The sequence below is a fragment of the Scyliorhinus canicula genome, chromosome 14 (genome assembly GCF_902713615.1).
Source record: "Scyliorhinus canicula chromosome 14, sScyCan1.1, whole genome shotgun sequence".
NCBI lineage: Eukaryota > Metazoa > Chordata > Chondrichthyes > Carcharhiniformes > Scyliorhinidae > Scyliorhinus > Scyliorhinus canicula.
This window is the reverse complement of record NC_052159.1, coordinates 100,139,306-100,283,484: the sequence shown is the minus strand read 5'-3', so window position 1 is coordinate 100,283,484 and position 144,179 is coordinate 100,139,306. Positions and strand designations below refer to the sequence as shown.

The 144,179-nt window shown below is 49.2% G+C and overlaps 1 protein-coding gene across 1 annotated transcript; it reads left to right on the top strand.

The window, feature by feature from the left end:
- The first annotated feature begins 63,035 nt into the window (after nt 1-63,035).
- On the top strand, nt 63,036-113,877 carry LOC119977869 (macrophage metalloelastase-like). The gene is made up of 10 exons (XM_038819132.1): nt 63,036-63,353; nt 77,152-77,300; nt 80,517-80,662; nt 81,795-81,920; nt 92,472-92,633; nt 97,709-97,847; nt 100,767-100,897; nt 106,541-106,697; nt 106,797-106,897; nt 112,961-113,877. Exons 1-10 carry the CDS (start codon nt 63,243-63,245, stop codon nt 113,056-113,058), a joined length of 1,320 nt encoding a protein of 439 aa, XP_038675060.1. The 5' UTR covers nt 63,036-63,242; the 3' UTR covers nt 113,059-113,877.
- Nucleotides 113,878-144,179: the final 30,302 nt, after the last annotated feature.

The following is a 144,179-nucleotide window of genomic DNA, read 5'->3' as shown; positions in this document are numbered from 1 at the left end:
CTGATCACACAGGATCCTCGTAATGAAGGTTACTGCATGAACACAGATGTGCCTTTTGTTGTGGTTTTATATATCCACAGTAGATTGCATCACTTAACTGTGTCGTCATGGTTCCCATTGTGATGCCAGGTTACCTGTCCCCTCAAATGTGATGCAACTCTGAACCTGTGTCCATTTAAGTCCTGCCAACTGTTGGTGACCATTTAAGGTGGTGCTGAGGTTTAAAGTGCCACATTGAAGTACAGGCCATTTGCGACACTGCAACATTTCCAGTCTTTAGCAGTAATATTTGTTTGAAGAGTTCCCATTGTTAATAAAGAATCCGCTTCACCATAGTCACTCAAAGTGCTTTGACAAAAAATGTTGGAATGGGAGTGTAGGACAGGCGTTTTTAGCATTATGTTGAAGTTTCAGATCATGGGCAAACATGTTGGAATACATGAGGGTCTTGATAACAAAGAACTTAAAGTGTCATAGTATGATTTGGCAGCCACAGTAGGGATTTGTGTAAAAGAAATCTTGGTTGGCCAACTTATTGAGAGGTTTTGAGGCTGTCTCGTGTAGCATAGATAACTAGGAACAAAAGCATGTCGTGTGCGAGGATTTTCAAAAAGTGTTCAACAAGGTGCTACCAACAGGTTAATATATATAATAACGGCTTATGCGATTGCAATCAAACCATCATGGTTTGAAGACTCGTTAATGGAGACAGGAAGAAATGGATTAGGAATAATTTGGGGTTTGAAGGCTGTAACTAGTAGGATACTAAGAGGACACGTTTCCATTGCCCTCCCAAGCCGTACATATTCGATCATAACGACGGCAAGAAGAGAATACGGATGGAGGAGCTTAAACCAGGCAGTCAGCAACATCTGACAGCACAGTAGCACAAGTGGCTAGCACTGTCGCTCCACAGCGCCAGGGTCCCGGGTTTGATTCCCTGCTGGGTCGCTGTCTGTGTGGAGTCTGCACGTTTTCCCCGTGTCTGCGTGGGTTCCTCTGGGTGCTCCGATATCCTGCCACAGTCCAAGGACATGCAGGTTAGGTGGATTGGCCATGATAAATTGCCCTCAGTGACCAAAAAGGTTAGGAGGGGTTATTGGGTTACGGGGATAGGGTGGAAGTGAGGGCTTCAGTGGGTCGGTGCAGACTCGATGGGCCGAATGGCCTCCTTCTGCACCGTATATTCTAAGTTCTATGATTCTCCGACAAATAAAGCACCATCCAAAAGCTGCAGACTGTCTGTCAAACCTAGCGGAATTTCTCAGACTGGAGAAAATCAAATTTGTCATCAGGCATCAGAAGAAGGATTCCACATGACATGGAAGCCGTTCACCAACTTGTTCCAAGATCTGTTCGTAGTCAGCAACCAGCAGAGAAGTTTTCTGTATTAAAAAGAGTTACAATTTATTACCAAGTGCTGTGTTATGCTGCTTCGGCCACCTCGCAGTGGCTGTCGAATTTGTCCAGGATGGCTTGGTACTTTGTTTTGTCCTGCCATTCGGAAAAGTGAAAGGAGTTGAAGATCTCTATCGCATGGTCACCCGCAGTGATGAGTAGAAGAGCTATCTTCTGAGCATCGGTTGTGCCATTGAGTTTGGATGCTTCCACGTACAGTTGAAATTTCTGCTTGAATGATCGCCAGTTGGCACTAAGATTGCCGGTGGTCCTGAGCTGATGAAAGCCTGAATCTTGTCCATTGTGCCTGCATTCAGTAGCTGGTTGTCACGGATCTTGCTGAGTTGAACTGAATAGATTGAACAGTCACTCATGGTATCATGTTGTGTTATGCTGCTTCGGATAACACAGGCTGTTACTTGATGCAGTCTTAACTAAAGGATGCTCCAGACTCTGAAATGAGTTCAACGCGTTTATTGAACTATTGACACAGTTCTCAAATGAGTTTGTCTCTCTGCTAATCTAACTGTAGTAACTCAGTCTAACTGTACCAGCTTGCTCTAAGCCACGTGCTGGGGTGTGATGCTGCTGATCAACCCTGTCTAACTCTCTAGATGTCTGTCTGTGGAAAGAGGCAGGGTGTGAGTGGCTCATCCCTTTTATAGTGTTTATGCCATGCCCCCTAGTGGTGTTGCCACATCTGAGTCTCCTGACTGCCCATTGGTTGTGTCCTATTCTGAGTGCTCATTGGTTGCATGCTTGCATATCATGGCACTAATCTCTTGGTTTCTTTAATTCTCTGGTTCCAAGTATCTAGGCTGAAAACCATTATGCTTCCATCTAAATCACATGGACCAAATCACTGTCCCCATCTCTCCCAAGACTGGCCCTCAGAAAGTCTTTTTCAGCACAAAGAACAGAATCCTGCCAGACAAATCCACATCACTGATCTTGGACTTAGGCTCACTGGACTTCACCTGATTGCAGTATTTTCTCCTGCACTGGACTTTTTCTGGCACATTCTGCCATCGGCTGATTTTTCCATCTCATTGCTCATTGGCCAGTGCCATGTTTGCTCGCCTCAAGGCATACAGGTCACAATATTGACCATCTTTACTGTGATTCAGAGACAGGCAAGGCTTGGATTTCAATTCAGCCATTACAGGCGTGTCTTTATAGTTTCAAAAGTACTAAGGCTGTTAAGCAGTGATCAACTTCTGTAGTTTTGTGCCTTGCAACGTTGCATTCTGTGGGGTGAGGGCGGGTGGGTGTTATGCCACTGGGGGCAGGGTGTCACATCACTGGGGGGGTAGGGCAAGGCATCATGGCAGGGGGCGCAGAAACAAAGGTGAGGGCGGGCTCCCCAAAGTGTAAGCCCACTTCTAACATATTGGGCTGGATTCTCCGCTGGCACGTTTCTCCGTTTTGCCGTGCCCCGGGGGTTTCCCGATGGTGTGGGGCTGCCCCACAATGGGAAACCCCATTGACCGGCCGGCGTAACGGATAATCCCGTCAGCGAGTCGAGGCAGAAATGTGGCGGGGTTGAGAATCCAGCCCATTGTTACAGACATCAGGGCATAGCTACAGTTCCTCTCATCTTCTCCCAGTGAATGACATTTCCATAATTCCTTATGCAAATATTCAGTAGTTATTGTTAGAGTTGACAATTTATTCCACAATGGCGATTGGTAAAAGAGCAAAAGGCAACATAAGGAAAGACAATTTTCTGTGCAGCATGAGGTTTGGATCCAGAATGCCTTGCCTGAGAAGGTGGCGGAGGGAGATTCAATCATGGCTTTTAAAGGATAAGCACCTGAAGAGAAAAGAATTACTGGGCTACGGGAAACGAGCTGAGCAGTCGGACTAGCTGATTTGCTCTTGCAGTGTGTTGGCACAGACACACCGGGCCAAATGGCCTTCTTTGTGCTGTAACCATTCTATGCTACTATGTACTTCATTCTGGTCAAGGGAATGGGTAGAAAGCTACCTGTTCAAAGGGTCTCTCTGTGTAGCTCTGTTATTTACAGCAGGTAATGCATACAAACATGTGACCCAGGAGGTTTCACCATCCAACTCTGTCTCCATTCCTAGGGTGAAAATGTTTTATCTCCGCCAACCTACTTTCCCAACTGTAGCTTCTCATAAGTGAGATGCCAAACATTGCTGATACTCCTATGGACAGCAACCCGACACCCACCCCTGGCTGTTCTCTCGGCACCCTGCCCATCGCACCCCTAGCCCCGTTCACATCCATATGGCCGGTGGCATTCTGTATGATCAGGCGACACAGAAGGTAGGCAGTGGGGTGTGCAGCAAGATGGCGGCCTTGAATGTCACGGCAATGGCGGTCCATGGCTTGATGCCTGTTCCCAGTGCGGGGGGAAGGTGGGATGGGGTCAGCCAGACCCTATGGGCTATCCCCTGGTCACACCCCCCACACCCCCATCACCCCCGACAGCCAGTACTGACATGGTCGTGCCTCTGCATGTCCGACCTCCTCTCTCTTCCTCATCAGTCACGGCGCCTGCTTCTCAATTTTTAAAACCATAAGTGAACCACGCTGTCGGGAATTCCCCCGGCTGAGGCGGACCATCATGGAGGCCTCAGAGAATATTGGGTCAGGCCCGCTAATGGTATGCAAATAGTGTTTACTGTATGTGCAGAGCAGAATGCATTGATGCTGCTGTTCAGGCACCGGAGCATGGCAATCTGGCATCCACCCGGCACAAGCCAAGATTTTGGCTTCACGACTGATTGTCCGCCCAATCGCATTTCCCAATTTTGGCATCGGCCAATGGAGATTCCCGCCCCACGGCTTTCCAAGCTGCAATAAAAATACACCAGCGCTGGTCATGTACTTTTATTTGGTCTTCCATTCTCCTTTACATGGAAGACGCAGAACAATGAGAATGTTTTTGACAGGGGTAAAACGCTTTGGAATGAGAATCACTGAAAAGTTTACCCACCTTCCTGGTTGATAAATGTGCAGGAGCAGAACATACATGTGGGGAAATAGGAACAAAATATGGAGAACAAGGAATCTTCCAAAGAATGGAATAAAGCTTAGATGGAAGTTTTGCCTTTTGTTGAAAACTGCAGATGTACAAAACCATGTGAACATTGTTTGTGACTGTATAGTATTTGTATCTTTATGCAAAGAAGAATCTATAAATCTGCAGGTAATTATGACTATATCATAGTCTGTATATCGCTAATTTTACACCTGTTATCATCCGTTGTTTAACCTTGAAGTTGGATTCAGTACTGCCCGATATCAAGCTGTGCTTTATTGCTTCATTAGCATGTAAATAAACTGACACAATAAAGCAATCAATGAATGAATATCATACAGTGCATATTCCAATTGACCCAACAATTTGTGAAAAAGGCAATGATAAAAATGTGCATGTTCCAAGGTGATGGCAGCACAGCTGAAGACTCTGAGAATTAAAGCATTGCGAGATGTATATTGATAAGGCAACTCTAGGCCCCACATGTTCACCATGACTGAGAGGCTCCCAATCATGGTGACAATAGTGGGATTTCTTTTTTTAAATTTAGAGAACCCAATTATTTTTTGACCTTTTAAGGGGTACTTTAGCATGGCCAATCCAACTATCCTGCACCTCTTTCTGGGTTGTGGGGGTGAGACCCACTTCGACACGGGGTGGGGGGGGAGGAATGTGCAAACTCCACACGGACAGTGACCCAGGGCCGGTATCAAACCCGTGTCCTCGGCGCTGTGAGGCATCAGTGCTAACCACTACACCACCGTGCTGCCCATGAAAATAGTGGAAATGCCTGAAAATCGGAGCACCTGGTCCCAAACACGGTATTGCCCATTTATGTGGGGGTGGGATGCATTTCACACATGAATGGTTAATGGGGCCAGCTAACCATTTAAATTATCAACTCCTGCAGTTAAGTGGGATTTTGGTAGTCCAGAGGTTGGAAATCTGATTGGTACAGATTAAACAAGCTCTGAACTTAGTGAATTTGTGTGGATACCTAGGGTATCCCTTTGCTTCCAGGATACCTTTCGGGGGACTCAGGTGGCCTTTGGAAGTATTAAATGTTGACATAAATGTGCATAAAAAGTGCATAAACACATTACTGTCAAGCTCTCTGGAACTGACAATGGATTTGTCAAAAGCAATTGTCTAAACTGTCAGAAGCACCTGCCACAAGGGCCTGTCAATGGGAGCTGTCATGGCATTTAAAAATCCAGCCCTTTAAATCGTTGAAAAAATGTCTGGTGTGTTTTTTAAAAAATGATTGCTTACCTCATTTTGTCTATTGACAGAAGCCTGAGGGCTTCCTTAACTGGATTACTGTTGCATGACTAATTTCACAACCACCTATTGTCACAGTAGGATGTCTTCCGTTTCTCAGTTTGATAGCTATAAGTAATCATAGACTCTTGATGTGGGCTATGAATTCCAATGCTTTTTATTGCAAGGGATTGTGCATTTACGTGAAATGTTTGTTGTGATCAAGCTTGATTTAGTTGAAGGAATGCCAATGTAATGAATGTGTCTTTATGAATAATTTTTTTTAATATAAGGAAGTGTACAATAGACACTTAGAACCTTTTTTTAATAGAACTTTGTTTTATCTTGTCTTTGCTTGAGTCCTGCGGTTTGCCCATGATGTATACTAGGTGACATAGCATGGTAGGTGTAAGGGAATAGTGGTGGATGGGGGGTATGGGGAAGCATGAGTTGGCACTAGGTTGGCAGAGGGTTATAAAGGGCCATGGGTGTAGGTGGCATGGAGGGTATGACAAACCATGATGGTGAGTACGGGTATGAGGTGGCATGGGTTGGCATGGATGGGGCATGGAGAATGTGTGAGGAGGTGAGAGCTGAGGGCTGGAGGCATGTTTTATGTTTTAATCTTCATTTTTGACACCGTGCCAGAGCCCCCGAGGTAGGTCTTCCACCTGCCACCCACTTCTTCCTGGGTTGCCGCCTTAATTTCTATTCCAGCCTGCAGCCTCCAGACCAAAAATCCAACAGCCAGGCAGCCATTTTTAAAGGAATTCTTCCCGTCTCTGCGCAGCAGAACTGGGGTGAAAATCTGGGTCCAAGTCTCCTTTCCTTACTTCCTCAATCTGCAGTTGTTAGAAGAATACAAATCGAACTATATAACCCTTCACACTAACCCCACCTCGACCAAATATTTTAAACATTAAAACCTTACAAGAAGGACCTTAAGCTACTATAATATAGATTTGAATGCTTGATAAATGAAAATGTTCTCTCTTCTTTCTTGAGAAGGGGTAGGCTTTGGCTCTTTGGTAAGGCAGCCTATAGTGGGTACTTGTTGTAATTTTTCAGGCACATCTGGATGAGAAATGGGATCATATGGGTTCTACAGAACCGTCCCTCTGTAGCTGAGTATCTTTGCAGTTCCAGTGTCAGATTGTAATTTGTGTCCACAGCGGTCCTAGAGAAAACAAAGGTTACTGAAAAATCTCACTTGTATTATGGTTTCCAATATAGCTCTTTGAGGTTGCCACAGTACAAAACTTTTTATGAAATAATGACAATGCATCTTTTTATACTTGATGTTACATTCTTGGTGGGCTTAATTAAGAATCGAGTTAACCTGCTGACAATCTTTAACAAAAAGCTCATAGGATTTCTGTACAAAAATTCCACTGGTGATTGACAACGTAAATTATGAAGAGCATTATTGTTCTTAATTAGAGAATAATCAACCTATGTTTATTCTTCTACTTATTCCAAAAGGATTCTTCTCATTTGTATTGACAGTTACCATCGGAATGTTCCCAGTGGATAAAGCAGGAAATTCTAAAATTAACAGCCACCAGTCTATGATTACAAGCGAGAAACCATTGCAACTAAAAATAGCACTTGTTTGGCTGCCTTGAAGCAGATTCTAGAGGACAGAGAGGAGGCAACGTGGGAAAAGTTCAATATTAAAGTTCAAAGACCTACGGTGGGTTGAAATTGGTTTGTCCACATTTTGTAGCATCTGTGAGCCAGTGTCCAAGTTCAGAGGTAGTTGCGGAGAGGCTGTGGGCCCAGGAGTAATTTGAAGGACAGAGAATCAGTGCAATTGCTGCTCAGTTTGTCAAGTAGATTCAGAGGCCTGAGGCGAAAATGATGAATCAACCATGAGTCAGCAGAGGTTGTTCTCGGAGCCTCGGAAAGCTACCTAGTGAATAGAAGTGCAGTGTTAGATGTGCAAGACAACTAAATTGGTGGACTCATAAATTAAAACAGAGGACCAAGAGCAATGAAGTCCAGGGAGTCGCATCCATGGGATCAGCGCAGATGAGGGAGGTAGTCTGAGGAACAGATGTAGGGAAGTGAAGGACACTCAAGATCAGAGGAGGCAAAGGAAATTGAGCAGCAAATCCAGCCCAACCCAGTGAAGGGTGATGGAAGAGTGCGTGTGGACAAATGAACAGAACTGAGACAAGAGCCATACTGTTACAACCCCCATGGAGGTCACGGGGTGTGGACCAGCCGGTTCCCCGTGACCTTCATGGAATATGAACTTCCCCTTTAACGAGGGGAGCCCTCATAGTATAAAAACCCTGATCTGTGTGCAGGTTGAGGAGGGTGACCCTTCGGGGAGTGGAGGGTTACTGGGTACAGAGAATAAGAGTATTACTGAAACCAGCTGGCTTTCCATATGTGTTCACTCTGCATGGATTGTACACACATGAAGCAAACAGCAGAAAAATAGAGATAGTTTAGCACCATGGTAGGGCAGCATGGTAGCACATTGGTTAGCACAGTTGCTTCACAGCTCCAGGGTCCCAGGTTCAATTCTCAGCTTGGGTCACTGCCTGTACGTTCTCCCCAGAAGAGAAGCCAAAAAATTGTATCCACAGCAGCAGACGAGGTAAAACATAAATTATTTTGCAAATTCCTTTGAATGATTACAAAATCCTATGGGCGAAATTCTCCGCACCCGCGGAAAGTCGGCAAACGGTCTTAAAAATCGGGACGGTTTTACGACGGTCGCGAAGGCTTCATTTCCCGACCGATTCACTTCCTGGAAATGGGCTAGCAGCGCGGCCGCGTCAATTACGTGCGTGATGACGACGGAACGCGACGACGACACGAACCCGCCCATGTGACACCGCCCGACGCCGTAAAAAGGCGCGGGCGACCACAGAATCTGTCGGGCAGGATGTCGGAGCCGAGGCGAGCTGCTCCTCGCTTTATTGATGCAGACGTCGAGGCGCTGCTCGATGCCGTGGAGCAGAGGAGGGGCATCATCCGCCCGCGGAGAGGGCATCGCCAACCTGCCAGCACGGTACGCCAGGCCTGGCGTGACGTGGCTGCTGCCGTCAGTGCTGTGGGGCAGACCCCTCGCTCAGCAGAGCAGTGCCGAAAGAAGCTACACGACCTCACCAGGTCTGCCAGGGTAAGTGCCATGAGGGTGCCCCCTAGTCACAACCATCCCTCCCCCTTAACTGCCCGGGGGGGGGGGGGGGGGGGGGGGGGGGGGGGGGGGGAGAGGGATTGGGGCAGAGTTATTTGAGGGTGGTTCACAAAGTTGTCACAGACCCAGCGCTCTGGCCCCGAGGAGAGATGCAATCATCTGATGACAACTTGCCCCCCCCAAACTGTGCCAGTATCAGAACGGACTGCTGATACCTACCGTTTTGTAATGATCTACCTATGTTCCCTCCCCCAACAGGCCAAGGCCGCTCATAACCACCGGGAGCGGCACAAGACTGGAGGGGGTTCGCCCAACATGCACCCCCTCAGCACCTTTGAACAGAGGGCACTGGACCTTGTTGGGGGGTCTGCCACCCGCGATATCGCGCAATGCGAGGTTGGCGGAACTGCAGCAAGTGAGACAACCCTCCCAGACAAACACCCCCCCCCCCCCCCCCCCCCCATCCTCTGTCCCTTCACACACCCTGCCCACTGGGACACCTCCCCATCCTCTGTCCCTTCACACACCCTGCCCACTGGGACACCTCCCCATCCTCTGTCCCTTCACACACCCTGCCCACTGGGACCGTCCAGCGGCCTGCCGAGCAAATCGAAATAACCCGTCTCATTCTCTTCCCTAGGACGTGATGCCGGACGACCAGGGCCGTCTGGCTGCAGACGGAGACAGGAATCTGCCGCCACCTCACCCGGGGCCTCACAACAGAGGGTGCCCGATCAGCGGGCAGCCCTATCCGCCCCAACCCAATCTGCGGACCAGGACGCATAGAGGGTTCGAAGTCCACCACCACCACCAGAAATGGCCAGGGACAACCCTCCTGTCGCTGAGCAGCCCCACACCATGGACGAGGACCTAACCATTGAGAGCGTCGGGCTTGCGGCACTGCTTTCTCCCACCACATCCATCATCCCAGAGATACACACCCCGGCGGGCCTATTTAGTGATGAGTCTCCTGGGGCACAGTCTGGTTGGCACATCACAGATGAGCAGGTACAGCAGGTGGAGGTCGGAGCAACAGAGGGCCCGGACACGCGGAGGCCAGACCAGGCCCAGGATGCAGCTGGCTCCCAGACGTTTTCGGAGTTCCTGGAGTTTATCAACCCACCCGCACAGCCGATGCCTCAGGAAACCCAGGGAAACAATGACGGGATGAGGGCTTCCTTCCAGACTCTGCAGACGCTGTTAGAGGAGTCGAACCGCGTCCAAGAGCAGGGAGTGGTGCCGCTCATGGCAGAGACCCAGTCCGACACCGCACGGGTGGCATCCGCGGTGGAGGCAATGGGTCAGGTTATGCAAGACGTTGGGGTTAATGTGCACGCGTCATCCTCGGCCCTGGACAGGGTTGCCCTCTCACAGGCAGCAATGTGCCAGAGCCAAACCGACATTGCCGGCGCGCTGCGGGCCATGGCCGAGTCTCAGCAGGTCATTGGCCAGTCGCAGCACGCCATGGCACAGTCCCAGCAGTCGATAGCACAGTCCCAGCTGTCAGTCGCGGAGACCATCAACCGCCTGACACATGTGCTGGATGGCGTCGTGCACACACAGGTTGAGATCGCACAGTCCCTGGCGGGAATGTCTAACTCCCTGGACTCCGTCTCTGCAAACCTTCGGATCCTGGTGGATACCGTTGCAGGCCTCCAGGACTGGCAGCGCCAGGTGTCGGTGGTGCGACGGGGAACCTCCCCGCTCGCACCTCTGTCCCAAAGTGAGGCCCGGGGGCCACCGGGCTCCCCGAGGGAGGAGGAGGTTTCGGGGCCCGTCCCATTAACTCCATCACGGGACGTCCCGGAATTCTCGGCCTCCCCCCGTCCCATCCCTGGTGCATCGGGTGGGCAGCAGGCAGAGCAGGGTGGCACAATGTCACCCGAGACGCCCGCAGAGCAGCCTGGCCCATCAAGGCCGGGTCGCCCCAGGAAACGCATAGCCAAGGAGAAACGAGTCGAGGGGGGCGATTCGCAGCAATCCTCCTCCACTCCTGCTGTATCATCTGGGGATTCACTTAGACGTAGTGGTAGGGCCCGTAAGGCAACTAAGATAGACACTGAGTAAGTTGGCACAGGTGAAGGGCACAGTTTAGTTGTAGGGGCTAGGGCACCTGTAAATAATTGTTAATATTAAACGCACTGTTCCACCTTACTTGTAATACCGTGTGATTGTTCCACAGCCACAGGAATCGTGATGGTGACCGAGTGTCGCTGGGGGTGACGGGTGGTGAAACCTCGGTGCCGGGTGTGCAGTCCCTGCCCCTACCCCCCTCCCACAGCTAGCCCACGCGGGCACGTGATGGAGTGTCAGTGACGAACTCAGCGGCCACCAAGGTGGATGGTTCAGCTATTGCCATGGGTCAGACTCTCTCTAACGATTCTGAGCTCACAGCTCTTCGCAGAGCGGGCTGTCATCATTCCACATGGCACTGATCACACCCGCTGACACAGCCATCAATGTTGTGCCATTCCGTCTGTACCCAGTGATAAGCGTCATGTCGAAGTGGAGCAGTGTACACTGAGTGGGGGGGGGTTGTGGTGGTGGCAGTTGTGTGGTGACCCTCTGCATGACTAGCGATGCAGGTGGTGGTTTGGTGTTCATCGGGGACGTCACATGCGATGCGTGAACCGTGTTGCCACCATGGCGTCGCGTGCCCGCCGTCCTTGCCGGGTCCGTCGTGCCGCCTCCTGGACATCACCAGCACCTGGGTCGTGTCTACGTGCTGCGCCCGCCACTCCGCCAGCGTCCTCCTCCTCCTCCTCCTCCTCCTCCTCCTCCTCCTCCTCCTCCTCTGTGCTGGCACCACTGCCACTAGCTTCTCCCTCCGCCTCCTGCAACAGGTCATCTCCCCTCTGCATCGCGATATTGTGCAGCGCACAGCAGACCACTACAATGCGAGCGACCCTGTCGGCCTGGTACTGCAGGGCCCCTCCGGAGCGGTCCAGGCACCTGAATCTCATCTTCAGGAGGCCAAGGCAGCGCTCCACCACACCCCTGGTTGCTGCATGGGCCTCGTTGTATCGTGTTTCCGCATTGGTCTGAGGCCTCCGTATCGGCGTCATCAGCCAAGACCTCAGCGGATAACCCCTGTCACCTAGCAACCAGCCCCTCAGCCGGGGGGGACGTCCCTCAAACATCGCAGGGATGAACGACTGCGCTAGTATGTAGGAGTCATGCACACTCCCTGGGAACCTTGCACAGACGTTCATGAACCTCATGTGGGGGTCGCATACCACCTGGACATTAATGGAGTATGTCCCCCTTCTGTTTGTGAACACTTCCTTGTCCACAGCAGGCGGGCGCATGGGGACGTGAACACAGTCGATTGACCCCTGAACCCTCGGTATCCCGGCCACACTGGCAAATCCACGGGCTCGTGAGTCTTGACTTGCTCGGTCCTCGGGAAAGGTGATGTAGCGATCGGCGATGGCATAGAGGGCGTCGGTCACATCCCGGATGCACCTGTGCACCGATGACTGGGAGATCCCAGAGACGTCCCCGCTCGGAGACTGGAAGGAGCCGGTAGCATAGAAGTTCAGAGCGACCGTCACCTTGATGGCTACCGGGATCGCGTGACCTCCCCCCGTTCCACGTGGGGCGAGGTGCAACAGGAGTTCGCAGATATGTATCACCGTCTGCCTACTCAGCCGGAGTCTTCTCCTGCAGGTGATGTCCGGCATTGTTAGGAAAGAGACCCGGACACGGTACACCCTCGGCTTTGGTCGTCGCCTCTGACGCCGTGGCTGCACCCTCACTCTCTCCTCTTCCTCCTCCTCCTCCTCCTCCTCCTCCTCCCCCCCCCCCCCCCATGCTGCTCGACGACTGGCAACTCCTCGGCCCTTCCCTCTGCTGCTGCAGCTGGCCCTGCAGCCACTGCGGGTTGTGGGTGTGGATGCTGCTGCATCTCCAAATCCAGTAGAGCGGCCCCAACCACTGCGCAGAACATAGCCGTTCTGTTCCCATGCATCGTGCTAACCTACAGAACGGTGGTAGGAGGCAGAGAAACGGGACATGTTAGACGGACGTTAGTCGACACCTCGGCAGCCGCCAGCCATGGGATACCAGTGTGTCCCGGTGGCCTGGTCGCGCTGCTGACACGCGGTCAGCCTAACCCCTGGTCACTTTCTGCATCCAACGGCCAGTAAACTATGGCCTCCTCACGGGTGCGTCAGTGGCCTGTGGCCGGAAGCCACAGGGGAACCAGCGGCCGTGTCCTCGTCACCTGCACACCATGGCATGGTGGCAGACATTTTGTTACGGGGTTGGACGGCTCACTCTCTACCTAACCCCCCCCCCCCTCCGTCGCCCCCCACTGCCCCCTCCGTCTCCCCCACTGCCTCCCCCGTCTCCCCCACTGCCTCCCCCGTCTCCCCCACTGCCCCCTCCGTCTCCCCCACTGCCTCCCCCGTCTCCCCCACTGCCCCCTCCGTCTCTCCCACTGCCCCCTCCGTCTCCCCCACTGCCTCCCCCGTCTCCCCCACTGCCCCCTCCGTCTCCCCCACTGCCTCCCCCGTCTCCCCCCCCACTGGCCCCGTTCTGGACCCCCTCCCGTTCCCAGGGATGCCTTCCCCGTTGTGGCCAGACTCGAGCGGTGCGCTGAACGGTGCGCTGAGCGGTGCGCAGAGTGGTGCCCTGACCTCCTCCAAGCAGTCGTCAGCCAGGCCGACTGGTTGACGAATTTAAAAAGCAGGTGTGTTTCACGACGTCCAAACAGGGCGCCATGACGTCGGGACTTCGGCCCATCCGGGCCGGTGAATAGCGGGGGGGCTCTCAGTGGCGATTCTGGTCGTGTCAGGGGCGGGAAGGAGGCGTTTGTCGGGAAACGCGACTCCGACAATTTGCGGGGTTCGGAGAATAGCGGGAGGGCGTCGGAACAGCGTCGCCGTAAAAATTTCCGACGCCCGCTATTCTCCGACCCGTCGTGAGTCCGGAGAATCTCGCCCTATGTGTTTAAATGTTACAGTGAAGGCTGAATTATCCTTTAGTTAGCTGGTATGTTGATCATAATTTGTCTGAGTTGGCTGATATGCTGACCTGCAGCCATTGCCATTGAGAAAACATTCCTATCTACAAATAGTATGATGTTGTGAAGGTAATGTTGCATGAATGATATAAAGTCACTGTTACAAAAGCAAAGTGCTGCAGGTGCTGGAAACCTGAAAGAAAATCAAAATATGCTGGAAACGTGATGCATTATCAATGACGACAAGACGAGAGTAGAGAGTAATCGAGGCTTTATTAAGCAGAGATGTGGAGCCTCCCACAGCTGCTGCCGAAATGGCTGCAGCTCGGAGAGCCCAAACATTTATACTCCGCCTACTGGGCATAGCCAGCAGGCAGGGATCTTCCCCGTACCTGTAGTACAGGGGCCTTACCGTAATACACCTTATATACAATATACACAACACAACAATACAACAGTGGTGACTACGGTGTCTTGAGCAGTATGTGAGGTTGATGGAGCGGCGGGTGGGAGATTCCTCACTCTTCCATTGGGTGTGTTGTTGAAGTCCGAACAAATGGAAATCTTAGAAATCATTTAATTTAACGTGAATTTCCACATTTGCATATTAATCTCACCGTATGAACCCTTGAAAAAGTTATGTCTTGCTCAGAAAAGTGCGACTGAGTTTTTAACAGAGCAATAAGTTCATCATTATTGAAAAACAATTTCTCTGGCCTAACAAACAAATTTTATATTTGCGGAATGTTGCATTTTCTATTATTATAAATAAACAGATTTATTAAATAATAATTTGTTTCAAATTTGTATCCAAGCTGCAACTATAATTCTGTATTTATGTCCCTGTCTTTGTTTTGCTGGCTGAAATAATGATTAAAAAGTGAACAATGATCAGTTTTATTTTCCTTTTCTGTAGGTGAGAATTCTTTGATGTAGTCAGCTGTTCAGCCCACCTGATGACATCACTATTACTGGATGGCAGAGATTCCCTCCAACTGAGGTCGGAGTGGAATTAAGGTTGGGAAAGGTGAAACCCCCACCGTGGAATTGCGAGATCTTTGTGGAAGCTTTCGGCAAAATCAACAAACCACAAAATCCAGACCAATGTGTATCTGACACTGAAACTTAAACAGGTAAATCTCTAGAAAACTGAATGCATTTAGTTATCAGAATCTCTGCCATCCAGTAATAGTGATGTCATCAAGTGGGCTGAACAGCTGACTACATTAAAGAATTCTCACAGATAGCAAAGTAAAACACTCTGATCATTGTTCACTTTGCAATCATTTTTTCAGAGAATAAGTCTCACTTCAGAGTAGAATCATAGAATAGTGGCATTACAGAAGGTGGCCTTACGCCTTTCATGTCCAGTTGGCTCTCCGCTAGAGCAATTCAGCTGGTCCCACATTCCCACCCTTTCCCGATAGCAATGTCAAACTTTTCTCCACATAAATATCTAATTCCTTTTTGAAGGCCATGAAGCCATTTACCTCCACCATACTCTCAGACAGTGCATCCTAACCACGTGGAATCAGCACTTCCACCAATAGGAACAATTGATCTCAACTCGGTCCAGACCCTTCATGATTTAAAAAAAGCTTTATCGAACCTCCTCTCCACCTTCTCTTCTCCAAGGGAGAACAGCCCTAACTTGGCTCCCCATCCACCACCATTGAATCTCTGCACCACTCATGCACAGTGGCGATAATGCATACCATCCATTCTACAAGATGCATCGTAGCAACCCACCAAGGCTCCTTCTGCGGTACTCTCCAAATCCCTTAACCCTACAACCTAGAAGGACAAGGTGGGCTTATGCATGGAAACATCATCACCAGCAGGTTCTCCTCTAAGTCACACACCATCCTAAATAATAATAATAGTAATAATAATCTTTATTGTCACAAGTAGCTCTCCACTCTGCAACTGGATCCTGGATTTTCTGACCAACAGACCACAATTAGTAAGAATGAACAACAACACCTCCTCCACAATATTCCTCAATACTGGGGCCCCGCAAGGCTGTGTACTTAGCCCCCTATTCTACTCCCTGCACACACACGACTGCGTGGCAAAACTTGGTTCCAACTCCATCTTAAAGTTTGCTAACGATACGACCATAGTGGGTCAGATCTCAACTAACGACGAGTCAGAATACAGGAGGGAGATAGAGAACTTTGTGGAGTGGCGTAGCGACAACAATCTCCCTCAATGCCAGCAAAACTAAAGAACTGGTCATTGACTTCAGGAAGTAAAGTACTGTACACACCCCTGTCAGCATCAACAGGGCCGAGGTGGAGATGGTTAGCAGTTTTCAAATTGTATTTTCTTTTCTTCCCTTTTCTTCCCATGTACTTAATGACCTGTTGAGCTGCTCGCAGAAAAATACTTTTCACTGTACCTCGGTACACTTGACAATAAACAAATCCGTCCATCTATCCATCCATCTTTCTGGACTTGTAGGAGGAAACCAGAGCACCCAGAGGAAACCCACGCAGACATCGCACAGACAGTGACCCAAGCCAGGAATCGAACCTGGGACCCTGGAGCTGTGAAGCAACAGTGCTACCCACTGGGCTACTGTGCCGCCCCCATTCTCCCTGTGTCTGCATGGGCTTCACCCCCACACCCAAAGATGTGCAGGTTAGGTGGACTGGCCACACCAATTTTCTTTTAAATTTAGAGTAAATTGGAATGAGTTTTTAAGTTTTTTTTTTAAGTTTAACGTTGGAGCCATATCACTGTTCCTTCACTGTTGCAGGATCAAAATCCTGGAACTCCATCCCTACCAGCACTGTGAGTGTACCCACACCACATGGACTGCAGCGGCTCAAGATGGTGGTTCACCACAATCATCTCAAGGGTAATTAGGGATAAACAATAAATATTGGCCTTGCCAGCAAGATTGACATCCCGAGAACAATTGTTTTTTAAAGCCAGAGAGCCTCAAAATGAAAGTAGAGGAATTCCAGCCACTTAAGCTGGTGGGTAGATGTGGAAAGTGAAAGGTACATACTCGTACACCAGCTGCAACTTGTAAATTAGGAGAAATGGGGGATAAAAGGGAAGTGGGAGATCAAAAGGACGACTAGCTGTGAAAATGATGATTTCAGGCCCTCCACTGCTTACAGCCACAACGTGGCCAGCATTCCCTCTTCCATGGAAGTCTGGGCATGCAGGCAGACCATCCCCTTCTGAGTTACTCCTGCTGCCTTTAATATGGGCTACCTTGTCCTGCCACAGTCAAAAAGCTCAGTGCTCTTTTCTCATGAATTAATGACCTTACTACAGAATAATAATTTAGCAGATACATGGGATATCAACACCTGGAAGTTCCCCTCCTAGTCACTCACCGCCCTGACTTGGAAATATATCACCGTTCCTTCACCGTCACTGCGTCAAAGTCCTGGAGCTCCCTCCCTTACAGCATTGGGGTGGACCCACACCACAGAACTGCAGCAGTTTAAGAAGGCAGTTCACCACCACCTTCTCAAGGGCAATTAGGGATGGGCAATAAATGTTGACCTAGACAACGACACTCACATACCATAAATGAATAAAAAAATTAAATGAAAATAAAAAAATGCTGAATTGCGAGGATGATTTATTAAAATATCTTTTACAATCGGATATTTAGGTAAACTATTTTTGATTTTATGTTTTGGTTTCAGGTACCTGAAGATTAAATGTTTGCAATTGTATATGCTAGCCTAGTAACCTAGAAAAAACTGATCACCAATTGAAGAAACTGACGCTAACCTAAAAACTCTCACGGTTCAAATCAGCAGTGAATGTTGAAGGTTAGAGGTTAAACTGAATGTGTGGTGGGTGATGATTGTCAAGCATTAATATGGTATGCCTTGACTTACATTCCCAATGATAGGTAATGGATTACCTGGATAAAGGTTATGTTGATGTAACAATATTAAACGAGCTTCTTTTTTTAAGTAAACGGACATCAGTGAGTTCATATCGTTGAGACAAAGCTTAGAACTGAGTTTCAATGAAGGGTTACACACAACATTAACCTACCTTTTATGATTTTACATGTTGATCAATATGTTATGCATTGCAATCATTTCTGTTTCTGACACCTTAAAATGCACACTATAAAGCCAGAGGGCACTAGTTTTCCCGCGCTCTCAGGATCCAGCCTCTGAAACAGTCAGAGCTCGTGAGTAGCAGTTAGTACAAACACCATGTGGTAGTCAGTTAGTCTGGTCAGGTTAGCCTCAGGTCTCCAGTCAATCAGCATAGTGTCAACACACAGTTAAGCATGTATTATAGTTAGTTGTTTAATAAAATCATGTTGCATCTCTTCAAGTATTGGAAGCCTGTCTCTCTCTACACTGCATCAAACGCAGTCCACATAGACCCAGCATGCCCAACACATCATGGTACCAGTGAGTAATGCTGAAGTTTGACGGACCTACCTTGAGATAATCTGCCTTTGACCAGCGATCAGCCATCTGGTAACATGGACAGCGTCCGCCCTCCTCCGCAGCTCCGCATCGCCGGCAACCTCGGTGCAAACTGGAAGATTTTCAAGCAGAAGTTCCAGCTCTATCTTGAAGCGACCGACCTCGAGACCACATCGGATGCCAGGAAGATCGCACTCTTCCTTTCTACAGCCGGGTCCACGCTATCTACATCTACAACTCCCTCACATTTGCTGAAAGCTAGACAAGACGAAGTTTAAAACAATCCTGCTGAAGTTCGACAGCCACTGCGACATTGAGATCAATGAGAGCTTTGAACGGTACATTTTCCAGCAGAGGCTTCAGGGTAAGGATGAACCTTTTCAGTTCTTTTTAACCCATCTCCGCATCGAGGGGACGGCGAGACCGACGACCAGCCCGCGCAAGTGTGTACGTCATTCGACCACACTACGCATGCGCGGTGGCACACGGAACATCCTGACGTCGGCATCATGATGTGTTCCAATCGTGGCTCCGCCCATTTAAAGCGGCAATGTCTGGCAAAATCTCGATGCTGTCTCCAGTGTGGCAAGCTTGGACACTACACAGCCCTTTGCAGATCTGCTCAACTGCCCAGCACACAGCGATCCCAGCCACAGCGCAGGAGCGTCCGATCAGTACAGCAGCCCGTGACAGACTCCAATCCCGACAGTCTACCAGATCCCGACGCTGAGGGCCTCAAATCCCAATTACGGGTGGGCATCATCACTAAGCACGCGCTGCCCTTCTCAACGATGGTGAAACATCTCCCAATCCTGAGCATTGATCTGGACGATGAGTGGTGTGCCACACTTACGGTTAACAAGGCCCACATACGTTTCAACCTGGACACCGGCGCTTCAGCGAACCTCATTTCAACATCTGACCTCGACACCATCCGCGTCAAACCAAGCATTCTTCCACCGGCCTGCCAGCTCCTCGACTACAATGGCAATGCCATTGCTGCCAGTGGCTCATGCCAGCTTGCGGTGTCCAATAGGTCATTAAAAGCAATGCTGCGATTTGAAATCATAGGAACCAACAGAGCTTCCCTGCTCGGTGCTCGGGCCTGCAAATTCCTGAACCTAGTGCAGCGGGTTCACACCATGACGTCCGCACAGGCAACAGCCTCACCAAATGATAACTTCCAGGCTCAACTCGATGACATCATAGCGCAATACCATCGCGAAGGTATGGGCGCACTCCCATACCGATACAAAATCCTATTGAAGCCGAATGCCACGCCTGTGGTCCCCCACCGCGTCGGGTGCCGGCACCTCTCAAGGACCGCCTCAAGCAGCAGCTGCAAGACCTCCAGGACCAGGGCGTCATTTCAAAGGTCACGGAACCCACGGACTGGGTTAACTCCATGGTTTGCGTCAAGGAGCCGTCAGGGGAACTTCGAATCTGTATCGAACCCAAAGATTTGAACCGCAACATCATGAGGGAACACTACCCAATACCTAAATGAAAAGAACTAACCAGCAAGATGGCTCATGCCTAATTTTTCACGAAGCTGGACACCTCCAAGGGGTTTTAGCAAATACAGCTGGATGCGTCCAGTCGCAAGCTGTGCACATTCAATACCCCGTTAAGTCACTACTGTTACAACCGAATGCCCTTTGGCATCATCTCCGCCTGAGAGGTGTTCCACCGCATAATGGAACAAATGATAGAGGGCATCGAGGGGGTGCGAGTGTACGTCGATGATGTCATAATCTGGTCCATAACTCCTCAAGAACACATCGATCACCTCAAGCTCGTGTTCCACAGGATCCACGAGCATGGCCTCCAACAAAACAGAGCCAAATGCTCGTTCGGTCAATCAGAAATCAAGTTCCTCGGCGACCACATTTCGCAGTTCGGCGTGCAGCCAGATGTGGACAAGGTTTCGGCGATCAACGCCATGAAGACCCCGGAGGACAAGAAGATGGTCCTCCACTTTCTAGGGATGGTCAACTACCTTGGGAAGTTATCCCCAACCTGGCGTCACACACCACAGCTCTCAGCCATCTCATAAAAAAAACGACGGACGTCCAGTGGCTACCCGCTCATGAGCAAGAGTGGCATGAGCTGAGGGCGAAACTCACCAAGCCCCGGTGCTGCCGTTTTTCGACCCCGCCAAGAAAACAAAAATATCCACTGACGCGAGCCAAGCTGGCATTGGGGCAGTGCTCCTCCAACAGGATGACTCCTCCTGGGCCCCTGTTGCATATGCCTCAAGAGCCACGACGCCCACTGAGCCACGATATGCTCAGATTGAAAAAGAATGCCTGGGCCTCCTCACAGGGATCGACAAGTCCCATGATTATGTGTATGGCCTCCCCAAATTCACGGTCAAGACGGACCACAGGCCATTGGTTCACATCAGCCACAAAGACCTCAATGACATGACGCCACGGCTACAACGCATCCTCCTCAAGCTCCGCCGCTACGATTTTGACCTGGTGTACACCCCGGGCAAAGAGCTCATTGTTGCCGATGCACTCTCCAGATCTATCACCACACTGTGTGAGCAGAGTGACCTTGTCTGTCAGATAGACGCACAGACGCAATTCTGTGCCTCCAACTTTCCGGCCACTGATGAGAGGGTCGTGCAAATTCATGAGGAGATGGTCAGAGATCCTCTGCTCCAGCGGGTGGTGCAGCACCTCATGAGTGGTTGGCAAAAGGGGCAGTGTCCCCAGTTTTATAATGTAAAGGACGATCTAACGGTGGTAGACGGCATCATTATGAAGCTTGACAGAATTGTGATCCCACAAAGCATGCGTGATTTGGTGCTTGGCCAAATCCACACCTGACGGTGGCTGGTCCTCCACCTGGGGGTCGTAAAATGTCGCCGTCGAGCCTGAGAGGCTGTGTACTGGCCAGCCATCAGCCAAGATGTCGCCAACACGGTCCTCAATTGCCCGACGTGTCAAAAATTCCAGCTGGCCCAGCCTAAAGAGACTCTACAGCCCCATGAAATGGTGACCTCCCCATGGTCCAATGTTGGTGTTGACCTGTTCCATGCCAAGGGGCGTGACTATGTCCTCCTCGTGGACTACTTTTCCAACTACCCCGAAGTGATCAAACTGGTTGACCTCACATCGGCGGCGGTAATCAAGGCATGCAAGGAAACCTTTGCCCGACATGGGATCCCACTCACGGTGATGAGTGACAACGGCCCCTGTTTCTTCAGCCAAGAGTGGTCAGATTTTGACCGGCTGTACAACTTTCGGCACCCCACATCCAGCCCCCACTACCCCCAGTCAAATGGGAAGGACAAAAAACGTGTCCATATCGTTAAAAGACTATTGTGCAAAAGCTGCTGACTCGGGTTCTGATTTCAACCTGGCGCTGTAGGCCTATAGAGCGACCCCTCTGTCCACTGGGCTGTCCCCAGCGCAGCTCCTCATGAACCGCACACTGCGAACGGCGGTGCTGGCTATCCACATTCCGACCTTGACAACTTCCCGGTCATACAGAGGATGCAGCAGTCTCGGGCCCAATGCCAGTCGGCGTACGTGCCCATGCCACAGATCCCCCCGAGCTGGTCCCTGCTGACCGAGTTCGTGTTCAGCTGCCTGACGGTGGCTGGTCTGCCACAGCTGTGGTGGTCAAGCAAGTGGCCGTTTCTCGCTCACATGCCTGATGGCCCTTTCTCCGGCGTAACAGGCGGGCTCTGCGCAGACTTCCACACCCGCCACCCGACCATGATGTCCCGCCTCGCATACATCTTCCTCAGGACGCACCCTTCCACGAGGCCACCGATCTGCCAGTTATTCTACCGACCACTACGGCCACCGCATTGGAGGCAGTCCCGCCCGTTCCAGTGCAGGCGGCCCCTGACCCTCTCTTGAGGCGGTCAACCAGAATTTGTCGCCCGGCACAGAGACTGAATTTATAGACTGAATGTTGCATTACCTTGTTATCTCATCGTTTTGACATCTGTACATATCGTTTTTTTCTCATTTGTTATCTGGCCTCTATCTGCACTAGACACCTGCCCATGTATATACGTTAGCATATTCTGTATATAGTCAAGTTCCTGTACACATAGAACATAGAACATAGAACAGTACAGCACAGAACAGGCCCTTCGGCCCTCAATGTTGTGCCGAGAATTTTCATGTTATTTTCATGTTATCAACATATTCATTATTTATTGACCTGAACACATGTTTTTTTTAAAAGGGGGGAGATGTCATAATATACATTCAGGTATATTGTGGAGTGCAGACAGGCAGTGATTGACACGCATGATGACCAGTGAGCACACAGAACACAGCAGCCAATCACCAGACAGGATACGACCACTATAAAGCCAGAGGGCACCAGTTTTCCCGTGCTCTCGGGATCCAGCCTCTGAGACAGTCAGAGCTCGTGAGCAGCAGTTAGTACAAACACCATGTGGTAGTCAGTTAGTCTGGTCAGGCTAGCCTCAGGTCTCCAGTCAAGTCAGCATAGTGTCAACCCACAGTTAAGCATGTATCATAGTTAGTTGTTCAATAATATAATGTTGCCTGTCTCTCTCTACGCTGCATCAAATGCAGTCCACATAGACCCAGCTTAACCAACGCTTCAGATATGTCTGATCTGATGGTTCTTACAGCTACTAATCCTGCCCTCCAACTGGCCTTAATGATTGGCAACCGCTGATCCCAAACATTAAAGCAGATTTTTCTTATGAACCACGAACAAGTTAGCACATGGATTGAAACGCTAACAATCAACGTAAAAAACTGTCTGTTTGCAACTATGCACAAAGCCAACTTTGTGGTACACTGATCTCAGCTCTCAAGCTGCTCAATAAATCTGTTTGCCGAGCTGAAACAGACCCATTCACAATCAAAGTGCACAGGAATAGATATTTAATTTACCACCTGAGGATCAGACCAACACTGGACTGCCAGAGAAAAAGTTAAAAATACCTTTTTAAAAAATAATTGTCCACCTATCCTAGATTTTGGAAGGTGGATGAACACCAAATAACTGTGCACATGATATGACTCATGAAAACTTGCAGTAGCATCAGAATTACTCTTCTCGAGAATTACTGTTTTATTTCACGATGCATTTTCCACCACAAAAAGTTTTATAAACCACAAATTCTTTAGAATGCAAACTTGACTAAATCGGCACAGCTTCAGGTTTTTAGTACGTATCAGCACTCAACCTCAGTAGCTGGGGTATCACAGGAAGCTTTGAAAATACACTATTGAAAAGTGAGTAGTAAGATATTCGAGACAATATTAGCTCTCATCTGGATTCAATTAAATGACAGAGACCTGACCAAAATGCTGGTGAAACGAATACTTTCATGAGCCAAATTTGTTTATGTTGAGAAAATGTACAGCTGGTCTTGCAAGCCTATTTTATTTTATTAAACCATATAGATATTTAGATTTAGATTTAGAACAGTACAGCACAGAACAGGCCCTTCGGCCCTCGATGTTGTGCCGAGCAATGATCACCCTACTCAAACCCACATATCCACCCTATACCCGCAACCCAACAACTTCCCCCTTAACCGTACTTTTTAGGACACTACGGGCAATTTAGCATAGCCAATCCACCTAACCCGCACATCTTTGGACTGTGGGAGGAAACCGGAGCACCCGGAGGAAACCCACGCACACACGGGGAGGACGTGCAGACTCCGCACAGACAGTGACCCAGCCGGGAACCGAACCTGGGACCCTGGAGCTGTGAAGCATTGATGCTAACCACTATGCTACCGTGCTGCCCAAAGGTTCCTATAGCATGGAAAAGAATATATCCAGTGTAAATTTTTGAATACATTAATATAACTCCCCCCTCAGCTTTCTGGATACACATCAGAATTAAGTATTTGTAATGTTATCTGAATGATATGAATATACATTTCTCAGCAGAGGCTAAATGGTTGCTCGATAATGTTACTATCATGTGTTTCTTAGTAATGGTATTGGCCTAATTAGGTAGAGCTACATATTTGTTCACACTGACATCATCCACTCACACAACTGCAACCCATTCCATTGGACAGTCTTCAGTTGACTGGCCAATCAATCAAAATGAAATAAGTGTGTTGAAATATATATGACATGCAATAGAATCATAGTATGGAGGTCTTGTGGTATAGTGGCTGACACCCTTGCCTCTAAGCCAGGAGGCCTGGGTTTGAGTCCCACTCCAGGACTTGGTGGCCATAGAAAGTGTGTTTGTAACATGGCCAAACAAGTTGATTATCAACCTGCCAATCCTTCCAACACACTTATGGTAGGTGGTAAAAGTGGGAGAATCTCCAATTTCTGCCATGCCTTGATGTCGAGTGGCACATCTCAAGCTTTAGCCTCTGGCAACATGTTCCAGGAAAAATCAGTGATGGGAAACAGACAGCGATGGGAAACAGGCATGCTTTGTTTGCCTCATGCATCATTAAATGTTGGAATCCTCTAGGTCTAAGTAACTAATCAGGGAAGAATACTGCTTTATTCGAGTCCGAGGCGAGTGGATGAGAGAAACTACTTTTATTATGAAGTAATGACATGTACGATATTCTTCAGATCCCAGCCAGATCGGAGGCATCAGTTCCAAACCTGGCCGACCTTTATGTTACAGGTTATTAGAGCCTCATGAGCTCCTGCCCCTCAGCGAGGTAGCTTATACCCAATGAGGCTCACAGGGAGGCTAATTGCTTCTACCCCGTTGGTCTTTGTGGGTTACAACAGCACAATGTGTCCTTGGCTTAATACATAGAGTAAGAGCAAAAAACCAAAGCTGAAACTTTAAAAAGCAGTTAGGTCCCCATTAAAGTATAAGGCTGTACAATTCTAGGCACCATACTTTAGAAAGGATATCTCGGCCTCAGAGACGGTGCATGTGGAAATTTACTGGGATTGTATCAGGAATGGAAGGCTGATGTGAAATACTGGATAAACTGGATTGATCTCCTTCCAATAGTGAGGGATAAGGAAAAAAATGATAGATGTGTTCAAAATTTTAAATGATTTTGATAGAGCAAATAAGCAAAAGGTGTTTATCATGGCAGAAGAGCCAGTAGCCAGAGGACATAGATTTTAAGGAAATTGGTAAAAGAGCCAGAGATGAGATGGGTAGAATTTTTATAATTTAGAATACAATGCCTGAAAGGCTGGTTGAAGGAGATTCATTAATAACTTTCAGAAATCTATTGATATCTGATGTGAAATATAGTGCAGGGTGGACCTCCAGTAATGGGGACATGCTGAATGGATGCCCAAAAGGTGTCTCTCCTCCGTGAAACTCAAAATTAGGCAATTTTAACCTCAAATAGCCCACTAAACCCAGGGGAATAAAACCCACTCTCCTCCAACACCACCATAATGAAATAAACATGCCAAGCAACAACAAACTGAGGAGCCGAAGAGATGGCAGAGGCAGTAAAGGCCGGGAAAGAAAGACTGAGGCAATGGCGAACACGCGGGGTGACGAGGTCCCGCCAAACCCGAACGGGATGGACGCCAGAACATATGCCGGGCTACCTCCCAATGAATGAATGGAGGGAATTCCTAACACAGGAACTCAGAAGAGTTCAAAAACAGCATCAAATGTGAAATGATGGCGTTGGTGAAAGTGGCGGTTATGGAGGTGTTGTTCCCCCTTCAAGAAGCGTTGGAAAAGAAGGAATGGCGTCGAGAGGCGCAGGAGGCAACAATCAGAGAGCTGGAAATAGCCGGAACCGACCAGAGCGATCGTATCACCTCACTGGAGACAGAGATGGAAAGGTTGGTGATGATGCATTGGATACTAAGGGGGGAGGTAAAGAACCAAGAAAATTGATCACATCGCCAAAACCTCTGTAGGCCCACAGGAGGCCACTGAGGGCAGGAACCCTACGGAGTACGTGACAAAGATGCTGGGCAAACTGGTTGGAGGGGAAAGCTTCCACAAACCCCCAGAAGTGGACAGAGCCCACAGGTCAGTCTGGCCAAAGGCCAAAGCCGCGGAGCAGCCGCGGGCCATCATCGGGAAACTGCCTTGGTACCAAGGCTGGGAAAAGATCCTGAACTGTGCAAGGCATACACGGTTCTGTATATGGGAGGGACACTCAATCCAGGTGTACTGGGACATTGGAGCAGACCTGGCCAAGCTCCGATGGACTTTAACAAAGCCAAGGCGGCCCTTTATAAGAACAATGTGCAGTTCCCAACCTCTGGACGACTTTCCAGGGCAGGGAAAACTATTTTACCACAACGTTAGATGCAGGTGGGCTGAGAAGGCATGAAACCAGCAGGGAACCAGACATTTCTTGTATCGATCAACAAAAAATATAGAGACCGAAGGCTGGATTCTCCGTTTCTGAGGCTATGTGCCGGCGCCAACGGAGAATCTGTGGTGTTCCACGACGGGAAAATCAGCGTAAATCCGTCACTGATTCCGGGACCAGAGGATAAGGAGTGCTCCTTCTCCCCGGTACACAGGACTAGGATCAACTTCTTTGTAGTGGGGAAAGCAGTGCTTCCAGGGGTAGTAGGAGAGGAGTACTCTGCGATCGTATTTTCCGACCATGGTCTACATTACGTGAATGTGAGTTTGGAGACGGGTCAGACACAACACCCCCCATGGAGGCTGGACATGGCCCTCCTTTCTGAGAAGGCATTCTGTAAACAGCTTTCACAGGCCATAGCTGGGTATGTTACGAACTAGAGTGTGAAAGTCTCGGGCAGAATTCTCCACTCCCCACACCAGGTGGAAGAATCGCAGGAGGGCCGGGCGACTCACGACACACCCCCCTGGCGCCCCCCCGTGACTCTCCCACCCCCCCGCTCGGAAGAATCGGCGCTTGCCGTTTTTCACGGCGACCAGCCCGGATGTGCTGACTGAGCGGCCTGCCGTTCCCAACCGGTTCACGACGGCGGCACCACACCTGGTCGCTTCCGTCATGAACATGGGCGCCAAATGCTGGTTTGAGGCTTGTGGGGGGCGGAGAGGGGAGTGAGCACCAAAGTCGTGCTCGGGAGGGGATTGGCCCGCGATCGGTGCCCATCAATCGTCGGGCCGGCGTCTCAAAGCGACACACTCTTTCCCCTCCGCCGCCCCGCAAGATCAAACTGCCACGTCTTGCAGGGCAGTGGAGGGGAAGACGGCAACCGCGCATGCGCGGGTTTGAGCCGTCAGCCATTGTGACGTCAGCCGCGCATGCGCGGGTTGGAGGCGCCCAGCCTGCGTATGTGCGGCTGACGTCACTTAGGCGCCGCCATTGCGTCATTCTCGGCCGAGAATTGCGGAGCGCCGCTCCTAGCCCCCCGGGTGGGGGTAAATAAGGTGTGAGGAGCGGCCTGCGAGGCCGTCGTGAAACTCGGCCGAGTTCACAACGGCCTTCCCGATTTATCGCAGGAGCAGAGAATTCTGCCCCTCATCTTTCACGTTCTGGGAGACACCAAGGGCAGTGATAAAGGGGAAATTATTGTGTACAAGGTGCACAAAGATGGGAAGGAGAGGGCGGCCAGGCAAGAGCTGGTTAATTCCATACTGGAGGTAGATTGTCGCTACGCCTCGGCCCCCACCATTGAGCTACTGGCAGATAGGTAGAAGCTACAAATGGACTTGGACCTGTTGTCCACTGGGAAAGCAGTGGATCAGCTCCACCAAACACGGGGGACTGTTTACAAACATGGAGACAAAGTCAGCCGCCTGCTGGCCCACCAGCTCAGAAAGCAGGCAGCCACGAGAGAGAAAGCCCAGGTTAGGGACAGCAGCGATAGGCTGGTCGCTACGCCAGAAAGGGTCAACAAGGCCTTTGTGACATTTTACTGCGGGCTGTACACATCTGAGCCCCCCCCCCCCCCCCCCCACCCCCCAAGGGGGACACGGGAATGAAACAGTTCCTTGATGAACTGGACATGCCGGTTGTGGGGGAAGAGAACGGATGGGGCCTGGATGCACCATTAAGAACTGCAAGAAGTCATGGAGAATATCAACTCCATGCAGGCGGGGCCAGATGCATTCCCAACTGACTTCTACAAAATATACAGTAGCCATTTACCACAATACACATAACATATTCTATAGTGGTTTACCAAACTCTGCTCTCTGTGCTGTGTGAGTCTGCTCTCTGTGCTGTGTGAATCTGCTCTCTGTGCTGTGTGAGTCTGCTCTCTGTGCTGTGTGAGTCTGCTCTCTGTGCTGTGTGAGTCTGCTCTCTGTGCTGTGTGAGTCTGCTCTCTGTGCTGTGTGAGTCTGCTCTCTGTGCTGTGTGAGTCTGCTCTCTGTGCTGTGTGGGTCTGCTCACTGCTGTGTGAGTCTGCTCTCTGTGCTGTGTGGGTCTGCTCACTGCTGTGTGAGTCTGCTCTCTGTGCTGTGTGAGTCTGCTCTCTGTGCTGTGTGAGTCTGCTCTCTGTGCTGTGTGAGTCTGCTCTCTGTGCTGTGTGAGTCTGCTCTCTGTGCTGTGTGAGTCTGCTCTCTGTGCTGTGTGTGTCTGCTCTCTGTGCTGTGTCAGTCTGCTATCTGTGCTGTGTGGGTCTGCTCTCTGTGCTGTGTGAGTCTGCTCTCTGTGCTGTGTGAGTCTGCTCACTGCTGTGTGAGTCTGCCATCTGTTCTGTGTGAGTCTGCTCTCTGTGCTGTGTCAGTCTGCTCTCTGTGCTGTGCCAGTCTGCTCTCTGTGCTGTGTGGGTCTGCTCACTGCTGTGTGAGTCTGCTCTCTGTGCTGTGTGAGTCTGCTCTCTGTGCTGTGTGAGTCTGCTCTCTGTGCTGTGTGAGTCTACTCTCTGTGCTGTGTGAGTCTGCTCTCTGTGCTGTGTGAGCCTGCTCTTTGTGCTGTGTGAGTCTGCTCTCTGTGCTGTGTGAGTCTGCTCTCTGTGCTGTGTGAGTCTGCTCTCTGTGCTGTGTGAGTCTGCTCTCTGTGCTGTGTGAGTCTGCTCACTGCTGTGTGAGTCTGCCATCTGTGCTGTGTGAGTCTGCTCTCTGTGCTGTGTGAGTCTGCTCTCTGTTCTGTGTGAGTCTGCTCTCTGTGCTGTGTCAGTCTGCTCTCTGTGCTGTGTGAGTCTGCTCTTTGTGCTGTGTGAGTCTGCTCTCTGTGCTGTGTGAGTCTGCTCTCTGTGCTGTGTCAGTCTGCTCTCTGTGCTGTGTGAGTCTGCTCACTGCTGTGTGAGTCTGCTGTCTGTGCTGTGTGAGTCTGCTCTGTGCTGTGTGAGTCTGCTCTCTGTGCTGTGTCAGTCTGCTCTCTGTGCTGTGTCAGTCTGCTCTGTGCTGTGTGAGTCTGCTCTGTGCTGTGTGAGTCTGTTCTCTGTGCTGTGTGAGTCTGCTGTCTGTGCTGTGTGAGTCTGTTCTCTGTGCTGTGTGAGTCTGCTGTCTGTGCTGTGTGAGTCTGCTCTGTGCTGTGTCAGTCTGTTCTTTGTGCTGTGTGAGTCTGCTGTCTGTGCTGTGTCAGTCTGCTCTCTGTGCTGTGTGAGTCTGCTCTCTGTGCCGTGTGAGTCTGCTCTCTGTGCTGTGTGAGTCTGCTCTCTGTGCTGTGAGTCTGCTCTCTGTGCTGTGTGAGTCTGCTCTCTGTGCTGTGTCAGTCTGCTCTCTGTGCTGTGTGAGTCTGCTCTCTGTGCTGTGTGAGTCTGCTCTCTGTGCTGTGTGAGTCTGCTCTCTGTGCTGTGTGAGTCTGCTCTCTGTGCTGTGTCAGTCTGCTCTCTGTGCTGTGTCAGTCTGCTCTCTGTGCTGTGTCAGTCTGCTCTCTGTGCTGTGTGAGTCTGCTCTCTGTGCTGTGAGTCTGCTCTCTGTGCTGTGAGTCTGCTCTCTGTGCTGTGTGAGTCTGCTCTCTGTGCTGTGTGAGTCTGCTCTCTGTGCTGTGTGAGTCTGCTCTCTGTGCTGTGTGAGTCTGCTCTCTGTGCTGTGTGAGTCTGCTCTCTGTGCTGTGTGAGTCTGCTCTCTGTGCTGTGTCAGTCTGCTCTCTGTGCTGTGTCAGTCTGCTCTCTGTGCTGTGTGAGTCTGCTCTCTGTGCTGTGTGAGTCTGCTCTCTCTGCTGTGTCAGTCTGCTCTTTGTGCTCTGTGAGTCTGCTCTCTGTGCTGTGTGAGTCTGCTCTCTGTGCTGTGTGAGTCTACTCTCTGTGCTGTGTCAGTCTGCTCTGTATGCTGTGTGAGTCTGCTCTGTGCTGTGGAAGTCTGCTCTCTGTGCGAGTCTGCTCTCTGTGCTGTGAGTCTGCTCTCTGTGCTGTGTGAGTCTGCTCTCTGCTCTATGAGTCTGCTCTCTGTGCTGTGTGTGTCTGCTCTCTGTGCTCTGTGAGTCTGCTCTCTGTGCTGTGTGAGTCTGCTCTCTGTGCTGTGTGAGTCTGCTGTGTGTGCTGTGTCAGTCTGCTCTCTGTGCTGTGTGAGTCTGCTCTCTGTGCTGTGTGAGTCTGCTCTCTGTGCTGTGTGAGTCTGCTCTCTGTGCGAGTCTGCTCTCTGTGCTGTGAGTCTGCTCTCTGTGCTGTGTGAGTCTGCTCTCTGCTCTATGAGTCTACTCTTTGTGCTGTGTCAGTCTGCTCTCTGTGCTCTGTGAGTCTGCTCTCTGTGCTCTGTGAGTCTGCTCTCTGTGCTGTGTGAGTCTGCTCTCTGTGCTGTGTGAGTCTGCTGTGTGTGCTGTGTCAGTCTGCTCTCTGTGCTGCGTGAGTCTGCTCTCTGTGCTGTGCCAGTCTGCTCTCTGTGCTGTGTGAGTCTGCTCTCTGTGCTGTGAGTCTGCTCTCTGTGCTGTGTGAGTCTGCTCTCTGTGCTGTGTGAGTCTGCTCTCTGTGATGTGTGAGTCTGCTGTCTGTGCTGTGTGAGTCTGCTCTCTGTGCTTTCTGAGTCTGCTCTCTGTGCTGTGTGAGTCTGCTCTCTGTGCTGTGTGAGTCTGCTCTCTCTGCTGTGTGAGTCTGCTCTCTGTGCTGTGTGAGTCTGCTCTTTGTGCTGTGTGAGTCTGCTCTCTGTGCTGTGTGAGTCTGCTCTCTGTGCTGTGTCAGTCTGCTCTCTGTGCTGTGTGAGTCTGCTCTCTGTGCTGTGTGAGTCTGCTCTCTGTGCTGTGTGAGTCTGCTGTCTGTGCGAGTCTGCTCTGTGCTGTGTCAGTCTGTTCTCTGTGCTGTGTGAGTCTGCTGTCTGTGCTGTGTCAGTCTGCTCTCTGTGCTGTGTCAGTCTGCTGTCTGTGCTGTGTCAGTCTGCTCTCTGTGCTGTGCGAGTCTGCTCTCTGTGCTGTGTGAGTCTGCTCTCTGTGCTGTCAATCTGCTCTCTGTGCTGTGTCAGTCTGCTCTCTGTGCTGTGTGAGTCTGCTCTCTGTGCTGTGTGAGTCTGCTCTCTGTGCTGTGTGAGTCTGCTCTCTGTGCTGTGTGAGTCTGCTCTCTGTGCTGTGTGAGTCTGCTCTCTGTGCTGTGTGAGTCTGCTCTCTGTGCTGTGTGAGTCTGCTGTCTGTGCTGTGTCAGTCTGCTCTCTGTGCTGTGTCAGTCTGCTGTCTGTGCTGTGTCAGTCTGCTCTCTGTGCTGTTCGAGTCTGCTCTCTGTGCTGTGTGAGTCTGCTCTCTGTGCTGTCAATCTGCTCTCTGTGCTGTGTCAGTCTGCTCTCTGTGCTGTGTGAGTCTGCTCTCTGTGCTGTGTGAGTCTGCTCTCTGTGCTGTGTGAGTCTGCTCTCTGTGCTGTGTGAGTCTGCTCTCTGTGCTGTGTGAGTCTGCTGTCTGTGCTGTGTGAGTCTGCTCTGTGCTGTGTCAGTCTGTTCTCTGTGCTGTGTGAGTCTGCTCTCTGTGCTGTGTCAGTCTGCTCTCTGTGCTGTGTCAGTCTGCTCTCTGTGCTGTGTGAGTCTGCTCTCTGTGCTGTGTGAGTCTGCTGTCTGTGCTGTGTGAGTCTGCTCTCTGTGCTGTGTGAGTCTGCTCTCTGTGCTGTGAGTCTGCTCTCTGTGCTGTGTGAGTCTGCTCTCTGTGCTGTGTGAGTCTGCACTCTGTGCTGTGTGAGTCTGCTCTCTGTGCTGTGTGAGTCTGCTCTCTGTGCTGTGTGAGTCTGCTCTCTGTGCTGTGTCAGTCTGCTCTCTGTGCTGTGTGAGTCTGCTCTCTGTGCTGTGTGAGTCTGCTCTCTGTGCTGTGTGAGTCTGCTCTCTGTGCTGTGAGTCTGCTCTCTGTGCTGTGTGAGTCTGCTCTCTGTGCTGTGTGAGTCTGCTCTCTGTGCTGTGTGAGTCTGCTCTCTGTGCTGTGTCAGTCTGCTCTCTGTGCTGTGTGAGTCTGCTCTGTGTGCTGTGTGAGTCTGCTCTCTGTGCTGTGTGAGTCTGCTCTCTGTGCTGTGTCAGTCTGCTCTCTGTGCTGTGTCAGTCTGCTCTCTGTGCTGTGTGAGTCTGCTCTCTGTGCTGTGTGAGTCTGCTCTCTGTGCTGTGTGAGTCTGCTCTCTGTGCTGTCAATCTGCTCTCTGTGCTGTGTGAGTCTGCTCTCTGTGCTGTGTCAGTCTGCTCTCTGTGCTGTGTCAGTCTGCTCTCTGTGCTCTGTGAATCTGCTCTCTGTGCTGTGTGAGTCTGCTCTCTGTGCTGTGTGAGTCTGCTCTCTGTGCTGTCAATCTGCTCTCTGTGCTGTGTGAGTCTGCTCTCTGTGCTGTGTGAGTCTGCTGTGTGTGCTGTGTGAGTCTGCTCTCTGTATGGCCGTATGGGTGGTGGCGGGAGGAGGGCAGGGGGTGGTGGAGGGTTTGGTCCACCTCAGGATTCAGGCCTAAATAGGGAATGATGACACATATCGGCTGCACAGGGCTAGAGAGCAGAATTCTCCACCCTGACAAACAGGTCCCAGATGGAGAAGCCAGTTGTGCCCAGTTAGAATCCTGAGCTTCACGCAGTGTGACCAGTTGGCCCTCAGGAGTTACTCTTAATACCATTAGCTCCCCATTGTCCCAGAGACAAGGCCACACCCAATGCGGAGAGGGGTGGAGAAGGAGGAGGACTTCCTCGTGAACCTGCACCTGGGCCTGGCAAAACTCGCCAGTAACAGGAGGAGGCAGCGGGTGATTGAGGTGATTGGATAAGTATACCCCGCAGGGCAAGAGTTATAGCTGGGGGAAGGGCAATTATGATGCCATTAGACATGACTTAGGATGTGTTGGTTGGAGAAGTAGGCTGCAAGGGTTGGGCACACTGGATATGTGGAGCTTGTTCAAGGAACAGCTATTGCATGTTCTTGATAAGTACGTACCAGTCAGGCAGGGAGGAAGGGGTCGAGCGAGGGAACCGTGGTTTACCAAAGAAGTGGAATCTCATGTTAAGAGGAAGAAGGAGGCCTATGTGAAGATGAGGCGTGAAGTTTCAGTTGGGGCGCTTGATATTTACAAGGAAGCGAGGAAGGATCTAAAGAGAGAGCTGAGACGAGCAAGGAGGGGACATGAGAAGTCTTTGGCAGGTAGGATCAAGGAAAACCCAAAAGCTTACTATAGATATGTCAGGAATAAAAGAATGACTAGGGTAAGAGTAGGGCCAGTCAAGGACAGTGGTGGGAAGTTGTGTGTTGAGGCTGAGGAGATAAGCGAGATACTAAATGAATACTTTTCGTCAGTATTCACTCAAGAAAAAGATAATATTGTGGAGGAGAATGCTGAGACCCAGGCTATTAGAATAGATGGCATTGAGGTGCGTAGGGAAGAAGTGTTGGCAATTCTGGACAAGGTGAAAATAGATAAGTCCCCGGGGCCGGATGGGATTTATCCTAGGATTCTCTGGGAAGCCAGGGAAGAGATTGCTGAGCCTTTGGCTTTGATTTTTAGGTCATCATTGGCTACAGGAATAGTGCCAGAGGACTGGAGGATAGCAAATGTGGTCCCTTTGTTCAAGAAGGGGAGTAGAGATAACCCCGGTAACTATAGGCCGGTGAGCCTAACGTCTGTGGTTGGTAAAGTCTTAGAGAGGATTATAAAATATACGATTTATAATCATCTAGATAGGAATAATATGATTAGGGACAGTCAGCATGGTTTTGTGAAGGGTAGGTCATGCCTCACAAACCTTATCGAGTTCTTTGAGAAGGTGACTGAACAGGTAGACGAGGGTAGAGCAGTTGATGTGGTGTATATGGATTTCAGTAAAGCGTTTGATAAGGATCCCCACGGTCGTCTATTGCAGAAAATATGGAGGCTGGGGATTGAGGGTGATTTAGAGATGTGGATCAGAAATTGGCTAGTTGAAAGAAGACAGAGAGTGGTAGTTGATGGGAAATGTTCAGAATGGAGTTCAGTTACGAGTGGCGTACCACAAGGATCTGTTCTGGGGCCGTTGCTGTTTGTCATTTTTATAAATGACCTAGAGGAGGGCGCAGAAGGATGGGTGAGTAAATTTGCAGACGACACTAAAGTCGGTGGAGTTGTAGACAGTGCGGAAGGATGTTGCAGGTTACAGAGGGACATAGATAAGCTGCAGAGCTGGGCTGAGAGGTGGCAAATGGAGTTTAATGTGGAGAAGTGTGAGGTGATTCACTTTGGAAAGAATAACAGAAATGCGGAATATTTGGCTAATGGTAAAATTCTTGGTAGTGTGGATGAGCAGAAGGATCTCGGTGTCCATGTACATAGATCCCTGAAAGTTGCCACCCAGGTTGATAGGGTTGTGAAGAAGGCCTATGGTGTGTTGGCCTTTATTGGTAGAGGGATTGAGTTCCGGAGCCATGAGGTCATGTTGCAGTTGTACAAAACTCTAGTACGGCCGCATTTGGAGTATTGCGTACAGTTCTGGTCGCCTCATTATAGGAAGGACGTGGAAGCTTTGGAACGGGTGCAGAGGAGATTTACCAGGATGTTGCCTGGTATGGAGGGAAAATCTTATGAGGAAAGGCTAATGGACTTGAGGTTGTTTTCGTTAGAGAGAAGAAGGTTAAGAGGTGACTTAATAGAGGCATACAAAATGATCAGAGGGTTAGATAGGGTGGACAGCGAGAGCCTTCTCCCGCGGATGGAGGTGGCTAGCACGAGGGGACATAGCCTTAAATTGAGGGGTAATAGATATAGGACAGAGGTCAGAGGTGGGTTTTTTACACAAAGAGTGGTGAGGCCGTGGAATGCCCTACCTGCAACAATAGTGAACACGCCAACATTGAGGGCATTAAAAAATTTATTGGATAAGCATATGGATGATAAGGGCACAGTGTAGGTTAGATGACCTTTAGATTTTTTCCATGTCGGTGCAACATCGAGGGCCAAAGGGCCTGTACTGCGCTGTATCGTTCTATGTTCTATGTTCTAACTGACCCTCTTCCGCAGCTTCATTCGCGGCCGGGTGTCCCTAGAGAAGGAGCATGCAGTGTCCACTGGCACCATTACGGCCTTTCATGCTCGATGGGCACTACAGAGTCTGGGGTCCTTTATTTCTTGATTTATTTAAAAATATTTTTATTAAGGCATTTATATAAACTTTAAACATGAGCAATCACAAGAGTAAGAACAAACAGAAATCTCATAAAAAATAAATGACCCAAATGCCCCGACCTCTCTGCTGTTCCCCACCTCCTGACCTGCCTTCCCCATTTTAACACCATTATCCACCCCAACTGCTGACACCTAAATTTTCTCAGGCAAAACCCACTAACTGACTCTCTTAAGGCGAACTTTAGGAACTCTGCCAGGTAGCTGACCCACATCACTGGCTTCTGAAATGAAATGAATGAAAATCGCTTATTGTCACGAGTAGGCTTCAATGAAGTTACTGTGAAAAGCCCCTAGCTGCCACATCCCGGCGCCTGTCCGGGGAGGCTGGTACGGGAATCGAACCGTGCTGCTGGCCTGCTAGGTCTGCTTTAAAAGCCAGTGATTTAGCCTGGTGAGCTAAACCAGCCCCTGCTAGGGCCCAGAATCCCTCCATTCCAGCAAAATTTGTTTCTGGGTTACCAGGGAGGCAAAGGCCAAAATGTCAGCCTCTGTCGCCCCCTGAATTCGGTCTTCCCACACACATATCGCCACTTCTGGACTCCGGGTCACCTTCACCCTCAGCACCTCGGACATCACATCCACAAACCCCTGCCAGAACCTGTTCAGCTTCAGACATGCCTAAAACATGTGGACATGGTTCGCTGGCCTCCCCACGCACTGCCCACACCTGTCCTCAACACCCTTAAAGAATCTACTTACCCTGGCTACCATCATGTGCGTCCTGTGAACTATCTTAAACTGGATGGGGCCAAACCTTGTGCATGACGAAGATACATTCACTGTGACTGAGGCCTGGTTGTTGGATGACGCCCTGAGCATGGTGAATGCATCTTCGTCATGCGCAAGGCTTGGCCTTATCCAGTTTCAGATAGTTCACGGGGCGCACATGATGGTCACCTGCTTCCTTACATAGTCCCGTACCTGTAAGTAACAGAACCCGTTCCCATTGGGCAGCTCATGTTCCTCCTCCAATTCCTCTAAACTTGAAAAGCTGCCACCCACAAACATGTCTCCAAAGCGTTCGATCCCTGCCCGTTGCCACCCCAGAAATCCCCCGCCCCCGTGCAAATCTATGATTACCACAAATCGGTGCCCACACTGAGGCACCTTCCAGCCTCAGACTCTGCCACCACTGTCCCCATATCCACAGAGCCGCTACCACCCTGGGCTGGTGGATTATTTGGCCGGTGACGTCATAATATACACATCAGTATATAATTGTGCAGAGGCACACACTGACTGACGCACTGCAAGACCAATCAACATACACAACACAGCAGCCAATCACCAGTTAGGGCACGGTCACTATAAAGCCAGAGGGCACTAGTTTTCCCGCTCATTCGGGATGCAGCCTCTGAGACAGACAGAGCCTGCAGTCAGTAGCACAAACATCTACCATGTGCTAGCAGTATAGTCTGGTCAGGTTAGCCATAGGTCTTCAGTCAATCTAACATAGTGTCGACCCACAGTGCAAGTATGTTTAACAGCTCGCAGTTAAATAACATAGAGTTGTACTTCTACAAGTGTTGATAGCTTGTCTATGTTACTGCTGAGGTAAACACAGTCTCCACAGATCCAGAGTACCCAACACATCATGGTACCAGTACGTGATGTTAGAGTTTGATAGACCTACCCTCAAGTAATCTGCCTTCGACCAGCAATCAGCCATCCGGTAGTACGGACAGCGTCTGCCCTCCCCCGCCGCTCCGCATCACCGGCAACCTCGGTGCGAACTGGAAAATCTTTAAACAAAGATTTCAACTATACCTTGATGCTACAGATCTGGAAGCTGCTTCAGACGCCAGGAAGATTGCTCTCTTCCTTTCCACGGCCGGGGACCATGCCATCCATATCTTCAACTCCCTCACATTCGCTGAAGACAAGTCCAAGTTCAAGACAGTCCTGCTCAAATTCGACAGTCACTGTGACATCGAGGTAAATGAAAGTTTTGAGTGCTACATCTTTCAACAGCATCTGCAGGGGAAGGATGAACCTTTACAATCTTTCCTCACCCATATTCGCATCCCCGCGCAGTCCTGCAATTATGGCTCCACCTTCGACTCGATAATCCGTGACCAGACCGTTTTCGGTGTGCAATTGGACCCCCTACGCCAGCAGCTCCTCAAAGTTAAACAGCTCACCCTTGCTATAGCCATCGAGACCTGCGTTCTGCGTGAACACACCACTAACCGACACTCGCACATTCAAGCGGCTGAAACGATTCGGGGCCTGAGCCTGGATGAGGACAGCCATTTCGCGCGCTTTTCACGGGCTCCCGCGCTGACCGAGGGGATGGCGAGGCCGAAGACCGCACTGCGCAGGCGCGCACTACGTACGACCGCACCGCGCATGCGCATTGGCACACCAAACGTTCTGATGTCACGACGTGCAACAACTGTGGCTCCGCCCACTTAAAGCGGCAATGTCCTGCACAATCCTGACGCTGTCTCCAGTGTGGCAAGCTTGGCCACTGTGCAGCCCTATGTAGGACTGCTCAACCTACCACCTCTCGTCACTCCCACCAGCCACGCAGGGATGTCCGAACCATCCAGCGATTCCGTCTCCGACATGATTCCGGACAATGACACCGAGGATCCCAAAGCACCATTTCGGGTGGGCATCATCACCAAACACAAGGTGCCAAGTCTTTCCCAGTACTCAGCATTGATCCGGACGACGAGTTGTGTGCCACCCTCACGGTCAACCGATCTCACATCCGATTCCGGCTGGACACCGGCGCTTCTGCCAACCTCATTGCGCGGTCTGACCTCGAAAGCCTCCACATCAAGCCTACCATCCTGCCATCTGCCTGCCAGCCTCTGGACTATAATGGCAATGCCATTGCTGCCAGTGGCTCTTGCCAGCTTGGAGTGTCGTACCGTTCCTTAAAGGCCACTCTGCCCTTCGAGATAATAGGGTCCACTAAAGCTTCCCTGCTCGGTGCTCAGGCGTGCAAACTCCTAAACCTTGTTCAAAGGGTTCACTCCTTGTCACCCGCTGAGGCTTCAGTATCTCCGGACGCCGACTTTCAAACACAACTGAAGGACATCATCACCCGATACCGCGGTGTATTTGAGGGCATGGGAACACTCCCATACACTTATAAAATCTTGTTAAAACCAAATCCCATGCCTGTGGTACACACACCTCGCCAGGTACCGGCACCCCTCAAGAACCGCCTCAAGCAGCAGCTGTAGGACCTCCTGGACCAGGGCGTAATATCAAAAGTTACAGAACCAACTGCCTGGGTCAGCTCTATGGTCTACGTTAAGAAACCATCCGGTGAACTACGCATATGCATTGATCCCAAGGACCTGAACTGCAAGATTATGAGTGAACACTTTCCATACCAAAGCGCAAAGAACTTACCTGCGAGATGGCTCGAGCCAAATTTTTCACCAAGCTAGACGCATCCAAGGGGTTCAGGCAGATTCAACTTGATGCATCCAGTCGGAAGCTCTGCACCTTTAACACCCCATTTGGCCGGTATTGTTACAACCGGATGCCGTTTGGCATCATCTCAGCATCGGAAGTATTCCACAAATAATGGAACAGATGATGGAGGGCATCGAAGGGGTTCGCATATATGTGGAACCCTGGTCTACCACCCCACAGGAGCACATTGATCGCCTCCAACGCATCTTCCGGAGAATCCATGAGTATGGCCTCTGCCTCAACAGAGCCAAATGCTCCTTTGGTCAAACAGAAATTAAATTCCTCGGCGACCATATTTCACAGTTTGGCGTGCAGCCGGATGCTGACAAGGTGTCGGCCTGTAATGCCATGAAGACACCAGAGGACAAGATGGCAGTCCTCCGCTTCCTGGGCATGATAAACGTCCTGAGGAAGTTCATCCCTAACCTCTCCTCCCACACCTCGGCTCTCAGGAATCTGGTCAAGAAGAAACCGAGTTCCAATGGCTCCCCGCCCACGATCAGGAATGGCGAGAACCCAGGGCAAAGCTGACCAAGGCCCCGGTGTTGGCATTTTCCGATCCGGCCAAAGAGACAAAGATCTCAGTCAGTCCGGCATTGGAGCAGTGCTCCTTCAATGTGATGACGCCTGCTCATGGGATCCTGTCGCATACGCGTCGCGTGCAATGTCCTGAAAAATCTCGACACTCACCGAACAGCGCTATGCGCAAATTGAAAAAGAGTGCCTGGGCCTTCTTACCGGAGTCGTCAAATTCCATGACTATGTCTATGGACTCCCAAAGTTCACAGTCGAGATAAACCACAGGCCACTGGTCAACATCATTCAAAAAGACCTTAATGACATGCGCCGCGCCTGCAACGCATTCTCCTTAAACTCAGGCGGTACGACTTTGAACTCGTCTACACCACAGGTAAGGAGCTCATCGTCGCCGATGCACTCTCCCGATCTGTTACCATACCCTGTGACCCGTCAGGCTTCGTGTGCCAAACTGATGCTCAGGTGGCATTCGCCGCATCCAATCTGCCCGCCACAGAAGAACAACTCATCCAGATTCGCAGTGAGACGGCCAACAATCCTCTGCTCCAACGTGTCATGTGCCATCTAACAGACAGGTGGCTCAAGGGCTAATGCCCTCAATTCTACAACATCAAAGATGACCTGGCAGTGGTAGATGGAACTCTACTAAAGTTGGGTAGGATCATCAGTCCGCACAGTATGCGGGAACTCGTCCTTGAGCAGCTCCATGAGGGTCACCTGGGGGTGGAGAAGTGCCGCCGACGGGCCCGTGAGGCAGTGTACTGGCCTGGTATCAACCAGGACATTGCCAATGCTGTTCTCAACTGCCCGACATGCCAGCGATTCCAGCCAGCTCAGCCAAGGGAGACCTTTCAGCCCCATGAGCTGGTGTTGTCCCCCTGGACCAAGGTGGACATTGACCTTTTCCATGCACTAGGCCGGGACTACGTCCCCATAGTGGACTATTTCTCAAACTACCCGGAGGTAGTTAGGCTACACGACCTCACATCGACAGCGGTCATCCGTGCGTGCAAGGAAACCTTTGCTCGCCACGGCATCCCGCTCACGGTCATGTCCGACAATGGCCCGTGTTTTGCTAGTCAGGAGTGGTCCTATTTTGTCAGGCGATATAACTTCACGCACGTCATCTCCAGTCCCCACTACCCCCACTCCAATGGCAAAGCTGAGACGGGGGTGCACATTGTCAAACGACTCCTGTGCAAGGCGGCCAATGTGGGATCCGACTTTTACCTCGCACTACTTGCTTACAGGTCAGCTCCATTGTCCACTGGCCTGTCACCGGCTCAATTGTTGATGAACCGCACATTGCGGACGAAGGTGCCGGCCATTCATGTCCCAGACTGGGATAACCTTCAGATCCTACGTCGAATGCTGTTGTCTCGGGCCCAACACAAATCGGCGTACGATACCCATGCCACGGATCTCCCTGCTCTGGCTCCTGATGACTAGGTCCGTGTCCAACTTCCTGAAGGTGGCTGGTCCGCCGCCGCTGTGGTACTCAGACAAGTGGCCCCCAGGTCATTTCTGGTTCGTCTACAAGACGGTTCGCTTCTTCGCCGAAATAGGCGGGCACTACGACTCCTTCCTCGCTCGCCGCCAGATCGTCATGTCCTGCCTCGCCCTCAGGACGAGCCCGTCACGGAGTTTGCAGATCTCCCTTTCGCTCTGCCACCCTCTGAGACTGACACAGTCCTGCCCATTCCAGAACAGGCGGCCCCTGTCCCACCCTTGAGGCGGTCAACCAGAATTCATCGCCCACCACAGAGAGTGAATTTATAAACTGCCTAAATTCATGGACTCTTTGAATTCATGAACTGATTGTTTCGTTACCGTATTTTATTAACTCACTGGTTTGTACATATTGTTATTCTAGTTATGCTTTGTGTTACATACTGTTCATCTGCACTAGACACCTTCCTATCTAAATATATTAGAGTTTCTGTATATAGTTCTGTAAATATGCTCACATATGCCTCACGTAGTTAGGAACATTCACATACTACATTATTTATTGCCATGTACACACATTTTTTTTTAAAATGGTCGGATGTCATAACATACACATCAGTATATAATCGTGCAGAGACACACACTGAGTGACACACTGCAAGACCAATCAATACACACAACACAGCAGCCAATCACCAGTTAGGGCGCGGTCACTATAAAGCCAGAGGGCACTAATTTTCCCGCTCATTCGGGATGCAGCCTCTGAGACAGACAGAGCCCGCAGTCAGTAGCTTAAACATCTACCATGTGCTAGCAGTATAGGCTGGTCAGGTTAGGTATAGTTCTTCAGTCAATCGAACATAGTGTCGACCCACAGTGCAAATATGTTTAACAGCTCTTAGTTAAATAAAATAGAGTTGTACTTCTACAAGTGTTGGTAGCCTGTCTATGTTACTGCTGAGGTAAACGCAGTCTCCACAGATCCAGAGTACTCAACACATCAGTGACAACGGCAGAGGCTCCGTCAACAATGTCCTAAGATTCGTATCCCTGCAAGAGGCCGCCTCGATCCTCCCCACGTCGTCCCCTCCCCCATTGCCCGTGTCCTTACCATAGCGATGTTTGCTGCCCAATAATAATTCAATATATTTGGCAAGGCCAGCCTCCCCCCTCACCCCCACTCCAACAGCACCTTCTAAACCATTGGGGTTTACTCGCCCACACAATCCCCGAGATCAATCAATTAACTTCCCTAAAAATTGATTTTGGGTCAAAGGTCGGGAGATTCTGAAAAACAAATAAAAGTGTCGGCAGCACCATCATTTTCACTGACTGCACCCACCCCGCCAACGACAGCGGCAGCACATACCACCTCTTGAAATCCCTTCTCATCCATTCCATCAACCGCGCCAGATTCAATTTGTGAAGTTGTTCCCATCCCCTTGCCACCAGTTTCTGAAGCTCGCCCCCCACCATCTTAAACAGCTCACCCAATCTCCTCTCCTGCCCCCTGGCATCAATCAGGAAGATCTCACTCTTCCCCATGTTAAGCTTGTATCCGGAAAACTGGTCAAACCCCTCTACCCAGAATTCCCCAGATTCCTCCCAGTGGGTCCAAATTTAAAGCAACAGATCGTGCGCCTATAGCGAGACCCTGTGCTCAATCCCCACCCCCACTGCACAATCCCTCTCCAACTCTCTGATGCTCTAGGCGACATTACCAATGGCTCTATTGCCAAAGCAAAAAGCAACACGGAGAGTGGGAACTCCTGCCTTTTCCTACAGTGCAGCCTGTAGTACCCCAAGCTCACCTGGTTTGTCCGTACGCTCACTACCGGCACCCTGTACAACAATTGGACCCAGTCTACAAATAAAACTTTTCAAAGACTCTATTCACCTCCACTAGGTCTGTGGAGATATGCAGATATATTTGCTGTATACAACTGTACATAGTTGTACCAATGTATATAACTGTATATAACAATACCAATGTATATAGCTGATGAGCAATACATGTAGTGACAGTTATGACCTCCTGCCAAAAGGTGGAACCAGACACGCATGGAGCCACATATATATATCGGGGACGGGTGAAACGTGCACTTGGTAGTGGGACAGACAACAGGACAGTTGCATCTCTTCTTAGCTCTCCAGTAACTTAGATATAATTGTCTGTGCATATGTTTATTGGTTACCTCCCCACGTGTTAAGAATAAATACTTGTTACAACTACACTCATATTCTATACGCATCTTCATGATCAGGGGAGCCACAGGACACAACAGGGTCCACCTCCTTCCATCCTTCACCCTTCCAATCTCCCCGGCCGCCACCTGCTTCCTAAGTTCGCCTTCTCCCCGTACTCATACACTGCCTCTCCGGCCCTCCGCAACTGCCCTACTGCCTTCACCGTGGACACCAACCCAAACTTCATCTGGGGCTTCTGCCTCTCCTTCAGCAATCCCGCCTCCAGGGCCTACAAATTCCTCCTATCCACCCGCGGGATCTCATCCGCCAACCTCGCCATCTCTGCGCACTCCACTTTTTCCCTATGTGCCCGGATCTATATGAACTCCACCCTGACCACAGCATTGAGTGCCTCCCCTAGCATGGTGGCCGAAACCTCACCTGCATCGTTCAGTTCCATGTACCCCCGAATGGCGGCCCTCATCCACTGGCACACCTCACCCACAAACAGCGCTACATACAGCCTTCATTGCCGGGAAGAGGGGGCAGGTGGGGGTTCCACTTCCAAGTCCACCCAGTACGGCGTGTGGTCTGAAACCACAATCACCGCGTACCCCGAATTGACAATCCCCGCCAGCAGCGCCTTGTCCATCACAAAATAATCAATTCGCGAATACATCCTGTGATTATGGGAGAGGTAAGAGAACTCCTTCGCCCTCGGCCTCTTAAACCTCCACGGATCTACCCCCGTGTGCTCCATGAACCCCTTCAGCTCCTTCACCATCGCTGACACCCTCCCCGACCTCAGGCTCGAGTGGTCCAACCCTGGTTCAATGACCGTATTAAAGTCCCCTACCATAATCAACAGGTGCAAATCCAGGTCTGGGATCTTCCCCAACACCCACCTCATGAACTCCACATTATCCCAGTTTGAGGCATCGACATTCACCAAGACCACTGGTAGCCCCTCCAGCTTCCCTCCCGAATCTGCCACAATATTCCCCACTTCAAAAGCCACCCGTTTGTTTGTCAGCATCCCGGCCCTCCGCATCTTCATGTCTAATCCCGAATGAAAGACCTGCCCGACCCATCCTTTCCTTAGCCTCGTTTGGTCCCCAATATTTAAGTGTGTTTCTTGCAAACAGGCCACGTCTGCCTTCAACATTCCTCAAGTGCGCGAACACACACGGCCGTTAAACTGGCCCATTCAGCCCTCTCACATTCCATGTGACCAACTTGGTAGGGGGACACCCCGGCCCCCTCTGCCGATCAACCATATCCTTTCTTGGGCCAGCCCCTGGTCCGTGTCACGCAACCCTCCAGGCCATCTTCGGATGTCCACTGTCACCACTTCCTTTCGTGCTACAACACAGCAACCACATCTCATGGGTCTGGTTTAGCACACTGGGCTAAATCGCTGGCTTTTAAAGCAGACCTAGGCAGGACAGCAGCACGGTTCAATTCCCGTACCAGCCTCCACGAACAAGCGCCGGAATGTGGCGACTAGGGGCTTTTCACAGTCACTTCATCGAAGCCTACTTGTGACAATAAGCGATTTTCATTTTTCACCTTGTCAGCAACCCCCTTCACCCTCCCCTAAACAAAACAGCAATCCCATTCCCTCCCACTACACTAACCACCTGCTCACCCCGACTGCGCTTCCGTTATTTAGCCCACCCAGATAGCATGGCAGCCTGCCGCCCATGGTAGCAAACCCCCCATTGATTCACCTCACCCCGTTCGCACACCTCCATATCAAAAACAACGATGTAATAAGAAAAAGGCACACTCACCCTCCATGTTCCCCTAATACCCCGCCACAGAACCCAACAAGACCTCTCAAAAGAAGAGAGGTTTTCCCACAACCAACAAGCAAAAAGGCAACAAAAAAAAAGCAGGAATAAAAACCCAACATCTCCTCACACCTCCTGCACAATTCAATGTCTACCTTCTCCTGCCAGTCCATTGTCCGTTAAAAACTCCATCGACTCCTCCGGTGTCCCAAAATAATGTTCTTGGCCTTTGTGAGTCACGGGTACAGCATCCCAAACTTCACCCCCTTCTTAAAGAGGGCAGCCTTCACTTGATTAAACCCGCTCTCCTCTTCACCAGGTCCATGCCCAGGTCCTGGTACACCTGGAGCTCATTACCTTCTCGTCTGCCTTGCCCATCGCAATATCTTCTCCTTGTCGAGGAATCGGTGGAGCTGCACCACCATTGCCCTCGGTAGCTTGTTCGCCCGCACTTCTTCATCAGGGCCCGATTGACCTCCAGGGGCTGGTCAAAGGCCACCATCAGCTTCTCCAACATCTTGGCTACATATGAATCAGCGTCTGTTCCCTCGATGCACTCAGGCATCCCCACGATTTTTAGGTTTTGTCTCCGGGAGCGGTTCCCCAGATCCTCCACCTTCTCCTTTACTGCTTCTGGATCTCCCGCATCATTAGGATCTCGGCCGTCAATGAGGCAAGCTGCTCCTCATGCTCCCCCATCGCCTCCTCCACCTTCTGAATAGCCTGGCCCTGGAACTCCAGTGTCAGCTCCACTCAATCTATTCCAGCTTTTAGTGGTTCCACCACCTTGGCTTGGTCCTCCTGGGCTTCCCTCCTCTGCCGGGTGAACATCATCTTGGCGGTCATCTTGGTTGGACCCAGAACAGAGGGAAACCCCGGAGTGCGGGGACAAAGTTACATGTCGAATACGGTGACCACGGCCATCTTAGATGGCCTGCAAACAAAGGGAAACCCTGGAGTGCAGGGGCGCATCCACAAGGCAAGTATGGTTGACCCTACAGGAGTGGGGGGACAGACACCCCCATCAGCATAATCACCTGGAATATCAGAAGAAGGACCGAGCTGGGTGGGATAGACATACCAATCGTGTTATGGTAGTGGGATGGCCATACTACTCAAAAGAGGGCAGCATTTACAGCAACGAGGATGGTTACAGACCATGGGGTGGGGGGGGGCAGTACGTCATGGTTAGTGGTGTCCTGGAAAGGGCACCAGTGATCCCTCTAAATGTGTAAGTTCCCAACTGGGATGACGCGGAATTCATGAAGAAAACCATGGCGGAAATCCCTGACATAGACTCCCACCGACTCGTCATGGGGGGAAATTATCTGCGTACATGACCCACGGACAGACATGGACCGGATGAACTACACCCCAGGGTTCTGAAGGAGATGGCGGAGGAGATTATGGAGGCATTGATGGTGATCTTTCAGGAATCGCTGATGGCAGGGAAGGTCCCAGAGGATTGGAAAAAGGTTAATGTAACATCCAGTTCAAGAAGGGAGGGAGGCAGAAGACAGGAAATTATAGGCCAAGTAGCTGACTTTGGTTGTCAGTAAGGTTTCAGAGTCTATTATTAAGGATGAGATTGCAGAATACTTTGAAGTGCATGGTGGAACAGGACAGAATCAGCACGGATTTGTCAAGGGAGGTCATGCCTGACAAATCTGTTAGACTTCTTTGAGCAGGTAACAAGGAAGTTAGACAAAGGAGAACAAAGGAGAAGGATCTACTTAGATTTCCAGAAGCCCTTTGACAAGGTACTTTATTGGAAACTACTAAATAAGATAAGAGCCCACGGTGTTAGGGGCAAGGTACTGCCATGGATAGAGATTGGCTGACTGACAGAAGGCAGATAGTGGGGATAAAGGGGTCCTTTTCAGGATGGCAGCTGGTGACTAGTGGTGTTCCACGGGGGTCAGTGGTGAGACGACAGCTATTCAATGATATACATTAATGACCTGGAAGAAGGAACTGAGGGTATTATTGCTAAGTTTGCAGAGGATACAAAGATATGTAGAGCAGTGTTCGACAAACTTCTTTTCCGGGGACCCATTTTTACCAACCGGCCAATCTTCAGGACCCAACCCGGCCGACCTTCGCAACCCACGCTGGCCAACGTGCGCGACCCACCATTTTCTCTTACCTCGTTTGCTGCTGACAAAAATGGAGAAATGGTTTTGTGTCCCTTTGGCCCTCGTACACGCTCCTCCAATAGAACCTGTTGGATGAAGGTGAAGCCTTCTGGTGTCGGAAAGTATGGAGTCTCCATCTGTCCAAAGTTCTGAATTTTTTTCCTGTCAAATTGTATCAAATAAACAAAGAACAAAGAAAAGTACAGCACAGGAACAGGCCCTTCGGCCCTCCAAGCCTGTGCCGACCATGCTGCCCGACTAAACTACAATCTTCTACACTTCCTGGGTCCGTATCCCTCTATTCCCATCCTATTCATGTATTTGTCAAGATGCTCCTTAAATGTCACTATCGTTCCTGCTTCCACCACCTCCTCCGGCAGCGGGTTCCAGGCACCCACTACCCTCTGTGTAAAAAACTTGCCTCGTATATCTAGTCTAAACCATGCCCCTCGCACCTTAAACCTATGCCCCCGAGTAACTGACCCCTCTACCCTGGGGATAAACCTCTAACTATCCAGTCTGTCTATGCCCCTCATACTTGTGTAGACCTCTATAAGGTCACCCCTCAACCTCCGTTGTTCCAGTGAGAACAAACCGGATTTATTCAACTGCTCCCCATAGCTAATTCCCTCCATACCAGGCAACATCCTGGTAAGTATCTTCTGCACTCTCTCTAAAGCCTCCACATCCTTCTGGTAGTGTGGCGACCAGAATTGAACACCATACACCAAGTGTGGCCTAACTAAGGTTCTATACAGCTGTAACATGGCTTGCCAATTCTTATACTCAATGCCCCGGCCAATGAAGGCAAGCATGCCGTATGCCTTCTTGACTACCTTCTCCACCTGTGTTGCCCCTTTCAGTGACCTGTGGACCTGTACACCTAGATCTCTCTGACTTTCAATACTCTTGAGGGTTCTACCATTCACTGTATATTCCCTACCTGCATTAGACCTTCCAAAATGCATGACCTCACATTTGTCCGGATTAAACTCCATCTGCCATCTCTCTGCCCAAGTCTCCAAATGATCTAAATCCTGCTGTATCCTCTGACAGTCCTCATCACTACCCGCAATTCCACCAACCTTTGTGTCGTCTGCAAACTTACTAATCAGACCAGTTACATTTTCCTCCAAATCATTTATATATTCTACAAACAGCAAAGGTCCCAGCACTGATCCCTGTAGAACACCACTAATCACAGCCCTCCAATTAGAAAATCACCCTTCCATTGCCACTCTCTGCCTTCTATGACCTAGCCAGTTCTGTATCCAACTTGCCAGCTCACCCCTGATCCCGTGTGACTTCACCTTTTGTACCAGTCTACCATGAAGGACCTTGTCAAAGGCCTTACTGAAGTCCACATAGACAACATCCACTGCCCTACCTGCATCAGTCACCTTGCTGACCTCTTCGAAAAACTCTATCAAGTTAGTCAGACATGACCTCCCCTTTACAAAACCATGCTGCCCCTCACTAATACGTCCACTTGCTTCCAAATGGGAGTAGATCCTGTCTCGAAGAATTCTCTCCAGTAATTTCCCTACCACTGACATAAGGCTCACCGGCCTGTAGTTCCCTGTATTATCCTTGCTACCCTTCTTAAACAAAGGAACAACATTGGCTATTCCCCAGTCCTCCGGGACATCACCTGAAGACAGTGAGGATCCAAAGATTTTTGGCAAGGCCTCAGCAATTTCCTCTCTAGCGTCCTTCAGTATTCTGTGGTAGATCCCAACAGGCCCTGGGGACTTATCTATCTTAATATTTTTCAAGACGCCCAACACCTCGTCTTTTTGGATCTCAATGTGACCCAGACCATCTACACACCCTTCTCCAGACTCAACATCCACCAATTCCTTCTCTTTGGTGAATACTGATGCAAAGTATTCATTTAGTACCTCTCCCATTTCCTCTGGCTCCACACATTGATTCCCTTGCCTGTCCTTCAGTGGGCTAACCCTTTCCCTGGCTACCCTCTTGCTTTTTATGTACGTGTAGAAAGCCTTGGGATTTTCCTTAACCCTATTTGCCAATGACTTTTCATGACCCCTTCTAGCCCTCCTGACTCCTTGCTTAAGTTCCTTCCTATTTTCTTTATATTCCACACAGGCTTCGTCTATTCCCAGCCTTCTAGCCCTGACAAATGCCTCCTTTTTCTTTTTGACGAGGCCTACAATATCTCTCGTTATCGAAGGTTTCTGAAATTTGCTGTATTTATACTTCTTCCTCACAAGAACATGCTGGTCCTGAATTCCTTTCAACTGACACTTAAAAGCCTCCCACATGTCAGATGTTGATTTACCCTCAAACATCCGCCCCCAATCTAGGTTCTTCAGTTCCCGCCTAATATTGTTATAATTAGCCTTCCCCCAATTTAGTACATTCACTCGTATCCATGTCCACCAGCACTTTAAAACTTACTGAATTGTGGTCACTATTCCCGAAATGCTCCCCTACTGAAACTTCTACCACTTGGCCGGGCTCATTCCCCAATACCAGGGTCCAGTACAGCCCCTTTCTTAGTTGGACTGTCTACATATTGTTTTAAGAAGTCCTCCTGGATGCTCCTTACAAACTCTGCCCCGTCTAAGCCCCTAGCAGTAAGTGAATCCCAGTCAATATTGGGGAAGTTGAAGTCTCCCATGACAACAACCCTGTTGTTTTTACTCATTTCCAAAATCTGTCTACCTATCTGCTCCTCTATCTCCTGCTGGCTGTTGGGAGGCCTGTAGTCAACCCCCAACATTGTGACTGCAGCCTTCTTATTCCTGATCTCTACCCATATAGCCTCGCTGTTTTCTGAGGTGTCCTCTCGTAGTACAGCTGTGATATTCTCCCTAACCAGTAGCGCAACTCCTCCACCCCTTTTACATCCCCCTCTATCCCGCCTGAAACATCTAAATCCTGGAACGTTTAGCTGCCAATCCTGTCCTTCTCTCAACCAGGTCTCTGTAATGGCAGCAACATCATAGTTCCAAGAACTAATCCAAGCTCTAAATTCATCTGCCTTACCCATAATACTTCTTGCATTAAAACATATACAGTTCAGGCCACCAGACCCGCTGTGTTCAGCAACATCTCCCTGTCTTCTCTGCCTCAGAGCCATACTGGCCCTATTCCTAGTTCTCCTTCAATGCTTTCACCTTCTGACCTATTGCTCACCCCCCCTGCCATACTAGTTTAAACCCTCCCGTGTGACACTAGCAATCCTCGCTGCCAGGATATTTATGCCTTTCCAGTTCAGATGCAACCCGTCTTTCTTATACAGGTCACACCTTTACCGGAGGAGTTCCCAGTGGTCTAGATAACTGAAACTCTCCCTCCTACACCAGCTGCTTAGCCACGTGTTTAGCTGCTCTATCTTCCTATTTCTAGCCTCACTGGCACGTGGCACAGGGAGTAATCCCGAGATTACAACCCTCCCGAACTTTAAAAAAAAATATTTAAAATAAAATGAGTAAAATAAATAAAAGAAATGAATAAAACGCCCCCCCCCGAACTTGTAAAAAAAATGAATAAAATAAATTTTAAAAATAAAAATTAAATGAATAAAATAAATAAATAAATGAATAAAAACCACTACAGAACTTGTAAAACAAAAAGCCATTTAAAAAAATAGCGGCTGCACTGTGCATGTGTGCCCGAATTGCGAATGCGTGCCGATCATTGTGCGCGCATGCGCAATACGGCCAATTTTTGTTTTAACATGTTCGTTGCCGCTTGTAGCCGGCATTATGAAAGGCAGGGATTTGTACGATCGCGAGTGCCGCGGACAACGGCTCCGCGACCCTCCCGACACCCACTCGCAACCCACCCTCGGGTCGCGCCCCTGACTTTGAAGAACACTGATGCCGAGGGACAGGTTGTGTTGAGAAAGCTGGATGGCTGCAGAAGGACCAGGGCAGGTGAAGAAAGTGGGGAAACAAGTGACAGGTGGAATACAATGTGGAAAAGTGTGAGGTTATGCACTTTGGCAGAAAGAATGGAGGCATAAACTATTGTCTAAATGGGACTAGGCTTCGGAAATCTGAAGCATAAAGCGACTTAGGAGTCCTAATTCAGGGTTCTCTTAAGATTAACATGCAGGTTCAATTGGTAGTTAGGAAGCGAAAGCAATGTTAGCATTCATGTCGAGAGCTATAATACAAGAGCAGGGATGTACTTCTGAGGCTGTATAAGGCTCTGGTCAGACCCCATGTGGAATATTGTGAGTAGTTTTGAACCCCGTACTTAAGGAAGAATGTGCTGGTCTTGGAGAGGGTCCAGAGGAGGTTCACAAGAATCATCCCTGGAATGAAGGACTTGTCATTTGAAGAGAGGTTCAGGACGCTGGGTCTGTATTCTATGGAATTTAGAAGGATGAGGGGGATCTCACCAAAACTTAAAGGATACTGAGAGGCCTGGATAGAGTGGATGTGGAGAGGATGTTTCCACTTGAAGGAAAAACTAGAAGAAGAGGCCACAGCTTCAGACTGAAGGGACAATCCTTTAAAACAGAGATGAGGAGGAATTTCTTCAGCCAGAGAGTGTGAATCATTAGAGCTTATTGCCACAGAAGGCATGTGGAGGCCAAATCGCTGAGTGTCCTTAAGACAGAGATAAATAGATTCTTGATGAATAAGGGGATCAGGGGTTATAGATAGATTGGTGATAAAAGAATATGTCAGCCAGACTTCCGGTTGCGGCTATGCGGAGCTAAGCCGCACGTTCGGCAGCTCCCGCTATTTAGGGACTTTTGGGCCATTTCGAGGGCCCCAAACGGCGCTGCTTTTACGCATCCCGGTGGGGGAAGGTGCCTGGAAGAAGTTGTCCCACACTATATGGTGCTCACCCGGAGTGGGAAGAAGAAAAAGGCTGCAGTAACTCCCCCCAAAAAACGGGGGAAGAAAAACAAAATGGCGGCCGGCACTCCTGCTATTTAGGGACCTTTGGGCCGTTTTGAGGGTCCCAAACGGCGCTGTTTCTACGCATCCTGGTGGGGGAAGGTGCCTGGAAGAACTTGCCCCACATTATATGGTGAAAAAGACTGCAGTAAGGCCCCAAACAAAACGGGGGAAGAAAAACAAAATGGCGGCCGGCGCAACACCCGAGGACTGGTGGAAGTGGGCGCAGGAGCAACAGGCCTCGCTCCTACGTTGTTTTGCTGAGCTGAAGGCTGAGCTGCTGGACTCCATGAATGCAACTACGACCAAGCTGCTTGGGACCCAGGCGGCACAGGAGGAGCCTATTCGGGAGTTGCAGCGGCAGGCCGTTGAAAGAGAGGAGGAGGCCGTGGTCCTCGTTGGGAAAGTGGAGTTGCAAGAGGCACTTCATAAAAAGTGGCAGGACCGCTTGGAGGAGCTGGACGTTCGCACGAGGCAAAAGAATCTGAGGATCCTGGGCCTGGCGGAGGGGCTGGAGGGGTCGGATCTCCCGGCGTATGTGACCACGATGTTGAGCTCGTTGATGGGAGCGGGGTCCTTCCATTTGCCCCTGGAGCTCGAGGGAGCTCACAGAGTGATGGCCAGGAGGCCCAAGGCAGGTGAGCCCCCGAGGGCGGTGCTGGTGCGGTTCCACCGATTCAGTGACCGGGAGTGTGTGCTGCGCTGGGCCAAGAAAGAGAGGAGCAGTAAATGGGAGAATTCGGTAGTGAGGATCTACCAGGACTGGAGTGCAGAGGTGGCTAAGCGGCGGGCCGGGTTCAACCGGACGAAGGCGGTGCTTCATGCTAAGCAGGTCAGGTTTGGAATGTTGCAGCCTGCGCGCCTGTGGGTGACATACAGGGACCGGCACCATTACTTCGAGTCCCCGGAGGAGGCGTGGGCCTTTGTACAGGCGGAGAAGCTGGAATCGAACTAGGGCCTGGGGACATACTTTGGCCGCCGTTGTTTCCGCTGTGGCTGTTTTGTTCCAACTGTTTTAACTTTTTCAACTTCGACATGTGTGTTATGTATGCTGGTTTTCTGTTTGCTCTGGTTACGGGTGGGTTTGTTTGTTGGGCATGATTGTGGGTTAGGTGGGGAGTGTTGGGGGTTTGTGTTCTATATGTTCTCTGTACGGGGCTGGGATTGAGGGGAAACTGGATTTTGGGGAACTGCGTCAGAAGGGTGGGGTGTGGCAGTGTAAAAGCGCGGGCTTTCCTCTGGTTTCCCGCGCTGCGGGGCAGAGGGGTGGAGCTTGCGGAGGGGGAGGGGCCTCTACGGGTCTTTTTTCCCGGGCTGCAGCAATGCCAAGGAGGTGTGGCAAGAGGGGGATGACCCCAAGCCGGGAGGGGATAGGTTTTGGCGGGAGCTGCCGGGGTCAGCAGAAGTCAGCTGACTCACGGAAGTACCATGGAGGGTGCGTCGCGGCTAGGAGGGGTCCTAGCCTGGGGGGGGGGGATGGGGGTGGTGGGGGATACCGGGTTGCTGCTGGAACGACTCGGAAGGAGCCGATGGGGGCCGGGGGGGAAGAGGAGAGGCGCTATCGCCAGGGGGAACGGGTCGAGCGGGGTGTGCTGGCCTGGGGCGAACATCTGCCAGGCTATGGCTAGTCGGCGGGGGAGGGGGGCGGGTTGCCCTCTGATCCGGCTGATTACCTGGAACGTGAGGGGGCTGAACAGGCCGGTTAAGAGAACCAGGGTGTTCTCCCATTTAAGGGGTGAAATTTCGCAGGTGTTTCGGCCGTGATTGATCAAGCGTGATCGATCCTAGGTGCGGGCCGTCAGAGTTGGACTCACAAAATGGCTGCCCGGAGTCACAAGATGGCCGCCACCGCCGGTCGCACGTGTCGGGTTTCGAAGATGGCCGCCACCAAGATGGCTGCTCCCATGACTCGCACGAGGTCGATGACGCGTCGTAAGTGGGCGTGTCTGGCCGCAGTGCAGCCGCGTTGCGGGGTCTGTGAGGCCAGGAGCTTGATTTCTGGGCCCGGTGAGACTTTTGTTTGTGGCCTTTGGGCCCAGCCAGGCAGACTTTCGCGAAGTGCCCTTTCTTCCCGCAGTCGTTGCAGGTCGCGGATCGGGCCGGACAACGCTGACGTGGGTGCTGGCCTTGCCCACAGAAATAGCATGGGGAGCCCCAGGAGTGAGTGGATCGACGCGTGGCACAGGCCTGTAGCGTGGCCGAGTCTGGAGGGGATCGAGAGGGATTCGTAAGGTCCGCGGAGTACGTACGGAGGTTACGGTGGGCCGTTTCGAGAGAAAAGCCGAGCGTTACCGTGCCTTGGAGATCCTTCGCCCCGTCTTCTAGGAGCCGCTGCCGGATGTACGATGACCTGATGCCAGACACAAGGGCATCGCGGATGTGTAAGTCTCTGTGTTCTTCAGCCGTCACTGCTTTGTGGTCGCAGTTCCTCGCGAGCGCGGTGAGTGTTTCCACGAACTCGTCCAGCATTTCCCCGGAGCGCTGGCTGCAGGTCGAGAGCAAATGCCTGGCATGTACCTCATTGGTAGTCTTTATGAAGCGTTTCTTCAATATTTCGATCGCCGCCTCATAGGTCGTAGCGGTTTCAATCATGGCGGAGATTCGGTGGCTCACCCGGCCATGTAAGAAGCGCAGCTTGCGAGCGCTGTCGACATCAGACGGTGAGGAGTCCAGATAATCCTCAAAACACCGGAGCCAATGTTTAAAGATTTCCGAGGCTTCAGGCGTCCTGCCATCCAGTTTGAGTTTCTCTGGTTTCAGACCGCTGTCCATCTTGATGTGCACTGCTTATTAAATTGAGGCACTCTCAATTACAACACGAAAGTTAGGTCAGTAATCAAAGGCTTTAATAAGCAGTGAACAATGGCAGCCTCCATGAGAAGTGTGCTCGCAAAATGGAGTCTCATCTTAAGTACTGTTTCCCAGGGGGCGTAGCCAGAGGTGGAGTCCCCCAGGGTTCCAAGCCTCTTAAAGGGGCAAGGTATTCCGATCATCACAAGGGGGTTGAAGGCGGACGTGGCTATGCTCCAGGAGACCCACCTGAAGGTGGCGGACCAGGTCCGTCTGAGGAAGGGGTGGGTGGGGCAGGTTTATCATTCAGGATTGGATGCGAAGAACCGGGGGGTGGCGATTCTAGTGGGGAAGAGGGTGGCGTTTGAGGAGGCTGAGGTGGTGTCGGACAAGGAGGGCAGATATATCATGGTGAGGGGTAGGCTGCAGGGAGAGAAGGTGGTGCTGGTGAACGTATATGCCCCGAATTGGGATGATGCTGGCTTCATGAGGCAATTGTTGGGCCGCATCCTGGACCTGGAGGCAGGGGGCCTGATCATGGGGGGGAGATTTTAACACAGTGCTGGATCCCACACTGGACCGGTCCAGTTCAAGGACGGGTAGGAGACCGGCGGCGGCCAAAGTGCTGAGGGGATACATGGACCAGGTGGGAGGGGTGGATCCCTGGAGGTATGGGAGACCGAGAGCGCGGGAGTATTCCCTTTTCTCTCACGTCCATAGGGTTTATTCCCGGATAGACTTTTTTGTCCTGAGCAGGGGATTGATCCCGAGGGTGCAGGATGCCGAGTACTCAGGCATAGCGATTTCGGACCATGCCCCGCACTGGGTTGATCTGGAGATGGGAGAGGCGCGGGACCAGCGCCCGCTCTGGCGCCTGGATGTGGGGATGCTGGCGGAGGAGGAGGTGTGTAAGAGGGTTCGGAGAAGCATTGAGGGGTATCTGGATACCAACGATACGGGGGAGGTCCAGGTGGGGATGGTCTGGGAGGCTCTGAAAGCAGTGATCCGGGAGGAGCTGATCTCCATCCGGGCCCACAGGGAAAGGAGGGAGAGGAAGGAGAGGGAGAGACTGGTGGGAGAGCTTCTGGAGGTGGACAGGAGATATGCGGAGGCACCGGAGGAAGGGTTGCTGGGAGAACGGCGCAGGTTGCAGGCCAATTTTGACTTGTTGACCACCTGAAAGGCGGAGACACAGTGGAGGAGGGCGCAGGGCGCGGTATATGAGTATGGAGAGAAGGCGAGCAGGATGTTGGCGCATCAGCTCCGTAGGCGAGATGCGGCTAGGGAAATTGGGGGAGTGAAGGATGGGGGTGGAAATGTAGTGCAGAAGGGGACAGAAGTAAACGGGGTCTTTAGGGACTTCTACGAGGGATTGTACCGGTCGGAACCTCCGATGGGGAGAGAGGGGATGGAGAGCTCCATGAACAGGCTATGTTTCCCAAGGGTTCAAGAGAGGCTGGTAGAGGGGCTGGGGGCGCCGATAGAGTTGGAGGAGCTAGTCAGGGGGATCGGGCAAATGCAGTCAGGTAAGGCCCCGGGGCCGGACGGGTTCCCGGCAGAATTTTACAAAAAATATGTGGACCTGGTGGGTCCCCTGCTGGTGCGAACTTTCAATGAGGCGTGGGAGGGGGGGGGGCTTTGCCCCCGACGATGTCGCGGGCACTGATCTCTTTGATCCTTAAACGGGATAAGGACCCCTTGCAGTGCGGATCATATAGGCCTATCTCGCTCCTTAACGTAGACGCTAAGTTGCTGGCGAAGATCCTGGCTACCAGGATAGAGGATTGTGTGGCAGAGGTAATTCACGAAGATCAGACAGGATTTGTCAAGGGGCGGCAGCTCAACATGAATGTGCGGAGACTGCTCAATGTTATCATGATGCCGGCAGTGGAGGGGGAGGCGGAGATAGTGGTGGCGCTGGACGCAGAGAAAGCGTTTGATAGAGTTGAGTGGGGGTACCTGTGGGAGGTGCTAGAGAGCTTTGGATTTGGGGAGGGATTCATCAAATGGGTGAGGGTGCTTTACGCGGCGCCGATGGCGAGTGTAGTCACAAATGGAAGGAGATCGGAGTATTTTAGGCTTTATCGTGGGACCAGGCAGGGGTGTCCCCTGTCCCCCCTGCTCTTTGCACTGGCGATTGAACCGCTGGCCATGGCGTTGAGGGAGTCAGGGAAGTGGAGGGGTCTGGTGCGGGGGGGGGGGAGGAGCACCGGGTATCGCTGTATGCAGACGACCTGCTGTTATATGTGGTGGACCCAGAGGGGGGAATGCCGGGGGTGATGGAGCTGTTAGCGGAATTTGGGGGCTTCTCGGGCTATAAGCTAAACTTAGGAAAGAGCGAGGTATTTGTAGTGCACCCGGGAGATCAGGAGGAGGGAATTGGGAGGCTCCCCTTCAGGAGGGCAGTGAAGAGTTCAGGTACCTGGGGGTGCAGGTGGCCAGGAGTTGGGGGGTTCTTCATAAGCTTAACTTCACCAGACTAGTGGAACAGATGGAGGAGGAATTTAAAAGGTGGGACATGGTGCCGCTATCGCTGGCGGGCAGAGTGCAATCCGTCAAAATGACGGTTCTCCCGAGGTTTTTGTTCCTCTTCCAGTGCTTGCCCATCTTTATCCCTAGGGCCTTTTTTAAAAGGGTGACCAGCAGCATCATGGGATTTGTTTGGGCGCATGGCATCCCCGAGGGTGAAGAGGGTCTTCTTGGAGCGGAGTAGAGATGGGGGGGGGGGGGCTGGCGTTGCCCAACCTCTCGGGGTACTACTGGGCAGCCAACGTGTCGATGGTGCATAAGTGGGTGATGGAGGGGGAGGGGGCAGCATGGAAACGGATGGAGAGAGCGTCCTGTGGGGATACAAGCCTGGGGGCCCTGGTAACGGCGCAGTGGCCACTCCCTCCCATGAGGTATACCACGAGTCCGGTGGTGGCGGCTACCCTCAAGATTTGGGGGCAGTGGAGGCGACATGGGGAGAAGTGGGGGGCTCGATGGAGGCTCCGTTAGGGGGGAACCATAGGTTCGTCCCGGGGAACATGGATGGGGGATTTCGGGGATGGTATAGAGCGGGCATCAGACAGCTGAAGGACCTGTTTATCGACGGACGGTTTGCGAGCCTGGGGGAGTTGGAGGAGAAATTTGGGCTCCCCTCGGGGAACATGTTTAGATATCTGCAGGTAAAGGCATTTGCTAGACGGCAGGTGGAGGGATTCCCTGCGCTCCCCGCGAGGGGGGTGAGTGACAGGGTGCTCTCGGGGGTCTGGGTCGGGGAGGGGAAGATATCCGATATCTACAAGCTTATGCAGGAGGTTGAAGAGGCGTCAGTAGAGGAGCTGAAAACGAAGTGGGAGGGGGAACTGGGGAACAGATCGAAGACGGGACATGGGCTGATGCCCTGGAGAGGGTAAATTCTTCCTCCTCGTGTGCGCGGCTTAGCCTCATCCAATTCAAGGTGCTGCATAGGGCCCACATGACTGGGACGAGGATGAGTAGGTTCTTTGGGGGTGAAGATAGGTGTGTCAGGTGCTTGGGGAGTCCAGCGAACCATGACCATATGTTCTGGGCATACCCGGCATTGGAGGAGTTCTGGAAGGGGGTGGCGAGGACGGTGTCAAGGGTGGTGGGACCCAGGGTCAAGCCAGGATGGGGACTCGCGATCTTTGGGGTTGGGGTAGAGCCGGGAGTGCAGGAGGCGAAAGAGGCCTGTGTGCTGGCCTTTGCATCCCTAGTAGCCCGGCGAAGGATTTTGCTTAAAAGTGGAAGGACGCGAGGCCCCCAAGCGTGGAGACCTGGATCAATGACATGGCGGGCTTCATTAAGCTTGAGAAGGTTAAATTCGCCCTGAGAGGATCGGTGCAAGGGTTCTTTAAACGGTGGCAACCTTTCCTCGACTTTCTGGCTCAACGATAGGGTACTGGGACAGTAGTAGCAGCAGCAACCCGGGGGGGGGGGGGGGGGGGGGGACGTTGATTATGTTTGCTTATTTTATTTAAATTTGATTTATTTAATTTTAATTTATGGTTAAGTTCTCTTGTTGGGGGGGGGGGAGTGTGATACATGTGATGTTACGGTATGGGGGGAATTGTGGGTGTTATGGGGCTGTTAGTTGCATATTACTGCTTGTTGCTATACTTGTTGTTATATTTTTATATTTTCTGTAAAAAATTCCAATACAAAATTATTTTAAAAAAAAATAATATGTCAGCCATGATTGAATGGTGGAGCAGATTCGATGAGCCAATTGGCCTAATTCTGCTCCTTTGTCTTATGGCCTTCCACCTCGACCCCAACCGTGGAACTACTGTCAAAGAGAAAAAAGCTACAGTTGGACTTTGACCTGCGCCGAACAGTGAAAGCAGTGCACCAGCTCCGTCAGACATGGCGGACCTTCAATGAACATACACACTAAGCCAGCTGCCTGCTGGCTCACCAGCTGAGAAAGCAGGCAGCCACGGAGGAAATAGCCCAAGCGAGGGACAGTAGTGGTAGGTTAGTTGCCATGCTAGAAAGGATCAACAAAGTCTTTGCAACTGGGGGCTGCAGACTTCCGAGGAGGACTCGGGTATGAAGCAGTTCCTCAACGGACAGGAGACACCGGTCATGGGTATCAGCGAGATTGAGGTTTGTGCTAGTGTAGGCGGCAGTGGGTCCCTATGTAGTGAATCTATGAAAATCTGCCGCATGTGCGGGACCAGTGCCATTGCACATTTTTTGTAGAATAGAAGTCCCATGGGAAGCCGTCCGGTCCCGGCGCCTTCCCCGCCTGCATTGAGTTAATACTCACCAGTGCTAGTGGTGCTTCCAGGCCCCGTTTCCTATCCTCTCCCACAACTGACATGTCCAGTATATCGAGGAACTGCTTCATCCTCAAGTCCCCAGCTTAGGGCTCGGAGGGGTATGGCCCCTGGTAGAAGGTCTCAAATGCTTCGTTGACCTTTCCCGGCTCTGCTACTGGTTTGCCTCCGCTGTCCCTAATCTGGACTATTTCCCTCGTGGCTGCCTGCTTTCTCAGCTGGTGAGCCAGCAGGCAGCTGGCCTTGTCTCTGTGCTCGTACAGGATGCCCTGTTCCTGGTGGAGTTGGTGCACCGCTTTCCTCCTGGAGAGCAGGTCGAAGTCCATTTATTGCTTTTTCCTCTCCGCCAGGAGTTCTACAGTCGGGGCCTCGGAGTATTGCCGGTCTACTTCCAGCATGGAGTGGGCTTCCTGTTGCCTAGCCACCCTGTTTTCCCTATCTGTGCTTTGTAAGTGATAATTTCACCCTGATCACAGCCTTGTGAGTCTCCCAGAACGTGAAGGGTGAGACCTCCCCATTCCGGTTGTTAGTAATATACTCATTTATGGCCTGTGATATTTTCTCGCAGAAAGCCTTATCAGCCACTAGAGCCGTGTCCAACCTCCATGAGGGTCGTTGGGCATGGCCCGTCATGTACTGCGGAGCGTGGTCGGAGATTACAACAGTGTATTCCACTCTTACTAGCCCTGGAAGCACCGATTATCCCCACTACAAAGAAGTCGATCCTTGAATATGTATTGTGTACTTGGGAGAAGGAGAACTCCTTCTCCCCAGGGTGGGTGAACCGCCATGGGTCCATCGCCCACATCTGCTTCATGAACGTGCCGAGTTCTTTCGCATTGTTGGAGGTCTTCCCTGTTTTGGGATTCAACCTGTCTGTCGGGGGGAGGGGGGTCCTGTATACAGTTAAAGTGCCCACCCCCCCCCCCTCAAGATTAGTCGTGCGTATCTATGTCGTTGATTAATGCCATGGTCTTTTTTATAAACTCCATGTCGTCCCAGTTGGGAGCGTACACGTTCACCAGGGTTACCGGTGCCCCGTCCAGAACACCGTTGACCATGACGTAACCGTCCTTGTTGGCTTAAACACCGCTCTCTTATTTAGCAGTATGGTTACCCACCCTGGCCCTTGTCCCGTAGCAGGAATGGTTGGTCTATCCCACCCAGCCGTTCCTTACCCACAGTCGGTCCTTCTCTTTCAGGTGCGTCTCTTGCAGGAAGACTATGTTGGCTTTAAAACTTTTCAGATGGGCAAAGAGTCTGGATCTTTGCACTGGCCATTTCCCCTGATGTTCGAAGTGACTATCCTGATAGCGGGTTTTTGTCCCCCGCTCCTGCGGGATCAGCCACACTTACCTGTGGACACGCCCCTGCACTCTGGGGTTTCCCTTTGTTAGGGGGCCATCCAAGATGGCCGCGGTCCCCTGGTCTCCCCATGCGGCCGGTTCCCTGCCTCCGGGATTTCTCTTTATCCAGGGGGCACCCAGTATGGCCGCTAACTGTGTGCACACCACGTGAGTGCACCCTTGGGGTTTCCCTTTGTTTCCTTTCCAAAGTTGTTGCTTGCGATGCCATTTTGTCCCAAGTTGCCACGTGTGGCCTGTTGTAGCCAGCCTAATGCCCTTGCTCTCTCTGATCCGGTATTTCTCTTGTGGTGTTTTCTCCCTCTCTCTCCCAATCAGCTCCCCCACCCTCCTCACTATAGCTACGCCCTCTCTCTTTCTTCTGTTTCTTCCTCTAGTTGTCCCCATGTTACCGATGTCTGCCCCCCCCTCCCCCGCCCATGCCTTGCCAGGTGCTTTCCCCCTTGTGGGAGACGCGCCATGGCCTTTCTTTCCTATATGCTTCCCATTGTTAGCTTCCCCGCTAGTGTGGTGGCCCCCCCTCCCCCCCCCCCTCCTGTCGCCTGTTCCCTAAGTTCCCTATCTGCCGTTCCCCTCACCTTTTCCTGGGCTCTGCAACCCTCGTTCCTTCCTTCCTCTGTTTCTTCCCTCGTCCCCAGAATGAGGCAGTACAATCCTGCGCAAAGTGTTCAATATGTTGGTTCACAGTTGGCAATTCAAAAAGTAAACGCCCCTCCTGATGGATTCCTCATCGCTGCCCCTGCTGCCATTTCTCGAGTCCGTTCTCCAGGACAAACTTGTCCATGTCGCAGGGGCCATGAAAAAGTGTTCCCTGCCTTGGAATATGACCCAGAGCTTGGCTATGTACAGCATCCCAAACTTTATGCTGCTCTTGTACTGCACGGTTTTTGCACGATTGAATTCTGCCTGCCTCTTGGCCAGGTCAGCCCCAAGGTCCTGATTGATCCGAATCCTTGACCTTCCCAATTACACTTCTTAGTTTGTCTCACCCATCGCAGGATTCGTTCCCGGTCTTGGTACCGGTCCATTTTGGCAATTATCACTCTTGGCTGTTCCCCGGCTTTGGGCTTTGGTGGAGCAACTGGTGTGCTCTGTCTATTTCTGGTGGGTTGGGGAAGCTGTCCCTACCCACCAGGTTGCCCAGCATTTGGGCTACATAGTCCGTGGTGTTCCTGCCTTCGATCCCCTCCAGCAGGCCCATGATCTAGGTTTTAGCACCTTGACCGGTTCTCTTGGCCATTGATTTTCCCCTTCAGTTGTGACCAGCCTTGCCACCTCTTTCTCTCGGACAACGATCCGGTCGTCCTGGTCTGTTGCAGCTTTTTCCAGCTCTTTAATAACATTTCCCCTTGTCAAGGGCTACCTGCATGGTCGCCAGAGCTTCCGTAATCCAACCCATGACATCAGTTTGAATATTATTTTTGACTCTTCTCGATGTTCTCTGAATTCTCTTGAGAGTAACATCCTCCACCCGTGGCGTTTTCCCCTCGTATTGTTGCTGGTAGAGGTGTGGGGATGTTTTTCTTTGTATTAGTGGGCTATTTCGGGTGAAAAGAACTTATTTTCAGGTTCGTGGGAGGAGAGCCGCCTAATGGGCCACTTCTTAGAACTTCCCCGTCACAGGAAATCTCCCATCATAATTCCAGATTGTTTACTGAATTCAGATTTCACCATCTGCTATGGTTGGATTCGAACCCAAGACACATGAGCATTAACCTGGTTCTCTGGATTACTTCTGGATGACTAATCTAGCAATGATGCCATTGCGCCACCGCCTCCCCAGAGTCCGGGGCTGAAAAATACCATCCCTTCATGTTTTTGTAGAACATTACATACTAGTTTCTCTGATGCTTTATCACGCACATGTCCTTGTGTATTATTGTTTTTGCTTCCTTGTTTTTACTGAAATTATGTTAAGCAACAGCACAATCACTGCATAAGGAAATACTTTTCCAATGTCTCAGCAATAATTTCTCTGAGGTATGAACTTTTGGGCAGGGTCTTTTGGTTGATTAATATACCAGTGCTTCATAGAGATAGGTAATGGACACTGCTTTATATCTTCAGGTTGATTTCCACACTGTTTGGTATGGTATGTGTGGTCTGCCTGAAGGCAAGTGCATGATTCAGTATCCGCTGATGTTTATCCTGAGCTGTTCTCTTGTTAGTGGTGGCTTGCTATTGCCTTCTCCACTCAGCGGAAGTCCCAGGGTTACCTCAGCTGGAATAGGAAACAAACCTGTGCAGTTGGTGTTATTCTGAATCAGATCCTGGCCACCTATCCACTGAGCGAACTGACCCACTCTCCACAGTGAACAGCCATAATGAAGGCAACGTGTTGCTACTATACAGTCGTACTCAAAATAGGTCTTCTAGCCCTTTCTTCCGCTGCACTTCCATTGTCTTCAGTGATGATGGCTCCAAGACATCCTGAGGTATGTAACAAACTCCGGTTAACTATTTTAATGGGAATTGTTTCATTTAGATACTTTAGAAAGCAGTTGATTATTCTGAATGTATTCATGTTCTATTCCATCGCTCTTTCTTTTTCATGTTTTTGATTAAACATTGCTGATAACAACATTAAGGAATATGATGTATTAGGCATATTGAAGCTGAGGGGGCTATGGGATTTTCCATTGCTGCATTTAGTGCCAAATGTCCCAGTACACCCGATGAAATCTAGCTTTGCAGCTTTAATGCTCAGTTGTACCATTTATCCATTGCACGTACCACACCTATAACAAGCTTTGAGACACCTACACAGTTAAGTGCTTGTGTGTTGATTGAAAATTGTGGGGTTGAACATTCTGAATGAAGCAGCAGCAAAGGCTGAGCTCCAACTAAGTGGTACTTTTACCCAAACTTCAAACTTTCGGAGGACAGATATATGCTACCCTGACCTATTTGTGGATGTCTCCAACATTGACCCTGACATTAGAAACTTGGGCTAGATGCCTTGAAATGGTGCAGGAATGTACATCCCTTAATCACATGTGTGGGACGATAGTTGGAAGGAATTTCCAGCAGAATCTGTATCAGAAAGATCTGCTTGGCAGCAGCTTATTACTGAGTATAGCCAGTCAGTGTGTGAACTTGAGAATTTGGTGAATAAGAGAATTTTACTCTCTCTACAATCTAGTCTAGTTTGCTTTTCGAATTTAACAGCAATTAACTATTAAAGTTAAGTCTCTTACACTCTTTGTCAGAGATAAACAAGCTCCTTATCGGACAGGCAGCTGTAATTAGTTATTTACGGAGCTATTTTGAACTAGTTTCTCGAGCCAGTAGTGCTGACTCATAAATAGCACAAAATAAGCAAGTATGAAGACAGTAGCTGGTCACTGAGCCCAGTTTATTGAGATCAGTAGTTTTTAAGAATCATTAATTAAGAAAAGAATAAATTGATTCAAACACAATAAAGACGGCAAGGCATGTGTTATGACTGCAGAATGTGGGAGTTTCTGCACACCAGTGGGGTCCAAATAAGTCTACAGTAAGTGTCAAGAGCTTGAGAAGCTTCAACTCAAGAGTCATTGAGCTAGGCGGCACAGTGGTTAGCACTGTTGCCTACGGCACTGAGGACCTGAGTTCAATCCCGGCCCTGAGTCACCGTCCGTGTGGAGTTTGCACATTCTCCCTGTGTCTGCGTGGATCTCACCCCCACAAACCTAAAGGTGTGCAAGTTAGGTGGATTGGCCATGCTAAATTGCCCCTTAATTGTAAAAAAGTACTTGGGTACTCTAAATTTATTTTTAAAAAAGAGTCATTGAGCTGGAGGTTGGTTTTCAGACAATGCGATGTATCAGGGATGGGGAAAGTTACCTAGGCTCCATGAGGTGATGAAACTCCTCAGGGTCCTCTGATTTGGTCAGTGGTCAGGGACAGGGATGAGGAAGGCAAGGTAAGGGGATCGAGAAGGTAGAAATGGAAGAGCCTCAGCTCCCGCAATTTTTCAATAGATTTGAGGTTTATGGCAGCTGATGGGATGAGAACAGGGGCTACAGAGTGTTTGATAGGAATGTAGTGGTAGTAGGAAACAGTCAGGGGATTGATACATTTCTCTGCTGCCAAGTGCATGAGCCATGATGGCTGTGTTGTCTGCCCAGTCACATGATTCTGAACATTTATTCTAGGCTGGAGAGGAACTTGCAGTGGTGAGATGCTTCAGAGGTCATGGTGCACATTGGTAGCAATGGGCATATGGAGAACCATGAAAGAGGTTCTGCTTATGAATATTGTGTAGCTATAGGCTCAATTAAAAAGCAGAATCTCAAAAGGTAATAATTTCTGGATTATTACCTGAGCCATAATCAAATTGACAGTGTATAGATAAGAAAGGTGAGATCAATTCATGGCTCAAAGACTGGTATGGAAGAAGTGGTTTCAATTTATTGGGCATTGGCATTAGTGCTGGGGAAGTGGGAACTGTACCATTGGGATAGTCAATCTTCACTGTACTGGAACCAGTGTTCTGGCAAGCTATAGAGCTAGTGCAGTAAACAGGACTTTAAATTAAATAGTGAAGTCAAGGGATCTTGTGAGAAGAGCTGTAGTAAATCAAAGGGTAGCAACAAAGTACAAGAGTAGCGTAGCGATTTGGGTAAAGGTAACCAGAGTACAAAAGGTAAGGACAGAATGTACCAACTTTAAAAAAATATTTTCATTCAGTTTTTTAATATTTTAATATTTTGTACATAAAACAACACAAAGAAAAAGAATAACAGAAGTCTCGCCCCATTCTACCAACCAATGCACATATGACTCAAACAATAACCCCCTCCTTCCCCTCAGCAGCTAACAATAAGCAACTCTGTAAAGTGAAGAATAAACAGACCCCATCTCTTGTGGAACCCCTCAATCGCCCCCTCTAGGTGAACTTAATCTTCTCAAGATACAGAAACTCCATCAGGTCCCACAGCCACACTGATGTACAGGGAGGAGAAGCTGACCTCCACTCCAACAGGACCCGCTTGCATGTAATTAGCAAGGCGAAGGCTAAAACATCTGGCCCCACTCCTGTCTGCAGCTCCAGCAGATCTGACACCACAAACATGGCCTCCAAGGGCAATATCACCGACATGGTGCTGAAGAAAGAACCCCCAAATTTCTCCTACTTTGGACAGGATCAGAGCATATGTACATGGTTGGCCGGGCCCTTCCACACAGATTGCAAGTGTCCTCCAACCTGTCAAACAATCGGCTCATACTTGACCTCGTCAGGTGCGCCTTGTGCACCACCTTTAATTGTATTAACCTTAGTCTCACATACGAGGTTGAGGCATTCACCCTCCGCAACACCTCTCACCACAACCCCTCCTCCAATGGCACCAGCAGCACCACCTCCCCTTTGGCCTTAGCCCCCTCCAACTACACCGTATAGAGTGTACACAGTTAAGAGTGCACCAGCTGATAAATCCAGAGATTGCAAAAACAGTAAAAAGTCAAAGTTAGAAGATTCTCCATTTGAAATGCTCAGGGCAGGATTCTCCGCTGTCCGATGCTGATATCCCTTCCGACTCCCAAATCGGTGGTGGAGCCGGTTTGATGCCGGTTTTCAAGTCTCCGCCCCCTCCAAAATGGCATCATCATGTTGCGCACCACACGACGGTTACTGGTGGGGGGGGGAGGCCAGCGGGTAGCCTGTGGTGTCACGGGTGGCGGATTGGGTCCACGCACGGTCGCCGCCATGTTGTTTGGCGCGACCACTGCAGGTCGTTGCCGTGCACATGCGCGTCCAGGGACCCAGCCATTCTCTGTCCGTTTTCGGCACAGGAGCCGGGAGTTTTACCCGGTGCCGCTGCTCACCCTTCACTGGTCCTGGAATCGGTGAGGATCGGTGCCAATTTGGGCATCGTAAAACATCCACAAATTCTCCATTTCAGCCAGACCTTAGCCGCTGAAACGGAGAATTCAGCGCTATGTTTTGATGCTGTGACTGAATTGGTGGACTTCCACCACAACAGAATTGGTACCTGTTCCAGAGTGATTCAGGTCTCGTTAACGTGCTAGTATCGGTGCAACATAGAACTCGAGCAATTCCAAAGCATGCCAACCCTGATCCCAGTCACGATGATGTCACGAGTTGCACTGGAGCATGCCCATTTAGGTAATGGGCGGCTGGGGCCAGAGTGTATCTAGGGGCAGCCATAGAAACCGTGGCCCTAACTTCCCAGTTGGCAGCCATCGGCGTGCTCAGCCGCATGTGTGCCTTGCAGGCTGTGGCAATGAATCTGTGCCCGACCACTCAGACCCCATGGCCCTCCTCCTAGCTGCCTGCTACTCCCTCTCAGACCTGACAGATGCCACCCGGACATCGGCACAACTGTCAGCACACTACAGCGATGTCGGACACAGTTTGTATCCCCCCCCCTCACACACCCTCAGCAGCCACAGCACCTGTTCCCTGATTTGAACTGCCACAAGTGAACCTCACCGTTGGTAATTCCTCCTGGTGGAGTTGGAACATTGCAGAAGGCCCAGAAAATACCGGGTCTGGCCCGATAGTGATTTGCCAATGGCCTTTACTGTACAATTTGCATGCCCACATGCAATGGAGAACACAGACACGCCAATGTCAAGGGATGGGAGCATAGCACTCCATTTGCCACCCGCCGCCAACCTCGATTTTCGACTGACGCCAAATTCTTCGCCCAATCATGTTTCCCAATTCTGGCATCAGCCAACAGAGAATCCTGCCCTTTGTACCTGATTGCACGCAGCATTTGCAAGAAAATGGATAAATTATTAATTGAGATAGAAAGAAATATGCTGGACCTGACAACCATCAGAGAACAGTAAGAAGTCTTACAACACCAGGTTAAAGTCCAACAGGTTTGTTTTGAATCACTAACGTTTGGAGTGCAGCTCCTTCCTCATGGTGACCGAGCAAAGTTATTGACATTTTGAAAAGACAAGAAGTGAGGAGAAGGAGGTGGGTTAGTTCTGTTGTTTGAGAATTACATTGGTGTAGTAGTGGCAAATGACCTTAGCTGGAAAGAGAAAGATATAGAATGACTTTGAGTCGAGATAACAAACAGGAAAGGTAAGAGGCGGGTAGTTTGTCAGCTACCTGACAGGAGTTACACTTTAGGACAGAGTATGTGGGAAGAAATTAATGGAGTTTGTAAGAAGGTACTGCAATAATCAGCAGTTGTGCCTCTGGCCAGGTGGCATCTGCCAGGGCCGGGGGAGTAGCGGGCAGCAGCTAGGAAGAGGGCCATGGGGTCAGGGTGGCCGGGAACAGACAGCCATTGCTGCAGCCTGCAAAGCATCCATGCGGCTGTGCACCTCGCTGATTACCAATCTACACGTGGATTGGGAGAATCCAATTGGTAAAGGTAGCCAGGAAAATTAGTTAATTGTGTTTGTGGGACACTTTCTGAGAGCAGTATGTGCTAGAGCCAACCAGGGAGCAGGCTGTTGTAAACCTGGTAATGAGCAATGAGACAGGGTCAGTCAATAACCTCATGGCAAAGAAACCTTAAGGTGACAGCGATCCTAGCATCATAGAATTTTGTGTTTGTTTAAGGGGTGCAGTATTATAGAGGATTTCAAAAACTTCCCAAAGATACTTGAAAATCAAAAGGTGAATGGGAGGAAGGAATGTAACACAATCACCATCGCCAGGGAAAAGGTGCTGGGAAAATGGGAAAACTATTCAATCTGACAACTATTAAAGCTGACGAGTCCCCAAGAGCTTAGATCCTGCATCTTTGGTTATGAAAAGAAGTAGCTACAGAGCTAGTAGATGCAAAAAACAGAAAATGCTGGAAAATCTCAGCAAGTCTGACAGCACCTGTGGAGAGAAAAAGGAGCTAATGTTTTGACTCTGGATGACTCTTCGTCAAAGCTCTTGAATAGTAAGGTGTATTGGGTATAATCTTCCAAACCTCAAAATTCCTTGGATTCTGGCAGTGTCCCAATGGATTAGCTGATGTAACAACTTTGTTCAAGAATGAAGGGAGACAAAGTAGAAAGAAAGAGACCTATTAACCTATCATCTGTCATAGGGAAATTCCCCAATCTATAAGAGGTTCAGCAGGGTATTTGGAAATCAGGCAGAGATAACATATGTGTGAAAGAAAAATCATCTATGTCTAATTTAGTACAGTCGTTTTGAGCATGTAACACACAAAATGGGTAAAGAGCAACTTGTAGATGTGGTGATTTTGAGGGTCACTGCACAAGATTAGAGAACATGGTATGGAGTAACATATTAGTATGCCTAAAAGATTGCTTAGTTAACAGAAAGTAGAGAACAGGATTAAATGTCTTGAGTTCCGGAGGAATCAGTACTGGAGCCTCAACTAACAATCTATATTAATGGTTTAGATAAAGGGATCAAATTTATGGTAGCTAAATCGGCTGATGATGCTGAGATTGATAAAAAGGTAGGTTGTACTTAGATTTCCAAAAGGAACTTGATGAGGTGCTGTATCGGAGATTATTGTGGCATGGATGAAAGATTGGCTTGCGAGCAGGAACATGGGCAGCCATATATGGGTGTTTTTCTGGTTGGTAGGATGAGTCACAGAAGATTAGTATGTAGATGCAGCAAGTAATTAGGAAAGCTAATAGAATGTTGTCATTTATTGTGAAGGGAATTGAATATAAAAGTAGGGAGATTATACTGCAGTCATACACGGGTGAGACCAATTCTGCAGTAATGTGTACAGTATTGACCACCTTATTTAAGGAAGGATTTAAACGCATTGGAAGCAGGTCAGAGAACATTTATAAGACTCATACTAGGAACCTGAGTTTAGAAAAGTAAGAGGCGACATGATCAAAACATGTCCTGAGGGGACTTGACAGGGTGGATGTAGAAAGGATGTTTTCTCTTGTGTGAGAATCTGGACGAGGGGTCTCTGTTCAAAAATGAGGGGTCGTTATTTGAGACAGTTTTGAGAAGAATGTTTTTTTCTCTCGGGGGGCAGTGAGTTTTTGGAACACCCTTCCTCAAGAGGCTGCGGAAACAGAGGCTGTGATTAAACGGCCACACTCGCCTCAAATATAAATCTCTAAATGGACGGTAAATATCGCAACAGGATTTACACCAGAAAGATTTCAGAACCTGATATACCCTCCCCCCCCTCTGACAACAGGATCAGGTTCATGCCCAGGAAAGGTGCGAGTCTGATTTGTAAAGATTAAAATAAATTAAAAGATCATTAGCTGGCTTAATGGCACTACTTCCACCCTCTTTGTATCGCCCCACCCAGTCAGCCTGCTGTCATGCAGGCATAAATCACTGCTGGTTTTCAAAAATGAACCAGTCATGATGACAATGCCAATAGTTCACAAATAAATATAGCCCATGGGTAGTGAGGGATATGCTTCCTGATAACCTGGCAGTGCCACCTAGGGATCCTCAGGGGAACCCTATTTGGAGGTTCCACTTAAGTGTGGTGGGGTGGGGGAGGGAGGCCGATAGCTGTGATGGGGGAGGGGGGGAGAGGGCGCTACCTGTGATGGCGGGGGGGGGGGGGGGGGGGAGAGAGTGGGAGATGCCTGTGATGGGGGTGGGAGGGAGTGGGCAATATCTGTGATGGGGGTGGGGTGGGAAGTGGGCGATACTTGTGATGGGGTGGGGGGGGAGTGGGAGATGCCTGTGATGGGGGTGGGAGGGAGTTGGCGATACCTGTGATGGGGTGGGGGGGGGGAGTGGGAGATGCCTGTGATGGGGGTGGGAGGGAGTGGGCGATGCCTGTGATGGGGGAGGGGCGGGGAGTGGGAGATGCCTGTGATGGGGGTGGGAGGGAGTGGGCAATACCTGTGATGGGGTGGGGGGGGGAGTGGGAGATGCCTGTGATGGGGGTGGGAGGGAGTGGGCAATACCTGTGATGGGGGTGGGGTGGGGAGTGGGGAGTGGGCGATACCTGTGATGGGGGTGGGGTGGGGAGTGGGCGATACCTGTGATGGGGTGGGGGAGGGGAGTGGGAGATGCCCGTGGGGGGGGTCAAGGGGGAGTGGGAGATGCCTGTGATGGGGGTGGGAGGGAGTTGGCAATACCTGTGATGGGGGTGGGGTGGGAAGTGGGCGATACTTGTGATGGGGTGGGGGGGGGAGTGGGAGATGCCTGTGGTGGAGGTCAGGGTGGAGTGGGCAATGTATGTGGTGGAGATCAGGGGGGAGTGGCCGATGTCTGTGGTGGGGGTCAGGGGGGAGTGGGCAATGTCTGTGGTGGATGTCAGGGGGGAGTGGGCGATGTCTGTGGTGGGGGTCATGAGTGGAGTAGGCGATGTGCATGGTGGAGATCTGGGGGGAGTGGCCGTTGTCTGTGGTGGGGGTCACGGGGGAGTGGGCGATGTCTGTGGTGGGGGGGGGAGTGGGAGACAGGGCCGGCTCAAGGCACCGGCAACTCGGGCTGTTGCCTGGGGCGCCATGTGCTAGGGGGCGCCAGACTCGGGTCCCGCGCATGCGCAGTTGGGCCGGCGCCAACCAGCGCATGCGCGGTGGCCGCACTCCCCAGGGCGGCCCCCCCCCGTCCGTCCCCCCGCTCGGTCCGCTCCCACCCCTCGGGTCCGCCCCGCCCCACCCCCCCTCGGGTCCGCCCCGCCCCGCCCTCCCCTCGGGTCCGCCCCGCCCCGCCCTCCCCTCGGGTCCGCTCCCCCCGGGTCCGCCCCCCCCCGTCCCCCTCGGCCCCGCCCCCCTCGCCCCCCCCTCGGCCCCGCCCCCCTCTCCTCGGCCCCGCCCCCTCTCCTCGGCCCCGCCCCCCCTCTCCTCGGCCCCCCCCGGACCCCGCCCCCCCTCCCCCCGGCCCCGCCCCCCCCCCCCCCGGCCCCCCCCCCCTCCCCCTGGCCCCGCCCCCAAGGGCGCCGAAGTTCAGCTTGCCCGGGGCGCCAGCAACCCTAGGGCCGGCGCTGGTGGGAGATGCCTGTGATGGGGATGGGAGGGAGTTGGCAATATCTGTGATGGGGGTGGGGTGGGAAGTGGGCGATACTTGTGATGGGGTGGGGGGGGAGTGGGAGATGCCCGTGATGGGGGTGGGAGGGAGTGGGCGATACCTGTGATGGGGTGGGGGGGGGAGTGAGAGATGCCTGTGATGGGGTCAAGGGGGAGTGGGTGAAATGTGTGGTGAGGGTTGAGAGGAGAGTGGGCGACGTCTGTGGTGGGGGTCAGGGTGAATGGGCGATGTCTGTGGTGGGGTCAGGGGGGAGTGGGTGATGTGTGTGGTGGAGGTCAGGGGGGGAGTAGGCGATGTGTGTGGTGGAGATCAGGGGGAGTGGCCGATGTCTGTGGTGGAGGTCAGGGTGGAGAGGGCAATGTCTGTGGTGGGGGCCAGGGGGGAGTAGGCGATGTGTGTGGTGGAGATCAGGGGGGAGTGGCCGATGTCTGTGGTGGGGGTCAGGGGGGAGTGGGCAATGTCTGTGGTGGAGGTCAGGGGGGAGTGGGCGATGTCTGTGGTGGAGGTCATGAGTGGAGTAGGCGATGTGCGTGGTGGAGATCTGGGGTTAGTGGCCGTTGTCTGTGGTGGGGGTCAGGGGGGAGTGGGCGATGTCTGTGGTGGGGGTCGGGGGGGAGTAGGCGATGTGTGTGATGGGGATTGAGAGGGGGGTGGGCGATGTCTTTGGTGGGGGTTGGCGGGGTATAGTTGGTGATGTCTGTGAAGGGGGGTTGGGGGAGAGATTGGGCAAAACCTGTTATGGGGGTTGTGGGGTGGAATGGGCGATCCCTGTGGTGGGGGTTGTGGGGGGAGTGGGCGATACCTCTGGTGGGGGTTGTGGGGGGAGTGGGCGATACCTGTGGTGGGGGTTGTGGGGGGAGTGGGCGATACCTCTGGTGGGGGTTGTGGGGGGAGTGGGCGATACCTGTGGTGGGGGTTGTGGGGGGAGTGGGCGATACCTGTGGTGGGGGTTGTGGGGGGAGTGGGCGATACCTGTGGTGGGGGTTGTGGGGGGGGAGTGGGCGATGCCTCTGGTGGGGGTTGTGGGGGGAGTGGGCGATACCTGTGGTGGGGGTTGTGGGGGGGGAGTGGGCGATGCCTCTGGTGGGGGTTGTGGGGGGGGGGAGTGGGCGATGCCTCTGGTGGGGGTTGTGGGGGGGGAGTGGGCGATGCCTGTGGTGGCGGTTGTGGGGGGGTGGAGTGGGCGATGCCTGTGGTGGGGGTTGTGGGGGGTGGAGGGGGGGGAGTGGGCGATGCCTGTGGTGGGGGTTGTGGGGTGTGGAGGGGGGGGGGAGTGGGCGATGCCTGTGGTGGGGGTTGTGGGGGGGGGGGGGGGGGGGGGGGGCTATGGGCGATGCCTGCGGTGGAGGAGAATCCCAACCACAATCTTTTTGAATGGCGGAGCAGGCTTGAAGGATCGAATGGCCTACGTCTGCTCCTATGTTCCTCTGTTTAATTTTGCAAAATGTTTTAACAAGTAAACTGAAGCCTCCACTCCTCTCTTATATCTTGGCCTCGCTCCTATTAGAGCAGATACCACGTGATTGGCTAATGATTTTTCTCATTAATTAAAGCATTTTGTGCAGCAAAAATTGTGTGTTCTTATTTATAGGCTGGTCATAACTTAAAAAGAAAGGGAACACTTCAAAAGTATTTTAATGAAAGGAAATTTTTTATTCTCTTATTAACATAAGGGGGGGATTGTTGGGTTAGGGGTATGTGGGTTTAAGTGGGGTGATCATTGCTCGGCACAACATCGAGGGCCGAAGGGCCTGTTCTGTGCTGTACTGTTCTATGTTCTATAAAGCTAAGAATTTTAGCTTCGGGGGAAATTCTTCCATTTAAATTGTGGAGAGAGGAGCAGTGCCTGAAAGCAATAATCATTTATTTATATTCATCGAATCATAGAATTTACAGTGCAGAAGGAGCTGATTCGGCCCATTGAGTCTGCACCGGCCCTTGGAAAGAGCACCCTGCTAGAGCCCAGACCTCCACATTAACCCCATAACCCAGTAGACCAACCTAACTTTTTTCTTTTGGACACAGAGGACAATTTAGCATGGCCAATCCACCCAAAGGGCCAACTTCCCGAACGACATGGATCATTTGTGCTCTGAATTTATGTCATCCTCGCATGGCGGCCGCGGATTGTGTCCAGCGCTGCTACAGTCGGAGAGGGAGCTGTTCTGCTGGCCGGGAGGGCTTCGGCGGGGGCTGGGGGTAACTGGTGGGGCTGGTGGGGAGTGGTCGGGATGGCAAGGGGGGCTACAGGGGGGCACTATCTGGCAGGCTGAGCCCGCGCGCAGCTGGCGCCATGTCGTACAGCGCGGCCGCTGCAGGTCGTTGACGTGCGCATGCGCAGCCACCGACCCAGCAATTCTCCGGCCCTTTCTGTCGGGAACGCCGGGGGTGGGGGTGGGGGGGTTATGTGATGCAGCTGCTAGTCCCCCACCGGGCGAAGCATGGGTGCGGGGCGCCGCCGATGTTTCCATCACAAAACTAAACGCTTCCTCCGGACATAGCATCAAATCGGAGAATCCAGCCCCTCTCCTTGCAAAGGAGATAAAGGAGCATCACCCATTCAGAACAATGTATTTATTGTTGTCTAATTTTTAACCTCAGAACAGATGAGGAAGTAATAATTGAAACATTTACGAGATTGGAAAGTCCAAGTGTTGGCAATGTAAAGAAAGATGAAATACACAGAAATTATCAACAATATTAAATATAGATAATGAATGAAGGACATATATGCTGAAAAATACACGCTTGGAGACAGACTTGGCGATCATCAAAAAAAGGACCAGAAAATAAATCATCAATTGCATCACCAGTAAGAGTGATGCACTATCAATTACGACGAGATGAGAGTAGAGAGTAATCGAGGCTTTATTACGCAGAGATGTGGAGCCTCCTGCAGCTGCTGCCGAAATGGCTGCTGTTCGGAGAGCACACACATTTATACTCCGCCTACTGGGCGGAGCCAACAGGCAGGGATCTACCCCCGTACCTGTAGTACAGGGGCCTTACCGTAATACCCTCATTTGCAGTATACAATACAACAGTGGTGACTACCACAAAGAGTAACTTGCAGTGCTGAGAAAGAATACGCAATAGACAGTTAGTGTTCAGGATAGAAATACATCTGTTCCAATTCTGATGCATGGGGCTCACGATTCATGAGAAACTGTAAAGGTTAATGTGGGTAGGACACGGAATTCATGCAGCCAACGTATGTGAATGATTGTTAACTGGTCCAAATCTGATCTCTGTTCCACTTGCAGCAGGTGAGCCCAGCATAGTGCACAGTGTCTCAGATAGATTACATTGTACAGTTTCTTCTTTGAAGCTGGCTGTCCCTTAATGGGAAGCTGGATAGAAGGCCCACTGCAATGGAAATTTGGGGAAACTGAATTCTAGGGCAGACAGAGGGTCCATAGTGATGGGCACAGAACAGGAGACATTGACCGGGATTCTCCGTTACGCCGGCCGGTCAATGGGGTTGACCCAGGAAACCCCCAGGCGCCGGCAAAATGGAGAAGCCCGCCTGGCGGAGAATCCCGCCAATTATTGGTGCCACGAAAGTGAGGCAACAGTTCTGCAGGGAGCCAGGAACCCCTCAGGAATCGTCCTGAGTCAGTCTCCCACGAGGGTGGGTCAGTGTTAATAAATGTTTCTTTGTACGGCATCTCTTCCTCACCACACACTGACCTCTCACACTGCTCAACCCAAAATAGCCCATCACACGTCTAACGGATGGTCTGACACTCAGGGATCAGGGCGAACATACAGATAGTCCCCCGCTTCACACGCTTATCAATACTGTCAACTGCACACCCAACTATCGCTGCCCGCACGTTCCTCCTAGTTTTCATCTAAAGTACGATCAGCACCTAAAAACAATGCCACATAATCACTGACACGCTCTTCGCACTCTGACAGGACAGAGTGCTATACAAAGGAATGGAACAGGGAAGAGCCCATGATGGGACAAGAACATTCTCATTTCCTGAGCTCTGCGAAGGAGATTGTTCATTGCATGATGGTGCTTGTTATGTAGGCCTGCACCATAGCAATGCATGAATTACCAGCAGGAGCAGGTCACCCAACCACTTGGGCCCTTTCAAGTCGATCATGGCTAATCTGATTTCGACCTCAAGTCCACATTCCTGCCTACCTCAATAACCTTTCACCCTTGCTTATCAAAAATTCACTTACCTCTGCCTAAAAAATAGTCAAATATGTCTCCATTGTTTTTTGAGGAAGAGAGTTGCAAATACGTACAATCCTCTGAAAGTAAAAAAATCTCATCTCCGTCCTAAATGAGTTACCGCTTATTTTTGAACTAAGTCCCCACGGCATCGTGAATACTGTGGTCTTTTACGCCAGGACAACTGGCGTCAAAAGGCCACAGGTTCCCTGTTTTGTTAGGGGCTAACAAGGAGCTGGTGTGGAGCTCGCAGCTCTAGCTATCGATAGTCCCCCCAGCACCTGGGGTCAGAGGCCATGCATGCGCACGGCAGAGACCTGCAGTGGCTGCGCTGAGCTCCATGGCGGAAACCCAGCCCATGGAATGGACCATCAAAGTAGTGCCCTGGATCGGCCGTTTGCACGCTCCGGACCACCTGCCCACATTGCCCCCAGTCCCGAATGGAACCCCCGGCCCTCCCCCGACTGTAGCAGCCCTGGAGCGAGCCGCAACAGCCACATGAGGATCCCAGACGGTGTGAGCACACGTAAGCCATGCCGTCAGGAATTCAGCCGGTCAGCAACGGAGCCATCATGGGGTGGGGCCTCAGACAATGGCCTGAGGCGGTGGATACTCTGCACGGCATACTCCATGAGTATGCCGATTTTTAGGGGCAGAAAATTGAAAAACCGTCACCGATTTTGACACTAAAACATATTCTCCACTCCGTCGCCAAATGCAATTTCGGCATCGGGGAGCGGGGAATCCAGCCCTAAATTTCTCTATATGAAATGTTTTGAAAATGAATTGCTCCAGTGAAAATACTACGATATTTAACAAGTTTGAAATCATTTCAAACTATCAAGTGTATTTATTTGGATGATACAAAGATTAGGAAGAAGTTTCTCTTTGAATGAAAGATGAAAAATGAGTGTTTCACCTAAATGAGAACCTACTAACAAAATTGAAGTCTCAAAACCCACAATTTTTAAAGTTGTATATTTTTGTGAATTAAGTCATTGGATTGCTAATTATGGGTAAAAAAATAGGCATTTTTTGTTTTTCATTTAAAAAGGAATTTCAACTCGTAATGACAATAAAAAAATTAGAGAATGAAATATTATCACCTAAAATTAAACTCTTATCTTGCACCTAGGATGCGCAGAAAACTTATCATCTTAAAGTAGACCCGGTCGATGGAGCTAAAGGTCCACAAGAAGGTCCCCAATGTGTAATGGCTATGAGAAAAGGCTCCAACATTGGTCCAGATCAACCAACGTTTGAAAAGCATAATATCACCTACAGGTATAGATCCTGGTTATGTGACACGTCAGTCATTCATTAACATTGTTCAATTTGACAGGAAATGCGCAGCACAAAGGCGCAGTGGTTAGCACTGTTGTCTCAAGGCGCTGGGGGCCCAGGTTGATCCCGGCTCTGGGTCACTGAATAGAATTTGGTCCCCATGGCTGTTCCGTGCGTCTGGGTGAAGAACTTGTTGTCAAAGGTGAAGACGTTGTGATCCAGAATGAAGCGGATGAGTTGCAAAATTGCAGAATTGTGTCTGGAAATTGGCAATTATCGGTGTTGAGTACTGAGGCTGTTGCAGCAATGCCGTCGTCATGGGGGATGCTGGTGTAGAGTGCTGAGATGTCCATTGTGACGAGGAATGTTCCTGGTTCAACTGGTCCATGGGTGCTGAGTTTCTGTAGGAAGTCTGTCGTGTCGTGTCTGGATCACAACGTCTTCACCTTCGACAACAAGTTCTTCATCCAGACACACGGAACAGCCATGGGGACCAAATTCGCACCTCAATATGCCAACATCTTCATGCGCAAGTTTGAACAAGACTTCCTCACCACACAGGACCGTCAACCGACGTCATACACCAGAAACATCAATTACATTTTTTTCCTTTGGACCCACAGCGAAGAATCACTGAAACGACTACACGATGACATCAATAAGTTCCATCCCACCATCAGACTCACCATGGACTACTCCAAAATCAGTTACATTCTTGGACACACTCATCTCCATCAAGGACGGTCATCTAAGCACTTCGCTTGACTGCAAGCCCACAGATAACCTCACGATGCTCCACTTCTCCAGCTTCCACCCTAAACACATTAAAGAAGCCATCCCCTATGGACAAGCCCTCCGTATACACAGGATCTGCTCAGGCGAAGAGGAGCATAACAGATATCTACAGACGCTGAAAGATGCCCTTGTATGAACGGGATATGGCGCTCAACTCATCGATCAACATTCCAACGCGCCACAGCAAAAAACCGCACCGACCTCCTCAGAAGACAAACACGGGACACAACCGACAGAGTACCCTTCGTCATCCAGTACTTTCCTGGAGTGGAGAAACTACAACATCTTCTTCGCAGTCTTCAACACATCATCGATGAAGGTGAACATCTTGCCAAGGTCATTCCCACACCCCCACTACTTGCCTTCAAACAACCGCGCAACCTTAAACAAACCATTGTTTGCAGCAAACTACCCAGACTTCAGAACAGCGACCACGACACCACACAACCCTGCCATGGCAATCTCTGCAAGACATGCCAGATCATCGACATGGATACCACCATTACACGTGAGAACACCACCCACTAGGTACGTGGTGTATACTCGTGCGACTCGGCCAACGTTGTCTACCTCATACGCTGCAGGAAAGGATGTCCTGAAGCGTGGTACATTGGTGAGACCATTCAAACGCTGCGACAATGAATAAAGGGCATCGCGCGACAATCACCAGACAGGAATGTTCCCTTCCAGTCGGGGAACACTTTAGCAGTCAAGGGCATTCAGTCTCTGATCTCCGGGTAAGCGTTCTCCAAGGTGGCCTTTAGGACGTGCAACAACGCAGAATTGCTGAGCAGAAACTTATAGCCAAGTTCCGCACACATGACTGCGGCTTCAACCGGGACCTGGGATTCATGTCGCATTACATTTATCTCCCACCATCTGGCCTGGACTTGCAAAATCCTACCAACTGTACTGGCTTGAGACAATTCACACCTCTTTAACCTGGGATTACCCCTATGTCTGGATCTGTAAAGACTTGATTACCTGCAAATGCTCGCATTCTAGGAATTGTCTGGCATCTTTGAATTTGTCTATATATGTTTTTGGAACATACCTCTTCATTCACCTGAGGAAGGAGCTAGTGTTTGAAACAAACCTGCTGGACTTTAACCTGGTGTTGTAAGACTTCTTACTGTGCTCACCCCAGTCCAACGCCGGCATCTCCACATCATCCTCTTTAGGGGACAGACTAAAGTGACCACACCTAGACATATCCAGAGAAATATGCCACACCTACAAACACTTTCATCGAAAAAATATTGACACTGGTTGCAGGGTGATCATTGCCTTGAGCTTTGTTAGCGTTGTTCTTTCTGAGTAAGAGCTGGAGATGTCTGTGAAATGTTTAGTTCATAGTTGACTCCTGTATGTGACAATTGTATTATTTAGCCTAGTACACATTTTAATATTTGCAGGTTTTTTCAAAGTGCAGGGCATTATAAATGGAAACTATTTGACCATACAAACTGTTTCCCAACAATGGCGATGAGAACCACCTTTAATTAATGTCAGGAGAGCAAAACTGCATTTTTCCACTACTTTTCTTATTCAACCTCATCCAAAATGAAACCCCGCGCTGCAGGGTTCCCTTTTACCCAAATTGTATCAATCATACACAATGTTCGATTGCAATCACAGACAAGCTGGAGTGAGTAGGGGTGGAGAACATCAGCGAACCAGTTGGAACTTCACAGCAACCCAGCAGCTTCCATTATCATTTTTTTGATGCTAAACTACAAACGATCCAATTGTTGAATCTAATGTCACTTTGTTACGTTGTGTAATCGATCCACGTTGTGGATCCATTGTCACGTTGTGTAATCGATTCACGTTGTGGATCCATTGTCACGTTATGTAATCTAGAATTGTCAACACTGCAATCTCCAGATTGTAAGTAGCACCATAACCACTGGCCTACCTGTTCCCTCAAGGAAGATTTGTCTGAGTTTAGGATCTTACCCACAAGGAGTGCTGTAGAAGGCCCTGGCCTGCATGGTATTGGGCAGCTCAATCAGACAGTTACAGAACAGTGCACAAATGCAGAATGGTTTCACACAGAGATGTCCCCAAGCATTTCATACTGCTTGGGCACTTCCAAATAAATTGATAAAGTTCTTCTACTGAATCTCCAAATTCAATGTGAGACAGGATCTTTGGGGTCTAAGTCAATGGGCTCAGGAGTAGAAGAAAATCAGGAACCGGTTCTCCCGTCAGGATCCCTCCTCATGCTCTCTCAGTGATTCACATAGTCTCTCCCCTGTTTGGATGCTAACATTTGTCACCAGGGAAGTGACTGGAGCAGGGAGCGTGAACCGTTTACTGACAGGTGGACACTGATCTCAGAAACAGCTGCGTATAATCAGCATAATTATTCTTATAGTTTTTAAAGATAGTGATGCAATTGATTTTGTCTCCACACAGAGTACAGAACTATACATCTGGATTACCGCAAAATGTGGTGGATGGCATTTTGCAAAAGGCTTTCCAAGTATGGGCTAATGTTACTCCATTGACATTTACACAGACACAATTTCCTGCAGACATTGAAATTAAATTTGTTTCTGGAGGTAGGTTCAAACAATAAAATTAAAAGTAACAATCACAAATGCTGGAATATGAAATAAGACCGGAAATTCAATAGACCAATCAGAGGTTTGAACATAAGAACAATAAGTTCTGGCGTTTCCGGTACAGAGGGTTGAAAGGTTCATTGATTGTATTATTGTACAGGGAATCAGGAAGCCCAGACTATTGTCATGAGACTTGGGTCAGGAATACAGGGCATTTCCCAATGGCAGGATAGCACATAGAGGCTCTATAAGTTGGGAACCATGACAGCGGCACATGCCTCCTGCCCAAATATGCCTGCCAATCTGCCACTACAATTTTACCAGTGTCGGGAATGTATCATATTGCATACTCACCCAAGGGCCAAATGAGGCCTTAAAATGGCCAACAAATAGCTCTTTAGTGCCTCCTCCTTTAGGCCGGGATTGTACCCGCAATGGCGTAGGTTCAGCAGTGTAGGGGGCTCGGCATTAATACTTGAACCAACCTGGTGAAACGTACTGAACTGGTGGCTGGGCAGGGAGAGCGGGTGTCTCCTTTTAGAGACTACTTTATCCATCAGAGGCCTTACCCCAAAGTGAATTCCCCATCCTGACCCTCCTCATCCAGCATTTGACCTGGTATCTCCCTGCCTTCGTACTTGGTCACAGTGTGAGTCCGAATGTAACTCACCAATGGGCTGCATTGCTGAGCGCCTTTCTCGGGGTATGTTGCAGCCACAGCAGTGGCCACAGTTTTCGGTTTAGTTAGGGAGCATCCAGCCATTCAATTAACCGATCACTTTTAACGGCCTCTTGAAATGGAACAGTAGTGCTATATCTCAAACAAATTAATAGCCCAACGGCTGATTAATAGCTGTTGGACAAGCTGGTCAGGTGAAGTGGGCTTACACCTTACAATTACACCAATGTGGCAGGGATCTCAGTAATACGTTCAAATCCCATCCTGATATTTGGTGAATTTAAATTTGATTAATGAAATAAAAAAAGGAACAAAAGGTGGGATCAGCTGGATTGGTCAACTGTTATCACCAGCATTCTCTGATTCAAGTTCAAACAATTGTATATGATGTTTTCATCTCTAGCTGCAAATGAATTTTCACTGACACGTTCGTTCAATCTTGCTTGCTAGTTCATGGCGACTTTTTTCCATTTGAGGGACACGGTAGGGTTCTGGCCCATGCCTTTCCTCCTGGACCAGGTATTGGAAGTGATGTTCATTTCAATGAGGATGAAAATTGGACAACAGGAAGACATGGTAAGTGTTTTTCACCAGTAATTGCAACGTGCTTGAGTGTTTGCTGATGGCTACACACACTGTTGCTGTCAGTGCATGTTAGAAAGTCAGGAGGAGGCGGGGGTGTTGTGGTATTATCAATGAACCCAAGGTAATGATCTAGGATTCTGGGTTCAAATCCCACCATGATAAATGGCCAAATGTGCATTCAATAAAAAAAAATCTGGAATTAAAAGTTTAATGGTGACCACAAAACCATTGTAAAAATCCACCGGGTTCACTAATGTCCCTTAGGGAAATAAATCTACCATCCTTCCCTGGTCTGACCAACTGTGACTCCACGTCCACAGCGACATGGTTGACTCTGTTTAAGGTCAATTGGGGATGGGCAACCAGCAACGCCTACATCCTTGGAATGAATTTTAAAAGGTCAAGATATGGGACGTGCAGGTCAATGACTGCAGGCATAGATTTGGAACAATGGGTGAAGGATGGTGGACGGTGATATATTGCAGTCCAGATTGGAATGATCTATAGGGAACAATCTTGGCATGCAATGAATAGGAAAATTGTATGATATGGAAATTACCATTTGTATTCTGCATCAGGAAATCACTTGAGTAGCCTTAGATTTATCCATCTGGCTCAAGTTTTACAATCCAGAATCCCGATAGCCAGGCTCCACAGAGGGCAAACATGTTCCGAAAATTTATTCCAATTTTACACAATTACCAGACTGGTCAACTTGCAGCAAAACATTGAGCCTGCCGAGGCGGCCTTGGCAGAAATACGGATCAGAAAGTGGGGGCATTTGGAGCTCAGGTTTGTGCTATTCCTGAATTCCTAATGGCGAGTTCAGCTCTAAGCCATCTTGGCAAGATTCTCCCTTGGGTGTGTTCTCAGGCAATTTTCTTTCAAATCCATTTTTGGGATATGGGCATGACTTGCAAAGCCAGCATATACTGTCCTCCATTGAATAATGGTGGCCATTCAGGCTCCTTTTGTGGATTGATATGGAGAAACCGCTCTGGCAATCAACGTTTCATTGTTTTGATGTGGTGTTGGTAGAGCGAGACGAAGGTTCCAGAAAATTATGGGTGGACGTTTACAGTCCTGTCAAGGTGGGGGATTTAAAATGCAGCAAACTGTTCAAACGTCCACTGCCTTCGACGGGATGGGAAAATCCCACTAGCAGGAGGGGCCATGAACTTCCCATCCTGTGACAAAGCATGAATGTTCAGATTCTTCTGGAACAGATTATGTCGGTATGTCAGCAGTGTGCCTGATTTAAATTCTAGCAGGAAGAATTGAATCTAGGAGGGGTTGGGAGGAGGGGTTTATAAGATGTAGAGGAGAACATAGTGGGAGGATAGGCCAATAGGGGGAAACAATGGTGAAGCTTACTGAAGTAACTGAAAGTTGGATGCTGAGAGAATCTCCGGATTGAAGTAACTAAAAAAAGAAAATTGACTCCTGATGTATTCCTGTGGGAGTGAGGAATGCCATTGTGGCCCCACTGATGCCTCTTGTACGGCAGATCCACTTTAATCAGAGGTGCTACATGTTTCCAGTGCTACCTCATAATGCGATGTCACAACAAAGGACGGCACAGTGCATAGTGGTTAGCACTGCTGCCCACAGCGCCAGGGACCCGGGTTCGATTCCTGGCTTGGGTCACTGTCTGTGTGGAGTTTGTACATTCTCCCTGTGTCTGTATCGGTTTCCTCCGGGTGCTCCGGTTTCCTCCCACAGTCCAAAGATGTGCGGGTTAGGTGGATTGGCCATGCTAAATTGCCCTTAGTGTCCAAAAAAAAAGGTTAGGAGGGTTTACCGGGTTACAGGGATAGGGTGGTACTGTTTAACCATGCTGCCCGTAAAGGAAAGACTGACTGGCACCTTCATGTCCATGGAGACCATTTCACCATGCGGAATAGGATCTCAGATGCACTTAACAGCCACCTGTCTCTAAAGGCCACGATTGAGGCAAAGATCCAACACAGGATCAACTGAGCTGGCTCAGCCTTTTACAAACTACAGCAGTGAGTGCTTGACAACAAAGACTTTCCCAATTCAAAAGAAGCCCTACTGTACATAGCAACCGTCACCAGCACCCCCCTTTACTGCAGTGGGAACGAGACTGAGTGTTAGTGACAAATAAGAACATTGGAGAAATTCCATAAGCATGACCCATAAATGGAAGGACCATTGAGCAAATGCTTCTTGAAGCCATCTCAACAAGCATGCGGGAAGAACGTCTGCAAAATCAACTTCAACAGATTGGACACGGTGCTCAGAAGGCTGAAAATCACCATCCCAACCTAATCCTGTTCTCTCCAATGGCCAACATTCTGGACAGGACAAAGAAAACACTTCAAAAACACTCTGAAGCTCTTCCTGAAAAACAGCAGCATTGCCCCTCAATGGCTGGCAGAGGCTCACTGCTAATAGTTCAGAATGGTGGCAACTTGTCCCTCAAACTGCATCATACTGTGAGTCCCTGCATCTTATCCTGGCAATAGAGAATGAAAGAAAAGAAGCAAATTCTTCAGTCCATATCCAGCTACAGTGTTGTGGGACATCCTGCCTCAGGTGACTAAAGGTATACAGGGCGATAATCGTCCTATTCAGTCACTTAAAGACCCATGGTGGAAACCTGCAACCCTGACTAGACAGTCAGCACTGATGGCAAAAATAACTATTGAAATTCTCAAATAATTGACAACCGTGGGCTATAAACAGCAATGTACAATACCGTCAGATCCATAGGGAGAGATTCTCCGACCCCCCGCAGCCAAAAAATGGCACCTATTGGAATCGCGGCATGCGCCTCGCAGAATAGCGAGGACTGGCACGACGCAATGGGCCCTGGGGCTGCTCCAATTCTCTGGGCCGGATGGGCCGAAGTCCCGCCTGTGTAAATCAACCAACATTTTTAATGGCGTCAACCAGTCGTGCTGGTTGACGCCGACCAGCACGGAGGAAGGTTCAGCGTGTTGCAGCCGCCGGAGAAGTGACGGCACAGCCGCAGGTGGGGGGGGTCATGGGAGCCGGTGGAGGGTGAGTGCCGGAGAGGGTGAGTGGTGGGGAGGGGGGGCTGGGGAGGGGGGGAGGGCTGGGAAAGGGGTGGGGGCTGGGGAGGGTGAGTGCCAGGGAATGTGAGTGCCGGTGAGGGGGGCTGGGGAGGGTGAGTGCCAGGGAATGTGAGTGCCGGGGGAGGGGGGCTGGGGAGGGTGAGTGCCAGGGAATGTGAGTGCCGGGGAGGGGGGCTGGGGAGGGGGGGGGGGGGGCTGGGGAGGGAGTGCCGGGGGGGTGAGTGGTGGGGAGGGGGAGCTGGGGAGGGGGGGGCTGGGAAGGGGGGTGGGGGCTTGGGAGGGTGAGTGCCGGGGAGGGGTGGCTGGGGAGGGTGAGTGCTGGGGAGGGTGGGAGGGTGAGTGTCGGGGAGGGGGGGGGCTGGGGAGGGTGAGTGCCAGGGAATGTGAGTGCCGGGGGAGGGGGGCTGGGGAGGGGGGGGGGCCGGGGAGGGTGAGTGCCGGGGAGACTGAATGCCGGGGATGGTGCTGGGGGGGGGGGGGGGGGGGGCGGGAAGGGTGAGTGCGGGGGAGGGTGAGTGGTGCCGGGGAGGGGGGGCTGGGGAGGAGGGTGTGGGTGGGAGAGTGAGTGCCGGGGAGGGGGGGAGGGTGAGTGCCGGGGGGGGGGGGGGGGGGGGGGGGGGGGGGGGGGGGGGGGGGCTGGGGAGGAGGGGGGTGGGTGGGTGCGGGGAGGGTGAGTGCCAGGGAGGGCGAGTGCCGGAGAGGGGGGAGGGCAAGTGCCGGGGAGGGGGGAGGGGAGAGTGCCGGGGAGGGCGAGTGCCAGGGAGGGTGGGAGGGTGAGTGCCGGGGAGGGTGGGCTTGGGAGGGTGAGTGCCGGGGAGAGGGGGGGGCTGGACAGGGTGAGTGCCGGGGAGGGGGGGGGGTGTTTGGCCTGGCCAGATGCCAGCTGGCAACAGTTGCGACCATGCAGCCCATGGCACCTGAGGGGGGTATGGGCAATGATGACATGTGGTCTATCCCCCATCCCCCACCCCCTGCAGGCCGTTATGTTTGGGCATCACCCAGCGATGTTGGCCGTTGTGGCGGGAGCTGCCCTTCTGCAGGTTGCCCTGCGGGAGCAGGAGCAGGAGCGTGCCAGGGAAGTGGCAGAGGCTGCCGCAGAGGAGCGTGCCACAGGGAGGCAGGTGGCAGCAGCCCAGGCTGGAGGGCAGCCCGCCTGACAGGACGAGGAGGAGGAGGAGGAGGGGAAGGAGGAGGTCATGGCGCCACGGTGATGGAGATGACCGATGAGGCCCTGTGTGTACCGGCGCAGCACATCGTACCAGGACCTCACAGACCGGGCATGCAGCAGGAGACTCAGGATGAGCCGGGAAACCATCGCCCATATTTACCATCTCATGGCACGCGTGGCACTGGGGGAGGACACCCTCGCTCGTTGGCCATCAAGGTTACGGTGGTCCTGAACCTCTACGCGACGGGGTCATTCCAGTCACCGAGTGGGGACCTGTCTGTCATCTCGCTGGCATCGGTGCATTGGTGCGTGACGGACGCCCTGTATGCCATCACGGATCGCTACATCCAGTTCCCTGTGGACCGCGCCCACCAGGGTGTCCGGGCAGCGGGATTCACTGCCGTGGCTAGGATACCCTATGATCGTCCAGGGGGCGATCAGTGGATAACAGGGCCGTGTTCACGAACAGGAAGGGGACCCACTCCATGAACATTCAGGTGGTCTGTGACCACCGCATGAGGATCCTGCACGTCTGCGCCCGGTACCCGGGCAGTGCACATGACTCGTGCGTATTGGTGCAATCGTTCATCCCCGCCATGTTCGACGGACACCCCACTCCCCCGGCTGAGGGGCTGGTTGCTGGGCGACAAGCGTTACCCGTTGTGGTCATGGCTGATGATGCCTGTACAGAGGCCACAGACTGACGCGGAGAACCGCTACAACGATGCCCATGCAGCGACCAGGGGTGTGATCGAGAGGTGCTTTGCGCTGCTGAACATAGAACATAGAACATAGAACGATACAGTGCAGTACAGGCCCTTCGGCCCTCGATGTTGCACCGACATGGAAAAAAACTAAAGGCCATCTAACCTACACTATGCCCTTATCATCCATATGCTTATCCAATAAACTTTTAAATGCCCTCAATGTTGGCGATGTGCTTCAGGTGTCTGGACCACTCTGGAGGGACTCTCCAGTACCCGTCGGATAGGGTCGGCCGCATTGTTGTGGTCTGCTGCGTCCTGCAGAACATAGCCCACCACCGACCATCCTCACCCCACCCACCCACCGCCAACCACCCTCACCCACCACCAATCACCCTCACCCAACCCACCCACCACCAGCCACCCACACCCACCCACCCACCACCAACCACCCTCACATTATCCACATGTACACCACCCCTTCATTGCACTTCATTCCACTGCAGTACAACGGGTGGGCTCACACGGTCGCCAGTGGAAGCGTGCCTATTGCAGGCCATGGAGGATGATGACAACCCACCCTGCAATGTGCTCCGGGCTCTACATCGTTAGACTGACCCATGGCCACAGTACCACCCTCCACCCGTACCGTCCCTGCATGCAGCCGTGACACTGCAGCGCACGGTCCCATCGTCTGCCCGGGCGAGTGGTGAGGGCGACCCGGGGGGGGGGGGGGGAAGGGGGGAGGGGGGGGGAACGTCCTATCACCCCTCACACACACACTGGCACTCACCTCACACCACACCCCCGCACGCTTAGGACAGAGCACAGAGGCAGCTTCTGTAGGTGTGAAAGTGATTTTAATGACAAACAGTCCCTGTTTGTCACAAATCTGTGCCCTGCACCCGTGCCAACTTACTCAGTGTCTAATTTTCTGGCCTTACGGGCCCTTTGACTACGCCTAGGTGGTTCCCCAGACGGTACTGCAGGACTGGAGGTGGACTCCTGTGCTTCCTGCCCTGTGACTCGGGATCCCTTTGGCGGCCATTTCCTGGGGTGGCCCGGCCTGGATGGGCCAGGCTGCGGCTCGGGCGACTGGGATGGTGAGCTGCCAGCTTGTCCTGCCCATTGCCCACCAGATGCACCCGGGACGGAAGTGGGGGGGGGGGGGGGGGGGGGGGGGCGGGGGGGGGAGTCTGAGGTGTCGTGGGGTTCTGGGACCTCCCCTGCAGGGGGATCCAGAGCAGGTCCCAGCACCACCTCCTCCCTCGGGGTGCCCGATGGCCCCCGGGCCTGTCCATGGGTCGGGGATACGAATGGATCGAGCCATCCGCGCCTCCCCCGACACCTGGCACTGCCAGTCCTGGAGGCCCGCCCCGGTATCAACAAGGGTCTGCATGTTTGCAGCCATGGAGCTCAGGGAGTTGGCCATCCCTGTCTGTGTCTGGGCGACGCCAGCCAGCACCTGGGCACTGGCACCAATGCCCTCAGCGATGGCCTGCTGAGACTGGGTCATGGCCTGCTGGGACTGGGCCATGGCCTGCTGGGACTGGGCCATGGCCTGCTGGGACTGGGCCATGGCCTGCTGGGACTGGGTCATGGCCTGCTGGGACTGGGCCATGGCCTGCTGGGACTGGGCCATGGCCTGCTGGGACTGGGCCATGGCCTGCTGGGACTGGGTCATGGCCTGCTGGGACTGGGTCATGGCCTGCTGGGACTGGGCCATGGCCTGCTGAGACAGGGTCTATCCCTGTCTTGTGGGCGCCCTGGCACAGGGTGGGGGCGTCGTATGCCTGACGGGCCGGGTCTATCACTGTCTTGTGGGCGCCCTGGCACGTCCTAGGGGTGGTCGGCATCCGCAGGGACAGGTGGTCCTGCAATACACAACGCAGCATGCATGGTTAGACACGCAGATGGGGATCGGGGATGGGGGAAGGGGGAAAGGGGGGATGGGGAAAGAGGGGATGGGGAAGGGGGGGTGGGGAAGGGGGATGGGGAAGGGGATTGGGGGAAGGGGGGATGGGGAAGGGGGGATGGGGAATGTGGGGAAGGGGGATGGGGAAGGGGGGATGGGGGATGTGGGGAAGGGGGGATGGAGATGGGGCAAAGGGGAAATGGGGGATGGGGAAGGGGGATGGGGAAGGAGGGATGGGGAAAGGAGGGATCGGGAAGGGGGAAGGGAGAAAGGGGAAAGGGGGGATGGGGATGTGGGGAAGGGGGGATGGGGCAAAGGGGAAACGGGGGATGGGGAAGGGGAAGGGGATGGGGAAAGGAGGGATCTGGAAGGGGGAAGGGGGATGGGGGATGGGGAAGGGGAATGGGGATGTGAGGAAGGGGGGATGGGGAAGGGGGTGGGGCAAAGAGGAAATGGGGGATCGGGAAGGAAGGTGGGGAAGGGGGGATGGGGAAGGGGGATGGAGAAGGGGAAAGGGGGGATGGGGAAAGGGGGAAAGGGGGAATGGGGAAGAGGGAAAGGAGGGATCGGGAAGGGGGATGGGGAAGGGGGTGGGGGAGGGGGATAGGGGGAAGGGGGAAAGGGGGGATGGGGAAGGGAGGATGGAGGAATGGGGCAAGGGGGGAGGGGGCAAGGAAGAATGGGGGGGCAGGCAGTGGGGGGGTCTCACTTGGTGCTCCGCCCTGGACTCCACTTCCACAACCTTCGGTTCTCGGGTCCGCCTGCAAGGTCCAGGGTCCTCTCCTCCAGAACGGTGAGGGGGCGCAATTCAGGTGGAACCCCTCCGGTCCTCTTACGCTCATGGTTGTGATGAGCACACTTCTCCTGTGGGGGTGGGGGGGTGGGGGTGGGGGGGGGGGGTGGGGTGGGGTGGGGGGGTGGGGGGGGGAGGTGGGGGGGGGGGTTGGATGGCAGGGATAAAGGGCAACAGTGTTAGGCAGACATATACCTGCAGACCAGCGGTTGTGTGTATGTTGGCAGAGGCTCACACCCCATCCTGCCAATGCAGCCTACATGAGTGGGTGCAGCCATGTCGGTTTCAGCAAGGGCTGTCCCATCGGGAGGGGTGGGGGGGGGGTTTTATTCACCCTGGCTGCCCTGACAAGATCATTGACCTTCTTGTGGCACTGGATGTCTGTCCTGGCTGTTCTGGCCACGGCGCTGATGGCCTCTGCCACCTCCCTCCCTCAGGCGCTGGCTGTAGTGGGGTGCGACCCTGCGGCTGTGTCCGGGGTACAGGGCCTCCCTCCTCTCCACTGCACTCAGGACCGCCTCGATGTCGCCCTCCTGGAACCTCGGCGCTGCGCGGCCATTTGCTGCATCTCCAGCGGGGGTGTCTTTTGTGCTGCGACGCTGCGCAGCATCAATGATGCCGCGCACGTCTGCGACAGGTGATGCTGCCGCGATTGGCTTTACGCCGCTGGTAGCCCCTTCCGGGTCGGAGGTTTTCCGACGTTACTGGTGGCCCGACGTCGGAGTGGTTCGCGCCGTTTTTGGCGCCGGCGCGGGATATTCTGCCGACTGCGGGAGAATCCCACCCATAGAATCCCTACAGTGCAGAAGGAGCCCATTCGGCCCATCGAGTCTGCACTGACTCTCCAAAAGAACCCCCCCACCCAGGCACACTCCCCTACCCTCTCCCATAACCCCGTGCATTGATCATGGCCATTCCACCTAACCGGCATATGTTTGGAGTAGTCATCTTGGCCAAATCTTAAATGATATTGAGAAAACTACCGTTATTCTAATGAAATCATATTCAATCACCTGAGAGGGTAAATGAGGCCTTGGTTGACATTCGCATCCAACCCACTGAAGCCCCAATAATGCAGCACTCCATCAGTGCTGGACTGAGCTGTTAGACTAGATTATACACTCAAAAGACAATGCTGAACTAAATCTGAACACACTTAATTCAAAGGTTTGAGTGCTACGACTGAGCCACACTCGGGAGTTGGTCTAAATGATAATCGTTCTTGGCCATATAAATATGAATCTGATGGTTGGACATGCTGAGATGCCTTGAGCAGCTTTGTTCTGGTGAGGGGGGTCTGCAACATGTCATTGATACATTACGTAATGAGGTTGATGGAGGCTTTCCTCTGTAACCACTGCCAGATTGTAAACCAAATTTGTAACATAACCTGAAATATGGCACTTAGATTCATTTCAGAAATCAATGTGACCATTCTCAGGGAATTGTCAATTTCATCTGCCTACAACAATTGGAAAACTAAATAAGTGTGTGATGGAACAAATGGGCTGGATTCAGTATCAGAATCAGAGTCTGAAATTGACTTTAATGTGTATGGATTGAACTGCCAGTGCAACATATGTTCGACTGATGTAGTGTCTGCTTGTTTTCATTCCGTGGATCATTTTCTGGTCCATTTCATCCTGGATCACTTTGGAAAATATAAATCTGTGACCTATATGGGAAACCTATAGGGGATATAGAGAACCAGGTGGGGTGTTGCAACGACAGCAATCACTCCCTCAATGTCAGTAAAACCAAAGAGCTGGTCATTAACTTCAAGAAGCAAAGTATCGTACACATGTCTGCATCAATGGTGCCGAGGTGGAGATGGTTGACAGCTTCGAATTCCTAGGTAAGCACATCACCAACAATCTGTCCTGGTCCACCCATGGCCAGGTGGACGCTATGTCCCGCTATGACCAGGAAAGCACAACAGCGCCAACACTCCCTCAGGAAACTTAGGAAATTTGGCCTGTCCACATTGACACTTACCAACTTTTACAGACGCACCATAAAAAGCATCCTATCTGGTTGTATCACAGCCTGGTATGTCAGCTGCTAAGCCCAAGCCTGTAAGAAACTACAGAGAGTTGTGAACACCACCCAGTCCATCACACGAACCTGCCTCCCATCCATTGACTCTGTCTACACCTTCTTCTGCCTTGGGAAACCGGGCATCGTAATTAAAGACTCTTCTGCTGCCTTGGGAAACCGGGCATCGTAATTAAAGACTCTTCTGCTTCCTTGGGAAACCGGGCATCGTAATTAAAGACTCTTCTGCTTCCTTGGGAAACCGGGCATCGTAATTAAAGACCCTTCTGCTGCCTTGGGAAACCGGGCATCATAATCAAAGACCCCTCCTACCCGGCTTATTCACTCTTCCAACTTCTTCCATCGGGCAAGTGATATAAAAGTCTGAGAACACACACTAACAGATTCAAAAACAGCTTTATCCCTGCTGTTACCAGACTCCTAAATGACCCTTTTATGGACTGATCTGATCTCTTCACACATCTTCTCGACTGAGCAGTACTGCACTCCTGTATGCTTCACCTGATGCATGTGTCTATTTATTTATATAGTGTATTTATGTATGCCCAATTTTTTTTTTCATGTATGGAACGATCTGTCTGGACTGTACGCAGAACAATATATTTCACTGCACCTTGATACACGTGACAATAAACAAATCCAATCCAACATGTTAATAGAAGGTAGCAGTCTCCGATATGATCAGGATACATATATTGATCTGTAATTTTAGAATCTAATTCAATACCAACCTACATGATTGGCAAAAGAACTAAAATATATTGTACATCGATAATGGAAAAATATGCCCAATAATTTAAAGTTGAAGCAAGTTTGAACACAATATTTTAACATTGTTTTTCCAGAATTCAACTTGTTTCTCGTTGCACTCCATGAAATTGGACACTCTCTTGGACTTGGTCATTCTGAGGATAAAAGCGACATGATGTTTCACAAATATAAATATGTGGAAACAGATGGATTTATACTTCCAAGTGGTGATGTTAAAGCAATCCAGGCTTTATATGGTACAAAATTAATGACTAACTATATAGTGTTTTTAAAGTACTCATGAGTGTTAACCACCAAATCATTTGACAACACATTTGGGCTAATGAGCTTGGCAAAATTCTCGAGTTTAATTATCATCTGATAAGAGGAAAGAAAGATAGAAAGAAAGGTCAGTTTACAGAGGGAATTTTGGAGCTAGGATCCTTGGCTATGTAGGCACAAAAGCAAATTGTAATGATTAAAAGCAGGAATGCAAAAGGAGTAGTATTAGAGAAACATTGAAACATGGGAAATAGGAGCAGGAGTAGGCCATTTGGCCCTTTGAGCCTGCTCCCCATTCCATATGATCATGACTGATCCTCTATCTCCCGCATTCTCCCGTGATTCCTTTAGAGTCTAGAAATCTGTTTATTGCCTTCTTAAACATATTCAGTGATTTGGCCTCCACAGCCTTCTGTGGTCGCGAATTCCACAGATCCACCACCCTCCAAGTGAAGGTGTGGCCTACCCCTAATCCTGAGACTGTGAGCCCTTGTTCTAGACTTCTCCCAGCCAGAGAAAATGGCATACCTATATCCAGTCTGTCCAGCCCTCTCAGAATTTTATACATTTTAATGAGGTCCCCTCTCATTATTCTAAACTCCAGTGAGTACAGGCCTAGTAGACACAATCTCTCCTCGTATGGAAAGTATACGGGTTGGTTTAGCTCACTAGGGGCTGGTTTAGCTCACTCAGCTAAATCATTGGCTTTTAAAGCAGACCAAGCAGGCCAGCAGCACGGTTCGATTCCCGTACCAGCCTCCTCGGACAGGCGCCGGAATGTGGCGAACTAGGGGCTTTTCACAGTAACTTCATTGAAGCCTACTCGTGACAATAAGCGATTTTCATTTTTCATTTCAAGTATAGGTGCCTAAAAAGACATATGAAAGATAAGGGAGTTGCAAGATCACCGAAAAATTTGAGAACAAGTCTGGGAATCTTCAAATCAAGGGAGCTTAACAGGGTCCCAAAGTAGATTAGTGAGTGCATCCACTGCTTGTGAACCTCATGTTCCTTTGCCCCATTCATGGTTACAGAATCTTTTTACTGCCTTGCTTCATCGCCTGAAATGTCCTACATTAAGATCTTCCTCTTTTTCACCTCTCTTTTCATCTTTAAATTTGGCACAAATCTTTTCCAATTCTTCCGATCCTTCATGACTAGGTATTTAATTCTTTTTCCTCTTTATGAATTTCGGAGTAGAATTTCCACAGATGTTCTATTGATCTTTTGGCATAACCTCAGCAGAGAAATAACACCAGAAAGTCTGGAGTAACAACATGAACATTTCATAATGCCGTTTCTCATTCGATTTTTGCCAATTTTTAGAAGTCTGACAAAAATCTGTCTACCTCTGCCTTGAATATATTCAATGACCAACCTCCACTGCACTCTGGGATAGAGAACTACAAAGGTCCACAACCCTTTAGGGAAAATAAATTCCTCAACTCTTCTTAAATTGGAGACCCATTATTTTTTAAATGTTTTCCCTCGTTCTAGATTCCTGCATAAGAGTGGCATCGGAAGCTGAGATGTTCTCAAGCCTTTTAATCTCCAATGACTAAAGGCCCATCTTGTTCAACCATTCCACATAACAAACCCTTCATACCATGAATGAACCAAATGAACTTTCTCAAAACTGCCACAAATACAAACATTTCTCTCCTCATATAAGAAGAGTGGTTCTCCAGGTTTAGTCTCAATAATGCCCAGAAAGTTACAGTAAGACTTCTCCACTCTTATCCTCCATCCTCCTTACTAGAAAGGGCTTCATTTGATTTATCTTCCAAATTACTTACTGCACTAGTATGCTAACATTTTGTGATTCATGGACGAGAACATCCAGATCCTCTGTACCTCAACATTCCGTAATCTCTCTCACTTTATAGAATGTTCCTATTTTCTACACTTTCGTCAAAGGGAGCAACATCACGGGCTGGATTTCCGATCCTGTGGCTATATCCACATGATCCATCTGGTCTTACGACCAGAAGGTCGGCGCCGCCCCCACACTGATCCTCCCCCAAAAAAATGAGTTTAATTTCAAGCTTTGCTCCCCTTCCTCCCCCAGCCACCATCAGCCCCACAATCACTCCATTTCTTCCACACCAGTCTTTGCACCATACATTAATCTACCATTCTTATTTACCCTTTGCCAATTTGCTTGTGATTCATTTAATCATCCAAATAACTTTTATAGCTCTGCTTCTCAATCTAGTGGCATCAACAGTCACTTGATAGGGCAAGAATTGAGACCATTTAACATTGCTGGATGTCCCATGCGCAATTTCCGGCCTTGCTTCATGGACCATTTCCCTATGGAAATCATCCGTTCCTGTGGGAAAATCGATTCTGACGCAAGGGGCTGGATTCTCCAATGTTGCAGCTATGTCCAGAGGGAGGGCCTGGTCTTCTGACCAAAAGGTCGCCGCCACCCCTGCACTGACGCTCCACCCAGTGGGGGACTCACAGCCACGCCAAGTAAAGCTCCCGCTAGCAGGTATGGACGGAGAGTGGCCGGGTTCTTGGCCGCGCATGCGCACAGTGGCGACCTGCAACAGCCACGCCGTACAACATTTCGGCGTAAAAACGGATTCTCCGGTCAATCGCCGAACACAATTTTGGTGTCAGCAATCGAAGAATCCCGCCCATGGTGTTTCAATTTATAATGCCTTTTTCAGGAACCAATTGTGTTGTCAGTCTGAGGGCTGCCTGTACACTCATGTCTACCAGTTGCAACACACCCCTGCCTTGCCACTTTTGTTGCCCTTCATTTATCTAAGTTTTAAAATATAAGCCAATGGTTATTTGTTATTTAACAATCTAAGCTATTCATTTTATACAGGACTTCTATCTCCCCTTCACTATTGTAAACAAGTGTCCAAGTTTAGAGAAAGAAACCTTCAAACTTACCATTCAGTCACCAATCTACTTGCAGCTAATGCAGCTGTGTTCCCCTCCAATTCTATTTCCTCACTGTGCCAAATTCCCTCACTCACTAAATTCCTAAGGTCAGTACTCTGCTAAAGATGTAAACCTGTTCAGGTGGCCTCAATGCTACTTGTTCCATGCGTGAGGATAATTTTTCCCTAATTATGTTAGTTGGAATTCCAAAGCCTTGAGTCAAGCACTGCTGACTATGGAACCAGTTTTAAATAGCTACCTGATTAACAAATTGTGCAACTGCGGCCAGCAGGCAGTTTGTTTACCACTGACTCAATCTGAAATAAACTACAAGTTAATATTAACGTTAAGGTGAATGATAAATGCAGCTGGACAAGATTTTAGAAAGCAATCAATCTGTAAAACACGACATTCCATCACTCACCACATTCCTGCGTTTGTTATACTATTGAGTGGCCTCTGTGCTACTTATCTTATTCCATTTTAGAAGCCACAGTTACATCTGCAGCCACTCCACCCTCAGGCAGAGCAGTTGAAATTCCAACCATTCACTGGATAAAGCACCAATGCCATTGTCACTTCTTTTGCCAATCACCATAAATCAATGACTCCAGGTTGTGGGTGGCACGGTAGCACAGTGGCTAGCACTGTTGCTTCACAGCGCCAGGGTCCCAGGTTTGATTCCCTGCTTGGGTCATTGTCTGTGTGGAGTCTGCATGTTCTCCCTGTGTCTGTGTGGGTTTCCTCTGGGTGCTCCGGTTTCCTCCCACAAGTTCTGAAAGACGTGCTGTTAGGTGAATTGGACATTCTGAATGCTCCCTGTGTTCCTGAACAGGCGCCTGAATGTGGCGACTAGGAACTTTTCACAGTAACTTCATTGCAGTTTTAATGTGAGCCTAATTGTGACAATAAAGATTATTATTATTGACCCTTTCACCTATGGGAACAGGTTCTCTCTGTCTACTCAGGCTGGATCTATCATAATTTTTAACACCCCTATCAAATCTTCTCTCAATTTTCTCTTCTCTAAGGAGAATAACCCGAACTTCTCCAATCTATCGAACTAACTAAAGTATCTTGGTACCATTCTTACAAATGTTTTCTTCTCCAAAGCCTTCACATCCTTCCTAAAATGCAATGCACAGAATTAGACATAGTACCCCAATTGAACTTTAACTAGTTTTATATATTTTTGTTTTGCTTTCCTCTCTTACTTGGTCTCTATTCGATGTTAAAGCTACCACAAGTTCTACTTATGATTGTGCAGTGCATTCGAGTCAATGGAGGACTTGTGTGTTTTGGATGCTGATTACACAAGATATATAGATTTTTCTCTTGCTGGAGATTTTCATTGCTCAACACTTGAGTGGCATTAATGTTACTTGCCATTTTTTGCCCAAATTTCAATGTTTTCAAGATCTTCCTGCACTGCTTCAGCATCTGCAATGTTCTCAATGTTACGGAACGCTACACAATCTTCAATGAACACATATGGCCTGATGTTGGAGGGAAGGTCATTGATGAAACAGATCCTGACCTGGGTAAATAAAAGGCTTCTGGTGGCAATCTGACTATGATTATCATTCCACAGGAGTTCTAGCCATTCTGTAGCTGTTCCTTCACTGTCATTGGGTCAGAATCCTGGTCCTAACTGTACGTGTACATCACATAGACTGCAGCAGTTCAAAAGGCAGCTCACCATCACCTTCACAAGGGCAATTAAGGATTGGCAATAAATGTTAACCTAGCCAATGACATGCACATTCTGTGAAAGAGTAAAAAAGAAATCATCAACTGAGGGAGGATAGTTGGTAGTCATCGTCAGAAGATTTCCCTTGTGTGTATTTGGCCTGATGCCTTTGAGTCTTCATGATGTCCAGAGTCAATGTTGAGGATGTTTGGATTATTCCCTTCTTACTCGATACAACTGTGTTGCCACTTCTGGTGGATCTGTCCTGCAGATGGGACAGGACATACCCAGGATGGTGATGGAGTATGTCGACTGAAAAGTCTGAGACGCATAATCCTACTTCAATGAATTTAAAATGTCAGTCTGTCTCTCTTTCTCTCGGCCAAATTATGTATTTAAACTGTAATAATATTTTCCTTTAATTCTATACAATTTATAATCAAATCTCCTTCAATTCAGGACCTCCAGTTAGGACAATCCAAACACCAACACAAACCTCAGACCAAACTGCAACTGAGGAACCATCGATCTGCGACCCAGATATGTTCACGGATGCTGCTGTTAAAATAAACCGATCCATTTTTATCTTCAAGAATGGGTAAGGAACATACTTGTTACATCTTCTGTTTAGTTTAACGCTATTTACACTCTACTCATCTAAACTAAAAGCAAACATAGTTGAGCTGCTTTTGACTACCAATAGTAAACAATACCATTTACTCTTTCTTGCCAGCAAGATGTCTGAGCAGTTTATAAGCCTTGGCCTCACTTTCTCTCTTCCAGCAAGAAACAGACATTAAGCACCCCCCCCTCACCCCCCGCAGTGCAACAGCTTGTTTTCTTCAGTCGGGTGGGACATTATGTCCCATTATCTGCTTCCCAGGCTGAACCGGACAATAGTTAGAGCATGGGGTCCGGGGAAGGAATGCGTGGACTGCTCCTGAACCCAACAAGAAGGAATTAGACATTTCCTCTTCTGATAAAAGGTCATAGATCGGAAATATTTAAAAACTCTGATTCTCCCTGCAGGGATGCTGCTAAATCTGTTGACTACTTCAAGCATTATCTGTTATCATTTAAGACATTTCCTGGGCCATTTTATGAGCAAATGCCAACAGTCCCTTCAAAAACAACTAGTTGGACCATTCATTTGGGCAGCACGGTAGCACAAGTGGATAGGACTGTAGCTTCACAGCGCCAGGGTTCCAGGTTCGATTCCGGACTTGGGTCACTGTCTGTGCGGAGTCTGTACGTTCTCCCCGTGTCTGCGTGGGTTTCCTCCGGGTGCTCTGGTTTCCTCCCATAGTCCAAAGACGTGGAGGTTAGGTGAATTGGCCATGATAAATTCCCCTTAGTGACCAAAAATATTAGGAGGGGTTATTGTGTTATGAGATTATGGGGATAGGGTGGAAGTGAGGGTTTAAGTGTGCCGGTGCAGACTCGATGGGCCAAATGGCCTCCTTCTGCACTGTATAGTCTATCGCATGAAACAAGTGACAAAAGAATGGATAGCATTTCTAGAAATTGCAAATGCGAATCTTTAGGGCTCGGATTTGCACAATTCAAAGTACGAACTGAAACACTGGCCACCCTAATGAAGCACCAGCAATGGGTGGGATTAGAACAGGAATGTGTTGGGAATTGCAAAGGCCTAATTTCAGGGTGGCCACCTCACCCTTTCCGCTACTTGAATTTATAGTTAATCACTGAGTGCTAATAACACATCTGCCCTTCATGTTAGACAACGTGCATTTGAAAAGACTCCCCAAGTAACTACTAGCAAGCTTGAAAACAGACAATGCAAAATGTTTGCTATGACAAATCAATTTGCTAGAAATAGCTCATTATTTGCAAGAAAGGTCTACAACTGGGGAAGGGCTTAATTCCAAAATGGTAACCTGTTTTTTGCCTTCAGATACGAATGGACCTGCTGTTAATTTCCACCATTTTTGTTTTATCTTTACTCAGATTGTTTGCAGTTGAAGTTTCTTTAATTTTATATATAATATATTTTCTGCATCTGAGCTTTCTTAAGTGAGATTACTGAGAAGTAAAGATCTCTTACCTGCAATAGTAATTTATGGGGAAAGATTTCCATGTGCAGCAACATCAAAATTGAAATCCATTGAAAAAGATTTTCTGCTCCGTAAACAATTGTCAATTCCTGCAGAAATTGTGATCAATATTGCTCCAGTTTGCAGAGAAATGGGGCGGGATTCTCCAAGCCCCGCTGGGTCGGATAATCGTCAGCGGGGGGGGGGGGGCAGCGTGAATCCCGCCCCACCGCTCCGAAACCGGCTGCTGAATTCTCCGGCGCCGATTTTCTGCCAGGGGTGGGGATCAGGCCGCGCCGGTCGGGGACCGTTGGCAGCTCCCCCCCGGCCTGATGGGCCGAGCGGCCGCCCTTTTTTGGCCAGTCCCGCCGGCGTGAAATGGACATGGTCCATCACGGCGGGACCTGGCTTGTAGGCCAGCTAGGTGAGTCCTCGGGGAGGGGGCGAGGGGATCCGGCCCCAGGGAGGGCCCCACAGGGAGGCCCCCCCCTCCCCCCCGATGGCCTAGCCCACGATCGGGGCCCACCGATCTGCTGGCGGGCCTGTGCCACAGGGGCACTCTTCCCTTCCGCGCCGGCCTCTGTAGTGTTCCGTCATGGCCGGCGCAGAGAAGAACCCCCCCTGCGCATGTGCAGGAACGCGCCAGCTGGTCTGCGCATGCGCAGAACCACGTGGCGGTTCTGCAAATGCGCCAACTCGCGCCAGTCCTTCGGCGCCGGTTGGCGCGTCACCAAGCCCTCCACCGCTGGCCTAGCCCCCGGACGTGCGGAGGATTCCGTACCTTCCAGACGGCCCGACGCTGGAGTGGTTCGCGCCACCCTTGGCGCTGGCGTCGGGCCATCCGGCCAATTGCAGGAGAATCCCGCCCATCTTCTTTTTGCCCAAGGTTCAACTCCCCAACATATATTCATTAACTACAGAAGAATTTTTTAAAAAATACACAGAATAATTTGCTTGCTACATTGGTATCCAGTAGTTAGTTTCTTAATCACAATAAGACTTAAAATCAAAACATTGTATTCTGTGTTATTAATATCTTTGCGCTTAAAATAAACTGAATATTAAGAGCTTTTCTGAAGTCTCATGAACAGGCAAATTTAGGTGACCTTTTAAATTTGGGGTAAGGCCAGTTTGTGGATGATGCTGGCCTCCTGTATGACGTTTTAAAATAATTGTATTGTAAAATATGATTCACTGGACAAATTTGTATTCAACATCACTCAATCTTTTTGGATGGTTTATTCCATTTCAGCGCTACAAGTTGAGACCTCTTGACTAAATTACAACTTTGCTACACATAGCAGGCACAGTAATCCTTCCCCCAAAATGACAAATTAAAGCAATCTGAAGTCATTCCTGATTAAGTACTGGCAGCTGAGAATTCAAGCCATCCACACATTGGTAGAAGATTATGTCATCAAATCAGGATAACCACTGATACAATATTGTTTGTTATTGTATAGGTTCTATAAGAAGGCACAATCTTCAGAGGTAATCCCAGTCAACAACACTTGGCCAAGTATTGTGTCAAATATCGATGCTGCTGTTCAATACCACAGGACCAACCAAGAAACAAATTATGCTTTCTTTACAGGTTACTCATTTCATTTCTGTTTTTTTTGTAGCAATCCATTATCGTGCAAGCTGTGGTCTATTGTCTCTAATGCCAACTGCTCATACACCAGCAAATCTTGATTTAGACTTGAGTGCCAAATTTGTTTTTAAATCAAACATCATCGATGGGCCAAACCTTGCAGAGTATACATAGTCAGTTAGCTTTTAATTTTTACCATCCATCTCAGTACAATTTTCATTGTAAATTGCTGGAAGTGACAGCTGATAACGTATGGTGGGGGCAATAGGAATCTGGGCTCTGAATGAAATTTACAAGCCTGGATTCTCCGATTCTGCAGTTATATCCACAGGATCCATCTGGTTTTACAACCAAAAAGTCGGCAAGCCAAGCACCGATTCTCCACCCGGTGGGGGGCTAGCAGCCGCGCCCCTTCCATCTTACTTCTTCCATCGGGCAGGAGATACAGAAGTCTGAGAACATACACCAACAGGCTCAAAAACAGCTTCTTCCCCGCTGTTACCAGACTCCTAAATGACCCTCTTATGGACTGACCTCATTAACACTACACCCTGTATGCTTCATCCGATGTCGGTGCTTGTGTAGTTACATTGTGTACCTTGTGTTGCCCTATTATGTATTTTCTTTTCTTCCCATGTACTTAATGATCTGTTGAGCTGCTCACAGAAAAATACTTTTCACTGTACCTCAGTACACATGACAATAAACAAATCCAATCAAATCCAATTCAAAAAGCCCCCAGCTTCACCTGTGGATACGGCCGCAGAATGGCCGGGTCTGTGGCCGGGCATGTGCACGGCAGCGGTCTGCGATGTACAACATGGCGCCAGCCGCACGCGGTCCCAGCCTGCCAAAAACTGACCCACTGTAAATCCACTCACTACCCTAGATCACCGCCACCAGTCCCCCCAGCCCCTGCCGAAGCCCCCCCCCTGCCAGCAGAATGCTCCTCCCTGACTGTGGCAGTGCTGGACACAGTCCACAACCGCCACGCGAGGTCCCTGAAAGATGTGGGGACAGGCGCCCCACAGCTTCGGGGACTCTACCCATCGGGAGCGGAATATTGGGGGAGGGGCTCAGGTGACAGCGTGAGGCCGTTTCAATGGCGTGCAGCGTACTCGTCGAGTTTACTGTTTTTGAGGGGGCGGAGCATCGGAAAAATGGTGCCACCCCCGATTCCAGCGTAAACATGCATTCTCCAGCCGATCGCCGAACGGAGAATCCAGCCCACAATGTTTGAATCAGTCAGAATAATTAACTATAAGAAAGACTGTATAAATTAAATTGCCTCTTACTGGGCTGGGAGATTGATCAGTATTGCATTGACAAAGATTGCATTGTTAAAAGAGTACTTAGCTCGTTAATTCTGAGCACTAACTTTCTGCCGTGAGTATAATGATCAGTTGATGCGCAAATGAGAGAGGTAATAAGAAGGCTGAAGATGAGGAGGACCAGGATTCTCTGTTCTGGAGCCTTAGTGCTCCCACCAGTGGAGAATCCTGCAGGGCTGGTCTCTGCTGGTGGGAGGAGCAGGACTCAGGATGCGAGTCACTCCCTTTCTCCACACAAATCTGCACATGGCGGAGAGCTCACCAGATTCCACTGGAATCCTGTAATCAGGCCTCCATTTGGAGCAGGTAGCTTGATCCCAAGCTCTGGCGGCGGACCCCCCACCCCCACAGCACTAATCCTGCCCCCAACCCCCTTACGAGGAGGAGCACCCCCCCCCCCAACCACGGGAATAACAGGTCACTCCCCAACAACACGCACACATGTGGGTGACCCAACCCTTTCCCTTCACATGACCCGCCCTCGATCAGATTACATTCCCCCCCCACCCCCACACCATCCCATCAGGAACACCTGCCTGAAAGCTGAATAACAGTCCAGGCAATAGAGTGAAAAATCACTGCAGTTTCATTTAGCCTTCCCTAACATCTGCTGCCTCAGACAAAAGTGTCAGAGACTTCCTCAAAAGTCAAGGTCCATGAATTATACCAAACAAATCCTGAAATGGCACAAAGAAAACTTGTGAGGAAAAGCTCAGGGAACCACAGTGGAAAGATTGAATTAGTCCTGATATTGGGTAAGGGGATTGCGATCCGCAATTACCCTGTGTCTCGATCCTGTTGAGACAAACAGCAGACAGACGTCATGATGGCTGCTCATCGAAATGCATTCAGATTGCAGGCCTGTGTGAAAATTGGTGCTGACTGGCTGCATGGTCAGCGGGGCACCGAGGTGCAAGTGCAGCTAGAATAATGCACAGATAACCTAGAAGATTGAGACTCTTAAAGACTGTCTTTAAGACAATGGGAGCTGCTTTTGGGAAATAATAACCACCAAATGGTTTCAAGTTGAGTAAAAGCAAAATATCGTGGATGTGGGAGATCTGAAATAAAAACAAAGTGCAGGAAAGCCTCAGCATGCCTGGCAACAGTTGTGGAGAGAGAGAGACAAACACGGTTAATATTTCAAGTTCACATGACTCTTCTTCAGTAACCTCTCCTTGTAATGAATATAAGAAATTGTCATATTTTAGATTTTTGCAGTAATGTTATTAAAACCTGATATGTATACATGGAAACATACATAGAAACAAACATAGAAAATAGAAGCAGGAGGAAGCCATTCGGCCCTTCGAGCCTGCTACGCCATTCATTACGATCACGGCTCATAATCAAGTTCAATACCCTGATCCTGCCTTTCCTCCATATCCCTTGATTCCTTCAGCCCCAAGAACTATATCTAATTCCTTCTTGAAATTGCACAATGTTTTTCCCTCAACTACTTTCTGTGGTAGGAAATTCCACAGTCACCACTCTCCGGGTGAAGAGGTTTCTCCTCACCACTTTCCTAAAATGTTTATCGCTTATCCTCAAACTATGATCCCTAGTTCTGGACACCCCCACCATGGGGAACATTCTTTCTGAATCTACCCTGTCTAATCCTGTTAGAATTGTATATGCTTTTATGAGATCCCCTCTCACTCTTCTAAGCTCCAATGAATATAATCCTAACCGACTAAGTCTCTCCTCGTATGACAGTCCCGTCTTCCCGGTAATCAGGCTGGTAAACCTTCGCTGCACTACCTCCATAATAACCTTCCTCAGATAAGGACACCAAAACTGCACACAATACTCCAAGTGTGGCGTCACCAATGCCCTATACAATTGCAGTAAAACATCCTTATTCCTAAACTCCAATTCTATCGCTATGAAGGCCAAGATACCATTTGCCTTCTTTACTGCCTGCTTTATCTGCACACTTACTTTCAGTGATCCGATGCAGAGGAATCTGGGTGTCCTCATGCATGAGTCACAGAAAACGAGCATGCTAGTGCAGCAGATAATAAGGGAAGCAAATTGAATGTTGGTATTTATAACAAAAGGAATTGAGGATAAAGGTAAGGAAATGTTTAAACTATACAAGGCATTGGTAAGACCGCACCAGGAGTATTGTGACAGTTTTGGTCCCCTTATTTGAGGAAAGCTGGAGTGGCATTGGAGGCAGTTCAGAGGAGGTTCACTAGATTGATTACAGAGAGGAGGGGTTTGTCGTATGAGGAGAGATTGAACAGTTTAGACCTATACTCTCTGGAGTTTAGAAAAATGAGGGGCGATCTAATTGAGGTATACTAGATGCTAAAAGGTATGGATAAAGTAGACATGGAGCTGATGCTTCCTCTTGTGGGGCATTCTAAAACGAGAGGTCATGAGCTTAGAATAAGAGGTATCAAATTTAAAACAGATTTGAGGAGTAACTACTTCTCCCAAAGGTTGTGAATCTGGAATTCGCTACCCCAGAGTGCGGTGGATGCAGGGACAGTGAGTAAATTTGAGGAGTTAGACAGATTTTTAATCGGTAATGGGTTGAAGGGTTATGGAAAACGGGCAGGTCAGTGGAGGTGAGGCCAGGATGGGATCAGCCATGATCACATTGAGAGTGTTTAGGCTCGGGAGGCTAAATTGCCGACTCCTGCTCCTAGGCCATGTGTTCTAGGGAGGAGATGCTGTGGCTGATTTCACAATCCAGCTCTTAGTCTGTAGCATTGTAGGTAGCAGATGAGGAACATATCAGCCATGATAGAATGGCAGAGCAGACTGATTGAGCCGAATGGCCTAATTCTGCTACACTATCTTAGAAATTCATGAATTTATAATCTTCGATTTGCATTTGCGCCTGCAGCTCATCTGATTTATTTCTTACACTCCATACATTAATATATAGAATGCTTTTATTTGGGGTATACCACCGAATCTGTCCCTCAGCACTGGATGCTTTATTCGGTTGTTTATTATTTTTCTCTTGTATACTTGTAGTTTTACCATTAGCTGCAATAGAAGTTGGGTTCCTGACTATTTCTTTACTCTCTGCCCTGCTACTTGCTTTTGGAACTGTACCGACTTCCTCTGAGGCCTCCCACTGTGTTCCTTCATGGGCCCCACTCTTCACCTAATTATCCTTTTACACTTAATGAACTTGTGAAACCATTTAGGATTTTCCTTTATTTTACATGTCAGTATCCTTTCATGTCCCCTTTTTGCTCTCCTAATTTCCATTTTAAGCTCCCTCTTGCACATTCTGTATGCCTCTAGGGCTTCTGCTGTTTTGAGCCCTCAATATCTGCCATAAGCCTCCCATTTTCTCCTGATCAAATGCTGTATCTCCCTTGTTGTTGGTCCCTCCCTTTTCCTTTAATGTAACATGTTGGTCCTGCACTCTCACTATTTCCTTCTTGAATGTGTCCCCCTCTTCTGTCACAGATTTACCTAGGGTGTTTGCTCCCAGACCACTCTGGCCAAATAATATCTGATCTTATTAAAATCAGCCTTCTCCCAGTTTAGAACTTTGATTTTAGGCCCATTCTTTTCCATAAAAATCTTGGATCTAACTAAGTTATGATCACCATCTGCAAAATGCTCCCCCACTGATACTTCAACCACTTGCCCAGCTTCTATACAAAAAGTTAAGTCGTGGACCACCCCTCTCTTGTAGGTCCTTCTACGTACTGGCTTAAAAACATCTCCTGGATGCATTTTAAGACTTCCGCTCCCTCTCAAGCCTTTACACTATGACTACCCAAGTTAATATTTGGAAAGTTGAAATTCCCCACTATCACTACCCTATTACTTTTACACTTCTTTGCAATTTGCCTACATATCTGCTCTTCTATTTCTCTCAGATTGTTGGGGGGGCCCATAGAACACTCCCAGCAATATTATTGTTCCTTTTTGGTTTTAGATTTTACACATATGGCTTCAGTTGAAGAGCCTTCTAAGATGCCATCCTCCTTACTGCTGTAATTGATTTCCTGATCCCCAAAATTGTGATGCCGCTTCCCCCTTTACCTCCTTCCCTGTCTTGCCTGAAGATCCTGTATCCTGGAATATTGAGCTGTCAATCCTGCCCCTCTCTCAATGATGTTTCATGTACAGCAATGACATGCTAACATCATGATTTAATTTGTCCTCCCACTCCGTTTCCATCCTGCCTGCTAAACTCATTGATATGTGTGAAATACAGCCCTCTGGTGTCGCAATATTATAAAACTTTGTAAGCTCTGCTTTGATATGAAACTGACTGACAGTCTGGCCAATAATTCTGTGGTTATTCTTTAAATAAAATCCATTTGCCTTGCAGGATCTCAATACTGGCTTTACACTGGGAATGTTCTGAGATCGGGATTCCCAAGGCCTATTACTGATTTTGGTTTCCTGAGCAATGTTACTAAAATAGATGCCGCAATGCGAGTTGACTGGAGTTGGATACTGTTTTTTGTGGGTGAGCAGTTCTGGAGGTATGGGCTTTCATAACCTTTTCTAAGTTTGACCCAGCATCTGACGCCTTTGTTGCCCTGCAAATCATAACATACTGAACCATATACTTTTTTATTTAGGTATAATATAAATGAAAATGAAATGAGTAGCAGTAGCCCAAGCTTAATTGCAGATGTCTTTAGCAACATTTCGACCGTGGATGCAGCTGTTAAGAACCATGGTAAGTGTCCACTTGGCAGAAAAGGATAAATTACTGTTTTGGAATTTGGAACAGCAGCACAATTGAAATAATAAAATCACTGTATAAAATGCCCCAGAGAGATTTGAAGGATTGCTTTTTAATGCAGAAGTTCTTAACTAAATGGACATCCATTAATAATATAAGGATTGTTGGTTGAACAAACTCTATGGGCGGGATTCTCTGATCCCGCGCCGGGTCGGAGAATCGGCGGTGGGGTGGGGGTGGTGGGGTAGAGGGCATGGGAATTCTGCCATGCCGCTCCGACGCTGGGCCGCCGGTTCTCCGGTAACTGGAGAATCGGCAGCAATCGCGCCGGCGCGGTTGCCGCGGCGCTGCTCAGGGGCTGTTGAAAGCGCACCCCCTGGTGATTCTCTACGCTCGACTGGCCGAGTTCTGCCGAGTCCCGCTGGTGATGTTTGCATTTGGTCCTACCCGGAGTCGCCTCCGGTGGGGGCCTCCAGGCCCACGATTGGGGGCAACTGATCGGTGGGCGGGCTCATTTTGGGGGGGGAGAGGGGGCTATGTTCCTCCGCGCCGGGCCCCTGTAGGGCTCTGACATATTGCCCGGGGGCCAGCGCATGCGCGGATCCGCACCGACCGTGGTGGGCCGGCTTTCAGCGCTGGAGAAGCGCACAGTACTTTGGTGCCATTGTACCCCCGAGGAAGCGGTGAATGCCTGGGTCTGGTGGCCCGTTGACGCCGGCATCGCTCATGTCGGTTTTGACACCGGCGTTAACACTTGCCCGGGTTTTCGGAGAATCCCGGCCCATATCTATAGGAACGTGGATTATGGAAATTGGGCTAGAGAACAAATCAAATATTATCACTGGAACATCAGGATTGGCACAATGCAGCAGACGTGACAGTCATTTCTCTGATCACTGCTCCGTTAAAGCAAGGCTTCCATCAGGAGAACCTCACTAAATTTGTCATAACTTTTCCTCGTCCTTTTACTAATTTATACTTTTTTAGACTACAGGAGACTTTCTGGTATCTTTCCATAATACGGAGAGATACATAAGATACAGTTGGAGGTGGGCATGGCTGAGGTGCTGCAGAGCATGTTCCCAGTCACTGAGGAGCATTTCTGAGGGCGTCAACACGATGGTGCAGATTGTGGTGAACCACCAGGGCTGGCAGAGCCAGATGATGCAGTGGCAGCCGGGGCTTGAACCAGCTGCCCCTCTCTCCCAAAGTGAACCCCAGGGCTCTGTGGGCACTGACCGGGAGGACGGGTCTCTGAGTGCCAATCCGGGCCTGTCCCATGGTGCAGCAACGGTGGCCCCCAGCACACCTGTGTTCCACCCGCCTGATGAGGCTGCGTCTCGGGGTTAGCACACGGGACAGGGCGACACGGCTGTGCACATGCCACCGACAAGTGAGCCAGGGCCCTCCTCAGTGAATAACCAATGACGCCTGTACACCTTGGACCATCAGTGCCCTTGCCTTCTGCCCACCTCTACTACCATAAGCACAGTGAAGGCAGCCTTTGCGGCATCCAGACTAACAAACAGTTTTTACTGGAAGGAATTGGAGAAGGAGAGAGATCAACTATCAGTGAGGACTTCCATCCCGGGGCCTTAAAATCTCCCCAGCCTTTCCATGACTGCCCCTTCTTCTCTTGCAGTGCCATCCAGTGAGCCAGTTGTTCTAGTAAACCTTGCTCTGTACAATTGCCCCAGTCAGATCAGGAACCCCTAGATCCCAGACCTCTGCCGGGAACATTAGGGAGGCCATGCTGAACTGCCTTCTACTCATCCACACACATACCCTTTGACCATGAGACTGTCCTCAGTGGTGAAGCCCTGCTCTTTACTGTTTGATTGTTGACAGCTGCCTACATTGTGCTGATGCTCCTCGAGAACAGGCACACTGTTCAGGCATCAAAGTTTGCTGGACATGCAGCGCACTAATCATCCTTGGAGACATGGCACCTGTGCCTTCAAGGAGGCACCTGAAAGATAAAGAGCATGAAGTACTCTCATAACTAACAAGGTAATTCCTCATTTGAAATATCCTTCAGCTGTGAAGCTAGAGGCTGCTCACATCAAAGGGAATGGAATTGATTTTCTGGTGAGAAGCTTGAGCATGGCTCTGTCCTGGAAGAGTTTGGAGGACAGGCAAGTGCAACTGTGATTGCCCCTGTTATGGATCTCCACAATATTTAAAGATGGCCTTAAGGCCTCACAGATGCAAAGCCCCTCACCATCCCCCATCCCAGGTACAACCTCCAACCTAGAACATTTCAGCCCCCCGATCATGCTCAACCCTCCCCCGAGGACTAGCACAGCAGGTCCATTGCCCCTCAGCTGCATGCCAGATAATTGCCATGGCCACTCACCTTCTCACGTCCCCTCGGTAGCCATTGCGGGAACTTCACATTTTTGAAAAGGGGTATAAACGACGCCCACGTGACTGCCCGCTGGAGAGTTGGGTAATTCCGAGGGGGCTGCTGCTTTCGACTTCAATCTCATTAATAAGATTCAAATGGATGTAAATTAGGGTTGATGATAGTCTTGCCATTTTTTAATGCGATCCGGAACTTGCCATCGGGACTGGGCCCGGTGAATCACAAGATGGTTCATGCCTGATGAGAATCTCGGTTTTGACCTCTTCCGCTATTCACCTGCGTGCCCCGATCGGCGTCAGGGGCAACGTGGTCGCTGTATCGTTCCCATTACTTTCCTGATGAAATTGTTTGTTTTCACTTACTGTCAGCTGCACCACACGAGAGTAGTCAGTATGATTAGCAGACATTTTGCATGCGCCAATTACTCCATTCACCACATCATTTCCGTGTCGCACGTCCGACCATCAGTTGTATTAAAGGCCAATTATTTAGAGCTTCAACGTCAAAGGTTTATTGTGAACACTTCTGCTTCAGATAACCTGTGTTTAGTAGCAAAGTGTGGAATTCAGTTCTGTGATTTACATGTGTGTCGGTGGTTAAGAAGTTGAGACAACAATACCTGCAAGACTCTGCATGTTGATTCAGATTCCCAGCTACAATTATAGCAGGACTGTTATTTTAGTTTTGTTATGGGAAAGATTTGCCCTGCTGCTGGTTGAGGCAAGGAGTTATAATCTGGCTCAATATTAAATATTTATATTGCAAGGAAACTCCCTGAAATTAAAACCATAAAAATTGTGAGTGCATGTAGTTTGCGGCTTGTGTGCCTACCTGACTAAATCCAAAAGCTGAAGTAAATTGTGTTGATTTGTTTTAGTTATTTATGATTCTATTTGTGCTCCGCATGCATGTATTGTGCTTATATAGCAATCCCAAAATGTTGAGCTCCTGAACTGTGAGCCTCCAGTTCCATCAGATACAATTTGCATTGTTCCTAATTCTTTAATTTGGGAGTAAGTATATTAATTGAACATAGCAGTTCAAAGTGTAACTCTGTGATAGTACAATTCCCTCAATGGTGCCCTGAAGTCTTAAGTGCAGTCTGAAAAAGTGAAAATCGCTTATTGTCACAAGTAGGCTTCAAATGAAGTTACTGTGAAAAACCCCTAGTCACCACATTCCGGCGCCTGTTCGGGGAGGCTGGTCTGGGAATTGAACCATGCTGCTGGCCTGCCTTGGTCTGCTTTAAAAGTCAGCGATTTAGCCCAGTGTGCTAAACCAGCCCCTAAACCAGTCTGGAGCAATGACTGGATTCAGCAGTGTCATGTGAAAGTACCTTTAAGAAATGCGTGTTTAAGAAATGCACTTTTAAGAAATTAGTGTTTATTACTGCAGTGATGTCAGAGAGGGGGTGGAGCTGAGCTGTCAGTCAGCTTTCTACTTTCGTTTTAGGCTGTTTGCTTTCAGTTTAGTTTTCAGAGCTGGATAGCTGCAGTCACAGCCAGAAGGTGTATTAGAGTCTCCCTCTGTAATCTAAAGAATGTAAATCGATCCTTTGGGGATTTAAAACTAATAACAGTAGTGACTTTAACCTGATGTGCTTCTGGTAAAAGGTGTTTTAAGTCTTATGGATGTTAAAAGGAAAGCTTAAAGAATTACTCAGTGTTGTATTCTTTGGGGGTTGTATTTGAATTAATGGTTGCTAAGATGTTCACCGTATGCTTTAAAAAGGTCAACTTGAACAAAGAACATAGAATAAACATTGTTTTGCTTCAAACAACACTTTTCCATTTCTGCTGTACCACACCTGTAGAGTGGGCCGTGTGCTCCCCATACCACAATCTATTAAAAGTTGTGGGTCAGGTGAACTCCATGCTACACTTTGGGGTTCTCTAAACCCTGGCCCATAACACCAGTCACAGATACATTTTCCAGCCTTTTTTTTTGCAATATATTTTATTTTGCTTTCGGCATGGTAATAGCAGAACAGAGTATTGTTTTTCGGAGAGAAAACAAAATCTCTCCAACCCTGATTACACATACTCCTAAAGTATTAACAAGGTTACAATATTATCTCTACATTATCTGAATGTAGAAGTTGGGCAGATCATTGAGTGCTGGTTTCCTACAGAGCGACAGTAATTACACTATCATTGGCTGAAAGTGTTTTGAGATAAGAACATAAGAACTAGGAGCAAGATTAGGCTATTTAGCCCCTCGCACCTGCTTCGCCATTCAGTACAATCATTGCTGGTCTCTTCTCGTCCTCAGCGCCACTTTCCTGCTAGTTCTCCATAATCCTTCATCCCGCTACTAATTTAGAAACTTATCTAACTCCTCCTTAAATGTGTTTAGTGCTCTGCCGCCCACTGCACCCTGGGGTAGAGAATTCCACAGAGTCATAGCCCTTTGATGAAGTAATTCCTCCTCATTTCTGTTTTATATCTGCCACCTGTTAGACTAAAACTATGGCCTCCCCTTCTCGAATGTCCAACAAGAGGAAACATCCATTTTACATCAATCCTGTCAATCCCATTTAGTTTCTTATTCAGAGATGTCTGATGAAAAGCATTTTAGTTAGGATCCCGGATGAGAACACAATAATTTGCAATTGGTAAAACTGTGAGGAAAGGATACTTCACCCCAGGAATGATAACGCTGACCAGTAGGTATCTTTTATGTTAAAACAAATTTTAATTTCGACACTGAATTAATCACATTAGCTACAAAGTAACAACTTTACAGTTAACAGTTGAAACGATTTTTAAATACAAAGAAAAACGTTAACTTACTTCCTACACTTGCAATTATATATATTTCAATTAAGCAAACCACTTACAAACAACATTGACAGGTTTACTTGTCTTTTTCTCTGCAAATACCTTGGAGAGAAGCTTTCAGGAGTTAGCTGAAGCTCCGTCTTGTCAGACTAAAATCCTCTGGAAAACTGTAAAACTACAGACAGACCTGGCTCCATCCTTTAATCACATCATAAGCCATACTTTGATCTCCTCCCACAAAGATGTCCCATGACTTGTTTATCCAGGACTAAGCACCATCCGTCATTAAATATCTACACCCCAGGGACCCTCGAAAATCATAACAGTGTTCCATTTGCCATCTTTCTGTAAACAAGCAAATGGCTAATATCGATGATTATCTCACTTTTATGACCTCTTAATCACAGCTTTGACAGGCATACTGCCTGTATATATCTTAAACCAGGGCTTTTAATAACATTACTGCAACAAATATAAAATATAATAGATAACAATTTCTTACATTCGCCACAATATGCAAGCCTTTCTTTCTTTTAATGCTTGCTTCGCAGGTCTGGCAATACCAATGGCACACAGTTGCACCATTTTGTTGATCATTACATTTGCTCTTTCATGGAATCCCAGTTTTGAACCTTACATCAATCCTTTCTGGTCTAGAAATGCAGGAATACCCAACATCAGAAATCCTTGCCCCCTCTTCTCGCTCTGTACTTTTGACGTAATTGGCCTTCTACAAAGCTTCTGCCCATTATAAGACCAATTGTAAACTCATCAGCTGTAACCTGGCTCCCTCTGTTTTTAGGATGTTTTGGTGTCCTGCTAGAGTTACAACATGAACCTAATGGAACACATGAGGAAATGTAGTTCGCTTGCTTTGAACAAAAAATAAATACATTTTTTTTCAATTGACAGAGAATTACTACCTCACAAGTGGACTTTCTGTGTACAAATACCATGGTACTAAATTAATAAAATCTTCTCAACAAGTTGGGTGGATGAACTGTACCTAAGTAAACGTGCTTTGCTGCCGCACCATCGACTCATGGAGAATATTTTGCCTATAGAGAACGGATATGTTATTGTCAATATAAGACAAAATTAACTATTCAATGAAGCTTAATCATGAACTATTTCATAATATAGTTTCTGCTTTTTAATTTGAAATTGATCAATCAATTGATTTAATTGCTCAATTTACTGCAGAATTTGTAACAAGATAATGCTAATATGACATTTAAGCCTTAAAATACCTTTTAGCATACATTGAACTATGAATATATTTTTATAATAAAAGCAGAAAATGCTGGAAAACTCTGAGTTTAGCAGCAACTGTGGATAGAGACAGAGCTAATGTTTTGAGTCCATATGACCTTTCTACAGAACTGAAGAGGGATGGACATGTGATGAATTATATACTTGGAGAGGGACTGGAGCAGAATAGAAAGTCATTGATGGGATAGAGCTAAGGAGAGATTGACAAAGATGTAATGGACGTGAGACAAAGGGGCTGTTAATGGTGCCCTTTAGGGACTGAAGAGTATTCATAGTGGCAAAGGTAGGATAGCGAAATGTGTTACTAGGAAAACAGGTCAGTACTCAGTGGGAACAAACTGAGCAACAAGGGACAGTGGCCATGTGGGGGAGGGGTGGGATTGTGTTGGGACAGGCCTAGGATACCAAATAACAGAAAACAAAAGGGGGGAGTCAAGATAGTGGGAAAGTTCACAGAATGAAGGTGTTGGACTCAATGTTGATCCCAGAAGGTTGTAACATGTCGAATCAGAAGATGAGGTGCTGTTCAAGTTTGCGTTGGGTAATGCTGGAGCATTGCAGCAGGCCAAAAACAGACATTTTTTAAAGTTAGAGTACCCAATTCATTTTTTCCAATTAAGGGGCAATTTAGCATGGCCAATCCACCTACCCTGTACATCTTTGGGTTGTGGGTGTGAAACCCATGCAAGCACGGGAAGAATGTGCAAACTCCACACGGACAGTGACCCAGAGCCGGGATCGAACCTGGGACCTCAGCCCGTGAGGCCGCAGTGCTAACCCACTGCGCCACCATGCTGCCCTTGGCCAAGGACAGACATGAGTTTATCGAGCATTTTCTGTTTTTACTTCAATTTCTAGCATTATTTCTGCAGTATTTTGCTTTTATGACTATATTTTACTGTGCAATATATGTTCCAATGTCATTTCTTACATGTTTACACTGAAAGCAGTTTAGAATATTAATTGTATTTAGCCCAAAATATTTCTTTTTACTGATCTATAAATTCAATGAATTCACTACACAAATCAAATATCCTAATCAAAATAAAGAACAAGTTAATAGAAACTGTGGTTGTCATAATTCTGTGCATCAACACTGTAATATGAGCTTTCACTGTTTTTTATCCCAATAAGTCACAGAAATTAGGAAACTCGGTTGATTTTCACTCCGATGCAGGTAAATTGAGTCAAGAGATTTGTGGGCAGGAACTTCAAAGACAATATAAGACTTAATTTTGTCATGCAAGCCACCAACAGAACCTTCAGTACCAATTAGCTTATAGGCCTTGGAATAGATTGGGACTATATCTCTTCATCTTTAGAGGAAAAGCATACCTCGTCACAATGGATAATTATTCAGGGTGCTGAGAAGCTACCACACAATTGTTTACAATTTACATAGATGATTTGGAGTTGGGGACCAAGTGAAATGTGTCCAAGTTTGCAGACAACACTAAGATGAGTGGTAGAGCAGAATGTGCCGAGGATACTAGAAGTCTGCAGAGGGATTTGGATAGTTTCAGTGAATGGGCTAGAGTCTGGCAGATGGAATACAATGTTGACAAATGTGAGGTTATCCATAACAGCAAAAGGGATTATTATCTAAATGATAAAATATTAAAACATGCCGCTGTGCAGAGAGACCTGGGTTTGCTAGTGAATGAGTCGCAAAACGTTGGTTTACAGGTACAACAGGTGATTAAGAAGGCAAATGGAATTTTGTCCTTCATTTCTAGGGGGATGGAGTTTAAGACTAGGGAGGTTATGCTGCAATTGTATAAGGTGTTAGTGCGGCCACACCTGGAGTATTGTGTTCAGTTTTGGTCTCCTTACCTGAGAAAGGACGTACTGGCACTGGAGGGTGTGCAAAGGAGAGTCCCTAGGTTAATCCCAGGGTTGAGGGGGTTGGATTACGAGGTTGAGTAGACTGGGACTGTACTCGTTGGAATTTAGAAGGATGTGGGGAGATCTTATAGAAACATATAAAATTATGAAGGGAATAGATAGGATAGGTGCGGGCAGGTTGTTTCCACTGGCGGGTGAAAGCAGAACTAGGGGCATAGCCTCAAAATAAGAGGAAGTAGATTTAGGACTGAGTTTAGGAGGAACTTCTTCACCCAAAGGGTTGTGAATCTATGGAATTCCCTGCCCAGTGAAGCAGTTGAGGCTCCTTCATTAAATGTTTTCAAGGTAAAGATAGATAGTTTTTTGAAGACTAAAGGGATAAAGGATTATGATGCTCAGGTGGGAAAGTGCAGCTGAGTCCCCAAAAGATCAGCTATGATTTCATTGAATAGCGGAGCAGGATCGAAAGGCCAGATGGCCTACTCCTGCTCCTAGTCCTAGTGTTCTTATGTTCTTACTACATACTATGAGGGTTGAAGTTGTGTTAAGGGCATCACGGAATAACTTCTCTACGTACACAGGTTTCCTCACAGAATTATTTTGGAAAATGGACCTCAGTTCATGGTCGAGTGCTTCTGTGAGATCTGTGAGATCACTCGCATTACTGGTTCTCCTCTAACCCTCAGGTCAGTGGAGACATTGAAAGTCTGGTGAAAAGTATTAAAATCCTCATGACTAAGAATAGCGATTGGAATTTAGTTTTGATGAATGATAGAGCTACACCCTAAAGCTTTTCACCGGCAGAGCTGCTCATGGGTCGACCAGCTGAAAACACAAATTTATTTGATGAAGTAAAACTTAAAACGAAAGGTTACATCAGAATTCATAAAAGAATGAGGAAAGTGGAGAACAGCCAACGGGAAAAGTAGAGGAACTGATATACCTCCAGACTGAGAATGAAGGCTTTAGCACCATTAGCACCAAGTCAGAAAGTTTGGATTTGAGATTGAAAGGCCAAAGACACGCGCTCCCTAAACAAACAGAATGACCACATTTCTATCTCACTCGGGGAAAGAATTTCGTGCCCGTTCGGTAGGTAGAACCGGAATCAGCCATGTTTACTGGTTCTGCCCCCGATCACCCAGGAATCGTGAGAGTATGCTGGCATTCTGCATAAGTAGCAGTCAGCGTGAATTGCGGCCACATTGGATGAGTGGGGTTGGCGCGAGGCGTACTCCATGTCCAATAGCAATGCACTGAGCTCTCTGAAGAAACTGAAGGATGCAGAATGTTGTCCGCTGGAACCCCCCCCCCCCCCCCCCCCCCATGCAGGAATGGATCTCCGGCCACCAGCAAACCCCTCATCTCTCCAACAACTGTACGCGAGTGCTGTTGGAGGGGGTGACAGCCACTACTGCCCAGGGATGGAAGGAGGAGGCCACCCCAACTCATCAAGAAGGCATGGGCAGAGGTGGCAGATTAGGTCAGTGGGTATGACCTGGTCCAGCGCGCGTGGATCCAGTGCTAGAAAAGGTTCAGTGAACTTCGGCAGTAGTCTTGAGTGAGGCCTGAGTGTGTATTGCCCAGAGTGTGGGAGAGAGGAAGGCTGCCCATTCACTGTTGCAATCGAGTGTGTGGGTTTCAGGGAGTCTCAGAGCACATCCCTGCCCATGTGTCTCAAGGCTGGAGAGAAGAATCTGAAACATGAGGTCCATTAAAGAGTTGTGTGTCGAAAGGGGTGGTAATGTTCTCTAGAACATTTAGATCTCGGGAGCGATCTAAGTTGGGGGGTAGCATGGTATGGCATTGGAGCTGAAGGGTTACGTACTCAATGGAGCTCTGCAGGAGAAACATAGCTACAAGTTGGAGAGAGCAGCCAATGGTAGTGGGGTGCTTACCTGGCCATCTTCACCAGACATGAACTAGGAACCCTGCGGCGGGCAATCAGGGAGGCAAAGGGAAGGGCGTCCGCCCTCCTCCCCAGGAATAGATCTGGCTGGTCTGAAACCCCGAAGACCGCCACTATCGGGCATGGCTCCACCCTCACCCCCACCACTTTGGACATAACCTCGAAGAAGGCTGTCCAGTACTCCACAAGTCTGGGGCAAGACCAGAACATGTGGGCGTGGTTGGCCGGGCCTCTCTGGCACCGCTCACATTTGTCCTCCACCTCCGGGAAGAACCTACTCATACGGTTTCTCGTTAAGTGGGCTCTATGTACCACTTTTAGTTGCGTCAGGCTGAGCCTTGCGCACGTGGAGGTGGAGTTGACCCTATGCAGTGCTTCGCTCCAGAGTCCCCACCCTATCTCCATCCCCAGGTCGTCCTCCCATTTCCTTCTTGTTGCGTCCAGTGCGGTGTCGTCCCTATCTACCAGTCGGTCATACATGTCACTACAGTTCCCTTTCTGTAGGATACTTGCGTCCAGTAGGTCTTCCAGTAGTGTCCGTCGTGGCGGTTGTGGGTATGTCCTTGTCTCCTTTCGTAGGAAGTTTTTGAGCTGCAGGTACCGTAGCTCGTTCCCCCCAGCTAGCTGAAATTTCTCTGTCAGTTCGTCCAGTGTTGCGATCCTGTCGTCCGTGTATAGGTCCTTGACTGTCAGTGTCCCCCCGTCCTGCCTCCACCTTTTGAAGGTGGCGTCAGTCAGTGCTGGTTTGAACCTATGGTTGTTGCAGATGGGAGCCTTGTCCGACATTTTGTACAGGCCAAATTGCTGCCGCAGTTGGTTCCAGGATTGGAGGGTGGCTGTCACCACTGGGCTGCTGGAGTGTTTTTTGGGTGGGGATGGGAGTGCTGCCGTGGCGAGGGCCCGGAGGGAGGTTCCCATGCAGGAGGCCTCCTCCGCACGCACCCACTCGGCTTCTGGCTCCTGGATCCATCCCCTTACTCGCTCGGCTGTTGCCGCCCAGTGGTAGAATTGTAGATTCGGGAGGGCTAGCCCCCCCCTGGATTTTGTTTTTTGTATGACCTTCTTTGGGATCCTAGCATTTTTACCCCCCCATACGAACGCCATGATATGTTTGTCCAGCGCTTTGAAAAAGGCCTTGGGGATGTAGATCGGAATGGATCTAAACAGGAAAAGGAACCTGGGCAGTACGTTCATTTTGATCGTCTGGACTCTCCCCGCGAGGGAGAGCGGGAGTGTGTTCCATCTTTGCAGGTCCTTTTTAACTTCCTCCGTCAGGCTGGTGAGGTTCCATTTGTGGACCCCTTTCCAGTCATGGGCTATTTGGATCCCCAGGTAGCGGAATTTATTTCGGGCTTGTTTGAACGGCAGGCCCTTTAGCGCTGCCCCCCCCCCCCCCCCCTTGCGGGTGTACTGGGAAGATCTCACTTTTGCTCATGTTGAGTTTGTAGCCCGAGAAGGCTCCAAACTCTTTCAGGAGCGCTATGATTCCGTCCATGCTGCTTTGTGGGTCCGAGATATAGAGGAGCAGATCATCCGCAGCCTGTTTGGCTGGCGGTCAGCAGCACCACCCAGAGCTGCAGACTGGCTGTCCGACCTCTCGGAATCTCTCCAAATGGAGAAAATCAAATCCGCCATTCCACAGAACGTGGGAGCCATTCATGCAACTGTTCCGGGACCTGTTTGTGGCCAATGTACAGGAGGAAGAATAGTCGGGTGGCCAAGAACCAGGGGAAAATGGACGGGAATCGGGGGAAGGTAGCCGGGGGGAGGGAGGGGGGGGGGGGCTACGGGCTCGGTATAGGGGTTTGATGGCAAGCCAAGGCCCAAAACCAAACTATAAATAAATGCCTATAAACATGTGCCTCGGCCATATTGGGGAATGTAAAATATGTATGCTGGCTAAAGGGGGCGGCCACAATTATTGTTATGAAGATGCTTACCTGTAAATATTCATGTTAAATTTTTGTGTTTTCCATTTTTTTTTTTTCCTCTCTCTCTAATAACTTGTAATTTGTCATATATAAAATATGAAAACTCAATAAAAAAACATTTAAAAAAAAAAAACTAGGAACCCTGGTGCTATAGTGCGAGCAAAGAAGGAGGTAATCAAGTCACGGAGAGGCTGGAGTCTCTGGGGCAAGGGAAGAGCCCAGTGGGCTGATTTGTGAAAGAGTTAGGGTGAAAATTATGTTTGGGTGTCTCATTTCTCAGAACAATTCAGTGATACATCAGTCACTGACACACTTCAATGCAACCAAGACCAATCTCACTGAGCATAACGTTTTGAAAAGTGACTGTGTGATACCTGTGTTGTTTCTGACCACTTGTTTTCAAGATGGGGCTGTTTAGCGCAGGGCTAAATCGCTGGCTTTGAAAGCAGACCAAGCAGGCCAGCAGCGCGGTTTGATTCCTGTAACAGCCTCCCCGAACAGGTGCTGGAATGTGGCGACTAGGGGCTTTTCACAGTAACTTCATTTGAAGCCTACTCGTGACAATAAGCCATTTTCATTTTCATCCCTCGCTCGACTCATTCACCTGAGGCAGCCAAAAGGCCAATTACCCTCCTTTGACTCTGGAGTGTTATAATGAGCAGGATGCACCCGCAGCACACCCTCTCTCAGCACCAAGCACCAGTGCAGAAATTACTGTGTCGGATGAGTTGCCTGTGAGCGCACAGCCCCAGTCACTGAGAGCGAGGGAACTGTCATGGTGAGGCAACTCCAGGAACAGAATAAGGCATTCTTGGGTTATGCTTAGACCTGCAAGCCTTCACACAGGTCACTGCCAATGTGGGAGATGAATATGGCAACCAGTTTCTCTGATGGGTGCCCATCCTTCATTGATGATCATGGAGATGAGGATTCACCTTGCACTGGTGGGCAATATGACTGTTGTCTCTAGGGCCTACACTCACAGCACCCTGGTCAAGGGCAGCAGTTCCTCTCTACCAGTCACCGCCACATCCTCCAAGACCGTGGTAACAGTGGAGTGTCCAGCTATGTCGCTAAGCGAACCCTCCCAGGTGATGCCTACTCAGGCCCCACCGAACAGAGGATGACTACCAAGGTGATGTATACCAACAAGTCAGCCAACTCAGCAACCTGCCTCTCATGACAGCAAGGCTGAGAAATGCACTAAGATATAGGACCCGCAAATGTAAACTGAAGACACTGTGGGCACAACCAGGGGTATGCACAGTGTGGGTTTGTTTTATTTCCATCGCACTATACACTGTTGCTGATTCAACCGGATGTTTTCAATTTGTTTTATGTTATTATTCTTGCCATAAATTAATTACTGCACATAACCCATCAGTGCCTTGTTTGCTCGTACTATGTCAGCCTCTTAAATGTCTGTGGGAAATGTCTGGGATGTAAATCTTTATTACTAAGACAGTTGGGCTCATTGAGTGGTTAAGTGTAATTTCTTTGTGATAGAGTACTGCCTATGAACACTGTGGGAGGGCAGGGCTTGCCAGCTTAGCCAAAAGAGCACTGAACCGGGGCCTCCCAGGTGTCCCTGCTCCCCTGAAGATTCCTGATTTCAGCATCCACACCCTGCTCTTCTGGCTGCCCAGGATCTGGTGTCTTTGTCTGAGGCAAGATCAACAGCATCCGCGTATTTATGGTCCTGAGGTACAACCCTGGAGAGAGCGCAGCAGACAATGACAATTGGCAGACACCCGAACCCACTCCCCCACAGGGACCACTTAAATAGGGAGACCCCCTATAGGGTACCCCTAAATATTGAGAAACCCCCTCCCCCCAGAAAAAGTGCTGTAACCACAACGTTCACAAACATCAACCACAGCAAAGAGAGTTAAGTGCTGTCAATTTCCAGCTCAGTATTTCAAAACCACTTGAGCGTGGAAGGCTGCGATTGGAATGCTCTCTTTGATGTGGTAGCTGTTTGTAAAACTTTGTCCATACCTATTGTAATCCATGCCCAGTGCACTGGAGAATCACGTGGGCTTAGAGAATCTGATGCCCTGCCCACTAAGTTGCAAATGGGTCATTAAGTCACATTAGCATCCTCCCGCTACCGCATAGGCGAGAGACCCGATAGCACTGCCGGGGGGGGGGGGGGGTTGGATGTGGGGGCGGGTGCTGGAGCATTGCAACTAGGCACCAATCCATTTATGCCCCGGTGCCCAATTCTCTGCCACCATTGGGACTCTGTTTCTCCCTCCACAGATGCTGCCTGGCATGCATTTCCAGCATTTCTGTTATATTTCAGATTTCCAGCATCTACACTGGTTGATCTTGTCTTATATTCCCCAGGCTGAGCTTTTGTATGTGTAATTTGGCTCGATTTAAAATTAGAAACTATTTATCACTCAATGCAAAGTATAACTTTTTGTTTCAAAAATCCCCGTGTGTACAGGTGGTATGGGGGAGGACACCCGCTCCCAGTGTCTGCCAAGGTGACAGAAACAAAGCCTCTGAAACGAAGAATCCTGCCCATCATACTGAAACCTGAACTTTGGATGGGCTTTATGAATAGAGGCACAGAGTGCAAAGGCCAAGAAAATTTGCTTATATAAAATAGTTTGACCCCAATGTCACTGTAGTTCCAAATTCTGGGCACCTGAAGGATATGAGGGGCAGTTAAAGAGGAGGGCTGTCATGATAGGGAGATATTAGGAACTGGGTCCAGAAATGGGGTCCATGGTGTAGCAGGCAATTTAAGCTTTAAACAAACTGAAAGAGCATACTGTGAGCCCGGATTCAAAGGTAAACACTCACACCTGGTTGAGTCACACGTGGTCCCATTCAGACTTAAAGCCATTAGGGAATGCATAAGGTAATTCATGTGAGATCCGTTGTCTTTTGGGACATTCCTGCATGACAAACCATTATCCTATTACAGAGTCTGATGACCCATTGTCCATCAATTGAAGGCAGTTGCACATGAATGACATAGCTCTGGCCTTTTGTGTACACGGTTGTGGGCAATAAAGCAGCCCAACTACAGTTGATAAGTTCCAGCCTGGACATTCCTGAGGAGGACCTTTGAAGGGCAGGCCAGAGCTTAGCAAGAAAGAAAGAATTAATGTGGAACAGGCAAAAAAGCAGCAGGCTGTGGAGGTACCCAGAGAGGTCATTAAGGAAACCGTTCCAGATTATCGACTTTCGAAAAGAGTTCTAAAGAAACTTCACTTACAGCAGAGAATTGTTTTGTCAATACAAGAATCAACTTTGCCTGTCTATGTAAGTGAAAAGGGTTGTGTGTTACTTAGAGTGATGTTTGATGTTAAGCTTAAGAAACTACATGTAAACAGTTAGTGATAGAGTTGAAGTTTAAGAGTTTAAACATTGTATTGTTTTGTTTTAATAAAGTTTGTTTATAAAATAACAACACCCTATTTCTTATATTATAACTCCTGGAACAAATCGATCTTTCTGCAACATCATAAAACTTTAAAAAGTTATACTTCTGGTTCAGTTCCTTATCCATTGTTGAGGGCTGACCAGGTGTTTGTAACAGGAATGGATAAGAGCCCAGAACCAGGAGAAACACCAGGGCCCAGGATTTTTATCTCTCTTCCTGGGTGTTATGGGCTGGCTTTATGTGGTCCCTTGGTAGCAACTTAGCTGCAGGTTGGGTAAATAGTTCAGGACATACCGCTGAAATTACTCCAGAGGCCATTTTGGCAGTATCTAGTTTCACAAACATGTGATTATGCTATTACAGATTTTAAGGACAAATGTTTTAAAGGTACATTTATGTTCCCAAGTCTTTAAATTGAGTTTAAAAGCCATTTTTGAAATGGAAGTATGGACAGACAGCCTGTTCAAACCTTGTCAGCCTCTTACCTCTAGAGCTGGCTTCAAAGTGTCTATAGAATACAAAGACTTCTCCAGAGTTGTCCATTGAATCTTCTAAATGGTGTGAAAACATTTTGGCATCTAAGGTGTCATGACACCTTGGGCTAGTGTGTGGTCAATTCCAGCCCCAATAGACCCTGAGATGCAACATGGGTTAGATTTTATTTTAAATACCCCAGGTCCTTGATTAAACCAATAAACGTCAATCACCGGGTTTGTAACTTGACACAATTAACCTTTTATTATGTGCAGTATTATAATTAAATGGACAGAAAATTTAACTTACTAGCTAATATCCCTTCCCAACCCTTTCCTAACTCTCCCCACACTCAATATACACACACGCACAGACAAACAGAGGGGGAAGGGCGGTGAAAAGGAAAGTAAATATTAATAAAAATAAAATGTTGAGGATCTTTAATGCACTGGGATTACTTCCAGTCAATGTCATTCTGACGTTCAGGATTGTGTTTTGGTACTTCTTCCTTCTAGGCTTGATATGTTCTTTCTGGCAAGGTTGTCTACCCTCTCTGCAGACTCAGCATCATTCCAGCTTCACAGCAAAGGATGTCCAACGCACTCTGCTTTCAGACCAATAGAGCAGTTATTTATCTTCAAACAAGAGGGAGAGAGAAAGCATTCCTTTCACTTCCAAGATCTAAACCACTTCTGCCAAGTTCTCTCAGAAAGCATCGCGCAGGAACCAATCACTAACCATTGGCAGGCAGAACGCTGTCCTTGACCAACCCACTGGTTGACAGTTCACCAATAAAACCACTCCCTCCACAACCGGTCCCTAATATCCACCCGGTGCTGAAGAGTCTGGCTTCTCCTCTTCCAAACATGAAACCAGGGAACACAATGTCCTGGCAAGCAGGCTGTTCCAACTTTAAGTCTTCTGTTTAAAGGCACATCCCGATTATGGGTCCAATGATCAAACCATTAAAACAAAATAAGAGAAATGGGAAAAGTGAAAAAAAGAGGAAGGACTCTTACAAAGGGAGCAGGAGACTGGAAGGGATGTCAGAGAACATCAATGCGATTAATTTCCTGGCTTGTTTGAAACAATGATTTCTTGAACATTAACTTTACTGTCTTGGGTTCAGGATCCTGAACTCCTTCCCGAACACCATTGTTGATGTTCCAACAACTCCTGGACTGCAGCAGTTCAAGAAAGCAGCTCACCACCACATTCTCAAGGATAATTTGGGAAGGGCCATAAATACTGGCCTCGCCAGTGACACCTCCATCTCATTAGCGTATTAAAAAATGACCACAGCAACTATTTTTGTGCTTTTTGAACAGTATAAAGGTGGCTGTAAGAAGTCACTTTCTATGGCAGTATGCAGAGAACTCAAAATACCTCAGGCACAGGAACATACTTCATCACCCGTGCAATATGACAGGAACAGCAACACACAACATTGCCTGCGTAGTGTGCCAGTGACAGCAACACACAACATTGCCTGTGCAGTGTGCCAGTGACAGCAACACACAACATTGCCTGTGCAGTGTGCCAGAAACAGCAACACACAATATTGCCTGTGCAGTGTGCCAGAAACAGCAACACACAATATTGCCTGTGCAGTGTGCCAGAAACAGCAACACACAACATAGCCTGTGCAGTGTGCCAGGAACAGCAACACACAATGTTGCCTGCGCAGTGTGCCAGGAACAGCAACACACAATGTTGCCTGCGTAGTGTGCCAGTGACAGCAACACACAATGTTGCCTGTGCAGTGTGCCAGTGACAGCAACACACAATGTTGCCTGTGCAGTGTGCCAGTGACAGCAACACACAATGTTGCCTGTGCAGTGTGCCAGTGACAGCAACTTACAACATCGCCTGTGCAGTGTGCCAGTGACAGCAACTCACGACATCGCTTGTGCAGTGTGCCAGTGACAGTAACACACAACATCGCTTGTGCAGAGTGCCAAGGACAGATACACACCACCTTGCCTGTGCAGTGTGCCAGGGACAGTAACACACAACATCGCTTGTGCAGTGTGCCAAGGACAGATACACACCACCTTGCCTGTGCAGTGTGCCAGGGACAGTAACACACAACATCGCTTGTGCAGAGTGCCAAGAATAGATACACGCCACCTTGCCTGTGCAGTGTGCCAGGGACAGATACACACATCATCGCCTGTGCAGTGTGCCAACACAGCACTGAGAGCCATGAATAACAAATCTCGAAGATGGAGGCACAACATCTTATCAGATGTCATGAATAATATTTTTAGAAAATAATGCATGTTGTAAAACACTCTAAAGAAGGAGTTTATTGTCAAAGATCAATTGATAATATTCTTAGTTTACAAAGGTTACGAATCTAAACAGATACATTGATGGGAGCATTATGTTTTGAAGTAAAAGGAATGTGGTGTTGTCTGTAAAGAGCAAGGAACTAATCAACTGGGAACTAATTGTTACTTGAAAGTGTTCTGGGACAACATTTCATGGTTGCACCAGAGAGTCATGTGATGTGTGTAATGCCATCCTGGGCTAGTGCGCGGTCAATTCCAGCTCCACATGCCCCAGAGTCACAGCAGACGTGAATTACCAATAATTCTCATCAAAATACCCAAAGTCTTTGCCCCTTGGCTGCCCTGTAATAACACTCACCAGATTTGTAAGTTTAAACATAATTTCTGTTTATTTATAACAAGGACTATCACGGAATATGCAGTAAATAGAACTGGATAACGACAAGCTAATACCTACTACCCCCTTTAACTGTTCCACACTCTACCCACACATACAAGAAAGACAAACATAGAGGGGTGGAAATGGGTAAAAATAATCAGGTTGAAGGTCAAAATAGTCAAAACAGTCTTTGCTTTAGACAGTGGTTCTTTACCACACTTTCTAAACAGCACGCTTGCTGATTAAAGTCTCTGATTTACAGCCGCAATTGTCTTCTTTGTTGTGTCATTCATTCAGGGTCTCTGTAGTTTAGAAAATGCAGCACTCACAGGCAGCAGGCTTTCTGGAGAAATACCTTGAGCACGATTCTCAGGCCTCATTGCACTCTCACTCAAGTGAAACGAGCCAGTGAATAGCAGGAGAGGCCAAAATTAAGATCCACGCCAGGCGCCAAACAGTTAGTGATGCTGAGAATGTGAAGCAAGGGTTAATAGCTAGAACAATCCAGAATTAATGGGACACATTAGTGGAAAGTTACTAATAAGGGAGTTATTATTGAATTCGTGAGCCGACTCATGACTGTATGCCAAATAGCCTTGAGAAACAAGGAAGATGGCTGGATGACGGAATATGAAATGTGGGAGCCATTGATACTGTGGCTGAACACCTGTTGTTTTGCTAAAATTGCTATATACTTACGTGCCAATAGATAACCTCAATGTCTGTAAAATCATGTATTGAAAATATAGCAATAACAAGTTAATCATGTATTAGATCTTTGGTTAAAAACAAGCTATATTTTGTAATGGGGCAAGCTCAAGTGAATGTAAGGGACAGCCCCTTAAAAAAACATATAAAGACAGAATGTTTTGAGCAAAACTTTGGCACACTCAGAGGTGTTTCTTTGGAATACCTAGAGGGCTGCCACGATCGCAATAAAGAACATTCTAAAGTACGAACGTGTTCGAGACCGTTTCTTCCGGACTGAGAGACAAGTGAATTAGAGACACATTCACATTTTGGTGGCAGCGGTGGGATTTCAAAGAGTCTCCATTGGGACTGGCGGCATAAGCGACTGATCGAGTTCGGGAGCAAAGGAGGAATTGGGCCACCATTGTGAGTAAAACTTTTGCCACTTTGGTATTCCCTTCCGCTGTACCGTCCACGATTCAGCCCCGCTGTCAGCGCTCAGGGTCGCTCCTACGAAATCCAGGTCAGTCCCGCGAACCCGTTTAAGGGAGGGAGTGTGACCCCTACAGTAATTGTCACTAGGCACAGTCAGGGACTAGTGCTTTAAAGGGAGGGAGTGTAGCCCCTACAGTAATAGCTACAGGCACAGTCAGGGACTAGTGCTTTAAAGGGAGGGAATGTAGCCCCTACAGTAATAGCTACAGAAGAGGTTTCGGCATCATCATGGTCCTTGCTTTTGTCTAAAAGTGCCCCGGCGATAAGAGGCTTTAGAAGGGTGCGTGATCAACCCTAAGTTAAAAATATAACAAGGACGTTATAACCTTGTAGTTAGATAGGCTTGCAGGCACGGATGAGCCTGCCTGAATTGGGCAACGGAGCAGGATAACTCCGTTTAAATTCATATTGAATAAAGTGGTCCAGGACCATTTCGCTAAATAAACAATAATCGCAAGGATCATTAACTGCCAATAGTGTTAGAGATGGGTAACACGTTAGATACAACCTCTGATAGTGGAAGCGCACTTCAAACCTTGTGTTAACAATATCCGGAATATTCCAAGCAACTGAGACAATTGTCAGGAGAATTGAATAAAAATTTAGAAGAAAAATGGCCACTGGGGGAAAACTAATGCATTAACATTGGGTATAAAATTGACAGAGAAAAAAATAGTTAAAACAGCCAAGGTCTTAAAAAAATGGAAGGCACATATGGGAAAAGAACCAAGTCATTAGGCTATCCACCTTGAATCTGTATATTAATCCATGTGAGTTTAAGCTTAAGTGAGATAAGGTGCTGTCAGGGACTGCAGAGTTCATAGATCTTATCTCCCAGAATTCTGACATAGTAAACTGCTTTGTTACTGATATTCAGGCCTTCGTGTGAATATTTTCACCCAAACATTTAGTGTAAGCCTGGAAGGATTTGCCGAGCTGGACGCCGCTCGAGCCGGTGGACAAGGCGAGTAGTCAAACCTCTGACCACCAAAAATTAGAATCACTTGGCAAGGCGGACAGACAGTGAGGTAACATCCAATAAGTCTGGTAACAAGGCCAAATGAGTAAAAAAGTCAGTTAAAAAATTTTTCTGGGGGTTTTTGAAGAGCAAAATACTCTGGTAAAAAAAACAATGATCAAAGATGGGTGTGATTTCTGTGGAACAGAGAAAAATGGTGAGATACACAGAAGTAAAGATAAGACAAATAAAGTTAGAAGCACAAATGACATAAATTAAACCTTCACACCATTTGGAAGACAGGCTCGTTAAAGGAATTGAGCTCTAACTCCTTTAAGTGTAGCAATAAAAGTGAGTAAAAAGATACGGCAGTACAGATAACGGCAATCTAGCAAAAGACCTCACAAAACTGCCAACAATTACGGCTAACGGCTGTCCTGGAATGTCTCAAGGAGAGAAAAAATAATCAAATTAAGTGAAGTCCAAAAGATCAGAAAGGGGCTAAAACACTCAATTAGTTTTGTTCATGAATATCTTAGGATGACTAACCCCTCCTCCCAAAACGAAAAAATGGGGAGGAAAATCAATACAAGATTACGGTTAGAAACTTAAGAATGGATACATGTCGAGAATAACTTCAGATCGTTTCAAGCCGTCCAGATAAATTCAGCAGTAATTCAACTAATTTGAAATAAAAGTAAAATAAACAACCAGTTATGTCTCTTTCCAAAAACCGGTTAAATAACGAACATTGAAAATTGAAAGAAAGGATGGGTAATGTCTCAGGTCACATAGCAGATGGAGATGGCATCATGCCAAGTTCTCCACCACTTTTGATTCTGTACAAAAATTTAACCATTTCAGCAAGCAGGTCATCTGCACAAAGAAATATACATCTCTAAGAATAGCTAATGCCTCTAAAATTAATCAGTGGAAATTGACTTAAATGGAATGACACAGATAAAGTTTTTGAAGGAGAAGGAAAAATTTTGTTCAGTATTTTAATTTTGTTCCATTTTAGAGAAAGAGAGACAGAGTTATGTAGAGAGAGAGCCAGTGACAGAGAGAGAGACTGATAGAGACAGCGAAAGTTGAGAGAGCGAAAGAGAGCGAGTCAGGGAGAGACAGAGACGGGGAGGGGTAGTTAGATAAAGAGAAAGAGCGACAAGAGTTCCAGAGACAGTCAGAGAGAGAGAGTTTTAGAAATCTAAACTTTGTTCTGAACTATTCACTGTCTCTGTATTCAGACTTTGACTTCAGACCTTGACTTTTTACGAGCTGTGATTATTTGAAAGCTTCAAATTGTCTACGCATTGTCTTTAAAGATTATAGTTTGAGTACAGTTAACAATTTTTTTTCAAAGGCTATCATTGGCATTTCCAGGGTAATTTTGATACACAGGGAATTTTAATCAGGGTGCAAAATCACATATGTAAGAATAAGAAAATATTAGTTTTATGGTGTTCAGTGGAGGTTAGGATAGTTGAAATACATATGACAAATATGATCAAGCCGGTGTTTCATTAGTTCAGGGTTAAAACTTCCCTGACACAAATAATCATCAGTAGGGTGAAACTAACCTGTCTCACAACGCAGATGTTTTAATTATGAGATTGCAGAATTACTTGTAAACAACAGATGGGTAAATGAAATATGTCCATGAGTTTCAATAACATATTGTGTTCCCTGAAAGACTTGATAACGGGAATTTGGCAGCACTCCAACTTTTACTCCCAGTCCATTTGAGTGAAAAATATTTTAAAAGTTTTAGAGATGCGAATGGCATCATTCCAATTTATCCACCCCTATACGCCCCTTTTTGTCTCTGCAAAACAATTAACCCTTTCAACAAGCTTTTGTGAGTAATCCAGAAGATGCCTTGACACTCCCATGCTGGTTTGCCTGAGCTCTGGCCCTTTTAATTCTGATAAAGTAATGAACAGTCCACACAGCTGAAGATGCATTTTAATTGGAACTTACAAATCTTAAGTTTTGAATTTTCACCCTCTTAACGACCCAGATCTGACCATGTTCACAGATGGAAGTGCTTCCATCGGTGAAAGGGGGGAGCAGTTATCAGGATATGCTATAGTCAACCAGGGCGGGGAGACAGTAGAATCAGCAGCATTTGAAACTCCATTCTCGGCCCAGCAAGCAGAATTGTTCGCACTAATACGCGCATGCGCACTAGGAGCAGGCAAAAAGTAAATATTTATACAGACTCCAGATATGCCTTTGGAGTCGTACATGATTTTGGACCATTATGGAAGAACAGAGGATTCTTAACATCCACTGGCACCCCAATTTCCCATCAGCAGCTAGTAACCCAATTACTCCAAGCTCTTATGTTCCCAGAAAAGGTAGCAGTGATAAAGTGTACTGCCCATACGAAAGGAAAAACTCCAGTAGATGAAGGAAATAGGCAGGCAGACCACCAAGCAAAAGAAGCCTCCCATTCAAAGGAAATGGTAGTGCCTAAAATGATGAGCCAGACTAAAAGCTCAAAAGACAAGTCTCCCTCTGCAAAACCTATGCCGACCATTACTGACATAATCCAGCTACAGGAGGATGCTCCTGCTAGCGATAAAAAGTTATGGGAAGAAAAGGGATGTACATATGATAAAGAAAGTAAGCTGTGGGTCACCCCAGCAGGGCAGACATGTATGCCCGATGCTTTGGCAGCCTGGGTGACCGAATGTGTACACTTTGCAACTCACTGTGGTGCTCGCGCTGCAGATGATATATTGTTAAAAACCTGGTGGCATCCCAGACTTCAGGAGATAGCCCAACGAATTAGCAGTCGCTGCTTGATATGCCAGCAGCAGTGGCGGACTGGCCAGGGTGTCAGCTTGCCCGATGACAAGTGGGCCCCTGATGAAGTGGGACCCCTATATCAAATAAAAATGCAATAAAGAAACAAACACAGACAACTGTTTTAGTAATAAAAAGGAATAAGAAAAAAAATAGAACAGGACACAAATAAGCAGTGCATGAAAAGGAACGAAGCAGGGGAGGGAGTGGAAGGATGTGGAATAGGGGGGCCCGGGTCGGGCATAATTAAGGAAATTCCATGTTTTCAGCAAGAGTGTGTGAATTTAAAGATAAAGTTACAATTCGTGATTTGAGATGGTCGGCAACTTCAAAGAATATCAAGCAGTAGTCTTGGTTCAGCCGGTACATCGGTCCGGGGCCCGGAGAGCCAAGAAGGGGCCCGTGAATCTCTGAAGGGCCCTTAAAAATTAGAATTAATTAGATAAATGAATCTCCAACTTCTTTCCTGAGCTTTGTATTCTAACTTAATAAAATGTAATTGTTTTTAAAAAGAGCAATACCAAATAAAAATGCAATAAAGAAACAAACAAATAATCACTCAGTGTATGAAGGAACGAAGCAGTGTTAAACGGATGTGAAAAGGAATGGGGGGGGGGGGGGTGGGGGGCTGGTTCACCCGTGTCGGACATAGTTGGAAATCCACGTTTTCAGCAAGAGTGTGTGAATTTAAAGATAAAGTTATAGTTCGTGATTTGAGATGGTCGGCAACTTGAAAGGATATCAAGCAGTGCATAGGGTCGTGAGGTCACCGAAAAGGAGAAGCGGTACCTTTGATCGTGAATCATGAGGTCAAAGATATTGAAGTGATAAGCCATGATCGGTAAACTCAAAGGGTTGCGACTTGTAACACTACACTGGTATCAAACTGGACATGTTAAATTTGGTCATGGGACCATTCTTAATATCTTAATATAGTCGGACCAAACTTCTAAGTTTCAACAGTTGTCTCAGTTGCTTGCTGGTGTGAACACTGGACATTGGATTGTCTCCTCTTCTGAAGCTGCATAGGCCACAGTAGTATTGACTAATGAACATAGCCTATTGAAGTGTAAGTAAGTTATTTTATATTTTTTATCAAGTAGGGGTTTATCTGGCGTTCCTTCAAGGTATTCTTGCAATCATCAATATTCATTTTTCCCAATGTGGGCTATTTTTAATTAAGTTTTTATTTCAGGAATATTACCCCTACCAGCATGGAAAAGAAAAAGCATAAATCTGGGTCACTAAAACGCAAAGAACAAAAAGAAGCAGAAAGGAAGGAATCAGCCAAGCGATGCAGGCCTATTACAGAGTTTATAATACCACAAGCACAATCCACATCAATATCCAGTTCTGCAACAAATAATCAAGAAGCAAGAAACAATGCTCATGGTGATGATGCAATGACATGCGAGTTACAAGAACAGAGAAGAGCTACTTTAAATGTAGAGACAAATACAAGTGCATCCATTACTAATCAACCCAGGCTCAATATTTCTTCTGGCTTCCTTGTTCCGGTATCTGTACTGCCTGTAGTTGCAACATCTGAACACATAGCTTCAACTAGTGACATGGAATCAGATATTCCTTCAAGCATAAATGACTTGGTTTCTGAAGCACATCCTGTAAATGAACCTACGCAAGAAAATGAAAGATCAATTACTGGAATCTTCCAATATCCTTCACGAGCAAAGCTAAAACAGTTTTTTGCTGAACATCCACTTCAGCCACTTGATGATCTGCCATTTGATGCTTGTTTGTATGAGAGGACATTTATGAATGACTCAGTCCCAAGAAAATGGCTAAAATATAACAAAGAAAATAGATGCTTATATTGTTCATACTGCTTAGCCTTTGAGTTTCCCAACACTTGTAATCCATCACCCTTTGTACGTGGCTTTAGTGACTACAGGCGTATTAGCCAGAGCTTGACTTTACATGAATCGACAACAACACATGTCAGAAATGCTCAGCAATATATCAGTGTGGTTAATGAAGGCACCTCAGATAAATTTTTTGCAGCATCACTAATTAAAAGGAAAGAAGAAGTATTGAAGCAGAGAAGTATTGTCATGAGGATTATAGACATCATAAAGATGTTAGGCAAGCAAGCACTTCCTTTTCGAGGTCACAGAAATGAATCGGCCTACACTCTAGATAATGAGGTTCTGAACCATGGCAATTTTTTAGCTACAGTGCAGTTGATGGCAAAATATGACCCCATTATGGCAGCTCACGTTTCTGCGTGCAAAACAAGTCTAAACAAAGAATCAAACGATTAGAGCAACAAGGAAAGTCTCAAAGTAAAGGCCGTGGTGGACTTGTTACATACCTGAGTAAAACAACTATAAACAAGTTAATCCAAATTATGAAGAATATGATACAAGAAATAATTAGTCATGAAGTTTCTCAAGCAAAATATTATTCTATTCAGGTTGATTCAACACAAGATAATCCATCCATCGATTAGTTTAGCATTATTATTCGGTATGTACTTAAAGGTATTATCTGTGAGCGACTACTTTCAGTTGTGTCAAGTAATGATGGTACAGGACAGGGACTTTTTGATCTATTGATTGAAACATTACAGTATCTTAAAATTGACCCCCAAAAATGTTTGTCTGATAGCACAGATGGCGCTGCAAGCTACCATGGCCAATATAATGGTTTACAAAGTAAAATAGCTGATGTGGTTGATCAACATGTTCATATATGGTGCTATGCCCATGTCTTGAATTTGGTGATAACTGAAACAACAAAATGTTGTGTGTCTGCAGTTTCTTTTTTCAATTTGCTCCAGAATATAGCAACTTTTGTGAAAGCATCATACAAGAGAATGGCTGTATGGATAGAAGTTGTTGGAAAACATCTAGGACAAGAAAAAATGAAACGATTAAAGCTAATTGGTGAGATCAGATGGTCAGGAAAATCCAATGCAGCAACAACTATATTTGGACGTTTTGATGATGCTGCTGCCAGTACTTTCGTAAATCTATTGACATGCTTATCAATGATACAAGATTCAGAAAAGTTTGATGCAAAAACAAAACATGAAGCAAATGTTTTACTTCAAAGACTTCTAAAGTTTGAAACCATATTGACAGCATTTACTTACTTGTATATATTTGAAACTACACCCCGTTATCAAGTTATCTACAGACAAGTGGTTTAGATATGTTTACTGCATGGATTTTGGTAGATTCAGCTACAACAAAGTTGAAGGAACAGACAAGAACATTTGATAACGTTCACAGCAAGGCTTTGGAATTTGTAAATAAATGTAATGACAGGATTTCACAGATGAATATGGATGAAAATCAAACATTGGAAATTGATGCATTGGAAACAGCATTGCCAGTTAAGAGGCAGAGGAAGAAGAAAAGAATGGCAGATGAGCTTATTGATGATGAAAGAAATTCCTCAGATTCTCTAGCTGATTGTCGAGTAAAAGTGTTGAACCTAATAATGGATCGCACTGTCCAGGCACTAGAATCATGCTTTGTACAACACAAACAGTTGTATAAAGATTTGCCCTGCTTGGACCCAGCAAAGTTTAAAACTATTGCAGAGAAGGGCCTTGAAGATGAATCATTGGAAGATATTATTAAGCTGTTTCCACAAATCAGCAAAGATCAAGTAATATTGGAATTGTTTTCCTTTGCTTCAAACTTTGATGTATTAAAGCTATTGCTTAATGATGGTGAGAATATGGATTCCAGTTGCAACAATTGTAAAATTTGCAGCACTTGCCCATCGTGTGTACTAAAAATTCAGGCATCCAACAGACTTCATGACAAGCCATATAATAACCTTTATGAACTTTATAAAGTCATCTGCACACTATCAGTTACTCAAGTCCAATGTGAGAGGACATTTTCAAAGCTAAAGATCATAAAGACAAGGTTAAGAAATTTGCTGTCTGAGGAGAATTTGGAATCATACATGTTGCTATCCATTGAAAAGGAATTGTTAGATGAATTGGATGCAGAAGCAATTATTGGCAGATTCGCACAATCATCTAGCGAACACAAACGATTGCTCTTAATAGGGTGGACTGCATGCAATGCTCTATTGTGCTTTTGAACTATCTGTTAATGTATAAATTGTGCAATAAACTATTTAAAAATATCAACCAATTACTTAAAATTAAAAAAAATTAAAAAAAATACAATTATAACATTCTGTATTTACATTTGGTATCTACTGCCAGTAATATGTACAGTACATGTGCACTGTAATTACTAAGAAATACACATTGTTTCCACAAAAATTATAATTGTACTTTTTTTTCCATATGTATTTTTTGAAAATTATATTTATTCGTTATGAAAATTAAATGATAGCATTGTAGTTGTGGGTGGGCCCCCTTTGTCTCCTGGCAACCAATATTTTGAGACCCAGTCCGCCACTGATTATGTAAGATACAGAATTACCCATCAACAGTCACAATGCAAGTGAAATCAGATGTTATTTTAAAATACTTGAAGACCTTGGCTGAGCTGAATAAACTGCAGTCACCAGGTTTGTAAATGACTTATTATTTAACAGTAATATAATTAACTGATCAAAATGTAACTGGTTAAATATTCACCACCATTTAGGTTGGATGTGACAGGGCTGCAGAACTTCCGATCTATGTCCGTATACCACTGTGTCCCCACCTTGGCTGGGTTTGCAATCCAGTTGGGACAGGAAATAGCCAGGGATAGAACATACAGTGCAGAAGGAGGTCATTTGGCCCATTGTGTCTGCACCAACCCACTTAAGCCCTCGCTTCCACCCTATCCCCGTAGCCCAGTAACCCCTCCTAACATTTTGGTCACTAAGGGCAATTTATCATGGCCAATACACCTAAACTGCACGGGCGGAATTCTCCGCTCCCGCGCGGAATTGGGAAGGCCGGTTTTTCGTGAACTTGGCCGAGTTTCATGACGGCCTCGGAGGTCGCTCCTCGCACCTTATTCACACCCACCTAGGCTAGGAGCGGCGCTTTGTAACTCTTGGCCGCCGGGCCTTGACGCTTGCGTCAAGGCGGAGCGCCGAGAATGAAGCGACGGCGGCGCCTAAGTGACGTTAGCCGCGCATGCACAGGTTGGCCGGCTCCAACCCGCGCATGCGCGGCTGACGTCACGACGGCTGACAGCTCCAACCCGTGCATGCGCGGTTGCCGTCTTCCCCTCCGCTGCCCCGCAAGACATGGTGGCTTGATCTTGCGGGGCGGCGGAGGGGAAAGAGTGTGTCGCTTGGAGACGGCAGCCCGATGATCGGTGGGCACCGATCACGGGCCAGTACCCTCCCGAGCACGGCTGTGGTGCTCACTCCCCTCGCCGCCCCCCACAAGCCACAAACGAGCATTTGGCAAGTATGTTCACGACGGCAGCGACCAGGTGTGGATGCCGCCGTCGTGAACCGGTCGGGAACGTTAGGGCGCTCGGCCCATCCAGGCCGGAGAATCGCCAGTCGCCGTGACAAATGGAGAGCGGCGATTCATCTGAGCGAGGGGTGGGAGAATCGCGGGGGGTGCCAGGGGGGCGTGTTGTGAGTTGCCCGGCCCTCCCGTGATTCTCCCACCCGGCGTGGGGAGCGGAGAATCGCGCTCCACGTCTTTGGACTCTGGGAGGAAACCGGAGTCCACGGAGGAAACCCACGCAGACACGGGCAGACCATGCAAACTCCACAAAGACAGTGACCCAGAGGGGAATCAAACCTGGGGACTGGCACTGTGAAGCCACAGTGCTAACCATTATGCTACCGTGCTGCCCAATGGAATGGTGATAGTGTATCTGGGAATTATCTGTAAGGTATGATTGCATGAGTATGACTATGGCAGGTGGTTGCTTGACTAGTGTCTGAGACAGCTCTCTCAATTTTGGTACAACCCCCAGATGTTAGCAAGGAGAATGTTGCAAAGTCGACAGGGCTGGGATTGCCGTTGTCGTATCCTTGCCTAGGCCGATGCCGGGTGGTCCGTCCGGTTTCTTTCCTTTTTTTTGACTTTGTAGCAGTGTATGCAGGCTCTGTCAGAGCCTGGAGACTGTGTCAGTATCTGGAGGCTCTGTCAGAGCCTGGAGACTGTGTCGGTGTGTGGAGGCTGTGTCGGTGTCTGCAGACTGTGTCAGAGCCTGGAGACTGTGTCGGTGTGTGGAGGCTGTGTCGGTGTCTGCAGGCTCTGTCAGTGTCTGCAGGCTGTGTCGGTGTCTGGAGGCTGTGTCAGTGTCTGGAGGCTGTGTCGGTGTCTGCAGGCTGTGTCGGTGTCTGCAGGTTCTGTCAGAGCCTGGAGACTGTGTCGGTGAGTGGAGGCTGTGTCGGTGTCTGCAGGCTGTGTCGGTGTCTGGAGGCTGTGTCAGAGCCTGGAGACTGTGTCGGTGTCTGGAGACTGTGTCAGTGTCTGGAGACTGTGTCAGTGTCTGGAGGCTGTGTCAGTGTCTGCAGGCTGTGTCGGTGTCTGCAGGTTCTGTCAGAGCCTGGAGGCTGTGTCGGTGTCTGGAGGCTGTGTCAGTGTCTGGAGGCTCTGTCAGTGTCTGCAGGCTGTGTCGGTGTCTGGAGGCTCTGTCAGTGTCTGGAGGCTGTGTCAATGTCTGGAGGCTGTGTCAGTGTCTGGAGGCTGTGTCAGTGTCTGGAGGCTCTGTCAGTGTCTGCAGGTTGTGTCGGTGTCTGGAGGCTGTGTCGGTGTCTGGAGGCTCTGTCAGTGTCTGGAGGCTGTGTCGGTGTCTGGAGGCTCTGTCAGTGTCTGGAGGCTGTGTCAGTGTCTGCAGGCTGTGTCAATGTCTGGAGGCTGTGTCAGTGTGTGGAGGCTGTGTCAGTGTCTGGAGGCTGTGTCAGTGTCTGCAGGCTGTGTCAGTGTCTACAGGCTGTGTCAGTGTCTGCAGGCTGTGTCGGTGTCTGCAGGCTGTGTCAGTGTCTGGAGGCTGTGTCGGTATCTGGAGGCTGTGTCAGTGTCTGGAGGCTGTGTCAATTTCTGGAGGCTGTGTCAGTATCTGGAGGCTGTGTCAGTGTCTGCAGGCTGTGTCGGTGTCTGCAGGCTGTGTCAGTGTCTGGAGGCTGTGTCAGTGTCTGCAGGCTGTGTCAGTGTCTGGAGGCCGTGTCGGTGTCTGGAGGCTGTGTCAGTATCTGGAGGCTCTGTTAGAGCCTGGAGACTGTGTCAGTGTCTGCAGGCTGTGTCAGTGCCTGGAGACTGTGCCCATGTCTGGAGGCTGTGTCAGTGTCTGAAGGCTCTGTCAGAGCCTGGAGACTGTGTCAGTATCTGGAGGCTCTGTCAGAGCCTGGAGACTGTGTCAGTATCTGGAGGCTCTGTCAGAGCCTGGAGGCTGTGTCAGTGTCTGCAGGCTGTGTCGGTGCCTGGAGGCGGTGTCGGTGTCTGGAGGCTGTGTCTGTGTCTGACTGGAGGCTGTGTCGGTGTCTGGAGGCTGTGTTGGTGTCTGACTGGAGGCTGTGTCTATGTCTGTCTGGAGGCTGTGGCTGTGTCTGTCAGGAGGCTGTGTTGGTGTCTGTCTGGAGGCTGTGTCTGTGTCTGACTGGAGGCTGTGTCTGTGTCTGTCTGGAGGCTGTGTCTGTGTCTGTCTGGAGGCTGTGTTGGTGTCTGTCTGGAGGCTGTGTCTGTGTCTGACTGGAGGCTGTGTCGGTGTCTGACTGGAGGCTGTGTCTGTATTGACTGGAGGCTGTGTCTGTGTCTGGAGGCTGTGTCTGTGTCTGACTGGGGGCTGTGTCTGACTGGAGGCTGTGTCTGTGTCTGACTGGAGGTTGTGTCTGTGTCTGACTGGAGACTGTGTCTGTGTCTGACTGGAGGCTGTGTCTGTGTCTGTCTGGAGGCTGTGTCTGTGTCTGGAGGCTGTGTCTGTGTCTGTTTGGAGGCTGTGTCTGTGTCTGTCTGGAGGCTGTGTCTGTGTGTGACTGGAGGCTGTGTCTGTGTATGACTGGAGGCTGTGTCTGTGTCTGTCTGGAGGCTGTGTCTGTGTCTGTCTGGAGGCTGTGTCTGTGTATGTCTGGAGGCTGTGTCTGTGTTTGTCTGGAGGCTGTGTCTGTGTCTGACTGGAGGCTGTGTCTGTGTCTGACTGGAGGCTGTGTCTGTGTCTGTCTGGAGGCTGTGTCTGTGTCTGTCTGGAGGCTGTGTCTGTGTCTGTCTGGAGGCTGTGTCTGTGTCTGACTGGAGGCTGTGTCTGTGTCTGACTGGAGGCTGTGTCTGTGTCTGTCTGGAGGCTGTGTTGGTGTCTGACTGGAGGGTGTGTCTGTGTCTGTCTGGAGTCTGTGTCTGTGTCTGGAGGCTGTGTCTGTGTCTGTCTGGAGGCTGTGTCTGTGTCTGACTGGAGGCTGTGCCTGTGTCTGACTGGAGGCTGTGTCTGTGTCTGTCTGGAGGCTGTGTTGGTGTCTGACTGGAGGGTGTGTCTGTGTCTGTCTGGAGTCTGTGTCTGTGTCTGGAGGCTGTGTCTGTGTCTGTCTGGAGGCTGTGTCTGTGTCTGTCTGGAGGGTGTGTCTGTGTCTGTCTGGAGTCTGTGTCTGTCTGGAGGCTGTGTCTGTGTCTGACTGGAGGCTGTGTTGGTGTCTGACTGGAGGCTGTGTCTGTGTCTGTCTGGAGGCTGTGTCTGTGTCTGTCTGGAGGCTGTGTCTGTGTCTGTCTGGAGGCTGTGTCTGTGTCTGTCTGGAGGCTGTGTCGGTGTCTGTCTGGAGGCTGTGTCTGTGTCTGTCTGGAGGCTGTGTTGGTGTCTGACTGGAGGCTGTGTCTGTGTCTGTCTGGAGGCTGTGTCGGTGTCTGTCTGGAGGCTGTGTCTGTGTCTGACTGGAGGCTGTGTTGGTGTCTGACTGGAGGCTGTGTCTGTGTCTGTCTGGAGGCTGTGTATGTGTCTGTCTGGAGGCTGTGTCTGTGTCTGTCTGGAGGCTGTGTCTGTGTCTGTCTGGAGGCTGTGTCGGTGTCTGTCTGGAGGCTGTGTTGGTGTCTGACTGGAGGCTGTGTCTGTGTCTGTCTGGAGGCTGTGTCGGTGTCTGTCTGGAGGCTGTGTCTGTGTCTGTCTGGAGGCTGTGTCTGTGTCTGTCTGGAGGCTGTGTTGGTGTCTGTCTGGAGGCTCTGTCTGTGTCTGTCTGGAGGCTGTGTCTGTGTCTGACTGGAGGCTGTGTCTGTGTCTGACTGGAGGCTGTGTTGGTGTCTGACTGGAGTCTGTGTCTGTGTCTGACTGGAGGCTGTGTCTGTGTCTGTCTGGAGGCTGTGTCGGTGTCTGTCTGGAGGCTGTGTCTGTGTCTGACTGGAGGCTGTGTTGGTGTCTGACTGGAGGCTGTGTCTGTGTCTGTCTGGAGGCTGTGTATGTGTCTGTCTGAAGGCTGTGTCTGTGTCTGTCTGGAGGCTGTGTCTGTGTCTGTCTGGAGGCTGTGTCGGTGTCTGTCTGGAGGCTGTGTTGGTGTCTGACTGGAGGCTGTGTCTGTGTCTGTCTGGAGGCTGTGTCGGTGTCTGTCTGGAGGCTGTGTCTGTGTCTGTCTGGAGGCTGTGTCTGTGTCTGTCTGGAGGCTGTGTTGGTGTCTGTCTGGAGGCTCTGTCTGTGTCTGTCTGGAGGCTGTGTCTGTGTCTGACTGGAGGCTGTGTCTGTGTCTGACTGGAGGCTGTGTTGGTGTCTGACTGGAGTCTGTGTCTGTGTCTGACTGGAGGCTGTGTCTGTGTCTGACTGGAGGCTGTGTCTGTGTCTGACTGGAGGTGTCAATGTCTGCAGGCTGTGTCAGTGTCTGGAGGCTGTGTCAGTGTCTGCAGGCTGTGTCGGTGTGTGGAGGCTGTGTCGGTGTCTGCAGGCTGTGTCCATGTCTGGAGGCTGTGTCCATGTCTGCAGGCTGTGTCGGTGTCTGAAGGCTGTGTCGGTGTCTGAAGGCTGTGTCGGTGTCTGCAGGCTGTGTCAGTGTCTGGAGGCTGTGTCGGTGTCTGCAGGTTGTGTCGGTGTCTGAAGGCTGTGTCAGTGTCTGGAGGCTGTGTCAGTGTCTGGAGGCTGTGTCGGTGTCTGGAGGCTGTGTCAGTGTCTGAAGGCTGTGTCGGTGTCTGCAGGCTGTGTCAGTGTCTGGAGGCTGTGTCGGTGTCTGCAGGTTGTGTCGGTGTCTGAGGCTGTGTCAGTGTCTGGAGGCTGTGTCAGTGTCTGGAGGCTGTGTCAGTGTCTGCAGGCTGTGTCAGTGTCTGGAGGCTGTGTCAGTGTCTGCAGGTTGTGTCGGTGTCTGAGGCTGTGTCAGTGTCTGGAGGCTGTGTCGGTGTCTGGAGGCTGCGTCAGTGTCTGAGGCTGTGTCAGTGTCTGGAGGCTGTGTCAGTGTCTGGAGGCTGTGTCGGTGTCTGCAGGCTGTGTCGGTGTCTGGAGGCTGTGTCGGTGTCTGCAGGTTGTGTCGGTGTCTGAGGCTGTGTCAGTGTCTGGAGGCTGTGTCGGTGTCTGGAGGCTGTGTCAGTGCCTGGAGACTGTCAGTATCTGGAGACTGTGTCGGTGTGTGGAGGCTGTGTCGGTGTCTGGAGGCTGTGTCAGTGTCTGCAGGCTGTGTCAGTGTCTGGAGGCTGTGTCAGTGTCTGGAGGCTGTGTCTGTGTCTGGAGGCTGTGTCAGTGTCTGCAGGCTGTATCGGTGTCTGGAGGCTGTGTCAGTATCTGGAGGCTCTGTCAGAGCCTGGAGGCTGTGTCAGTGTCTGGAGGCTGTGTCAGTGTCTGGAGGCTGTGTCAGAGTCTGCAGGCTGTGTCAGTGTCTGGAGACTGTGTCGGTGTCTGGAGGCTGTGTCAGTGCCTGGAGACTGTGTCAGTATCTGGAGGCTGTGTCAGTGTCAGGAGGCTGTGTCAGTGTCTGGAGACTGTGTCGGTGTCTGGAGGCTGTGTCAGTGTCTGGAGACTGTGTCGGTGTCTGGAGGCTGTGTCAGTATCTGGAGGCTCTGTCAGAGCCTGGAGACTGTGTCAGTATCTGGAGGCTCTGTCAGAGCCTGGAGACTGTGTCAGTATCTGGAGGCTCTGTCAGAGCCTGGAGACTGTGTCAGTATCTGGAGGCTCTGTCAGAGCCTGGAGACTGTGTCGGTATCTGGAGGCTCAGTCAGAGCCTGGAGGCTGTGTCAGTGTCTGGAGGTTGTGTCAGTGTCTGCAGGCTGTGTCAGAGTCTGCAGGCTGTGTCAGAGCCTGGAGACTGTGTCAGTATCTGGAGGCGGTGTCGGTGTCTGGAGGCTGTGTCTGTGTCTGACTGGAGGCTGTGTCGGTGCCTGGAGGCGGTGTCGGTGTCTGGAGGCTGTGTCTGTGTCTGACTGGAGGCTGTGTCGGTGTCTGGAGGCTGTGTTGGTGTCTGACTGGAGGCTGTGTCTGTATCTGTCTGCAGGCTGTGTCTGTGTCTGTCTGGAGGCTGTGTTGGTGTCTGTCTGGAGGCTGCGTCTGGGTCTGACTGGAGGCTGTGTCGGTGTCTGACTGGAGGCTGTGTCTGTATCTGACTGGAGGCTGTGTCTGTGTCTGACTGGAGGCTGTGTCGGTGTCTGACTGGAGGCTGTGTCTGTATCTGACTGGAGGCTGTGTCTGTGTCTGGAGGCTGTGTCTGTGTCTGACTGGGGGCTGTGTCTGACTGGAGGCTGTGTCGGTGTCTGTCGGGAGGCTGTGTCTGTGTCTGTCTGGAGGCTGTGTTGGTGTCTGTCTGGAGGCTGTGTCTGTGTCTGACTGGAGGCTGTGTCTGTGTCTGTCTGGAGGCTGTGTCTGTGTCTGACTGGAGGCTGTGTCTGTGTCTGACTGGAGGCTGTGTCTGTGTCTGACTGGAGGCTGTGTCTGTGTCTGTCTGGAGGCTGTGTCTGTGTCTGTCTGGAGGCTGTGTCTGTGTCTGACTGGAGGCTGTGTCTGTCTGGAGGCTGTGTTGGTGTCTGTCTGGAGGCTGTGTCTGTGTCTGACTGGAGGCTGTGTCGGTGTCTGGAGGCTGTGTCTGTGTCTGTCTGGAGGCTGTGTCTGTGTCTGTCTGGAGGCTGTGTCTGTGTCTGTCTGGAGGCTGTGTCTGTGTCTGTCTGGAGGCTGTGTCGTTGTCTGTCTGGAGGCTGTGTCTGTGTCTGACTGGAGGCTGTGTCTGTGTCTGACTGGAGGCTGTGACTGTGTCTGTCTGGAGGCTGTGTCTGTCTGGAGGCTGTGTCTGTGTCTGACTGGAGGGTGTGTCTGTGTCTGTCTGGAGTCTGTGTCTGTGTCTGGAGGCTGTGTCTGTGTCTGTCTGGAGGCTGTGTCTGTGTCTGGAGGCTGTGTCTGTGTCTGTCTGGAGGCTGTGTCTGTGTCTGTCTGGAGGGTGTGTCTGTGTCTGTCTGGAGTCTGTGTCTGTCTGGAGGCTGTGTCTGTCTGGAGGCTGTGTCGGTGTCTGTCTGGAGGCTGTGTTGGTGTCTGACTGGAGGCTGTGTCTGTGTCTGGAGGCTGTGTCTGTGTCTGTCTGGAGGCTGTGTCTGTGTCTGTCTGGAGGGTGTGTCTGTGTCTGTCTGGAGTCTGTGTCTGTCTGGAGGCTGTGTCTGTGTCTGTCTGGAGGCTGTGTCTGTCTGGAGGCTGTGTCTGTGTCTGTCTGGAGGCTGTGTCTGTGTCTGTCTGAAGGCTGTGTCTGTGTCTGTCTGGAGGCTGTGTCTGTGTCTGTCTGGAGGCTGTGTTGGTGTCTGACTGGAGGCTCTGTCTGTGTCTGTCTGGAGGCTGTGTCTGTGTCTGACTGGAGGCTGTGTCTGTGTCTGACTGGAGGCTGTGTTGGTGTCTGACTGGAGTCTGTGTCTGTGTCTGACTGGAGGCTGTGTCTGTGTCTGACTGGAGGCTGTGTCTGTGTCTGACTGGAGGCTGTGTCTGTGTCTGACTGGAGGCTGTGTCTGTGTCTGACTGGAGGCTGTGTCTGTGTCTGACTGGAGGCTGTGTCTGTGTCTGTCTGGAGGCTGTGTCTGTATCTGACTGTAGGCTGTGTCTGTGTCTGACTGGAGGCTGTGTTGGTGTCTGTCTGGAGGCTCTGTTGGTGTCTGTGTCTGGAGGCTGTGTCTGTGTCTGTCTGGAGGCGGTGTTGGTGTCTGTGTCTGGAGGCTGTGTCTGTGTCTGTCTGGAGGCTGTGTCGGTGTCTGACTGGAGTCTGTGTCTGACTGGAGGCTGTGTCTGTCTGGAGGCTGTGTCTGTGTCTGACTGGAGGCTGTGTCTGTGTCTGACTGGAGGCTGTGTCTGTGTCTGACTGGAGGCTGTGTCTGTGTCTGTCTGGAGGCTGTGTTGGTGTCTGACTGGAGGCTGTGTCTGTGTCTGACTGGAGGCTGTGTCTGTGTCTGACTGGAGGCTGTGACTGTGTCTGTCTGGAGGCTGTGTCTGTCTGGAGGCTGTGTCTGTGTCTGACTGGAGGGTGTGTCTGTGTCTGTCTGGAGTCTGTGTCTGTGTCTGGAGGCTGTGTCTGTGTCTGTCTGGAGGCTGTGTCTGTGTCTGGAGGCTGTGTCTGTGTCTGTCTGGAGGCTGTGTCTGTGTCTGTCTGGAGGGTGTGTCTGTGTCTGTCTGGAGTCTGTGTCTGTCTGGAGGCTGTGTCTGTCTGGAGGCTGTGTCGGTGTCTGACTGGAGGCTGTGTCTGTGTCTGTCTGGAGGCTGTGTTGGTGTCTGTCTGGAGGCTGTGTCTGTGTCTGGAGGCTGTGTCTGTGTCTGTCTGGAGGCTGTGTCTGTGTCTGTCTGGAGGGTGTGTCTGTGTCTGTCTGGAGTCTGTGTCTGTCTGGAGGCTGTGTCTGTGTCTGTCTG

Bases quoted from the DNA above. Each gene is read 5' to 3' on its own strand.
- LOC119977869 (XM_038819132.1), top strand. From the start codon at position 63,243: ATGAAGGCAACGTGTTGCTACTATACAGTCGTACTCAAAATAGGTCTT. The intron at 81,921-92,471 runs GTAAGTGTTTTT...TTGTTTTTCCAG, and splicing joins TTGGACAACAGGAAGACATG to AATTCAACTTGTTTCTCGTT. The intron at 106,698-106,796 runs GTATGGGCTTTC...TTTTTTATTTAG, and splicing joins GTGGGTGAGCAGTTCTGGAG to GTATAATATAAATGAAAATG.